General features: G+C 43.4%; 1 protein-coding gene, 2 long non-coding RNA genes and 1 pseudogene across 4 annotated transcripts; 1 reads left to right on the forward strand and 3 right to left on the reverse strand.

Moving 5' to 3' along the window:
* Nucleotides 1–24080: 24080 nt before the first annotated feature.
* On the reverse strand, nt 24081–61411 carry LOC130355399 (uncharacterized). Of its 2 annotated transcripts, none has more exons than XR_008888507.1 (4): nt 61294–61411; nt 60288–60429; nt 54636–54705; nt 24081–24318 (listed from the first exon to the last, which is right to left on the reverse strand). It is a non-coding gene; the product is annotated as an uncharacterized LOC130355399 (long non-coding RNA). The 2 variants fall into 2 exon arrangements; XR_008888506.1 differs by having other exon boundaries at nt 54636–54730.
* Nucleotides 61412–61531: 120 nt separating this feature from the next.
* LOC130355398 (uncharacterized) lies at nt 61532–65944 on the forward strand. The gene is made up of 3 exons (XR_008888505.1): nt 61532–61620; nt 65142–65249; nt 65695–65944. It is a non-coding gene; the product is annotated as an uncharacterized LOC130355398 (long non-coding RNA).
* On the reverse strand, nt 62740–70520 carry PCDH8 (protocadherin 8). Its single transcript, XM_056555477.1, has 3 exons — nt 67934–70520; nt 67652–67859; nt 62740–65520 (listed from the first exon to the last, which is right to left on the reverse strand). Exons 1-3 carry the CDS (start codon nt 70358–70360, stop codon nt 65120–65122), a joined length of 3036 nt encoding a protein of 1011 aa, XP_056411452.1. The 5' UTR covers nt 70361–70520; the 3' UTR covers nt 62740–65119.
* Nucleotides 70521–107367: 36847 nt separating this feature from the next.
* LOC130358976 (U2 spliceosomal RNA) lies at nt 107368–107532 on the reverse strand (annotated as a pseudogene).
* Nucleotides 107533–144179: the final 36647 nt, after the last annotated feature.

Below are 144179 nucleotides of genomic sequence, written 5' to 3' on the forward strand. Positions count from 1 at the left end.
CTGAATGACACAGCCTGGAGTTCATGTCAGCATGAGGAGACCATATAGTGGCTGAATGACACAGCCTGGAGTTTGTGGCAGCATGAGGAGACAATATAGTTATTTCCATTGAAGATGTATGGTACCTAGTTCTACCATAAACATATATAGGTAATGTCCTAGGCCCAGAGGCATCACTAAAGCATGTATTTGCTGAATGGCACAGACTAGAGCTGGCAGCAGCATCAGTATACCATATATTGGATGAATGGCACAGCCTGGAGGTGGCTGGAGCATCAGTAATCCATATATTGAATGAATGACACAGCCTAAATGTGTTGGCAGCATGAGGAAACCATATAGTGGCTGAATGACACAGCGTGGATGTGTTACCAGCATAAGGAGACCATATAGGGGCTAAATGACACAGTGTGGAGGTGTTGGCAGCATGAGGAGACCATATAGTTGCTGAATGACACAGCCTGGAGCCAACAGGAGTAGACACTAGGGCATCACAATCCCTATGATTAAAAGATGAATTTTGAAATTTGTATAGAATATTTATGGTAGCTAGTGCTGCCATAAAAATTTTTAGGCCCAGGCCCAGCAGCATCAGTAAACCATATATTGGCTGAATAACGGCTGAAGCATGAGGAGACCATATAGTGGCTGAATGACAAAGCCTGGAGTTGGCTGAAGCATGAGAAGAGACCATATAGTGGCTGAATGATACAGCCTGGAGGTGGCAGCAGCAGCATCAGGAGTCCTGAAAGTGACACAGTGATAGAGTGGTAAGGTGGGCGGCAATACCAGTACCAGGTGATGAAGGTGGGTGAAAAAAGATCTGATGCGGAAGAATGTTTGTAACTGGGGAGCAGCGCCTTAAATTTGTTTTGCACTATTCATATTTGTGAAGTGTTGGTGTGGCACCATGGTCAATCTACTCTCATGCATCTGGCATTGGTGGTTAAAAATCCTGGGTGATCCATGCCTTATTCATCTTCACAAAGGTCAGTCCAGTCTCTCCACATTTTTCCTGGACAGAGGAGTAAGCCATGCTCCAATTTCTTTATGAATTACTTTTAGCAGTTCCTCCCCTGTGTGACTCCGTTCGCCAAGATAAACCATGTGAAGAACAGCGTGACACCACCGTGCCCTGCACATATGGTATGCTGAGGGGCCACTGAAACTTGTCTGGGCAGAGGAGACTGAGGACACGTGGAGGATGAGGAGGCGGAGTTGCACACTGTCACAGGACCAATGGCCTGAGAGCATGGAGGAAGAAGCGGCGCAACCTGTCCAAGTTGCTGTTGTGGATGTGCAGGAACCACATTCACCCAGTGAGCCGTAAAGGACACGTGTTGTCCCTGACCATAGTTACAGCACCAGACATCGGCACTGCCATGCACTTTGGTACACACCGACAGGCTTAAGGACTGGCCTACCTTCTCTTTCACAAAATTGTGCAGGGCTGGTACTGCCTTCTTCGCAAAGAAATAACAGCTTGGCACTCTCCACTTCGGCTCGGCACAAGCCATCAGTTCTCTGAAAGGTGCAGAGTCCACCACTTGAAAAGGGAGGGACTGCAGCACCATCAACTTGGACAGGAGCACATTCAGCTTCTGCACCATTGGATGAGTGGGCAATGGCGCAGAAGCTGATGCATTCGCCGATGGATTGTTGGCAGAATGGCTGACAAAAAGTAGGAAAAGCAGGAGCATCTGGAGCGACAGAAGGAGGGTATGACACACAGCTCCCTTTGGCTGAGGTGGTGGAGCCTTGGCTGGCTGAAAAAGGGAGTGGCGTGCCACGGGGTGCCAACATTGGGACCCTGGCCACGCTTCACCTTCTGCCGACATATCTTGCATGTGGATATGTGAACCTTCTCCAGATGCTTGATAAAAACCGCCACACTGCTGAGTAGCTGATTTTCCCACCAATAGTGCGCACTAATTGACTGCTACTGCATCCATCTCCAGGAACCCCTGTTCCACTACCTCCAGAATTTCCTTTTCTGCCACCATGCTGACTGCCAACCATGTTACCACCTTGCTGGCTCAGCTGCTGCCTCACGGGAAACCTGCAACTCTCTTCTCTTGATGATGATGAAGCCCCTTCTGCACCTGGCTCCCAATTGTGATCAGCTTCATCATCATCAAAAAGTGTCTGCACGTCACTGATGTCCTCCTCAGGTTCTTCAACAATGCCTATTTCAGGAACCTGAACCCTGGCAACACCACCTCCCACGTCACTCTCCTCATCACTACTTGCCCGCAGAGCAGGGGAAGCGACAGATATCTCCTCCACTTGTTGGCTGGGCAGTAGCTGCTGACTGTCCTCTATTAGATCATACTCACTGAATAGGGGAGCTGAACCTACAGCATAAGATACTTCTTTAGGAGAGGGAACAGCATAGGACAGAGGCAATGAGAGGACAGGGACTGCTCCCGGGCCATGCCAACTGAGGGTTGTGTCTGAGAAACCCACCGACTGTTGACTGGGGGTATCAGATGTCACTTGTGATGAAGTAGATAACCATGTTAACCAATGGATAATGACAGATGGGTTTCTGGTTGAGACACTATTGCCAACTGATACCAGGAGCTCAGGTCTCTCGCTGCGACTCCTGCTGCCACTCGACCCTAGTCTGCTGCGACCTCTTCCTGATGAATTTAGGCCTCTGCCACTCCTCTGTGCACGTCCTGGCACTTTTCTGCCTGACATACTAAGTGTGTATATGAGGGGAGTACAATACGCTTCACTACACTTAAAACAGTATTTGTCTACAACAGCAGCTGGTGTGCACTTTTGCACTTATGAGGGCAGAAAAATGTGGTACAGTACGCTTAAAAAAATGTATTTTAGTTAAATAGCAGCCAGTGATTACTTTTGCCTGGACTTTCACAGTATCTAGGCCTTTGACAGATTAACATGTACAAAATAGTACACTGCTTAGATGTAGGTATGTGGTATGCACTTATGAGGGCAGAAAAATGCGCTACAGTATGCTTAATGAACGTTTTGGAGTAAAACACCAGCCGGTGATTACTTTTGGCTGACCTTTCACAGTATGTATGCCCTTGACAGATTAACAGGTACAAAATAGTACACTACTTAGATGTACGCATGTGGTATACACTTATGAGGGCAGAAAAATGCGTTACAGTACGCTTAATGAACGTATTGGAGTAAAACACCAGCTGGCGAGTACTTTTGCCTGGACATTCACAGTATCTAGGCCCTTGGCAGATTAACAGGATTAAAATAGTACACTACTTAGATGTAGGTGTTACGCCGAGCACTCCGGGTCCCCGCTCCTCCCCGGAGCACTCGCAGCATTTACCTGCTCGCAGCGCCCCGGTCAGACCCGCTGACCGGGAGCCCTGCGATAGTGTCTCTAGCAGGGATGCGATCCGCGATGCGGCACGCGCCCGCTCGCGGTTCACATCCCAGCCTCTGGTGAATACCAGTAACCCCTTAGACTCCGTTCCCCTGGTACGGCCCACGTCATCACCCCACTGACACAGAGGATCCACCACCAGTATCCTCTCAGTACCCGGATCCTGACAGTAGGTATGTGGCATGCACTTATGAGGGCAAAATAATGCACTACAGTACACTTAAAAAAGTATCTGAGCACAACACCAGCCGATGAGTACTTTTGCCTGGACTTTCACAGTATCTAGGCCCTTGACAGATTAACAGGTTTAAAATAGTACACTACTTAGAAGTAGGTATGTGGTATGCACTTATGAGGGCAGAAAAATGCGCTACAGTACGCTTAATAAACGTATTGGAGTAAAACACCAGCCGCTGATAACTTTTGGCTGTCCATTCACAGTATGTAGGCCCTTGACAGATTACCAGGTAAAAATTAGTACACTAATTAGATGTACGTATGTGGTATGCAGTTATGAGGGCAGAAAAATGCGCTACAGTACACATAAAAAAGTATCTGAGTACAACAACGGGAAGAACATCTTGCCTACGCTGCGTCAAGGAAGCCTGAGCCATGTGCCCTACATGGCACACGTGTTCAATCTGGTTGTCAAGCGGTTCCTGAAGTGTTCCCCCATCTGCAAGACATCCTAACAATGGGAAGGAAACTTTGCATGCACTTCAGCCATTCGTACACCGCAAAGCACAAACTCCTTGAGCTGCAGCTCGTTTCCACACATTGGAATTCCACCCTCCATATGTTGGACCGACTATACGAACAGAGAAGAGCAATCACCGATTTCTTGATGGTCCAAGCAAATAGCGGTACTCCCCTATGTAACTTTAATGTCAACCACTGGCCGCTCATACGTGACACCTGCCCTTTGCTTAGGCCCTTTGAGGAAGCCACATTATTAGTCATTCGCCAGGATTACGGGATGAATGACATAATTCCACTGCTTCATTTCCTACAACACGTCTTGGATGGCTAGTCAGAAATGTAGGCGCTGGTCAGAGCACTGGAGACGTGGCGCCTACATGTCACGACCACATGAGCCCAGTGGGGGCTGAACTGGAAGAGGAGGAGGAGGGGGACAGTAGAGCAAAATTTAGGTTTCATGAAATAGGTGGTTTTTATAGTCATCTGACAGGAGAGGAGGAGTAGGAGCAGCCAGAGGAGCTACAGGGTGATGAGGAAGACGAGACAGAGGACCCAGAAACAATTTGGCAGTATGCAGCGGAGATGGATGCAGGGAGTACCCTCCGAGTCACTTGCACAAATGGCACGATGCATGCTCACTTGCTTTCGTAGTGACCCCCGAATTGTCTCCATTCGGCAGCGGGATGACTTCTCCACCTTATTGGACCCTTGTTTCAAGCACAAAAGGGGGGTTTTCTTTACACCCACTGAGAGGGAGGACAAACTGACCTACTATGGAGACATCCTACGTAGTCAGTTGGCCGATGCCAATCTTCGTCCATCCTCGGGGGATCAGACTCGGGGGGGCCCTCACCTTCCACTGCCATCGCGGCTGGGGAGGGGGGGGGGGGTGCCAGGAGTAGTACCAGCTCCATCAGCGGCAGCCTGAGTCTACAGTCGCTGATGAGTAGCTTTCTTCACCCGCATAGTGAAGCAACTCATCAGCAGCAGGTACACCTGGAGCAGGACCTGAACCAGCAGGTGGTGGCATACCTTGACATGACCCTGCCAACACACTTTAAAGATCTGTTGGACTTGTGGGCAGCCAAACTTGTTTTTTGGCCGCAACTAGCAGAGTTTGCCCTGGAAAAGCTGTCCTGCCCGGCCAGTAGTGTGCCATCAGAGCGGGTGTTTAGTGAGGTAGGGGCCATAGGAAGCCCAAGGAGAACTCGTCCACCAAAAATGTGGAGAGACTGACCTTTGTGAAGATGAATCAGGCATGGATACACCAGGATTTTCACCCACCAATGCCTGATGCATCAGAGTAGATTGACCATGGTGCCACACCAACACTTCACAAATATGGAAAGTGCAAAACATATTTAAGGTGCTGCTCCGCATCAGACCACAAGTAAGTATTGAGGATATGCATTAGCACCCAATTTGTTTTTTATATCAAAAAAAAGTAAAGGTGTGCAAAAAATGCTCTACCTACACCACCAAGTAGTAATGTGATGCAAAGACCTCTAAAAGATAGAAGGGAACAATGTATGGTCCATTGTAACCGGTGGTGGTAAAAACTTCCCCGGTAAGGCCCTACTCTGGCACTATTAATTCCCTTCTTTACAAGTGTTACTCACCCTAAAAAGGGCAGCCCCACACAGGATCCTCTCCCTATTTCCACCTAAAAATACTGCCATTTCCCTGGGTTTTTAGGTGGAAATAGGGAGAGGTTCCTGTGTGGGGCCGCCCTTTTTAGGGTGAGTAACACTTGCCAAGAAGGCAATTAATAGAGCTAGAGTAGGGCCTTACAGGGGAAGTTTTTAACCCCACCTGCTACAATGGACAATACGTTGTTCCCTTCCACCTTTTGGAGGCAAGTGTTACTCGTCCTAAAAAGGGCGGCCCCACACAGGAACTTCTCCCGATTTTCCAACTAACAACCCTGGGAAATGGCAGTGTTTGTAGGTGGAAATAGGGAGAGGTTGCTGTGTGGGGCCGCCCTTTTTAGGGCGAGTAACACTTGTCAACACTCTCAAGCCTATGGAAGGGGGTGTGACAGCTTCCTCGCCCCCTCCCATAGGCTTGCATTGAGGGGGCGGAGCGTGATGTCACACGGGGGGGTCGGAGGCGTGACATCACAATGCTCCGGCCCCGTGATCGCACACACTCCGGGGACTGATTGTAACGGGGTGCGGCGTGCAAGATCACGGGAGTCCCCAGCGGCGGGACCCCCGCGATAAGGCATCTTATCCCCTATCCTTATGATAGGGGATACGATGTCTAAATGCCGGAGTACCCCTGTAAGGCCAAAATGGGCTGAGTCCAAAAGGGTTTAAAGATGTTTAAGTTTTATAATTGCTGAAAAGTGACTTGTAAAATTTTAAATAAAATTTTATAGAATTTAAATAAAAGCCAGATAAGAAGTACTCAATGGAAGGTAACTCTTGTCACAACATTCTTATAGCATGAAGGACATTTCCAAAACAATCTGCATGTCATACGTAATAACAGTATTATTTCACTAGCACAGTTACGACAAGTCAAAGTGTACTACACCCCTATTGAGGCTCTCTGTAGCCCAGAAATAGCCATTTTTAATAGTGATTCACCGCAAATAAATTTGGACTGAACCAGTTTTTTTCAGAAAAATCATCGAATCGGCCGAATCAAATTTTTAAAAAATTCGCTCATCTCTAGTTATTATGACTGAAACATGACCCATGTTTTACTTTCTTCTGATCTAATAATTATTTTTTTTCAGGCGTACAGAATAATTTGCTCTTTTAAGGTAAAGTCATACATGTCGTATTTTGCCGCGTATTTTATGCAGCTGATTTTGCTACCCATTGAGTGATTTGTACAGGAAAGTTCTTGTAATTTTAAATCCACGTGACAACCTATATGGTACATAGAGATTACCAATTCTTTACAGATTCTGTGTTTCATTCATGCTCCAAAATGCAAATGACTGATTTACAGTAAATCTTGGACCTAACATATTCATGCCCCCCCCCCTTCTGACATTTAAATGGGCACTGTCACCAAACTTTTTTTTTTTATATGTTGTAGTACTCTTGTACTACAACATATCTCTAATATATTTTCATAATTTTTTTGTACCATTAAAATAGTTTCATTTACATTTAAAAAACGGCCACTAGGGGTCTCACTCTTAGTGGCCGGCTGAAGCCTGACATGACGTCATTAGTGAATTGGGACCGATGCCGGCTGGGCAATCGGTCCTAATTCAGTCAGCCTGTGCTCGCTCCCTGCCTGTCAATCAGACAGGTGGGAGTAAGCACTGAGAACAGGATGCGTGCATTGGCTCCCTGGCCTCACACGCCGACCCTGCCTCCCAGCATATGCGCCGTTGCTGCTGCTGTCCTGCACTAAGGTTTGAGAGTGGAGTTCGGGGGGGACGGGACACTGAGAGCGCGGTTTGGGGGGACTGGGAGGGGGTTCGGGGGGACTGGGAGCGGGGAGTGGGGTTCGGGGGGGAGACAGAGAGCGGGGTTCGGGGGGACGGACAGCCGGGATTTGGGGGGGGGGATGAGAGCGGGGTTCGGGGTAGCGCCGCGGCCATGGCCATAAAGTTTTTGTTTTAAACACAGGCTGCCTCCAGTTGTTTCTCCACTACAACTCCCAGCATGCCCTAACAGCCAATAGATGTCAGGGCAAGCTGGGAGTTGTAGTGGTGAAACAGCTGGACGGAGCCTGTATAGATGAGACCCCCCCCCCCCATCAGTGACGCCGCACCTGCTGTCTACCTGGTAAGTGAGCACACTACAAGGTAGACAAAAAGGCATTTCTCAGTTAGTAAAAAAAAAAATTTAAAGGCAGGGAGGGGGTTAGGGATAGAGGGGCAATAGGCAGGGACAGAAAAAAAAAGGATGGTGGTAGCTACTATTTAATGCTCTAATTGTTAAGAAATCTTAAATTTCTCTAGGGTACCATTTAGTAAAAGTATCTGCTCAGGCTATAAGAAGCCGACACATGTCAAGCAGTAGTCTTTTATAAGCATAAGTTTCTAATGTTAAAATGAAAAGAAAGACACTCTATATGTCAAACAGCCAGAAGATCTCATCTGTACAGAAAGTGCTGAATTTTAGTTTCAACCTCTTAATATGGTAGATTTTTCTGTTTATTAAGTATTTTCAGTTATTAAAGAAATCCACTGATCAGCAAGGTCTCAAAAGTTTTTTATGCAGTTGTTTTAAACTTTTAAGGAAACCTGTCATCGCATGGTTTCTCACCACTTCTCTCAGCCCCATTGGCCATGATTGATAGATAGTTCCCTGTTTGGCTACAAAGAAATATATCTATCGATCAAGGCCATAGGGACAGGCTAAAACCACTGGGGTTCATCCTGATGACTCATGGTTCAGGCAGCGTGAAAGTGACGATAGGTCCCTTTTAAAGAATTACAATTAGTAAAAATTGTTTTGACATGTCATAGAGGCATGAATGCAAAAATTCACCAACACAACTTCGCCACTTCAGCACGCCACAACGGATGCACAGACAGGCCAGAAGGCCTAAAATCCAGCAGACTTTCGGACAACAAATAAAAGATGTCCAGCATTCACGTCATGTGTTCAGATTTATTTGAGCAGCACCATATTACAGTAGTAATTATTTAACCCTACCCATGTGTATGGGTCTTTAGCAAGCTTAAAGGGGTACTCTGGACCTAATACATCTTATCCTCTATCCAAAGGATAGGGGATAAGATGTATGATCGCAGGGATCTCACCTCTGGGGACCCCGGCAATCTGTCATTGCGCACCCACCATTGTGCACCTACAATAGCACAGTACCTTGGTTGTGCTCTCAACAACTGGACTGCCGAAGGGAATACCAGTTAAGGGTTCCAATGATTACTTGCAGTATGCCTTTGATTGAAGCTTGTACACGTGTGCATTTTTATAAATATCACTCTTACAGAATGGGTTTGTTGGCTAGAATATGTGGCCGAATATGTGGTCCTTTTTTCTATTTCTTTACTTAATTTCTTCTTTTTTTTCTTCAGTTCTTGATTTTCCCTGCTTTAAGATGGAGTCTAGTAACTCAGATATTCAATACACATATGCTTGTGCTGGTGAGCCCTGCTCTGATCACGTGACCTGGGTGTTTCCGGTCAGGTGATTGCCAGCAGCATGAGTGTGATTGGCCAATACATTCTTTCACATCACTGCCTTTGCTGCACAGCCGCAGTGCATCCCCCCCCCCCCCCATGCTAGTCGACACCATGATTATGTACATACACACAGGATAAGTCTAGCTATCTTCCCACCATGTCCACTGTACTCATTTAGATACATTTTTATGATCGATAGATTTGATTATGTGTTCATTATGATCCATTCTCGACTGTGCATAAAATATGAATGAAACATGTTTTTAACATCACTTACACTGCCTCTGGACATGTTGTGATGTCCCTTAACTTGCACCATTCGATTTTTATATTTGATTGTACTGTGTGTTGATTTGATACTGTATATAGCACTTCCTAGAAATACTTTGTAGTGGTCTTTATTAGTTGGCTGGAGAATGGTGTTGTGAGAACACCGAAACATCACACTCTGTGTTCATGGAATAAAATACCTGCACTTTTAATACTCCAGTGTGCTGCGGTCACAATTGTTTGTTTGGAAATGCTGTTGGACCCTGTGAGCGGGGACCCATAGACCTGCCTGCACCTACTATTGCCCTTCTTGGATATGCTGCCCTCTTTTTGATATATATATATATATATATATATATATATATATATATATATATGTATATATATTGAAAATGTCCCACAGCACTCCAATATAGGTGACAAATCAAAGTAAATTCTATTTCTTAATGGAAAAGATGTGCTTTTTTTTGCTGTGTGTATATATATATATATATATATATATATATATATATGCCAATAGTTAACAAAAATAAAACCTATATCACTTCAAACACTATGGGAAAAATATAATGGGACATATTTCTGTATACTGTGATACAACCCTTACAAATACTGGTGTAAAATACTGCCATGTAAAGGTGGCCTAACTTGCAAGCCATTCTCCAAAAGCTTCACGATTGCCAGAAAAAGTGTTGCAGGCCTGTAAACAAGTCATGTATGGCCAAATCTACACAGATCCCACACTGCAATGAATTCAATGTAAAACAGAACTATATTTTATATGTCTGTTTATTCACTCAAAATGAAATTCATTTGCAATGGGTCTAAACCAAATAATATCAAATAATAATGTGGGAAATGTAGAAATTTTCAGTACATTGTCATAGTTCTAAATTTATGAACAGCAGAATCATTCATAAGTGTTAAGCCTATCAGGCTGTATTTGTGCGAGAGGCTGGAATATTTCCGCCCTTAACCCATGTGGGACTCAGCCCATTTTTACCTTAAGGACTTCTCCCTTTTTTGCACATCTGACCACTCTCACTTTAAGCATTAATAACTCTGGAATGCTTTTACCTTTTATTCTGATTCTGAGATAGTTTTTTCGTGACATATTCTACTTTATTTTAGTGGTAAATTTGCATCCTTTTGCATCCTTTCTTGGTGAAAAATACCCAAATTTCATGGAAATTTTGAAAGTTTAGCATTTTTCTAATACAAATACAATGGGTTAGATTTATCAAAACCTGTGCAGAGGAAGAGTGGTGCAGTTGCCCATAGCAACCAATCAGATTGCTTCTTTCATTTTCCACAGGCCTCTTTAGAGGCCTGTGGAAAATGAAAGAAGCAATCTGATTGGTTGCTATGGGCAACTGCACCACTCTTCCTCTGCACAGGTTTTGATAAATCTCCCCCAATATGTTTACTTTATGTTGCCATCATAAAGTTGACATGTTTTTACTTTTTGAAGACATTAGAGGGCTTCAGAGTATAGCAGCAGTTATCAAAATTTTCACAAAAAATTCAGTCTGAATTTTTCAGGGACCAGTTGAGTTTGAAGTGGATTTGAGAAGCTTTTCTGTGAGAAATAACCCATAAATGACCCCATTATAGAAACTGCAACCCTCAAAGCATTAAAAATGACATTCAGGAAGTTTGTTAACCCTTTATGTTTTTTACAGGAATAGCAGCAAAGTGAAGGAGAAAATTCTAAATCTTAATTTTTTACACTCGCATGTTCTTGTAGAGCCATTTTTTGAAATTTTACAAGGGGTAAAAGGAGAGAAATCCCCCCCAAAATGCGTAACCCATTTTCTCTCAAGTAAGGAAATACTTCATATGTAGATGTAAAATGCTCTGCGGATGCACTAGAGGGCTCAGAGGGGAAGGAGCGACAATGGGATTTTGGAGAGTGAATTTTGCTGAAATGTATTTTGGGGTTTTGGGGTATTTAGGAAGCCTATATGGAGCCAGAACAGAAAAAAAAAACACATGGCATACTATTTTGGAAACTACACCCCTCAAGGAATGTAACAAGGGGTACTGTGAGCCTTAACACCCCACAGGTGTTTGACAACTTCGTAAAAGTTGGATGTGTAAATGAAAAAAAATTTTTTTTCACTAAAAGGCAGTCCCCCCCCCCCCCTCAAATTTTACACTTTTAGAAGGGGTAATAGGAGAAAATGCACCACAAAATTTGTAATACCATTTTGGAAATACCCCATATGTGGAAGTTAAGTGCTCTGCGGGCGAACTACTACATTCTGGCATCATGGGGGCTTTGTAAACACATGTGGCCTTGAATTCCGGACTAATTTTCTCTCCAGAAGCTCAATGGTGCTCTTTCTCTTCTGAGCCCTGTAGTTCGCCCACAGAGCACTTTACATACACATATTGGGTATGTTCTTACTCAAAAGCAATGGGTTTACACATTTTGGGGGGCTTTTTTTTCCTATTTTCCCTTGTGAAAATGAAATATTTAGGGTAACACCAGCATTTTAGTTTAAAAAAATGTTTTTTTCATTTTCCCATGCAACTTTAATGAGAATCATCAAACACCTGTGGGGTGTTAAGGCTCACTATACCCCTTGTTATGTTTCTTGAGGGGTGTAGTTCCCAAGATGGGGTCACATGTGGGTATTTATTTTTTTGCGTTTATGTCAGAACGGCTGTAAAATCAGCCACCCCTGTGCAAATCACTAATTTAGGCCTCAAATTTACATAGTACGCTCTCACTCCAGAGCCTTGTTGTGCGCCCGCAGAGCATTTTACATCCACATATGGGGTATTTTTGTACTACTGAAAATAAAAATTATGGGGCAACACCAGCAAGTTAGTGTATAAAATTACATTTTGTTAGGCAATTTCTCCCAAGTACGGAATATCCCATATTTGGCACTGAATTGTTGCCTTGAAATACAACAGGGCTCTGAAGTAAGAGAGCGCCATGCACATTTGAGACCTAAATTAGGGATTTGCATAGGGACAGACCCAGATGCAAAAATTAAACTTGCCTTCGATACCAAAATTACCCCACGGCAGTGTTTCCCAAACAGGGTGCCTCCAGCTGTTGAAAAACTCCCAGCATGCCTGGACAGTCAATACTGGGAATTATTTTGCAAAAGCTGGAGGCTCCGTTTGCTGTTGCAAAACTACAACTCTCAGCATGCCCTTTGGCTGTCTTGCATGCTGGAGGTTGTAGTTATGCAACAGCTGGAGGCACACTGTTTGCATTTTTCACAGGCCTTATTAAGAATGAAAGAAGCGATCTGATTGGTTGCCATGGGCAACTGGGCAACTTTGCCTCTCCACAGGTTTTGATAAATCTCCCCAATAGTGTTTATGCTATTCATACGCTCATGGCATTTATACTGTTCACACGCATGCTTGTGGTGTTTTTTATTTTAATACTTTTCACACGTTTATGGCATTTATACTATTCCTACGTTCATAATATTTCTACTGTTCATACATAGTGATGAGCGGCATTGCCCATATTCAAATTCGCAATTTTTCACGAATATATAGACAAATATTTGTCCTATATTCATGAATTTTGCGTATTCTTTATATTCGCATATGTGAATATTCGCATATTTGCGTATTCAAGGAAGAAAACAGTGAGGGGGTGGGCAACTTTACTATTGGTTGCTAGGGATGTTGTTGATAACATCTGACAAGTGTATTTGCATCATTCTAATTGGCCCACAAGTGAAAAGAAGAAATATGCAAATATTCACATATGCGGAAAAAAGCGGGTATTCGCAATTTCGAAAATATAGCGAATACATTCGCAATATTCGCAAATTTGAGATATTCACGATAAAAATTTGAAATGCGAATATTCACGCCCAACACTATTCATACGCTCATAGTATTCATACTATTCATTCGCTCGTGGCCTCTTAACTGTTCTCACGCTTGTGGGGGTTTATACTTTTCCTAGGCTCAGGTTTATACGCTCATGGCATTTATGTTGGTCATGCACTTATGATATTTAAATGATTCATACGCTCATGATATTATGCGGTTTCATATGCTCATAGTATCCATACTGTTTATACATTTAGGGCTTTTCACTGTCCATATGCTCGTGGCATTTATACTATCCTTATGCTCATGGCAATTATACTGACGATACGCTCATGGCACTCATACTGTTATACGCTCATGGCATCTATATTGTTCACATGCTCGTGGCATCTATACTATTCATACACTCTTAGCATTTATACTGGTCAGACACTCATGGCATTAATGCTGTTTATGTTCATGGTTGTCATACTGTTCATACGATCATGGTATTCACACTGTTCATAGGCTTTCATTGTTCATACATTCATAGCATTCATGCTGCACATGCACTCTTGAGGTTTTGTGCTGCGCATGCGCTCGTGCATTCAGTTCAGGCGCTCAGGGCATTTATATTGCGCATGGCATTTATACAGTTTTATACACTCATAGTATTGCGATTGTTTTCCCATCATACCTTCCATGTCTGCAGGGAGTTTCACTGCGTAGTTGTTGTTACTGGCACGTTTTAAGAGCGTTAATATCACGATACATAGGTGGTTGCATGCCCTCCATACCTGCCATGTCTGCAGGGGGATACACAACGTAGTTGTTGTTGTTACTGACAAGTCTTCAGAGCAATAGCATTACAACAAGTAGGTGGTTCTATACCCTTCATGCTTGCCACAACTGCAGGGGGAGGCACTGCATAGTTGTGGTTACTGACACGTCTTCAGAGCAACAACATCATGATGCATAGGCGGTTGCATACACTTCATACCTGCCACATCTGCGGGGAGATATACTGTGCAGTTGTTGCCTTCAGAGCACCAGCATCATGGCACACATGTGGTCGTATTCCCTTCATACCTGCCACACCTGCAGTGGGATGCACTGCATAGTTATTGTTACTGACACACTTTGAGATAAATAGTTTCATGATACATATGTGGTTGCAAAAAACAAAACAAAACGATGGTTATACAAGTCCTGTCACATCTAAAGACACAATGGTTACAAAAATACCTACAGGTACGAGGGTTATGCAAGGAACTGTCACATCTACAGACACGATGGCAATGAAGGTATCAGTCACTCGTGGCGGGACGTCACCCTGAGACCAGTTTTGAGTTGGAAGCTCGCAGTTTAAGGTGTGGTTTAGTGTCCAGGTAAGGGGTTATTCGAGTGTAGTTCCATGGTACGTAAGACCTGTCTGGTCGATACGCACGATGTTTACTCATAGTGCTGGCCCATCTTCAGGCACAATGTTTACTCATAGACCTGGCCCATCTACAGGCAGGATAGTTATGCAAGGATTGGTCACCCGCAGCGGGCCAATACTCCTGAGACCAGTTGTTTTGTAGTTTAGGGTATGGCTGTCGGTACAGTTTGGGTAGTCTTCAGGTAAGTTTCTAGAGCCTAGTTCTGGTTACAGGTAATATGGAGATCATGGTGAAGGTCTGTCATGTGGTCCGGTTACTTGTGTGTCAGTTGGCTAACAGTTTTTTTTTTTTGGCCTCTTAATCACAGGGACTTGGATAACTTAGTGTTAGTCATGATAGGCATCTATACGTTTCCCTTGCTATAATGGTACACGTGAGTACAGTATGGTTAGCTATTATGCCAGCCTGGTCCTGATTCAGTGGCGGCTCATTCTTCAGAGTAGGCATAGTGGCCATAGCTCCTCAGTACCAGATATTGCCTTCATTGATAACTGGTTGGTAGATTCTACTCTGTCTCTTAGGATAGGGTCAAAATTAGGGTGTTGTGATGGTCAATGTACTTAGGGTGTGGTATTGTTTATGAGGTTTATGCATTCTGCTACTTACCCTACCGGGTTATGTGTTGTGCCCACTTAAGGCGTGCCTTTGGACGCAGTTATGGGCACAGATCAACCGCTTTTGTTAAGGATTAATGTTTTCCATTAACCCCTTAAGGACCAAGCCCATTTTCACCATAAGGACCAGGCCAATTTTATTTTTGCGTTTTCGTTTTTTCCTCCTCGCCTTCTAAAATCCATAACTCCTTTATAGTTCCATCTACATACCCATATAAGGGCTTGTTTTTTGCGTGACCAATTGTACTTTGTAATGAAACCTCTAATTTTGCCATAAAATGTATGGCGAACCCCCCCAAAAAAATTTTATGGAGAAAATTTTTATGAAGACCACAATTTTGCGCATTTTGGAGGATTTTTTTTCACACTATACACTTTACGGTAAAAATTACATGTGTTCTTTATTCTGTGGGTCAATACGATTAAAATGATACCCATGGCTAGATACTTTAATTTTTTTGTACCGCTTAAAAAAAATCTAAAACTTTTTGTACAAAATCAGTAATCTAAAATCGCCCTATTTTGACCACCTATAACTTTTTCATTTTTCCGTATATAGAGCCGTGTGAGAGCTCATTTTTTGCGCCGTCATCTTTTTATCGATACCACATTTGCATATATAAAACTTTTTAATAATTTTTTATAAATTTTTTTGAAAATAAAATGTGACAAAAAAGCTGCATTTTAAAATTTTTTTATTTGTTATGTTTACGCCATTCACAGTACGGGATCATTAGCATTATATTTTGATAGTACAGACATTTATGCATGCGGAGATACCAAATATGTTTATTAAAAAAAAAATTATGCTTTTTGGGGGTAAAATGGGGAAAAACGCACAATTTTCATTTTTATTGGGAGAGGGGATTTTTCACTTTTTTTTACTTTTTATTTTTACATTTTTCAACTTTTACTTTACACTTTTTATGTTCCCATAGGGGACTATCTATAACAATCGTTTGATTGCTAATACTGTGCAGTGCTATGTATAGGACACAGCACTGCTCAGTATTATCGGTCCTTCTGCTCTTGTCTGCTCGATCTCAGACCAGAGCAGAAGACCCTGGGAGATGGCCGGAGACAGGTGAGGGGACCTCCTGCCGCCATGCTGAATGATCGGATCGCCGCAGCAGCGCTGCGGGCGATCCGATCATCCATTCAAAGTACCGCACTGCCCCAAATGCTGTGATCTGTATTGATCACGGCATCTGAGGGGTTAATGGCTACTAGCAGCTGGAACCTGCCGTGTATGACGTGAGCACCGTTTCGATGCTCGCGGTCATACACAGGACTTAAATGTACGTCCTGGTGCGGGAAGTTAAGGGGTTAAGGTGTGTGTAATGTTTGTGATGCGAGCACGAGTGTGAAGCCCCGAGCTTGTTATTGTGTTAAGCCTATCAGGCTGTATTTAACTTAACTACTAGGCGGGGCATATAGGTGTTGTGGGTGGGGGGTAGGTGTATATAACGCCCCCTGCTCTTACTGGCGGGGCGTACGTGACGTTTTTCGGATCCCTCCCAACCCTCCCTATCTTATTTTATTTCTTTTAATTTTATTCATTCATTACAGTGTATGCCCACTTAACGCTGCCCTTGGATGTGGTTACGGGCACAGATCAATCTCTTTCATTAAGGTTTAATATTTTCCATTCAGGTGTGTGTAACGTTTGTGACATGAGCACGAGTGTGAAGCTCTAAGCACAAATATATTTTATATGGCATCATTGCATGTGCTGTAAACACTTCATTCCAACTTCTGTGCCCTGAGATTCTAGAGCATTACTTCTGCTCTGCACATAAAACACCATCAGAGATTTTCATGCAGAATTTGCTCCAGTTGGCTGCCTTTATATAAAGAATAATAGCTTCTGAGGCTGAATGTACCAGTTTGGAAGAACATTAAGTGGAAATCATTAATTCCCAAGGTTTTGAAAAGAATAGCCCAAGAGCACACATGTGACATTCAAACAGCGGCAACACAGATCTGGAAATAAAAAAGCACAACACCGCAACACCAAGGGAGCAACAACTTCTCTGCAGAACAGCTCCTACATTCAGGGCGATAAATCCTATATTCATTAAATGTGCACCAAGTATGCGCCGCACACTTTTCTACCTGTTCATAATGTGTGCGGGAGAATCTGCTCAGAAACTGGTGAACATAAACATGATAATGTTTCTCAGTTGGCTACTGTTCTTACATCACATTAATGTTCTAGTCAATTAAGAGATGGAATGCCATGGGGCACCAGGGTCACAAGAACCACTGTCTGGGGCCTGGCAGTACATAGCAAGATGCAGCGTGCTGGATGACTCAAATTAAAGAATTCCCACTGATAAGGAAATTCATTATTTGATTAATTTAATGCAGGTTTTTATTGCGTTTGTCTCTCTTCTGAAATTTTGAGTGTTTCCTGCTTGTGCTGTGTTAGTAGTTTGCTCATGTAAAGGACTGGGTAGCACAGGAAATCTAGACACTGTAATAAACTGCAATGTTTCCTTAGAGATATAGCCTGAATTTCAGATTGCTAAAAGATAAGTCTAATATTAACATTTAGAAGACATGGGCCCTCATTTACTAACAGGATCCCGACACTTTTTGTCGGGTTTTGCGCCAGAATTCTGTCTGCGCCAGTGTCTGCGCCAGAATTTGCGCCAGAATCTGGCGCACAACCCGAAAAAATCTAAATCACTCAGAGTGGGAAAAAAACCCGACAAAAGGGGCGTGTTCCCGACAAAAAAAAAAAAAAAAACACTCCGAGTGTGAAGAAAACTCACAAGAAAACCTGTGAGTTTTGCTTCACAGAAAACCGGCAGCTCAGAGCTGTCAGTAAATTCCTCAAAACGGAGTAAATCCTGCTACCCCCAGCATGGAACAGGGTCTGTTCCATGTTGGGGGTAGTAGTAGAGGGTCTGAGGGATTGATCGCACCTGGTCTCACTTCTGAGACCCGATCCGATCAGATGTTATTAAGCAGGGGAGCGGGCGGCATGTTCCGATCCCCTGCAATGTACTGTAAACTTTCATTTTTAAATTCCGGGACCGAGGAGCCAATCAGGGCTCCTGGCAGGGTTTTAATATAGAAGCGCTGTGGTGGGCAAAGATGTATAGAATCGCTGGGGGGGGGGGGGGTATATATCTGGCCCCTCCAGCGTTTCTATATATCTTTCCCCCTGCTGCGCTATATCAAACTTAGTGCCCGCTACGCTTGAATAAATGTACTGCCCCCCCAGCGCTACTATATATCTATACTGACCCCCGCTGCGCATATACTGACCCCCGCTGCGCATATTTATATATATACTGACCCCCTCCCGCTGCGCATATTGATATTCATGCTCTCCCTCCCCTGGCTGCCAATGAATGAAAACTCTATTAGCGGCGGAGCGGAAGGCTGCTACCCGCTCACGCTGCTAAGAGTTTGTCATTCATAGCGGGCAGCAGCTGCATATCATGCTGTGGGGGTCAGACATATGGATATATGTCTGACCCTCACATCATACATATACAAATGCCGGCTCACCGCTATGAATGACAAGTAAAGCAGTGCAGGGAGGCTCGTGCTGCTGCTCCTAATAGCTTACTTGTCATTCATAGCGGTGAGTGGGTATTTGTATATGTATGATGTGAGGGTCAGACATATATCCATATGTCTGACCCCCACAGCATGATATGCAGCTGCTGCCCGCTATGAATGACAAACTCTTAGCCTTCCGCTCCGCCGCTAATAGAGTTTTCATTCATTGGCAGCCAGGGGAGGGAGAGCATGAATATTAATATGCGCAGCTGGGGGGGGGGGGGGGGGGCAGTATATATATAAATATGCGCAGCGGGGGTCAGTATATGCGCAGCGGGGGTCAGTATAGATATATAGTATTGCTGGGGGGGCAGTACATTTATTCAAGCGCAGCGGGCACTAAGTTTAATATAGCGCAGCAGGGAGAAAGCTATATAGAAACGCTGGAGGGACCAGATATATACCCCCCCAGCGATTCATCTTTGTCCACCACAGCACTTCTATATTAAAACTCTGCCAGGAGCCCTGATTGGCTCCTCGGTCCCGGCCATTCAGGGCTCCTGGTGGACTGGTGGGGAATTTAAAAATGAAAGTTTACTGTACATTGCAGGGGATCGGAACGTGCCGCACGCTCCCCTGCTTAATAACATCTGATCGGGTCTCAGAAGTGAGACCCGGTGCAATCAATCCCTCAGACCCTCTACTACTACCCCCAACATGGAACATACCCTGTTCCATGATGGGGGTAGTAGTACAAGCACTAATGTAGCCAGAATTTGCAGAGACTTTTTTCTGTCGCACAGAATACACTTTATGCGACAGAAAGAAAGGGGAATTGGGTGACAGATTAGTAAATAGCATCAGAAAAAAAAGGAGTAAAGGACTTGCAAAAACACAAACCGACACTCCACTCTTAGTAAATGAGGGCCATGGTGATACTTAGTGAAAAGTGATGTATTACACCAGGCCTAACTGGCAGGAGTAGTGAATTCACTGGACTACTTTGAATTTGGCACAGGTCAACAGGGCTGGTGGAAGGATTTTTAGCCACCCTAGGGGAAAGCCCTTTGATGCGCCCCACCTTACTACTGGAGCGACACACTGTGACAAACCTCCTCCTCATGTAATCACCTTATTACTGGGGTGACAAACTGTACCAAACCCACTCCTCATGTAATCTTCTTACTACTTGGGTGACACTCTGTAACAAACCTCCTTCTCATGTAATCACCTAATACTGGGGTGACACACTGTAACAAACCCCTTCCTCATGCGACGGTGGTTCTGGCTGGGTGGGTACTTTGGATGAGCAGCGGGTGCTTCAGATGCTGACTGGTTGCTAACTTCCTTGCAGCGGGCAAAGCGGCACCCCCCATCTAAAGGGCGCTCTAGGCTGTTGCCTATTTTGCCTACAGGCAGAACCGGCCCTGCAGGTAAAAACAGAGAAGGAAGTCTAAGAGATGAAGAGAGATAGAGTCTAAGAGAAAGTCTTCATTTTTTATCCCCTGTAAAGGGTTCTGGAGTTCACCGCAGGGAACCCTCATCTTGCTATAAATGACATGTCCAAGTGCAGAAGGTCAAACAGGCAGCAAACAGTGATATTTGTTAGTAATAAATTGGGTTAGAACTAGGAAATACTTTTGCAGGTGACAGTGTCTATAGTACCTTAGTGCTTAGGCATAAAGCAGATTCATTTAAGTCTTTAAAATAGGACATGATGCCAGGACATTGGTGAAGGAAGGAGAACATAGCACCATAGCACACAGAGATGCAATAAGTCATATACATAAATGGAGTTAATTATCATTGATAGGAACCTTTCTGCTACAAAGGAAGTCTTCCTGTTAAATTAAATTACATGCCATATCAGTGACCACGGAGACTGCTTCTCTAATAGACCTTAGTGCTGTGGTCACTTTTATAATTCACTTAAGGATTTATCTTAGGGTATGTTGGAAGGACGCATGCTCAAAGGACATATGCTTAAACTAGTGGAATGCGGAAAAATTTTGTCTGTATTTTTAACATTAATGTGTTCTATGTAAGTCAATTGGAAAGTGGTTATCTAGGCACAAAATATGTAAAAAAATATATATATATAAAAAATAGTGATGCAATTTCATGGTCTTACACTGAAAAATCGTATTCTGCACATCTATGATACTCATTATGCACAACATCGTTGCTACAGGACTTCTCAGGGGTTCCAGCGGTCTACAGGAATTATTGTCAGGCAATATTTAATGGGGATAAATGTATGCAAAATGTAAGCACCATTAAACAGAAAAAACAAGAACAATTTACAACACTACAGTTGTGTTTGCTAAACAACAAAAACAATGAAACAATCTAAAGTCCAGTGATAGCAGGGCTTTATTCAAGTATACTGCTCAAAAAAATAAAGGGAACACAAAGATAACACATCCTAGATCTGAATGAATGAACTAATCGTATGAAATACTTTCGTCTTTACATAGTTGAATGTGCTGACAACAAAATCACACAAAAATTATCATTGGAAATCAAATGTATCAACCAATGGAGATCTGGATATGGAGTCACACTCAAAATCAAAGTGGAAAACCACACTTCAGGCCGATCCAATGTCCTTAAAACAAGTCAATGATGCTCAGTAGTGTGTTTGGCCTCCACATGCCCGTATGACCTCCCTACATCGCCTGGGCATGCTCCTGATGAGGTGGCGGCTGGTCTCCTGAGGGATGTCCTCCCAGACCTGGACTAAAGCATCTGCCAACCCCTGGACAGTCTGTGGTGCAACGTGGTGTTGGTGGATGGAGCGAGACATGATGTCCCAGATGTGCTCAATCAGATTTAAGTCTGAGGAATGGGCGGGCCAGTCCATAGCATCAATGTCTGGAACTGCTGATACACTCCAGCCACATGAGGTCTAGCATTGTCTCACAAGGGGTCTGACGATCTCATCTCGAACCTAATGACAGTCAGGCTACCTCTGGCAAGGACATTGAGGGCTGTGCGGCCCCCCAAAGAAATGCCACCTCACACCTGTCACGATGCCGGCTGGCAGGTAGTGGATCCTCTGTGCCAGAGAGGGATTGGCGTGGACCGTGCTAGTGGACCGGTTCTAAGCCACTACTGGTTTTCACCAGAGCCCGCCGCAAAGCGGGATGGTCTTGCTGCGGCGGTAGTGACCAGGTCGTATCCACTAGCAACGGCTCACCTCTCTGGCTGCTGAAGATAGGCGCGGTACAAGGGAGTAGGCAAAAGCAAGGTCGGACGTAGCAGAAGGTCGGGGCAGGCAGCAAGGATCGTAGTCAGGGGCAACGGCAGAAGGTCTGGAAACACAGGCAAGGAACACACAAGGAACGCTTTCACTGGCACTAAGGCAACAAGATCCGGCAAGGGAGTGAAGGGGAAGTGAGGTGATATAGGGAAGTGCACAGGTGTAAACACTAATTGGGACCACTGCGCCAATCAGCGGCGCAGTGGCCCTTTAAATCGCAGAGACCCGGCGCGCGCGCGCCCTAGGGAGCGGGGCCGCGCGCGCCGGGACAGAACAGACGGAGAGCGAGTCAGGTAGGGGAGCCGGGGTGCGCATCGCGAGCGGGCGCTACCCGCATCGCGAATCGCATCCCGGCTGGCAGCGGAATCGCAGCGGCCCGGGTCAGAGGACGTGACCGGAGCGCTGCCGCGGGGAGAGTGAAGCGAGCGCTCCGGGGAGGAGCGGGGACCCGGAGCGCTCGGCGTAACAACACCATTAATGACCCACCGCCAAACCGGTCATGCTGGAGGATGTTGCAGGCAGCAGAACTTTCTCCACGGTGTCTCCAGACTCTGTCACATGTGCTCAGTGTGAACCTGCTTTTATCTGTGAAGAGCACAGGGCACCAGTGGCAATTTTGCCAATCTTGGTGTTCTCTGGCAAATGCGAAACGTCCTGCATGGTGTTGAGCTGTAAGCACAACCCCCACCTGTGGACGTCGTGCCATCATATCATACATACGTTTTAGTGGACACATGCACATTTGTGGCCTGCTGGAGGTCATCTTGCAGGGCTCTGGCAGTGCTACTCCTGCTCCTCCTTGCACAAAAGTGGAGGTAGCGGTCCTGCTGCTGGATTGTTGCCCTCCTATGGCCTCCTCCACATCTCCTGATGTACTGGCCTGTCTCCTGGTAGTGCCTCCATGCTCTGTACACTATGCTGACAGACACAGAAAACCTTCTTGCCACAGCTCGCATTGATGTGCCATCCTGGATGAGCTGCACTACCTGAGCCCCTTGTGTGGGTTGTACACTCCATCTCATGCTCCCACTAGAGTGAAAGCACTGCCAGCATTCAAAAGTGACCAAAACATCAGCCAGGAAGCATAGGAACTGAAAAGCGGTCATCACCTGTAAAACCACTCCTTTATTGGGGGTGTCTTGCCTATAATTTTCACCTGTTGTCTGTTCCATTTGCACAACAGCATGTGAAATTGATTGTCAATCAGTGTTGCTTCTTGAGTGGACAGTGTGATTTCACAGAAGTGTCATTGACTTGGAGTTACATTGTGTTGTTTCCATAAAGTGTTTCAATAAAGTGTTCTCTTTATTTCTTTGAGCAGTGTATTTTTGGAGATCATAGGGTTCCCAGCAGTTAGATTCCCCAACAATCAGACACAACTGGCACCAATTTTTATTGTATAGATGCTTCCATCACCATTCCACCTGTTCCAGGATTTTTGTATTCAAGGATTTTTGTATTCCAGAATACAAACATGTTGGTAAAGAGTATGAAAGATTCTGCTACCAATGGGAAGGTTTTTTGATGTATTTTGATTGATCCTTCTTACAGCAGATATTTATTTTTCTATAAAGAAGCCTTTAACTAGATTGTGATGTTTTTATCATAGCATAAACCTTCATCACCACTGTCAACAAAAATGCCAATTTCAGTATTACTTTATGTATCTGTAAATAATAATATATTTTCCCTTTGATCTAAATGTTTTTACATTTAATTGCTAGAAGATATATTGCTGCGGAAAAGGACAATGTACATTCCGTAATGAGGATTGTTGATAAAAAGCGAAAATGTATTTTTTATTTTAAAGGGAGACAGAAACAAATGATTTTCAGATGCACATTTTCATGGCGCATAGAATATTACCATTATTAGACACCACTGACAAATATTAAATAATAATATAAAAATATATAAAAGAAATAAAAGAAGACAAAACTGCTATCGTATTATGTATCACAGCAATAAAGGTTAGCTTTAATCCATGTTTGCCTTTTAACAAATAGCCTGCTTAGCAGAAGTATATCTTCAACAAATTCAATGCTGTAGAGCCTGAACATTCACAAGATTTATGTACAGAGTGGCTGAAAGCACTTGTGTCTTCAAATTCTTACAGGATAATCATAAGACCTTGGCCGTAGGTAATCCTATTTGTTGCATTGGGTATATAGCTATGGGCCAGCAATCTGTGCAGCTAAAACCTAAATCTTGCTTTTTCTATTTCTCTACAGGAACAAAGAATAACAATGGGATCAGAAGTTCAGTCACATTGTAAATTGTTTCTATAAGGCTTATTTTCTAATTATTACACCGAATCAGGGACATGCCTTCTTACCATACCATTCTGTATAGCTGCAAAATAGAATGACTACGGCACTATGGTACACAGAAGTTGACAGAAGTAAATAGACATAAGGGAGACATCATTATGAGGAGCATGTGGAACATTGGGGTGCTGCAATACCCCCCCTAGAAGTAGGGACATATGGCTATATTTAAAGTCCAATGCTTAGAGAAATGCCTTGTGGATGGGTGGGGGGGGGGGGTCAGAGCTATCAGGCACTGACCACATTAACCCACATGTCCTGAAATCATGAAAAGTATTTATCTGAACAATATCATAAATAATAAAAAATTGCCATCTATGTAAAATATTCAATCGCTCTGGCTTCAAGGAGAACGCCGGCTCCACGTGGCGCAGGATACAAAAGGAATGGAGATCAGATAAAATCGAGGTAGTTTATTTCCTAAGATGCAACACGTTTCGCTGCAGGAAAGCAGCTTCATTAGGCATCTGACAGAGCATTGGACAGAGGAACACATCTTGCTGCATTCCCCCATCCGATGTTCAGAAACAGCTGGATGCTATACAACTGATGACAACTAATGCATGATGCATCAGTTGTGCATCAGTTGCATCGAAATTCAGGCTGGGTTTACATATCCCGGACGCCGGACATATATAATCCCAGCCTAAAACAATTTATATGGGTGAACTGCAGTATCAAGAAAGTTTTTCAGGTATTTAGTTGCCTTGTACCTCCCTGAAGAAGCCTGTGTGGCAAAATGGCATTGGAGTCCGGCACTGCTCATCTTTTAAGGCTTGGTTCACATATGTCTGGCATCCAGCATAGATAATCTCAATCCGGCGTTCATTGTTTCTGTGTCTGCACCCGTATTCATGGGGAACCCTGTCCTCCCTACCTACAATGGAGACCCCTTCACCCTGAGGGATTTCAAAGAAAGGATCCAGAGTTTGTTTTTCTTTTACTCTTTCCCTCCTATACAACAGGTGCAATTGCTCACAGGACAACTACAATTAAATTGGAACGCGGAGCGACATTGGGAAATGGTGCAGTAAATGTGCTGTTTGTAATGTCACCAAGAACGTGCGCAAGGACGCAAGAGCACCCCTCTATTCCATCCAGAGTGAAAGGCCTAACCAGTTGGTCACGCTAGACCATGCCAAGTTGTCTCCTGCCCTGTCTGGGTACACATGCTCTCACCATGGTGGATCACTACTCTAAATGGGTTGTGATTGTCCCCGTCAAAGATCTTACAGCCAAGACAGCGGCCCAGATGTTCTACTCCAATTAGGTGCAAACCCTTGGGTGTCCGGAGTCTGTCCTAATGGACCAGGGAATGGCCTACAAGACCCAACTCTTCCAAGAGCTGTTTCAATTCCATGCCTGCAAGAAACTCCAGACTAATGCTTATCACCCCCAGGGGAAAGGGCTCTGTAAGCGCATCAACCAAGCATCTGTTTCAAGACAAGAAGAGTGGCCCCGACTGCTGCCCGAACTATCGGAGATCTATAATAACACAGTCCACTGTTCCATGGGGTACACCCCTTTTTACTTGATGATGGGGCGCCATGGACAAATGCCTAAAGACTGAACATTTGGGCACCAAGCTCTGTTCAACAACTCTCCGCAACTGTAAAGTTATGTACCACACATAGTCAGTTCACATATGGTAAAAGTAGTCAACACATATGCAAATAGTTAAGATAGGACTGTAACATTATTTGTCATCCCAGTCCACAAGTTCTAAATATATACAGTTGTATGTCTAATGTTTTTTCTCCTGTCCACGTGTACAGGGAACTCGGTAGATAGCCTCTGGCAGCCCAATCCATGAATCTATGTATATTGAAATGTATATTGTTGTCTTGAGTGTCTTCAGAAAGCAGTTACAAAGTCAAAATTAACCCCATATGTTTAAAGAGCATGTATGGACATTCACCATGCCACATGGACTCATCCTTATCTTGTTTCGTAATCCAGTCCTGAGAAGGACATTGTGCATAAATGACCCAGGTACTGTCACTAGGCCTCAGTGGCCACTTCAGTCTTCCGCCCTCCAGGACTGGGCATTAAGGATGACTTTAATTAAGAGAGGGAGTTTATGGTGGTCCAGTACGTGAGGTGTTATCCCGTATTCCTGCTGTCCTGTCAGGCAGCCTCCTTCAGTGTCCCCAAGGCCCCCTGCACTTGTTTTCATATTGTAAATATGTTTTACCATGTAAAGTTTTATAAAATGTAATGTTGCTTTATAGTGATACCAGGAGTTATACCATGTGACATGTCATGTGATTGTTTCCCAGGAGGTACCAGTGATCAGGTGATCCCAAGAGTAACCTATGGGCTCCCTGCTAGTCTCCCCCATATAAGCCCTGGGTGGAGCTAGTTTTTCTCTCTTGGCTCTTTGAGCTCTGCTCTTCTGCTAAGCTGAGGTCCAGTACAGTCGTGCCTAGTGTGTGTGTCCAGAGTGTTCGAGACCTCAAAGTCAAGTCCTGCAGCCACCATCAAGCCAAGTAAGCTAAAGTCACAGCTTTATGAGGACTAAAGGGCTTATTAAAAGAGCAGATCTGATGCTCGTATAGGACATGCCTTGTTATTTACATAGCTTTTCTGCTATTTCTACTAAATATAAACAACAGGATACTATTGTTTCCCTTTTGTATCAACTCTGTAGAGTGTTGTCAGCAGGAACGTCAGTCCTCTTGTTTGCATTGTTAGTTCATTACTATGTAATATGTCACTGCATCTGAATATATATATATATATATATATATATATATATATATATACAGTCATGGCCGTAAATGGCACCCCTGAAATTTTTCAAGAAAATGAATTATTTCTCTCAAAAACTGATTGCAGTAACACATGCTTTGCTATACACCTGTTTATTCACTTTGTGTGTATTGGAACAAAATCAAAAAAGGGAGGGAAAAAGCAAATTGAACATAATGTCACACCAAACTCCAAAAATGGTCTGGACAAAATTATTGGCACCCTTTCAAAATAGTGGAAAAATAAGATTGTGTCAAGCATGTGATGCCCCTTTAAACTCACCTGGGTCAAGTAACAGGTGTGGGCAATATAAAAATCACACATGAAAGCAAGTAAAAAGGAGAGAAGTTCCCTTAGTCTTTGCATTGCGTGTCTGACTTGAGAACCAAAATTGTGGAAAAATATCAACATTCTCAAGGTTACAAGTCCATCTCCAGAGATCTGCATTTGCCTTTGTCCACAGTGCACAACATTATGAAGAAGTTTGCAACCCATGGCACTGTAGCTAATCTTCCTGGGCGTGGACAGAAGAGAAAATTGTATCAAAGGTGTGAACGCAGGATAGTCTGGATGGTGGATAAGCAGCTCCAAGATATTCAAGCTGCCCTGCAGGCTCAGGGAGCATCAGTGTCAGCGCAAACTATTCGTCGACATTTAAATGAGATGAAACGCTATGGCAGGAGACCCAGGAGGACCCGACTGCTGACACAGATATAAAAAAGCAAGACTACATATTGCCAAAAGGAACTTGAGTAAGCCAAAATCCTTCTGGGAAAACGTTTTTTGGACAGATGAGACCAAGATAGAGCTCTTTGGAAAAGCACATCATTCTACTGTTTACCGAAAACGGAATAAGGCCTACAAAGAAAAGAACACCGTACCTACAGTGAAATATAGTGGAGGTTCAATGATGCTCTGGGGTTGTTTTGCTGCCTCTGGCCCTGGATGCCTTGAATGTGTGTAAGGCATCATGAAATCTGAGGATTACCAATGGATTTTGGGCGCATTATACAGCCCAGTGTCAGAAAGCTGGGTTTGCGGATCTTGGGTCTTCCAGCAGGACAATGACCCCAAACATACATCAAAAAGCACCCAGAAATGGATGGCAACAAAGCGCTGGAGAGTTCTAAAGTGGCCAACAAGAAGTCCAGATCTAAATCCCAATGAACATCTGTGGAGAGATCTTAAAATTGCTGTTGGGAAAAGGCGCCCTTCCAATAAGAGAGACCTGGAGCAGTTTTCAAAGGAAGAGTGGTCCAACATTCCAGCTGAGAGGTGTAAGAAGCTTATTGATGGTTATAGGAAGCGACTGATTTCAGTTATTTTTTCCAAAGGGTGTGCAACCAAATATTAAGTTAAGGGTGCCAATAGTTTTGTCGAGACCACTTTTGGAGTTTGGTGTGACATTATGTCCAATTAGCCTTTTTTCCTCCCTTTTTTGGTTTATTTCAAATACACACAAAGGGAATAAACATGTGTATAGCAAAACATGTGTTACAGCAATCCTTTTCTGAGAGAAATACTTCATTTTTACTTGAAAAAATTCAGTGGTGCCAACATTTACGGCCGTGACTGTATATATATATATATATATATATATATATATATATATATATATATATACCCCATAACTGTAAAGTGCTAAAAAGATGTTGTCTTTATGTAAATAAAAAGTATTATTATAATTTCTTGCTTTTGAACCTGGCCTAAAAAAGGGGGGATGTTTATAAGCAAAGTTGTCTAAACATGGCAAGTGGGCACAAATTTATAAGAAAATATAATGTAATTTATAATAATCAAGCCTGATGTGTTAGAGGGGTACTCCGGTGGAAAACTTTTTTTTTTTTAATGAACTGGTGCCAGAAAGTTAAACAGATTTGTAAATTACTTCTATAAAAAATGTTTTAATCCTTTCAGTACTTTTTAGCAGCACAGAGGTGTCAGCAGAGAGCACTGTGGACAACACAAAAAAGAAATTAAAAAAGTAAAGAATTTCCTCTGTAGCATACAGCTGCTAAAAAGTACTAAAATAATTAAGATTTTTTTAATAAAAGTCATATACAAATCTGTTTAACTTTCTGGCACTAGTTCATAAAAAAAAAAAAAAAAACTTTTCCACCGTAGTACCCTTTTAAGCCCTGGTTAGTTGGTGAACATTTCTGGTTTGGGCCATCTTACATGTGTGTGCTAAAGGGGTACTTCACTGCCTCAGCGATAGGAACATTTTGTTCTGAACGCTGAGTGCGGGTGATGGGGCTCGTGACATCACGGCCACGCCCCCTCGTAATGTCATGCCCCCTCAATGCAAGTCTATGGGAGGAGCGTGGCGACCATCACGCCCCCTCACACAGACTTGCATTAAGAGGGCGTGAGGTGATGTCATGAGGGGGTGTGGTCATGACGTCACGAGCCCCGGCGACTGCACTCAGCATTCAGAACAAAATGTTCCAAACACTGAGGCAGTGGAGTACCCCTTTAAGTAACAATGCAGAGCAGAAAAACATACAGTAAGCAGTGATCTATACAGATTGCTGCATACTCTATACCTTTAGGACAGAGGTCCTACCGCTCCTGTCTGTGTCTTTCCACAATGAAAAAATGGTTTAGAATTGTAAGAAACATGTTAAAGATGTTACCATGGCCCCCAAATAGGCCCATATGTCAATTGCATTGAGCATCTGTGTGATGGGTGGAAAATAATAAGTCTTATCCATGGACCCATCAGAACCTCTGTTGCTAACGTCTTGGTGCCAGATACCACAGGACACATTCCAAGGTTTTGTAGAGTCCAGAGCTGTTTTGGCTGCACAAGGGAGGCTAACATAATGTAAGGTAGTTGGATTTAATATTGTAACAATTTTATTATGCTGTACTCGCATGTAGCTAGTTACTAAAATAGTACCTGCTAGTTAGTAACCAAAATAAAAAGCCAAACAAAATAGAAACATAACATTCACAAAGAGTAATATCCCCAATGGATAGAAAAAAATAGATTAGATCCATCTAGAGAGTCATTTATGCTCTCCAGGGTTGTATCGAATCACTTGTGGTTCCTTGGTGTTTCTTTACCTCCACTACATGTTCTCAAAGTCGAAATGACCTTTGTTAAGTTTAATAAGAACCAAATAAACAACACAACTAGTGCATGTGAAGTGAATTGATGAAAGAACAGCCAGCACTTAGAGAATAATTCAACACTTTCATGGAGGGTGGCAAAATGTGTACCTGCTTCATTTCTAGCTCCCTGGGAAAAGATAGGTTCCCAGCTGTAATGCTTGATTTTTAGAATATTATAGTCGGTGGTATATATCATATTTAATCTGCAGGTGAAGCAGAGACAAGACACCGCTGTATGCAGAAAATAGCATTGCACTGCCCTTCTATACTACAGTATGTATAGAGATATAGACGGCATTGTCTCATACTGTTTGCTGAAGGAAACATATCTTTGTACTGTTGTGCATATGATAGAAAATGAAAAGCTTGTGATTTATAATCTTTCCTGAGGACTCTCATTTCTGTATTGGTCTGCTCATGTCTGGATCTGAAATTTGTCGTAAGGAAGAGAATTTCCGTTAAAGCTGAGTGCGATAGACAGGTACTTTCTTACATGTATAGTTATGCTCAAAAGTTTGCATACGCTTGGACAATTGGTAACATATGAACCATTTTTAATCCCTTAAAGGGGTATTCCAGGCCAAAACTTTTTTTTTTTTTTATATATATATATATATCAACTGGCTCCGGAAAGTTAAACAGATTTGTAAATTACGTCTATTAAAAGATCTTAATCCTTCCAATAGTTATTAGCTTCTGAAGTTGAGTTGTTGTTTTCTGTCTAACTGCTCTCTGATGACTCACGTCTTTGATGACTCACGTGACATCATCATTGAGCAGTTAGACAGAAAATTTCAGATGCTAATAACTATTGGAAGGATTAAGATGTTTTAATAGAAGTAATTTACAAATCTGTTTAACTTTCCGGAGCCAGTTGATAAATATAAAAAAGGGTTTTGCCTGGAATACCCCTTTAAAGGGGTACTCTGCCCCTAGACATCTTATCCCCTATCTGCCGCTGGGGACCCCCACAATCTCCCTGCTGCACCCAGTGTTTTTTTTGTGTCGGGTGCAGTGCCGGAGGCTTGTGATGTCACGGTCACGCCCCGCTCGTTACATCATGGCCATGCCCCCTCAATGCAAGTCTATGGGAGAGGACATGACAAACATCACGTCCCCTCCTATAGACTTGCATTGTGGGGACGTGGCCATGATGTCATGAGCGGGGCGTGGCCATGACATCATGAGAATCTGCCCTGCATTGCTAGTCATCGGGCCGGCAGTTAGCGAAGTTCGCTCCATGCACAGGATGTTTGGGGTACCGCAGTGAAGGTCCCGGAGGTCCCCAGCGGTGGGACCCCCACAATCAGACATCTTATCCCCTATCCTTTGGATTAGGGATAAGATGTGTAGGGGTGGAGTACCCCTTTAAGAATGCCGGAGGTATATATGTGTCCTGTGTCCGCTCCCACTGTATAAAGCGCGCTCAGGAGCTGAAGCCCACTTCATACCTATTGGGTCCCAGTTGCTATCAGCAACCAAGATCCATAGCTAATGCTGGACATTATCAGGCCGATGTCCGGCATTAACCTTTTAGATGCCGCGATCAAAGTTGATTGTGGCATCTAAAAATCATCTGCCGGTAGCATCTGGATCGGGACCACAGCAGAGCTGAGTGCAAGTCATAGCCGGGACCCATGATTAATGCCAGCCATCACCTATCCTGGTGGTGTCCGGCATTAACTCTCTAGATGCCGCTGATTCTAAAATGTAAAAATGCTGTTGAATCCAGGCAGTTCAGTAGGGCTGATCGGGACACCTGTGGTGAAATCGCAGGTTCCCAATCAGCTGAGAGGAGGACAGGAGGGCCCTTACCTTTCTCCTCACCCTCTGATTGGCGCTCCAATGCTCCAGAGAGCCATGGCAGACTGGAGCAATGGAGCGCTGCAAATAAGCTGTGAAATTCATAGTATTGATCAGTGTATGCAATCTGAAGATTGCATGTAATAGTCGCCTAAAAATAAAAGAGTAAAAAATAAGTTTAAAAAAGTTAATAAAATGGGAATTAACCTCTTCCATAATAAAAGTCTGAATCATGGCTCTTTTTCAATTTTTTTTTAAATAAAATAATGTAAACAAAAAGTTACATAAAGATATGTGGTGCCGCCGCATGTGTAAATATCCGTACTATAAAAAATGATTAATTAAATTACGCGGTCAATGACATGCATGTTAAAAAAGCAACACATTTTTTAAATGCAGACTTTTGGTCACTTCATGTATCATAAAAAATGAATAAACTGCGATCAAAAAGTCCCATCACAACAAAAACTGGCACCAATGAAAACTACAGATAACGGCGCAAAGAAATGAGCCTGCGTTCACTATCTCCTCCCCCTCACTGACCCCCTGCTGGTGACTTCAGGCTCGGAGCTGAGCACAGGCAGGGAAATTCCATTACAGCTCTGAGCCGGGAAGTTTCAGTGACAGCGGACATATGTTTATTATACGGGAGACCACATCCGGAGCGGCTCGCACCCCTCCTCCCCCCTCCCTCTATACACCACTGACTGTATGTGCCCTGCTCAAAAGTCTGCTTACCCTAAGTTCTTAAAACTGTGTATTGTCCCCTTTAGCATCAATGATAGTGTGCTGTCTTTTGTAATCATGGGGGGGGGGGGGGAATTTATCATTGTTGGTGTAGGTACACATGTGTGGTACACTTTTTTTGTGTGGTAATGTGTAGATGCACAGGGTAAGGAAAATTAGGTGTACTTACACTTAGGCTGCTAAATTTACTTTGGTACACAATATTTATTTTTGGACTCTTTAGGCCCTACTTTGCAACTTTCAATATATATTTACATTTATTTTTTTTATTCATCAAACTTCAGACATATAGCTATGTTATCAATACACCTTCATGATGTATTTTGTAGGCCAAACAGTGCAAAGCATTACTATACAAATGTGAAGTATCGGTCTCTATACATATCATCTGCCTGTGTGACCCCTGACAGCGCAGCCCATGCAATCTTCATCTCCAGCGTGGAGAGTTGGAGGGGCAGGGGCACGCTGGGCAGTACAAATGTTGAGTCAAAAATAACATGCTCAACAAAGTTGCGTGCACAAGTCTCATTCATCAGGAATGGGTTTAGGCACATAACTTCCCTGAGTGTGTTACTGAGTGTGTTCAAGCAAGCCATTTTGTGAAAATTGTCTGGAGCTGAAAAGTGACAAAATAATATGCAACAGAGCCATTTGGAACTTTTTTGGTATATTCCCCCCCCCCATTGTCTATGAGGCTCTGAATTCTTGCAGGTGGTAAAACTGCTCATTCACTTTGGCTTAATGTCTCGTGGTCATGTACAAGACAATTAAGATCTCCCCTGAGCAGAGCCGGACTGGGAACAAAAATAGGCCCAGACATTTTAGACTACGCAGCCCTTTTTTTTTATACAGATTTCATGTTGTCTGTTATATCAATGTCATTTATTATATTGATGAATAATACAGGATGTAACTGTGGAAGTGTTAGAATTGCCACACGGCCCATGAATGACCACGCCAGAGTGTAGCAGCAGCTGTGGCGCTATCCTCTGAGTCTGCTGACTCTTCTCCATTATTCTCCATTCTCCATTAAAGGAGCTTTCCTATTAATAACATAGTTCTAACCTGATGCATTAGGGGAAAAGAAACATATTGCAAATGTACAGGCATTTCTGATAATGTCCTGTTTGAGAGATATACGGTCACTAATCCCCCATGGGCTTTGGTTTGATAACTGTTGGCCCTGGTTACGACCCACTTAGATGGGTCACACATGCTCGGTTCAGCTGCAGTCTCCTTAAGGTAATGGCAGTTGGTCTCCTTTGGATTTCAGCCAATCAGAGAGCAGCACTGCCCAAATAGAACTCTCAGGAGGTAACAGTGTCATATCTGTGATGTCATGATCATTTTCCACTAGAGGGCAGCATGAAGCCTTAATAGCTGTGCACTGCCGATCCTGCTCATTCTTCAACTTAGAGGGAGGAGCAGAGCCAAAGCCAAGAGCGGTATCCAAAGGGGAACAGCATTTTTGTTTTAGTTCACAGTAAAGCAGTGTTTCTGGACATACTTGGAGTTGTAGTTTTGCAACAGTTGGAGGCACACTGCTATGAAGGATAAGTACATGTATAGTAAGATAGAGGAACGACCATTGCTACACAGACTCAAAGTAGAACCTGGAGAACCAGGTTCATACCTATAACTGGTAAGTGTAGCTTTCAGATTTTGTTGCAGTTCCCTGAGCTTGATAAGTTGATGTGTATATATATATATATTTTTTTTTCTTTTGTTTTCATAACTTAGATGTAAGTTACCAGGATGTGGAATTGAGGTGCTTGACCTACAAAGACATAGTCTCCCCTCCCCTCCCAACACACACACTCTTATTTTTATAAAGTTAAAGGGGTACTCCACCCCTAGACATATTATCTTAAATCTTAGGGAATAAGATGTCTGATCGCGGGAGTCCTGCTATTGGGGACCCCCGCAATCTCTCCTGCAGCCCCTCGAGTCATCAGCTGTATGTAGCTAAATTTGCTCCGTGGCTGATGACTCAACAGGGGCCGGCAGTTAGTGATGTCACGGGCCTGCCCCCTGGTGACGTCACCCCCCACCCCCTTAATGCAAGTCTATGGGAGGGGGCGTGACAGGGGCCAAGACCCCTCCCATAGACTTACATTAAGGGGGCAGGGCGTGATGTCACAAAGAAGCAAAGCCGTGACATCATGATACTCTGGCCCCTGTGTCGTGAGTCATCAGCCACGGAGCAAACTTAGCTCCGTACAGCTGATGACTCGGTGGGGGGGGGGGTGGAGGGGGGTGCTGCAGAAGAGAACGATAATAGGGGATAAGATGTCTAGGGGTAGAGTACCCCTTTAACCTCCTTTAGTATGCCCAGAGGAAGGGCAATACAGCAGGCATGTCTGGTCACTCCGAATTAGGCCCCTTTCACACTGACTTTGTGTCCCCTTTTTTTTTTTCCCCTAACAGATGTTACTTTTGACGGGGCACTATGGGAAACAACAGGTTCCAACAGATCCCATGTTAGGGATCCGCTACTTACAGGTAGTTTTGTCGTGGCTAGCGTGCTTGCACTCCATGATCATAAAGTACACTAATGACCTTGTAGTTCAATGAATGTTGCTGAGAAGCGTTAGATCATTGTGCATGTTGTAGATGTGCAACCATATCAGTTTTTTTCTCTATTTAAATGACATTGTGTTTTCTATCCCCCTCAACTTGGTCAGCACTCTGCCCCTCCCCCTCAGCCCAGTACTATATAAACTGGCTGGAAGCTGCATAGGGCCCTATTCTTTCTGGCAGTCTCCGAGTTTTTGACTGGGGGCGCAAAGTAAGTGAGCCTTAACATGTGTTCACTCTGGTGCTGCACTGTGTGGCGTTCATTGCTGCCGCAGTGTCGTGTCTGTGGGGAGGCGCAACGCAGGGTCTGGTTCGGGCAGCTTTAGGGCTTCTCTGCCAGTAGGCCATTCCCTTTGTGGGCACTGGTGTTGCGGCGGCTGTGGTCGCCTGTCAGTGCGGACCATTTCATGTTAGGAAATGTAAGGACCCACTACTTACAAGTGGCCGTGCCGTGGCTAGCGGGCTTGCACTTCATGATCATATAGTTCACCAACGACCTGTTAGTTTAATAAATGTGTCCGTTGGGCACCGTTGTTTTTTGACGGGAGTAGCGGGAGGAAAAAATGTTGCATGATGTATTTTTCCTCCCGCTATTCTCCCCGGGTTCCCGACAGACGTCACACTGTCGTATCACAACAGCCGTGTGAAAGAAGCCTTACAGTGTGCCAGAAGCTTTGAGGCATGTCAGGGCAATGTTAGGCTCATTGTAAATGGGTATTTTTGTGTTGTTGGCACAGTAAAGGCTTCTTTTTAAAGGGGTACTCTGGTGGAAAACATATTTTTTTTAAATCAACTGGTGCCAGAAAGTTAAACAGATTTGTAAATGACTTCTATTAAAAAATCTTTACCCTTCCAGTACTTATTAGCAGCTGTATACTACAGAGGAAATTCTTTTCTTTTTGAATTTCTTTTTTGTCTTGTCCACAGTGCTCTCTGCTGACACTTGATGCCCGTACCAGGTACTGTCCAGAGGAGGAGAAAATCCCCATTGCAAACCTATGCTGCTTTGGACAGTTCCTGACACGGACAGAGGTGTCAGCAAAGAGCACTGCGGACAAGACAAAAAGTAAATTATAATGTCCTCTGTAGCATACAGCTGCAAAAAAGTACTGGTAGGGTAAATATGTTTTAATAGAAGTCATTTACAAATCTGTTTAACTTTCTGGCACCAGTTGATTAAAAAAAAACATTTCCACTGGAGTACCCCTTTAACAACTCCACCATGCAGTTCATTTTTTAATTGTGTTCCTTGAAACAACCACATTATTGTTTTCCAGAGCAGTCTGTGTTTCTCCACAGGTTACCTATGCGTTTTTTAATGTATCTCATACAATTCTTCTGGGAGATGTGACTGATATCTTTCTTGGTCTACCTGACCTTGGCTTGGTATCAAGAGATTCCTTAATTTTCCACTTCTTAATAAGTGATTGAAGTGATTCCACTTCTTGATAAGTGATTGAGCAGCACTCATTGACTATTATACACAGACACTAATTGCAATTTAAAAAAATTATGGAAAATTATCCTTTAATTACCGTTTTAACCTGTGTATGTTACATTGTTTGTCTATAACAAGGGTATGTACACTTTTGATCAGGGCAAAATATTTAAATGGGTATTTACAGGAAAACATTTAATTTTTATTTTATTTTTTTTATAAACTAGCTCCAGAAAGTTAAACAGATTTGTAAATTTCTTCTATTAAAAAATCTTGATCAGCTGCTGAAGTTGAGTTGTTCTTTTTTTCTGACAACAGTGCTCTCTGCTGACACCTCTGCTTGTCTCAGGAACTGTCTAAAGCATTAGAGGTTTGCTATTGGGATTTTCTCCTACTCTGGACAGTTTCTGAGACAAGCCGAGGTGTCAGCAGAGAGCACTGTTGTCAGACAGAAAAGAATAACTCAACTTTAGCAGCTGAAGGATTAAGATTTTTTTATAGAAGTAATTTTCGATTCTGTTTAACTTTCTGGAGCCAGTTGATATAAAAAAAAAGTTTTTCATGGAATGCCCCTTTAACCCCTTGGGGACAGAGCCCATTATGACCTTAAGGATGGGGGCTATTTTTTTTTAAATCTGACCTCTGTCACTTTATGCATTAGTAACTCTGGGATGCTTTTACTTTGATTTAAATTTGATTCCGAGATTGTTTTTTTGTGAAATATTCTACTTTATGGTAGTGGTAAATTTACGTCGATACTTGAATCATTTCTTGGTGAAAAATTGAAAAATTTCGGGAAAAATTGAAAAATTTCGAATTTTTCCAACTTTGAAGCTCTCTGCTTGTAAGGAAAAGGGACATGTCAAATAAATTGCATATTGATTCCCATATACAATATGTTTACTTATTGTTTGCATCATAAAGTTGACAAGTTTTCACTTTTTGAAGACATCAGAGCGCTTCAAAGTATAGCAGCAATTTTCCACGAAAATTTCAAAATCAGAATTTTTCAGGGACCAGTTAAGTTTAGCAGTGAATTTGAGGGTCTTTATGTTGGAAATCCCCTATGATGGACCCCATTATGAAAACTGCACCCTTTCAAAGTATTCAAAATGACATTCAAAATGTTTGTTAACCCTTTAGGCGTTTCACAGGAATAGCAGCAAAATGGAGGAGAAAAATTTTTATCTCAATTTTTTACACTAACATGTTATTGTAGCCCCATTTTTTTTTCATTTTTACCAGGGGTAAAAGGTAAAAAGGACCCCCAAGCATTGTAATTCATTTTCTCTTGAGTAAGGAAATACCTCATATGTGGATGTAAAGTGCTCTGTAGGTGCACTAGAGGGCTCAGAAGGGAAGGAGTGACAATGGAATTTTGGAGAGCGAATTTTGCTGAAATTGTTTTGGGGGGGCATTTCGCATTTAGGAAGCCCCATTATGTCAGAAATTTTTCATTTTCACTAGGGGTAATAGGAACCACCCCCTCACAAAATTTGTAACCCCATTTCTTCTGAGCATGGAAATACTTCATATGTGGATATAAAGTGCTTTGCGGGCGAACTACAATGCTCAGAAGAGAAGGAGCGCCATTGAATTTTGGAGAGAGAATTTGGTTGGAATGGAAGTCGAGGGACATGTGTGTTTACAAAGCCCCCCCGTGGTGCCAGAACTGGCATTAGACAAATCTTTGGAACAGAGGGCTGTATTAATGAAAAATTAAATGTTTCATTTTTACGGACTACAAATCTGTCAGACACCAGTGGGGTGTAAATGCTCACTGCACCCCTTATTACATTACATGAGGGGTTTAGTTTCTAAAATGTTTATTTTTTATTTTTTGCATATATGTCAGAACAACTGTAACTATCAGCCACCTCTGTGCAAATGAACAGTTTAGGCCTCAAATGTACATGGCGCTCTCTCACTCCTGAGCCCTGCTGTGCGCCCGCAGAGCATTTTAAGCCCACATAGGGGGTATTTCCGTACTCAGGAGAAATTGCGTTACAAATTTTGGGTGTCTTTTTCTCCTTTTACCTTTTGTGAAAATGAAAACTATGGGACAACACCAGCATGTTAGTGTAAAAATGTAATTTTTTTACATTAAAATGCTGGTGTAGCCCCTAACTTTAAAAGTAAAGGGTAAAGGAGAAAAATCCCCCCCAAAATTTCTAATGCAATTTCTCTTGAGTACGGAAATACCCCATGTGTGACCCTAAACTGTTGCCTTGAAATACAACAGGGCTCTGAAGTGAGAGAGCGCCAAGCAAATTTGAGACCGGAATTAAGAATTTGCAATGGGGGCGGACCCGGATACAAGGATGGCGCTTGTCTCCACCAAAACCCTAGGGCAGTGTTTCCCAACCAGGATGCCTCCATCTGTTGCAAAACTCCCAGCCTGCCAGGACAGTCATTGGCTGTCCAGCAATACTGGGAATTATTTTCTTGCAACAGCTGGAGGCTCCGTTTAGGAAACACTGCCGTATGAGACGTTTTTCATTTTTATTAGGGGTGGGGGGGTATTTGTATATGTATAGTTTTACTTTTTATTTTGTGTTAGTGTAGTGTTTTTAGGGTATATTCACACAGTCAGGGGTTCACAGTGAGTTTTCCGCTGTGTGAATGTAGCCTGTACATTCACATGGGGGGGGCAAACCTTCAGCTGTTGCAAAACTACAACTCCCAGAAAGCACTGAAAGACCATACATGCTGGGAGTTGCAGTTTCATAACAGCTGGAGGCACATGGATTGGAATCACTGAGTTAGGAAGCAGACTCTAGCTCAGTGTTTCCCAACCAGTGTGTCTACAGCTGTTGTAAAACTACAACTCCCAGCATGCACTGACAGCCGAAAGGCATGCTAGGAGTTGTAGTTATGCAACAACTAGGGAAGAACAGTTTGGAGACCGCTAAGTAGTGGTCTCCAAATTGTAGCCTTCCAGATGTTGCAAAACTACAACTCCAAGCATGCCCAGACTGTCCATGCATGCTGGGAGTTTTGCAACATCTGAAGGGCCAGGTATTGCAGAACTACACCGCCCAGCATCCCTGACTGTTTGGGCATGTTGGTAATTGTAGTTTTGCAACATTTGGAGGGCCACTGTTTAGTTGTCTCCAAACTGTGCCACTCCAGATGTTGCAAAACCACAACTCCCAGCATGCCCAGACAGCGTTTGGCTGTCTGGACATGCTGGGAGTTGTAGTTTTGCAACTTTTCGGTTACAATCAAGAAAATTTACCAGTGATCTTCACTGCAGCCTCCTCCACCGCTGCACTTTCAGGCTGCACTCCTCTTGCTGCCACCCTGTGTCTCTGCTGCCACCGCTCCGGTAGGCCGGCCCTCACCCCCCATGCCGCACTCGTTAACAACCCCCGCCCACTCTGCCCGAACTTCAATCGGTGGGCAGAGAGGGGGAAATGAACTTTGACCCTCCCACCCCCAACTGCCATTCTTATTTTCCGGCCCAAAATCGCCACAAATCGCCGGTGTGAATTGACCGGCGATTTGCCGCGATCGCCGACATAGGGGGGGGAGGTCTCAGGACCCCCCCTAGGCATTGCCACAGGATGCCTGCTGATAGATATCAGCAGTCATCCCGGTCCGATCACCGCCCAGCGAGCGGTGGTGATCGGAAATACGGAGGGCGTATAGGTATGCCCTCTGTTCTTAAGTACACGGATGCGAGGGCGTACATGTACGCCCTTTGTCTCCAACAGGTTAACACCTTCCCGCAGAATGAAGAATTTTTTTTTTGCATGATCAGTCAAATTTTCTAAATTAATCCAACAATTTCTGCCAGGGTATTCAAACTTTTTAGCATAAATCTACTGTATTATCAGCAGTCAGATACCTTCCGGACATCAGTGATTGCGCTGATGTCCGCCATAAACCCCTCAGAAGCCGTGATCATAACTTCTGCAGCAATGCAGCACTTTAAATGGCTAATCTGATCGGCCGTGGCACGGTCACAGGATCAGATCATCCAAGATGGTGGACGAATCATCTGTCTCCATCTGTCCCCCTCCACCAATAAAAATTTTAATTGTCCCTTTTTCCCTTTTTATCCCCAAGAAGTGAAAAAAATAAAAAGAATTAAGAAACATATTAATAAACTATCAAAATATATTGTACATCATTCTGTAAGATGAAAGGTCGGGATGAGCAAATCGAATCTGATGAACATGAATTAGTTAAGAATTTCTGGAAAAATTTGCTTTGCAACAAATCCCAATATCACCGTGATTTGATCGCACAAATCGCTTCATTAAACTCCATTTAGTGCCGTCCAGGCTCCATGGCATCTAAGATGGTGACTCCACATGTCAGGACATGGGGCAAGGAACTCTGAGAAGGTGGGAAGACAGGTAGGCGGGATGACCCTGAATCACATGCAGCATGCAGCCTTTCAGCAGCCAGCCACCCCTGTAATGTCACAGCCCTATATAATCGGCAGCCATTTTGCGGCCAATCACTTCAGCGATTTATTGCAGAGAGAGGAGAGAGAGAGAGAGAGAGAAAGGGACAGACAGCAGTGTGTGTTGCAAAGAAAAGCTTTTTTACTGCAGCGATTCACCTCAAGCCCAAAGTTTTAAGGGCCTAGCTACTGTGAAAGGCCAGCAAACAAGTACACACCTATTGGTGTTGTAGATAAATACTGTTTTCAGCATAGTGGAGTGCATTGTCCTCCCCTCATAAGTGTATACTACGTACGTACATCTACGTGGTGTACCATTTTGTTCCTGTTAAAGTCTTAAGAGCCTAGTGACTGTGAAAGGCCAGCCAAAAGTACACACCTGCTGGTGTTGTAGATAAATACTGTTTTAAGCATAGTGAAGCGCATTGCCCTCCCCTCAATAGTGTATACCACGTACGTACATCTACGTGGTGTACCATTTTGTTCCTGTTAAAGTCTTAAGGGCCTAGTTACTGTGAAAGGCCCGAAAAAAGTACACAACTGCTGGTGTTGTGGACAAATACTGTTTTAAGCGTAGTGGAGCGTATTGTCCTCCCCTCATATACACACTGTGCATGTCCTGACACTTCTCTGCCTGACATACTTAGAGTAGTGGCAGTGGCCTAAATTCATCAGGCGCAGGATGAGGTCGCAGCAGACTAGGGGTGAGTGGCAGCAGGAGTCACAGCGAGAGGCCTGAGCTCCCGGTATCAGCTAGTGGTCGTGTCTCGACCAGCAACCCATCTTCCATCATTGATTGGTTGACTCGGTCATCCACTTCATCACAAGTGACATCTGACACCCCCAGTCAACGGTCGGGAGGTTCCTCAGACACAAACCTCAGTTGGCATGGCCCGGGAGCAGTCCCTGCCCTCCCATTGCCTCTGTCCTATGCTGCTCACTCTCACACAGAAGTATCGTATGCTGCTTGTTCAGCTCCACTATTTAGTGAGAACGATCTACTAGAGGACAGTCAGCAGCTACTGCCTAGCCAAGAAGTGAAGGAGACATCCGCTTCTTCCTCCGCTAGGCGGGCAAGTGGTGATGAGGAGAGTGGCATGGGAGGTGGTGTTGTGAGCGTTCAGGCTCCTAAAGCAGACACTGTTGAGGTACCTGAGGAGGACATCAGTGATGTGCAGACACAACTCAATGATGATGAAGCCAATCGCACTTGGGAGTTGGGTGCAGAAGGGGCTTCATCATCATCAGGAGAAGAGGGTTGCAGGTTGCCCGTGAGGCAGCAGCTGAGCCAGCAAGGTGGTAGCATGGTTGGCAGTCAGCATGGTGGCAGAAGTGGGAAGTCTGGAGCCAAACGTGACCGGGGTAGACCACCTGCTTCGCGGCAGCCTACAATCCCGGGAAGTAGTGGAACAGGGGTTCCTGGAGTTGGTGGCAGTAGCTGTCAATCAGTGCGGACTGTTGGGGGGGAAATCAGCTGTTTTTCTTCAAGCATCCAGTGGATGTTAACCTGGCAACATGCAAGATATGTCTGCAGAAGATGAAGCACTGCCAGGGTACCAATGTTGGCACCACAGCCCTGCATCAGCATATGCAGCGTCACCATAAAGCGGCCTGGGAGAACCGTGGCTCCGATGCGGTGGTCCAGCCTGCTGCTTCACCAAGTGGCACACTGCTCCCTGTTTTAGCCAGCCAAGGCTCCACCATCTCAAACTAAGGGTCTGTCATACCCATCTTCTGTCGATCCAGATGCTCCTGCTCTTCCTATTCTGACAAAAATCCATCTGACAACAGTATGCGCCCACTCATCCAACGGCGCAGGAGCTGAATGTGCTCCTGTCCAAGTTGCTGGTGCTGCAGTCCCTCCCTTTTTAAGTGGTGGACTCTGCACCTTTCAGAGAACTGATGGCTTGTGCTCAGCCGAGATGGAGAGTCCCAAGCCATAATTTCTTTGCAAAAAAGGCAGTACGTGCTATTTGTGCAAGGTTGCTGGTGTTGCCTTCACACAAAAAAGGCCAGGAATATGTAGGAAATTTATATAAGGTTAGTTATATAAACCAGTCCTCTAAGGTACATAGAAAACAAGAAAATAATAGAAGATGGATCCAGTAAAGTGATTAAAATATGTCAATTTATTATTAAAAGGGCCCTTGCATCACATCTGTCTAGCCCCTTCGTCTGATGCAAGGGCCCTGCCAGGGGAATAGGAGGCTAAGTTATCTTATTTTAATAATAAATTGATACATTTTTATCACTTTACTGGATCCATCTACTATTATTTTCTTATTTTCTATGTATCTTTGAGGACTGGTTTATATAACTAATCTTATATAAATGTCCTACGTCTCTCATACTGCCACCATATGTTCTCCTCTTGCTGATGCCAGTTCCAGGTTGTCTCATTCTGCCACCATATGTTCTCCTCATGCTGATGCCAGCTCCAGGCTGTCTCATTCTGCCACCATATGGTCTCCTCATGCTTCTGCCACCTCCAAGCTGTGTCATTCAGCCACTATATGGTCTCTTCCTGCTGCTGCCAACTCTAGGCTGTGTCATTCAGCCACTATATGGTCTCCTCGTGCTTATGCCACCTCCTGGTTTTGTCATTCAGCCACTATATGGTCTCCTCTTGCTGCCGCCAACTCCAGGCTGTGCCATTCAGACACTATATGGTCTACTCATGCTTCTGCCCCCTCCAGGCTGTGTCATTCAGCCACTATATGGTCTCATCATGCTGCTGTTACCTCCAGGCTGTGCCATTCAGCCACTATATGGTCTCCTCATACTGCCACCAACTCCAGGCTGTGTCATTAAGCCACTATATGGTCTCCTCATGCTGCTGCCAACTCCAGGCTGTGTCATTCTGCCAGATTATGGTCTCCTCATGCTGCTGCCAACTCCAGTCTGTGTTACTGTGCCGCCATGTGGTCTCCTCATGCTGCTGGCACATTAAATACAACTTTTTAGGTTCATCTAATTAAAATGTTAAAAAATATCTTTAATCTTTTCACTAATAAGGCCCTATGGTCTCATCAGGCTGTTGCCACCTCCAGGCTGTGTCATTCAGCCACTATATGGTATTCTCATGCTGCAGCCACCTACACGCTGTGTCATTCAGCCACTATATTGTCTCCTCATACTGATGCCACCTCCAGGCTCTGTCATTGTGCCACTCTGCGACAGTGATTCTAGTAGCGACACCTCTAATCTGCATGTCATACTGAATAACAGTAACATTATTTTACTAACACAGCACACTCCCTATGAATGTTACAATAAGGCAAAATGTTCTATACCCCTATTGAGGCTCTCTGTAGCCCAGAAATAGCCGTTTTTACTAGCGATTCACCGTGAATAAATTTGGACCGAACCAAATTCTTTCGGAAAATTTGGCAAATCGACCAAATCAAATTTTTCAAAAATGTGCTCATCTCTAGCGAACGGCATTGTCAGGATCCGGACTGGTATGCGGGGAGGACACGGGTGGTGGATCCTCTGTGTCAGTGAGGTGATGGCGTGGGTCGTACCAGGGGAACGGAATCTAAGGGGTTACTGGTTTTCACCAGAGCCCGCCGCAAAGCGGGATGGACTTGCAGCGGCAGGTAACCCCCGGTCGTTCCACCCGATAGCGACTCAACCTCACTGACTGCTGAGACAGGCGCGGTACACAAGGACAAAGCAAGAGCAAGGTCAGACGTAGCAGAAGGTCAGGGCAGGCAGCAACGGTTCGTAGTCAGGGGCAACGGAAAGGGTCTGGATACACAGGCAATGGAACACACAGAAACGCTTTCTCAGGGCACAAGGCAACAAGATCCGGCAGGGACAGGAAGGGGAAGTGTGTTTTTATGGAGTGGGGAGTGCTAAGAACTAATTGGGCCAGGCACCAATTAATGGTGCACTGCCCCTTTAAATCTGAGAGACCCGGCACACGTGCACCCTACGGAGTGGGGCCACGCGCGCCGGGACTTAGCAGAAGGATGGGGCCGGTAAGTGACACGGGATGCGACCCGCGGGCGGGCACGTCCCGCCACGGGGATCGCATTCCCGCCGAGGGACACAGAGCAGCGCTCCCGGTCAGACTCGCTGACCGGGGCGCTGCAAGTAGGAGAGTAACGCCGCGAGCGCTCCGGAGGGGAAGCGGGGCCTGGAGTGCTCGGCGTTACAGGCATAAACGTTAAAAAAAAAAAGATATGTCCAAAGTCCCTCTGTTTTGATCAAATCACTTCCCCCCCTCCCCACAAAAAATAAACATAAAATGCGATCAAATACTCAGATAAACGCAAAAATGGTACAAAAAAAACAACAACTACAGATCACGGCACAAAAAATAAGCCCTCATATATGGAAAAATTAGAAAGTTAAAGGTGGTCAAAATAGGGCAATTTTAGATATACTTATTTTGTGAAAAAAAAATATATATTTTTTTAAGCAGCACAATAATAGAAAAGTATGTACTCATGGGTATCATTTTATTCGTTTTGACCCACAGAAAAAAGAAAACATGTAATTTTTATTGTAAAGTGTACAGTGTAAAAACAAAACCCTCCAAAATCTGCAAAATGTCAGTTTTTTGTTTCAATTTCCTCACACAAATAATATATTTTTTTGGGGGTTTGCCATACATTTTATGGTAAAATAAGTGATGTCAATACAAGTACAATTGGTCATGCAAAAAAACAAGCCCTCATGTTGGTTTGGCGAGGGAAAAGAGTTATGATTTTTAGAAGGAGAGGAGGAAAAAATGAAAATGCAAAATTCAAATACTAGTACACATATTAAAAACTTGCAATTCATTGTTAACAAGATATTTAGTTTCATCGTGGATACAATTGCGCCCCTGGTCCTCTGATGGAGCTTTTGGAGTGAAACAAGTTTGGACAAATGAATAATATGCAGTTTTTATGAATCTACCCTATGCTGTATATATTATTCTTCCCTCTTTTTTGGCTTGGCTTAATCATGTGAGGGCTGTCATATTGGCAAAAACATGGCCAAAGGGCTTAGAGTGAAACAATTGTTAATTTCGAATTTATTCCTAACAGTGGCACATATGGGGTATTTTGCCCCTGTGGAACTGGTTAGGACCAGTGGAAATTTATTGACAACCTCAAATTAATTGTTTTAGACCCTTCCATCTCCCCCATAAAAGGAGGAGAGAAACCCAACCCCCTTGTGTTATAGCATGCAGAAAAAAAAAATAGGGAGGGATTGTTGTTCCGCTGTTAGGACTAAGGGAAAACAAATTATCGTTAGAAATTAATGATTCCCTGACGTCCTAACCCGTGGCACATATGGGGATTTAGCAAGCAAATACCCCCATGGGAGGGCACTCATGCCTGGCAGAGGATAAAACCGACCACCCAAATGAAGAATAGCTAGCTATTCTGGAGTCCACTCTATAGTGAGAGATAAATGTGGAGTAAGAACTCCAAGAAGCTGACTTAAAAATGAGTTCCAAAGGAATCGAGCTTCTCTCTGCAAAAGAAATAGCTACTGCACTAGTAGAGTGAGCTTTAACAAATTCAGACTCCCGAATAACTTCCTTAACCCCTTAAGGATGCAGGGTTTTTTGGTTTTTGCACTTTCGTTTTTTCCTCCTCACCTATTAAAAATCATAACCCTTTCAATTTTGCACCTAAAAATCAATATGATGGCTAATTTTTTGAACCACCAATTCTAGTTTGCAGTGACATCAGTCATTTTACCCAAAAATCTAGAGCGAAATGGAAAAAAAAATCATCATTGTGCGACGAAATTGAAGAAAAAAATCTATTTTGTAACTTTTGGGGGCTTCCTTTCTATGCAGTAAATTTTTCAGTAAAAATTACACCTGATCTTTATTCTGTAGCTCCATACGATTAAAATGATACCCTACTTATATCGGTTTGATTTTGTCGTACTTCTGGAAAATAAAATCCTAACTACATGCAGGAAAATTTATACGTTTAAAATTGTCATCTTCTGACCCCTATAACTTTTTTTATTTTTCTGCATATGGGGCGGTATGAGGGCTCATTTTTTGCGCCGTGATCTGACATTTTTAGTGGTACAATTTTTGTATTGATCAGACTTTTTGATCGCTTTTTATTCATTTTTTCATGATATAATTATTTTGGACTTTGGAATTTTTTTGCGTGTATGCCATTGACCGTGCGGTTTAATTAATGATATATTTTTTATAGTTCGGACATTTACGCACGCGGCGATACCACATATGTTTATATTTATTTTTATTTACATGGTGTTTTTTTTTAGGGGAAAAGGGGGGATTTTAACTTTTATTAAGGAAAGGGTTAAATCACATTTATTATTTTTTTTTTTTACACTTTTTTTTTCAGTGTTATAGCTCCCATAGGGGGCTATAGCATTGCATACACTGATTGCCAGCACTGGTCACTGCAAAGCCATAGTTTTACAGTGATCAGTGTTATCGGCGGTCGATTGCTCAAGCCTTCATCTCAGGCTTGGAGCAATCAATCGCTAAAGGAACACGCCGGAGGAAGGTCAGAGGACCTCCGCTCGTGTCCCAGATGATTGAGACATCGCATTTTCACTGCGGTGGTCCCGATCAGCCCCACTGAGCAGCCGGGCAGCTTTCACTTTCGTTTTAGACGCGGCGTTAAACTTTGAACAACGCGTCTAAAGGGTTAATAGCGTTAATAATCGCTGCCGCGCGCTATTAGCCCCAGGTCCCGGCTTCAGATACATGCCATGACCGACCCGATATGACGTGGGTTCACCACATGACCCCACGTTATATCGCGGGAGCCGGCCAAGGACGTAAATATATGACCTTGGTCATTAAGGGGTTAATACAGCGAATTATAATTAGTTTGAAAGCCTTGTGGCCCTTACAGACACTAGAGAAAAGGATAAGAAGGTTTTCATCCTTACAGAACTCCTTGGATCGATCCAGGTAAATCCAAAGACATCTCAATAGGTCAAGACTGTGGAGGCTTCTGTTTTCTACTGAGGAGGGGAACAGAGCTAACACAGGAAGAGAAACAGCCTGGTTCATATTAGTAAAAGTTGGCACAAAAGAACCCGGTCTGGGAGGAACTGAATGTAGGCTCAAAGGCTGAAAAGGATTGGAGTTCTCAGAGGTGATGGCCAATAAGAAGGTAAACTTCAAAGTGAGAAATTTGAGATCCCCCTCCTCCAAAGGCTTGAAGGGGGGAGATGATAACCCCCTGAGCACGACTGATAAATCCCATGCAGGGATAGGTCAAATAATTGTAGGCTTTATTCTAGAAGCTCCTTTTGGAATCTTCTAACCAGGGGATTTTGAGAAAGAGAGCTGTTGAGAAAAGCTGAGATGGCAGACACTTGCACTCTCAAAGTAGAAGGAGATAAACCCTTGTCTAGTTCGTCTTGTAGAAACTGGAGAACAGCAGAAGTGGTAGGATTCTTGGTGTACCTTTCGCGTTGCCGACACCAGGATGAGAATATATCCCCCATTCATTTGTAGGATTTTGTCTTAGCTTCAGATCTAGAGTGTGATAAGGTTCACAAGATGGCCCCTGAAAGCCCTTCTACATTTGCAAGGGACTAATCAACCTCCAAGCTGTCAGGTTGAACATTTGGAGATTGGAGCAGCTGTGAGTGTCCCCCGACACAAGTGCTTGCTTTGGGGGAAGCCTCCAAATTTGACCCTGAGTCATCTGAATGAGCTGGGTGAACCAAGCTCTTTTGGGCCAGTATGGAATGATGGCTATGACAGACACGTGGTCTTGCTGGATTTTCATCAATATTCTCGGAATCAAGGAAATTGGAGGGAAGATGTAGGCCAGTCTGAACCTCCAAGGGATTGACAGAGCATCTTTTGCCACAGGATTGTCCTCCCTGTAAAGCGAGCAAAACCTTTGCACCTTGGCATTTAACCTCGTCACCATGAAATTGATCCCTGGCATACCCCACCTGAGCAAAATCTCCTTGAAGATGTCTGGATGAAGATACCACTCTCCAGTAGGAGGACCTCTGCTCAGGCGATCTGCTATTACATTGTAAGTTCCTCGGATGTGAACGGCCGACAAGTGGGTGAGGTTCACCTCTGTCCAATCCAGAATCACATCTTTCTCTCTCAGGAGACTTTGTGACCTAGTGCCTCCCTGCTTGTTGATATATATAGAACAGCCGTCATGCTGTCTGATTGAACCTTCACCGCCTTGCCTTGTATGCAAGGCGAAAAGTGGAATAGGGCTAATCTGATGGCCCTGATTTCTAGGATAGTTCAAGATAACATCTTCTCCTGGGGTGACCAGAATCCCTGGACTGTTTTGTCCAACAAGTGCGCTCCCCAGCCCACAAGGGACGCGTCTGTGGTAAGTATGATCCAATCAGGTTGGATCAAGGACTTTCCTTCCTGAAGATGACTCCACCATCTCAGAGAGGACCGGACTAGAGGAGGCAGGGAGTGCACGGAATTTAGTCCCTCTGAACTATGATCCCACTTGGCTAATACTTCCGACTGAAGCAGACGTAGGTGCCATAATGCCCAAGGAACTGCCTCCTTGGTTGCAGACATCAGTCCCAACATTCTCATTAGATAAAGAAGGGTTACCCTCCTGAGAACTAATAGAGATTTGGCTGTTTCCTGAACTTGCAGCTTCCTTTCGGGAGTTAGATGAATAGTCATGGCTACTGATTCTAATAGGAACCCCAGAAATCTCACTGAGGTGGCAGGTTGGAGATTGGACTTGTTCCAATTGATTATCCAACCTAGCTGCTGGAGGAAGGATACAGCCGTTTGAATATGCTGGGACAGGATCGCTTGAGAGGAGGCTTTGAAAAGCCAGTCATCTAGGTAAGGGACTATATATAGTTCCTGAAGTCTTAGAGCTGCCACCACCGAGACCACCACCTTGGTAAATGTGTGTGGTGCTGAAGAGATTCCAAACGGGAGGGCAACAAACTGATAGTGTTTTAGAACTCCCTGAATTTGGACAGCAATCATTAAGAATCTTCTGGACCCAGGATGGATGGGAATATGAAGGTAGGCATCCTTGAGGCCAAAGGTTTCCAGGAGGTCCCCTGGCATAAGAAAATTGACAGACTGAATTTTTTCCATCCAGAAACGCTTGCGTCTGTTAGAACGGTTGAAAAACCTTAGGTCTATTTTCATTGTCCAGTCCCCGGTAACTTTGGGGACCAGGAACACAGGAGAATAGATGCCTACTCCCCGCTCCTGAAGAGGAATCTCTTCCAAGGCTTCATTTTGGAGATATTCTAAAATGTAAGCTTCCAAGACTGTTTGCTTGCTGGAAGGTAGAAGTCTGGTCCTGACGAATTTGTCGGGAGGAGTACTGTTCAACTCCACTCTTTAACCTTCCGAGATTACTTGAAGGACCCAAGGGTCCTGAATATGACCTTCCCAAGAAGACAGGAAATGCTGAAGGTGACCACTCACAGGAATGGAAGGAGAAGGGAGTTGAGACAGGATGGGAGCACTGGCAGAAATCCAAGAGCATCGGAGAGGCCCTAGTCAGAGCAACGAGGACTTTCCACCATAGGAACCCCTGGAGCGTTTAGCTCCCCTCTTTTGTATTGGAGTTTATCTTCTTCCTCAGATAATGAAGATTGAGAATCTCCCTGAGCAGCTTCCCCGACATCTTCATAGACCTAGGTGGAGATGATGTTCTAGCACGATTGGAGGTCACCAGTTACTTAAATTCCTCAATGGAGGCCCCCATGGTATTCATGTTAGATGAAATGAAGTCCTTCACCCAGACGACCATATCATGCATGGTTGGTTCTTGTTGGGCTTGACCTCTAGCACGACAGGATGGGCAGCGGGAATACTGGTAATCATCCTCTAATAATTCCAGGTATTCATGGCACTGGAGATGTTTCCTCTTATAGGTAGTTTTCTTAGAGGGAACATCCCTGGACCCGTCTGCTGAAGACATGCTCTGAAAAGAAAGTAAGAGTATTGGAAAAGAGAAAAAATGAAATTCCCCAAGAAAAATTTTACCGAGCAAAAGCGAAAGCAGGAAAAAAATAGAAATGCTGAAAGGAACCAATAGCAGAAGCTATAGGCACTTGGAAAATATGTATGAACAAGTAGCACTTGTACCACGGCTCCAGTCTGGTCTCCTGGGTGCCAAAACTTAAGCCCCGCCCCCAAATGGGCAGATACAGGAAATAAATTTAATATCCCAATTAAAAATGAAAGAAAGAGCCCAATAATCCTTCCTGGACACAGTCAGGAGCAAAGGATAAAGGTATAGGCAAACAAACATATGTTTTAAAGCCTCAAGAGTGAGTAAACACTCAGAGTAGAGGCAGGAAGTGACGCAACGCGGTCTGGCACTGCCCCCTGACATGAGCACAGCGTGCACCAGGAAGCAGCACAGGAGATGCGTGCCAGAAAGGAGCACAGAACGCACATATACCAACATGGTAAATGTCAGATAAGAAAGAGAGAGGCAGCCGAAGCTGCAGATGCCAGAGAAATACATTGGCAATTAGAGAAAAGGGCCGAAATGCCCAGAGGTATGTCAAAAGGAATACAGCTATATAAAAGTAATATATGAAGGGGGTCCCACAGGACCACCACTGATCCTAACTCTGTCCAGAGGACAGAAGAAAACACAAGGGGGTTGGTTTTCTCTCCTCCATTTATGGGGGAGGTGGGAGAGTCTAAAACAATTATTAATTTGAGGTTGTCAATAAATTTCCACCGGTCCTAACCAGTTCCACGGGGGCAAAATACCCCATATGTGCCACTGGTTAGGACGTAAGGGAACACTCAAAATGAGTCAGGAGAAAGTAAAAAGGATGGAGATGCTGTAAAAGAGGAAGATACAGAAGAAAGCACACCTGAGAGCCAAAACCTAATGTTGAAAGTGCATGTGAGGAAAAAGGCAGTGGGGAGATATTGATCGACACAGTGGAATAATTACCCCGGACCACTTATTAAGGGAAACCTGTCACAGAGTTTTCCCCTTTATAGTAGTAGTATAACTACTGATTACAAATTATAGAGTTTAAAGGGGTACTCCGGTGCTTAGAAATCTTATCCCCTATCCAAAGGATGCATGCAGTAATTTTTCCGCCACGATGTCCCGTCACTGTATAGCGCCCCTAATGAATTACAGGCATATACGGGCGCAAAAGGGTAGTTACAAAACCCCATAGGCTGCAATGCAATTTAGTCACGGCCGTCAGGGGTTTTGTAATGGCCGGATCTCGCCGATATAGTGACGGAACTGGTGACGGAAGTTCCTAAACGGAACTATTTCATAGTGTGGAAGCAGCCTTAATTTTCTGGCACCAGTTGATTAAAAAAAAAAAAAAAAAGTACCCCTTTAAGACCTGACCATGGACTGATGATTCCAATAGGTAACATGGCACTCCAGACAACAGATGTGAAAAAATCTAATTGTTTTTATTCCCCCATCAAATACAAGTACATGAAACATTTCAACTTTGCAATGAAGTCTTTCTCAAGAATGTACTTGATTTGTACTTGTATTTGATGGATGAATAAAAACACTTGGATTTTTCCACAACCATTGTCTGGAGTGCTGTCTTTTACATGTTGTATTTTGGATGAGTGAATAATGAGCAGAGTGTTAAAATATGTGTAATAGTTTATATTATATATTTGTTAGTAGGCAACTTTCATTTTCCAATAGCGGAATCTAAAATGAAAGCTAAACTGAGATCGGTTGCTATGGCAACAAAGACAGTTTTAGGCAGTTTTGTGATTATGCCTCCATCGTCTAGCTGTGCCTCAATTTTGCAATCTTTTTTAGCCTTTTCACCCTCACCATGTCACCCTCACAGCACCTGACCAAAGACAACATAGATCATTGCACAGAATTTGCAGAATGGGTGACACAGCTTCTCCATATAGACCCTTATTCAGATTAATTAATGATAAAGCAAATGTATTTGTAAATCACTGATACTGGTGAGACAAATATACATATAATGTTCTTTTCTACATTACAGTAGAATCTCCCAATAGCGGACACTCACGGGGAATAAAAAAAAGTGTCCACTATTGAGAAATGTCCCCTATTGGGAGAAAAGGCTCAAAAATGTTTCTAAATGACTGAATACTTTCCTGCACTCACTATAGAGTGTAATTACCTATAAAACATGATAAAAAGCCATATTACAATAGAATCTTCCAGTGCCGTTTAATCACCACTTCTACCCCCCATCATTTCATCCCCCCTTTATACCCTGTGCAACATTATTCCCCCTATGCCTTGTGCCACATTATCCCACCTCCCTTACCCCTGTGCCACTTTATTTCCCCTTGATCCCCCTGGGCCATTTCATTACCCCCTTATTACCCTCTGTGCAAATTCATTTATGAAGTAGCACAGGGGGATAAAGGGGAAATTATGGCACAAGGGGGGAGGGGCATATGGCACAGGGGGTGGTACAGAGGGGGTGATACATTTACACAGAGGGTAATAAAGGGGGAATAAAATAGCACAGAGGGGGATCAAGAGGAAATTATGTGGCACAGGGGATAATAAAGGAGGAGATGATTTGGCACAGGGAAGATAAAATGGCAAAGGGGGGATCAGAGAAGGAGGGGTGGGGGGTGAATGATGTGGCCGGAGGACATACAGAAGCAGGAGACCACTGTTTAAACAGCGGTCTTCTGCTTCTGTGCTGGGGCTGCTGCAGGGGGGTGCAGCGGGGGCCTGGCCCCTTGCTGGGGTATAAGCTGTACCCCCTGTCAGCGGCCCTGTGTACAAGGTAGGGCCAGCACATAAGCCTGGTTTTCCCCTAATGGGAGTGTTTTGTCCCCCAATGGGAGTGTTTTTCGCCTATTTTCCCCTATTGGGAGTGTTTTGTCCCCTGGTGGGTGTGTCCGCATCTGTTATTGGGAGTGTCCCCTATTCAGAGGGTGCAAATACATTAAGTCTTATGGGACTCTGCCGGGGAATTAAAAACTGTCCCCTGTTGGGAGGTGTCCCCTGTTGGGAGGTGTCCACTAAGGGAGGTTTTACTGTATATAAAAAGTTATTTCTAATGACTACTGCTCTTTAAGGATGAACACCAGGGGATCCCTTATGCTCTACACCCAAGTCTAGCCGGCACCAAAAGGATTATGGCTTCAAAATGATGTGACCACAATAGGAAGATGTACACAATTAACATCTATCATATAAAATTCCTTTGACTTATGTTGTACAGAAATTCCCATTTTACGCTGTCTTTTTCATATTAATTTTGCTTAAATGGTAAACTAATCATATGCATTTTACAGTAAACAAAGATTTGAAGTGAGTAAACTGAATACATTGATATAATTTAGCTTACACTAAGCCTACGGTTACATTTTGTGAATGTTAAGTACATGTCTGCATAATAATTAGAATGTAGAAGAGAAAAGTAGAGGCTTACAGGGTAGCGTTCATCTCCAGCTTTTCTCATGCATAGTGCTCGGTGTTGTTGAGAAACCTCATTTGTTGGTCTATATTGAGAAAGCCTTAGATCAGCTTAAAAAAGCACAATGAAATATACGATTTACAGAAGGGAAACTGTAGATGCAGTATTGCTTACCTATCATAACTGTATAATACATTTACATTATAATTATTACTATTACTTTTATTACAATGAATTGCACTGTAGTTTCAGAAGATGGGTAGAACCTGCAGTAGTAGAAAAGCACAATGAAAACTGACACAAAGTCAGAGGCATAATTTTATTCTAATCTTGGCTTCTGAGAAGCCAAAAAGAGGCATACCCTAACGCTTCACAAAAAATTTTTTTTAAAATTTGCAAAACCTATTAAACCTTATTTATTAAAATAAAAATGTTTTTCCTCAGGAGCTAGGAGCTTTTTCATTCAAAATTTAATTACAAACAATATTATTACCGTATATACTCGAGTATAAGCCGAGTTTTTCAGCACGATTTTTCGTGCTGAAAACACCCCCCCTCGGCTTATACTCGAGTGAACTCTCCACCCGCAGTGGTCTTCAACCTGCGGACCTCCAGAGGTTTCAAAACTACAACTCCCAGCAAGCCCGGGCAGCCATCGGCTGTCCGGGCTTGCTGGGAGTTGTAGTTTTGAAACCTCCGGAGGTCCGCAGGTTGAAGACCACTGCGGCCTTCGACATCATCCAGCCCCCTCTCACCCCCTTTAGTTCTGTACAGTACTCACCTTCGCTCGGCGCTGGTCCGGTGCTGCAGGACTGTCCGGAGAGGAGGTGGTCCGGTGGGATAGTGGTTCCTGGCTGCTATCTTCACCGGGGAGGCCTCTTCTAAGCGCTTCGGGCCCGGCCCCAGAATAGTCACGTTGCCTTGACAACGACGCAGAGGTACATTCATTGCCAACGTACTTCTGCGTCATTGTCAAGGCAACGCCTCTATTCTGGGCCCGAAGCGCTTAGAAGAGGCCTCCCCGGTGAAGATAGCAGCCCGGAACCACTATCCCACCAGACGACCTCCTCACCGGACAGCCCTGCAGCACCGGACCAGCGCCGAGCGGAGGTGAGTACTGTACAGAACTAAAGGGGGGTGAGAGGGGGCTGGATGATGTCGAAGGCCGCAGTGGTCTTCAACCTGCGGACCTCCGGAGGTTTCAAAACTACAACTCCCAGCAAGCCCGGACAGCCGATGGCTGCCCTGGCTTGCTGGGAGTTGTAGTTTTGAAACCTCTGGAGGTCCGCAGGTTGAAGACCACTGAGGGCGGAAGATGACAAGAGGATGATGAAGGGGGGGTGTGGGATGATGACAAGAGGATGATGAAGGGGGGGTGTGGGATGATGACAAGAGGATGATGAAGGGGGGGTGTGGGATGATTACAAGGGGATGATGAAGGGGGGTGGGGATGATGACAAGGGGATGATGAAGGGGGGGGGGTGTGGGATGATTATAAGGGGATGATGAAGGGGGGTGGGGATGATGACAAGGGGATGATGAAGGGGGGATGTGTGGGATGATGACAAGGGGATGATGACAGGTGATGATGATGAGGGTCTGGATGATGACAGGCGGTGATGATGATGAGGATGTTAATGACGGGTCTGGATGATGACAGGGGGGGATGATGTATTTCCCACCCTAGGCTTATACTCGAGTCAATAACTTTTCCTGGGATTTTGGGTTGAAATTAGGGGGTCTCGGCTTATACTCGGGTCGGCTTATACTCGAGAATATATACGGTATCTTTAAATAAAGTTCAATTAGATGCAGCAAAGGGGCCCAGTTGGGTCAGAGGCTGCTGGTAAGGACATGCACGTACAGCGTGACGGTGATGCAGCAGTTCTTAAAGGGGCACTCTGGTGGAAAACATATATTTTTTTTTAAATCAAATGGTGCCAGAAATGTTAAAATCTTAATCCTTCCAGTACGTATCAGCTGCTGTATGCTCCACAGGAAGTTATTTTCTTTTTGAATTTCTTTTCTGTCTGACCACAGTGCTCTATGTGGACCGACCCACTATGACGCGGGGTCAGCTTGTAACCCCGCATCATAGCAGGGGAGTGGGCTCAGGGCATACAGGTACGCCCTGCGTCCTGAATAGGTTGAAGAGAATCAACTGGGGCAAAAAAGTAAAAAAAAATCTTAATCCTTCCACTGCTTATCAGCTGCTGTATGCTACAGAGGTAGTTGTATAGTTATTTTCTGTCTAACCACAGTGCTCTCCGCTGACACCTCTGTCCATGTCAGGAACTGTCCAGAGCAAACCTCTCCTACTCTGAACATTTCCTAACATGGACAGAGGTGTCAGCAAAGGGCACTGTGGTCAAACAGAAAAGAAGTTCAAAAAGTAAAGAACTTCCTCTCTAGTATACAGCAGCTGATAAATACTGGAAAGATTATGTTTTTTAATAGAAGTAATTTACAAATCTGTTTAACTTTCTGGCACCAGTTGATAAAAAAAAAAAAAAAAAAAAAAAAAAAATACTTGTTTTCCACTGGTGTACCCTTTTAGGCTGACCTGCAACAGCCCCTGCATGTCACTGGCATCACTCACTGACTTTACCTGCTTAGAGTAAGTGTTGTTGCCCAGCTCTTGCAAGACTGTTCACAATCCTTTGCAGTTCTATTCAGCTAGGGAAAGGGAGTAGGGGTTATACCCCATGGAAGCATATGATAATGTTAGTGACTAAAGCCAAAACTGCCTGCTCTTGTGCCAGATACACTGTTCATAATTCTTTACAGCTGTAACTAGCGGGAACTAGACACCAATGTTTCGGCTGTAGTGAAGATTGGGGATTTGGAGTGATTCTTTATATACATATATATTTATATTATTTTTTATTTTTATTTTTTATTTTATTTTATCTCAGCTTGGTCACATTCAAACACCAGACATTCTCAAAAAAAAAAAATTAAAAAAATAAACAGATACCCATGAAATTGCATGACCAGAAAATATTTTTTACAGTACAGTAGAGTCTCTTGCTGAAACTGTAATACTGTTTTACTGTAGAACAAGAAGCACGAATACCAGCTCACTCCTGTAAGCGCCCGGACTGGATTTGGACTGATCCGGTTGAATAGTGAACAAAGGATAGGATGTCCAGCGCAGACTCTTGTGACATTAACATTTTGTGTGTGGTTATCTTTGTAGTGTGGATTTCATAACTCACTATCCTTTGTTCATTGTTTTACTGTAATACTCCTTTTAAGCGTACCCGTCAGATCCAACAAAAAAAAAATAAAATAAAAATTAATATATCACTCAGTACCTAATCCTGACCATGTACATCTAATTTTTATGTGTCTAGCACCTTTATTTATTTTTTCATTACACTTAATTTAGCTCACTAGTCTGAATTCCTCTCAAAGGGAGGGGGTGTGGCCTCACTGTGCAGGTCTCCGCCCCCTCCCTCAGTATGCTGTCTGCTCACATCTCCCCTAGCATTAACAAAACTACAACTCCCAGCTTCTCCTCACTGACAGTAGCGGGACACAAGCTGACAGTGGGAGGATTTTTCCTCCAGCTCTGAGCCCTGTGCTCACAGCTGTCAATCAAGGAAGTGTGTCCATGACATAGGTGATGATGCATGGACACAGCAGGACTAGTATGTGTCCAAGGAGGCAGGGGGGCAGTTGTTTGACTGACTTTTTCAGTATGAAATACTGAAAATTTTCTAATGAAAGCAATTGCAAAACCTATTGGTTTTGCATGCTTTACAACATATGAAAGGTTTTTGTATCTGACAGTGCCCATTTAAGGTTTCCATTGATAGATAATTTGCCAATATGACTAGCAGGAAATATGCATTTTAATAATTAGTGCATGAATGGTAACAACATGATAATTTCCCAACCATTGGCAATCTGGTGGGGATTTTTGGGCATAATTTAAATATGGAAAAAGGATGCCGTCCACAGAATTTATTGGTCTAAGTGCATTTTGTGATTTTGCAAGTCTACAGAGGTGTCAGTAAAGAGCACTGTGGACAAGACAAAAAAAAAGAAATTCAAAAAGAAAATAATTTCCTCTGTAGCATACAGCAGCTCAAAAGTACTGGAAAGGTAAAGATTTTTAACTGGAAAGGTAAAGATTTTTTACTTTCTAGCACCAGTTGATTTAAAAAAAAACGTTTTCCACCAAAGTACCCCTTTAAGTTACTTAGCAATGAGCACGGGAGCTGCACTCGCTATATAGCGGTGAATGTTGGCTACTATCAGTAGCTGGACATCCACCTCTAATGAAGGCCAGCTGCAATCTCGCAAGTTATTATCCCTTTAGACGCCATGATCAATGCCAATCACGGTGTCCAAAAAATTATATCCTACATCCTGGCTAGCTAAGGGGCCTCATCGGACCCTTGTGATGGGATCGTGGGGATCCAATGGGCTACAATGGTGAGTGAGGGTCCTCCTACCTGCCTCCTGCCACTGATTGCCGAGTCACTGATGCAGCCTGGCTTAGCTTGAGAGAAGAATGGAATACAACACCCTAATTCAGGTGCACAAACCTTGTGGCAACACAATTCAGCCTAAACAGGTGTTACATATTACTTTTACACTATTATTCCTTTGGCTGTATTTAAACCATTGGGGGCAATTACAACTCCACCCCCTGACAAAGGAAAATCAAAACACACACTAACATTGGTGTTACAGGGTTCAGGGTCTATTGTTTTTTTACTTTTTATAGTTGTTCTATATTTGTATAACCTTTTTAGCTATAGTGAGCAATGTATGTTTAGGGGACTTTGTGGCCAATGGAACTACATAGGAAGTTGTTGAAGGAAAATGTTCACTCGTTCACCCGCACTATAACCCGATACACTGTGGGTGAACAGGAGACTGATGCGGGGTCTCTGACTGCTATACCTATCTGCAGTCCGGGACCCTGATCCTCCAAAGGTCCCCCTCTTCCAGCGCTGACATGCTCTTTGAGGCGGACTTGCCAGCTGCATTTAAATATTCATAAGCGCCGGTCACATGAGTGCTCAGTAGGCACGAGCGCTCACGTGACCAGCGCTTATGAATATTTAAATCCAGCGAGTGGGCCCGCCTCCAGAGCGCAACTCAGAACTGAAAGAGGGGGGACCTTTGGATGATTGGGGTTCCGGACTGCAGAAAGATATAGCAGTCAGAGACCCCGCATCGGTCTCCTGTTCACCCGCACTATAACTCGGTGTATGAGGGTATAGTGCGGGTAAACGGGTGAACGTTTTCCTTTAATAAGGCAAATTATATTATATATGCTAGCACTTTATTCTAGCCTCTCTCTCTAGTTGGCCACAGTATAGCTTTCTTTTCTTCTCTTGCAGGGATGGGGATAGTTTATTTATTTTTATAAATTTATTTACATGTTGAAAATCCCACCTACCTCTTAATGTGCATCTATTTTTTGTATTCATGTGTATTTTGTACCCCATAGTATCTTTACCCACTTTTTTACTTGTTGCATCATGATTCCCCCCCCCCCTCCCACTATGAATTTATCCTTATATGCAATATATTTTATGTCTGAATATGTGTCATAAGGATTTGATTTCATAAGGTTTGTGTTGCACAATTTTTTTGGGTCAAACTAATTTTGGTAGGTGTTAATATTTGTAAATAGGTTTTCCTCACCTTCAAATGAATGGGCCTTGTCTCTCAGAGCCGCACATGGAAATGGTTGGATTTTAAGATGCCTGATTCTTTGTTCTGTTGGAAATATGCCACGGCCAGACCCAGCAACAGTTATTTACAGAGTATGGCCACCTTAAGTTTCCTTAGAAAGAAAAATGTTATAAAATGTGTTTACAGCTATAAAAAATGGAAATTCTAAAGATTCAAGCAACAATGGGGTTTATTTACTAACATGATCCCAACTCTTTTTTGTCGGGTTTTGCCCCCAAATTGTGTCGCACGTCCCATGCGACACAATTTGCGGCCAAAAAAAACAAAACCCTCCATTTTACAAGAAAACCCTGAAAAGTTTGATGTTGAAGTTGTGATACTGCATGTTATATGCCTTGGCTAGCACTGGTAAAAGATGGCAAAATCAATATAAATCTGTACACCCACATATTTGGGTTAGATGCTACATTTGGGCTCAACATTGGGTCATGAAGAATGCTTTGTGATTAGAAGCAAGGAAGATAAACAAAAGAGGAATCTTCAACATGGTGGACAGTTACATTTTTCTTTTATAAATGGAAGAATCAATGATGCTGACAGCTTTATGCATTTCTAAGAATGAGTGGATGCCCCATTGACTATAAATGCTGGGGAGACATCTCATTCTGAATGGCCAGCTACTAACTGAACACTTTCAGTAACTTAGCCTATAAAAAAAGATATTTCCCAATTTCAAAGCATATTTAATAACAACAACAACAACAATAATAATAACTTGTAATCTTGACCACCCCGATTGTTTGCACTGTCTTTAATACAGTGGTCCCTCAAGTTACAATAGTAATTGGTTCCAGGATGTTATTGTATGTTGAAACCATTGCATGCTGAGACTATAACTCTATGGAAACCTGATAAACCTGGTTCTAAAGCCACCAAAATGTCATCCAAAAATAGGAAAAACTGAGGACTGCGGGAAAATAAGTGGACAACTTATACAGATAAAGACAGTCCTTACATATAGAAGTAAGAAAGAGCTGATGGTAGCTGCTAATCACTGTCTATGTAGAGGACAGGGTCCTGTAGAATACACTCAGTGGGGGAGATTTATCAAAACCTGTCCAGAGGAAAAGTTACAGAGTTGCCCATAGCAACCAATCAGATCGCTTCTTTCATTTTTCACAGGCCTTTTCAAAAATGAAAGAAGGGATCTGATTGGTTGCTATGGGCAACTCAGCAACTTTTCCTCTGGACAGGTTTTGATAAATCTTCCCCAGTGTCCCAAAAAAAGGAAACTAGAGCAGCCTTCACCTAGTGTACAAAAGAGCGTCTAACCCTGGCACAGGTAAAGTGTAGAACAGGACATGTAGTACTTTTCTGTACTGTAGGGAGGTGCAACAAGGCACCAGTCAGTACATGAACTTCAGTAATACAAGGGGAAATGCCCATTCTGATTGGTCAGATCTTCCAGCCATTGAGATGTTTGACAGATCTGGGCTGTCCGTACATTGTATGTTGAGTCTGGTTTCAAGTTACAATGGTCCAGAAAAGACCATTGTATGTTGAAAATATTGTAACCTGCGGTCATTGGAAGTTGAGGGATCACAGTATGTGTGAGCAGCAGTTTGTAGCCTACAAATACTGGTCCCAATTTTACTTACGACAAAAAGTTGCAAGCATCTTGAGCCATTGTTGAAGCTTTTGACTTGAGTACTGACTTTGGTCAATCAATTTGCATTCAAGTATACAGATACTATACTCTTTCCTTCTCTTCTCTCCTTGACTCTTGTATAAGTTACTCCCATTATCACAATTCTATGCCTTCCATTGCTACTTAGTATACAAAGGTAAAAGCACTCCTTAAAGAGGTACTCCGTTGCTAGACATCTTATCCCCTATCCAAAGGATAGGGAATAAGATGTCTGATCGCGGGAGTCCTGCTGCTTGGCCTTCCCCCGCGATCTCCCGCAGCACCCGTCGTTCTAAACAAATGCCAGGTCCCTGTGGCAGTGGTCGTAACATCACGGCCGGGACCCTTGTGACGTCACACCACGCTCCCTCCATTCATGTCTATGGGAGGGGCGTGTCGGAAGACACGCCCCTCCCATAGACATGAATGGAGGGGGCGTGGCATCATAAGGGGGTGTGTCCATGACATCACGATCATGGCCTCCTGCTCCGAGCATTCTGGACAAAATGTTTAGAATGCTGGAGCACCAGAGTAGCCCTTTAACAACGGGAGAGGAAACACACGTATGACTACTCATGCCCTAGGGGCTAAAAATATTTAACATTTTTACCATTAGAATTTCCATTTTTTTCAGTGGATGGAGTATGGAACCAGTAAGCTTTAAAAATATGATACAAAAATACAGTGTTAAAATCATGGATGCTAAGGCAAGTCTCTATAAGAGATTGTATACAAGTTGCTAGAAATATAGGATGTGTCTGAGAATTTACAAAGTTCTTGACAGAATTCACAAATACTTTATTGTGTTTGATGGTGACATCAATTGCTAAAATAAAAACGGAGTAACACTGTATATGGTCCACTGGTGCATATTCTACAACTCACACTTTTCAGGTCAAGTATTTTCAAGGATCGTAAAAATGTACATTGCAACATATACATTTCAAGTGACAGGTTTAGAATTGTATTTATACACATAGTTCCTTTGGCAATAATTTTGAAAACTTTTTTTTTTTTTTTATATAAAAATAGAACAAAATTTCCCAACTATTTACAAACTTATTACAAGTACACAGTAGTCATGTAATTTTCACTACCAAATGGCAAGCCATGTGTGAGATCAGAGCAAAAACACAGTAAAAAAATGAAATACTGCACAGTTCATAAAAATTACACAAACGTCAAACAATATTTGTTTACTAATATCAAATAATATTGACCTGACAGGAATGTAATCCCACCATTTCTTTGATTTAAGGCACATTGGGGGGAAATTATCAACATTTTGCCCTTATGCAAAAGTTACTCTTGGCCGGCACAAATAATTCCATTGAATAAATAAAAAAATATTATGCATTTGAAAATGTTTCATTTGTTTGAATTATTCTACGCCTCCAGAGTAAGACTTTGATAGATTCCTCCCATTGTTAAAATGAGTATATGTGTGCATGTATATAACAAATATACACACACATTGGCCACTGTTTATCCAGGTACAAGTACACTTACATAATGCTATGGGAATTTTGTATTGTCACAACATGTAGAATGTAACGGACATAACACTAATATATCTGATTGTATTAGTAAGTGAAGAGTATAGATCTTTTTATACAAAGATGAAGATGCCGATTTCGATTGCTGCCAAATAGGCAAATGGTCTTGCACTAGATTTAGAAAAGTGCAATGGCTTGTGAAATAGGAAATAATTCATTTATTTATTTTTTATTTAATGCAAGAGAATAAATTCCATCTGTAGTGAGAAGTATAGTCAATGTTTATTACTAGAGACTGGGAATGCAGTGACTGAGTACTTCTAAGTCTCGGAGGTAATGGAACTGGGGTGGATGTGCATTTTTACAGTGAGTAATCGTGGTTGTATTTACCTTAAAAGGTAAACTAGTGCAGCATAGTTTAAGGGAGCAGCAAAGAAATAGGAGTAGATTCTATTTATTCATTTTACACTAGTTCTGTAAAAGTTTTTGCAACTTGCAACATGTTTAAGGGTAGGTTCACACCACGATTTTGCTATACAATTCCTGTATCAGGTTTTTGATAAAAAAACGGATTCCTCAAAACCTAACTAAACTGTATCAAAACGTGTGTACAAATTTTTATCCGTATACGGTTTGAAAAATGATGTCCGGTTGCATCCGTTTTTTAAGAAAAAAAAAAACGTATGCTTTGAACTTTTCACTCCATTATGAATAAAGTTTCACTTGTTTGATTGAAATTCCAAGAAAAAAAATGTGGAAAGTCAAAAACTGTATGGTGAAAACTGGATGGAACCGTACGCACATACAATTCTGCACGGTTCTCATTGACTCCCATGTTAAAAAAAAAAAAAACTTATACGGGTCAATACGGTTTTTCACCTGTGGTAGGCCACGGTTTTCTGTCCAGAAAAGAGTAAAAAAAAGTGTGGTTTGAAAAACGGAGACAACCGTATACAATATGGTGCATCCGGTTTTGAATGGAAAGTCTATGGCCACGGTTTGCTGTATGGTGGCATACGTTTTTTTTTTTGTTTGTTTTTTTAAACGTATGCAAAAACTGTATAGAAAAATCGTGGTGCGAACCCACCCTTAGAAACATCCCAATTAAAAAACAAACAAACAGAAAAAAACAGAGTAGGGGCAGTGTAAGTAACCACATCAAGAAGAGATAGTTCATTTGAGGTATATTTACAAAACGTTGACCTCATTTCTAAAAATCTAATGCAAAAATAATTCAGATGTTGCCAACACCAACCAGTCAATAGATGCTGAAACCTGATTGGTTGTTTTGCGTAGCGCCATCTTTTTTTTTTTTGCATTGGTTTTCACAGTGGAGGCCAAGGTGTTTCGGTATACAATAACTTATAACAACGCGTCATCTGATTTTGTCTGGTCTTGCATTGTCTTTTTAAAATTCATTACATAAACATTTAATAATAATTTCTCGCTAGTTTTATAATTGGAAGACTTTGTAATAAATAACCCATAGAAATCACTTGAACTATGGCAAATGAAGTGCATTAAGACTTCTTGTACCTAAATAAAGAATCCTTAATATTTAACTATGGTCAATAACTTAAAACTCTTAGAGTTCTGCAGACCCATTTACACAGATTGTGACTGTCTATGACAGGCTGTACAGGTCCCTCTGTGTTAGACTAAAGTTCATCCTGTTCACAGGTGGTGTCTTGGGGTGGCACATATCTACTCGTGCCAGGAGACTTATAAAGAGGCATGCTGATCTCCTGCAGATCAGGGAGCCTGCCAGACCGCGGAGGTGAAATTAAGGTAATTGTCCTGCTATCATAGTCTTTGGGTGGCATCTTCTCATACACACATTGGAGTCCACTTGTTTTGTGTGCTTGAGCTGATGATTGGTAATAGTTATCTCTATGCAGAGGGTCTCGAGGGAGAGAGGTGCTCTTGCCAAAGCTGGAGACGGAGAGCTGGCCTGTGTGCAAGGCTGCGGGATGGACATTTGGTGGCCTTCCACATGACGGACTCCAGCATCGGTCAGAATGACCTAAGATCTTGCACTCTGTAGTACAAGCCCACAGCCCTAAAAGAAAAATAGCAACATTATAGATAATATAGGAATTGGTAGATGAATATGCAACGTTTTCCTTGTCTCTTTGTTGGATACATGTTATGTTCAGATATATATACACACATCATCAGAAATATATAAAAACACAGCTATAAAACATGTTAAGGATTTTCTCTCTATCTGCAGACCATTCGGTTATCGTATTCTACAGTGACCAGGATATGAAAAGCTTATTACAATCTTATGTCAGTTTAGGAGACACTATGGATCTTCATGTAGAAGGGTTTGTTGAATTGTGATATGAATAAAGATAAAGAAAGGTATCAGAGATGGCCTATTCCTCCAGACGATACTATCTTTATATAGAACAAGGTGAATATGAAAATATAAAATATAGAAATGGTAGGATAACTAGAAAAGCCTTCATTGCCTCTCATTATCTAAATGATGTTCTATATTATATATATATATATATATATATCCCTTTGAGAAGACTAAAATAGCAGAATAAATAAATAAATAAATAGATGGGGTGGTCTGCTCAAAGAATATGGAAACAATGCATAACTTGTCTAGATAAGGGGGCTGTCTTTTGGATATATATATATATATATATATATATATAGATATAAATTCTAGAATTTAGCCTATGCATAATTAACATCCAGTACAGACAGGATAATAGAAGTAATTAGATGGCTCTCAGCTGCATATTATCTTACGGCCACAGTTCTAATATACTTGAGGATAGATACATAGAAGGCCAGAGAGATAAATAGAAAGATGGATAGATAGATAATGCAATAAGATATATAGATAATACGTAGGTAGGTGGATAAATAGCTATAAGACAGATAGCTAATGAGAAGATAGAGAGATATGAGATAGAGAGACAGACACACGGATCCATGGACAAACAGATAGATAGATAGAAAGATAGACAAAAAAAAAAACAATAGATATATAGACATTGGACACATATGAAATTGATAATGGATATATAGACAGACCATGAATAGATAAAGATAAATAGACAGACAGATAGATAGATGATAGACAGATAGAGTGGATAGATAAATATGAGATACATAGATAGATAGAGAGATAGATAGATAGATAGATAGATAGATAGATAATGAGATAGATTAATAGATAGGAACATGATTACATAGACAAAAAGTAGATATGTAAACAAATGTAAGATAGATAATAGATATATAGACAGACCATAAATAGACAGACAAAATGATAGATAGACAGACAGACAGACAGATAGATAAATAGATAGATAGACAGACAGATGGGTAAATAGAAAGAAATACAGATAGATAGACAGGTAGATATACAGACAGATAGATAGACAGGTAGATATACAGACAGATAGATAGACAGGTAGATATACAGATAGATAGATAGATAGATAGATAGATAGATAGATAGATAGATAGATAGATAGACAGAAAGACAGGTAGATAGACAGACAGACAGACAGACAGATAGATAGATAGATAAATAGATAGATAGACAGACAGATGGGTAAATAGAAAGAAAGACAGATAGATAGACAGGTAGATATACAGACAGATAGATAGACAGGTAGATATACAGATAGATAGATAGATAGATAGATAGATAGATAGATAGACAGAAAGACAGGTAGATAGACAGACAGACAGATAGATAGATAGATAGATAGATAGATAGATAGATAGATAGATAGATGATAGATAGATAGATAGATAGACATAAAGATGGATATATAGACAGACAGATAGATATACAGAGAGACAGATAGATATACAGACAGATATACCAACAGATATACAGACAGATATACAGACAGATATACAGAGAGAGATACAGACAGATAGACAGACAGATAGACAGACAGATATACAGACAGATATACAGACAGATATACAGACAAGTATACAGACAGGTATACAGACAGGTATACAGACAGATATACAGACAGATAGATATACAGAGAGACAGATAGATATACAGACAGATATACAGATAGATATACAGACAGATATACAGACAGATATACAGACAGATAAGCAGATATACAGACAGATATACAGACAGGTAAGCAGCAGCACTCGGAAGGTGTGCGGTAGGTAGCGGGCAGGTAACTCACCGGTCTGCATGTGGTTGATGAGGTCCTTCTTCAGGGCGTCCCCGCTGATGTCGGAGTCGCTGTCATTGAAGTCGCTGTCCCCTTTGCCGCTGTCCTTGCCGCTGAATTTCTCGGCTTCCCGGATGGAGATGGTGTTGAAGGAGTGCCCCTTCCACACAGTGACCGTGGGTCCCGCTTCCTTGCCGTAGCCGGGGGCCGGGGTGTAGTTCTGGGGAGAGAAGCAGGTTAGAGGAGTGGAGCAGGGAGGACCCCTCCCCCCGGCAGGGTCCGGACACAGCTTACCTCGGTGGCGGCGGTCCGCAGCCTCTTCTGGGTGTCGTACAGGCAGGTGCTGAAGTTCTCGTCCGTACTGGGCACCTCCGGGGTGACCACTGGCGGCGCCTCAGTCCCGGTAAATGGGGTGGCATTGGGGAAGGGTCTGGCATCGAACAGGTTTCCCTTCTGGCTGTCTATGAGCTCCTCGTCGTCCTGCTCCCCCTTCTCCAGCTCCGAGATGTCTCTCTCAGTCTTGCCGGCTTTATTCTCTTTCCTCCGCTTGTTGCAGGTGGTTGCAATGGTGATGATGGCCGCTAGGAGCAGTGTGCAGCTGCCGGCCAGGACAATGATCACGATCAGAGGAACGTCCCAGTGGGAAACTTTCTCCTCCCAAGAACTCGGCTGCATGACTTCATGGTTGGCCGGAGGGGTGGCGGTGGTGACCAGGAAGCTTACAGTGGCTGTAGTGGACAGAGGGGGTCTTCCATGGTCTGTGACTGTGACCACTGTCCTGAACACCTGCCCCAGGTCATCGCTGACATCTGCAGTAAGGAACACCTCACCGGTCACCTTGTTGATGGTGAACAGGCTGCGACCCTCTTCTGAGAGGCTGAAGGACATGTCAGCATTAACCCCCTCGTCTGCATCCTTGGCTTTGATCTGTGTGACCAGGAAGCCATGGGGAGCTCTGGCTGGTATCACCACTTCTGCAGAGCCATTGGACAGCACAGGGTTAACAATAACAGGGGCATTGTCATTCTGATCTACGATCTTGACCTTGATGATGGAGCTACTTGTGAGCTGGGGGGCTCCCCCATCACTGGCCTGGATCCTCAGGTCCAGCTGCTTCAGGATCTCATAGTTGAAGGTCCTCAGCGCGTAGATGGCTCCGGTTGCGGGGTCCAAGGACACATAAGTGGAGATCGGGGCCCCGTTCACTTCAGATTCTGCCAGTCTGTAAATGACTTTGCCATTGTGACCAAGATCGGGGTCCCTGGCCACTACTGTAGTTATATAAGCCCCCGGGGCATTATTCTCCAGGACCGACACTTCGTAAACCGGTTTGGCAAACACCGGGGCATTGTCATTCTCATCGCTCACCCTGATGGTGTATTGCTTGATGGTCTTAAAGGGTGGGGAGCCCAGGTCCTCGGCCATGACCGTCAGGTTGTACTCGGCTATCTTCTCCCTGTCTAGAGGAGAGGTGGTGACTATCATGAAGCTATCCTCATACGCCTGCTGCAGCTTGAAGTGCTCATGTCCATAGAGGGTGCAGTGCACCTGTCCGTTCTGACCGGAGTCCCTGTCCGTGGTGCTGATGAGCGCTACAAAGCTGTCCTTAGCGGCCGCCTCAGTGATGTACGCCACCCCGGCGCTGATAGAAGTCAATGGGGTGATGCTGATGGCCGGAGCATTGTCATTCACATCTAGGACGTGCACTATGATCTTGCAGGTAGCAGTCAATGGGTTCGGACCCAAGTCCTGAGCTTGGACATCAAACTCATAGGTCTGCTTGGTCTCAAAGTCAACCTGACCTTCAAGAGTCAGGCGACCAGATTTGGGGTCAATCTTAAAGAGCTGGCGCACCTCCTGAGATACCTGGGGGCTGAAGCCATATACTATTTCTCCATTAACTCCTTCATCGGGGTCCACAGCATTAAGGTCCAGGAGCAGGTAACCTACCGGGGCATCCTCCATCAACTCCACCGTCACGGTACTCCTCTCGAAGATCGGGTTGTTATCGTTAAAGTCCAACACACGCACATTAACCATTGCACTGCCAGATCGGGACGGGCTCCCTCCATCCATAGCCACTAGTTCCAAGGTGTAGGCAGACTGACTTTCCCTATCCAGCTCTTTCATCAGCACCAGGTCTGCATATTTAACCCCATCTACCCTGGTCTGTACATCGAGGCTGAAATGACTGTTGACTGAGATTTGGAAGCTCTGAATAGAATTGGAGCCTACATCCTCGTCCACTGCTATCTCCAGGGGGATCCTGGTGCCTACAGAAGCACTCTCTGACACCTCCACAGGTATCTCCGGGCTGGGGAAGTGGGGGCTGTTGTCATTGATGTCCTTCACCTCCACCTCCACATGGATCAGTTTGAACTGCTCCTTAGAAAAGCTGACCACGTCCAGGGCAAGGTTACACGTCATGGACTGCTTGCAGATCTGCTCCCGATCTATCCTCTCCCCAATGCTAAGCTGGCCATCACTCTCCCTGACACGGATCAGAGAGCTGTTAAACTGTTTCATCAGACGGAAACTTCCCTCCCCAGGTAGGTTCAGGTGCATATCTTCTGCTAAGGTCCCTATGACTGTCCCAGGATCGTCTTCTTCATAAGTCCTATATCGTATAGTCTTGCAGGTAGCAATAGGTACCAGGGTAAAAAAGCACAGAAGGCAATAGTAAAAAATCCTGCAGCAGCATCCCCTTTTTAGAAAAGTCATTTTGTAAAGTCAATAGTGCTATAGCAGCAGGTGGAAAAGAAGAGATGCAAAATGTGATGTCTAAGAAGACTGCATGGAGGACAGCAATGCCAGCAATAATGTGGTCTGCAAAGTGTCACTGGCAGGTCTGCTGTGATAGGAGGCTGTGGTTCTGAGCTGGTCTGGACACTCTTCAGGGGGTTTTATAAGCTCAGACATGCAAATGTGCTCACCCGGCAGCCAATCGCTGAGCTCCTCTGACACCATCCTCTTGAATTCTTCCCATAGCATTGATTTAACTATTTCACTCTCTTCAACAGCAGCCATGAATAGATGTGGCAAGAGTTGATGGGTGGTTTAGCAACAAAGGGGTTATTGTAGAACAGTGGTCTTCAACATGCAGACCTCCAGATGTTGCAAAACTACAACTCCCAGCATGCCCGGACAGCCGTTGAATTGATGTGACAAGAGTTGATGGGTCGTTTAGCAACAAAGGTAATGAATAGATGTGGCAAGAGTTGATGGAGGGTTTAGCAACAAAGGGGTTATTATAAAACAGTGGTCTTCAACCTGCGGACCTCCAGATGTTGCAAAACTACAACTCCCAGCATGCCCGGACAGCCGTTGAATTGATGTGGCAAGAGTTGATGGGTCGTTTAGCAACAAAGGGGTTATTACAGAACAGTGGTCTTCAACCTGCGGACCTCCAGATGTTGCAAAACTACAAATCCCAGCATGCCCAGACAGCTGTTGATTTGATGTGGTAAGAGTTGATGGGTCGTTTAGCAACAAAGGGGTTATTATAGAACAGTGGTCTTCAACCTGCGGACCTCCAGATGTTGCAAAACTACAACTCCCAGCATGCCCGGACAGCCAACGGCTGTCCGGACATGCTGGAAGTTGTAGTTTTGCAACATCTGGAGGTCCGCAGGTTGAAGACCACTGTTATAGAACCTTAAAGGAGAAAGAGGAGACTTCTTTTGTTTGTCCATTATTTTTTTTCTTTCCAAGGAGGAAACAGAAGCAAAAGGAGCACTTTGTTAAACGTGAGAGTGCGACACCCTACTGGGGACCAGGTGCCTTGTTATTTACCAAAATGGGGACTTCAGATCTGCCTAGTTACAGACACTTCATGATGATCATAGCAGAAGCCCTAAATGAGATTGAAGGATTACCCTGAATCCAGTGCATTCACATCTAGGCACAGAATAGTGATTTCGTTGTGCGAGAGTCAATGATCAGAGCTGCAATTTGCTTTTTCAGATGACTGTGCTGTGCTTTAGGATGCATGTCACTGCCCCAGTGGTTTTTTTCATAAGCCCTGGACACTAGCGGGCCCAAGAAAGAATTAAATGTCCTAAATAGGATTGAACAGAGGCTTGAGGAGCTTTGGAGAGGTTTCAAAGATCAGACAGTATCAAAGGCTTATGAAGCCCTTGTTAGTTGCACCAGGATAATGGCATGGCAGGCTACCCCATTGGAGACACCAATGTCTGTATTATGTCAGGATGACAGGCACCGGGGGACCAAGTTGAACAGTTTCCACAGAGGAATTGGACTAAGATGAATATAATGAGCAGCGCCACATGTATCCATTCTGCACCTCTATTCAGTCCCACTCTGTGCCATAACTCTCCGGCTAAACGATGATCTGTGCTGAAAGGGCTACAATAGCCTTCTCCTATTAGAATGCATTTAGCAAGCGATCCCTCCTGATGCTCTGTTCCGCCTATTTAGGTTTAGATTTAGATTTTTTTAGTTTGTGCCTCTCTGGGAAGCAACACCAGTCTCGTTCCAGGCTGACAAAAACACAGTGGGGGGTTAAAGCTGGCACGACCCCTCGGGGACTCCACCATCTGCCTCTTCGATGTATGAAGACGTATACACTGTGCTGTGGATCACCAGTTCTTACTAGCCTCGGGCTACTGTAACATGGAGCACGTGTACTGCACATTTCATTATGCCTAGATCATCCTCACTTATTTGCTTTGGTTTTACTCATGTGCGACACATTTATCATAGTATCAAGGGGGGTTGATAAATTTGGCGCACATAAGCAAGAAATATTAGAGGGGGTATACTGGTGGAAAAATTTTTTTGCACATCAACTGGTGCCAGAAAGTTAAACAGATTAGTGAATTACTTCAGTTGAACAATCTTAATCCTTTCAGTACTTATCAGCTGCTGTATGCTCCACAGGAAGTTCTTTTCTTTTTGAATTTCTCTTCAGTCTGACCACAGCGCTCTCTGTCCGGAGTAGGAGCAAATCTCCAAAGCAGACCTATCCTGCTCTGGACAGTTCCTGATATGGACAGAGGTGTCAGCAGAGGGCACTGTGGTCAAATAGAAAATAACAACTCAACTTCCTGTGGAGCATACAGCAGCTGATAAGTACTGGAAGGGCTAATTTATTTTTTTTAATAGAAGTAATTTGCGAATTGTTTTCCACTGAAGTGCCCCTTTAAATCACTTCCAAATAAAATTTTGACTCATCCTCTCCTTTGTGAATTTCCTGTGCCTTTTTTTCAGTACTTATCAGCTGCTGTATGCTCCACAGGAAGTTCTTTTCTTTTTGAATTTCTCTTCAGTCTGACCACAGTGCTCTCTGTCCAGAGTAGGAGCAAATCTTCAAAGCAGACCTATCCTGCTCTGGACAGTTCCTGATATGGACAGAGGTGTCAGCAGAGGGCACTGTGGTCAAATAGAAAATAACAACTCAACTTCCTGTAGAGCATAAGTCAGCTGATAAGTACTGGAAGGGCTACATTTTTTTAAAAGAAGTAATTTACAAATTGTTTTCCACCGGAGTACCCCTTTAAATCACTTCTGAACACCATTGTGACTCATCCTCTCCTTTGTGAATTTCCTGTGACTATTTTTTAAAGTTCCCTCCAAAGGCAATTTTCTAAGCCAGGTCTGATCTGGCTTAGGTTTGCGACTTTTATTTTTTTATGCCTATGTGTGTCATTTAAACTTTATAAATTCTCAACCACTGCAAAAATAAAACTGAAAGTTGCTAAGGTAAGGCTGTATGCTACTTTCTGCGTACGCAGAAAAGCTGTAAAAAAAAAAAAGTGCTATGTTTTGTGCGTCCGGCGCAAGCAAAAAAACAAAAAAAAGATAAATTTACCCCAATGTCCTGTCCAGGAATTAATCTCACCGTTATCAGAGTAATGAGCAGTACATGATATCAGCATCTCTTTTAGATGCTGTAGATTCCTACTACATTTATCACACATGTTTCTTTATCATATAATATGTCCAGTGTGGTCAATTGTTTTATTTGCAATTTAAAAATGGTCTAAACTTGACTTGAGAACACATGTGATCTGTTATCAATCAACTCAGACATTTTTTTTGCAACCTGCTTATGTTTTTATAGGTGTTTTAATGTTACTTTTGTGTTTTTGTTTTGCAGCTAGATGTTACTGCGCATGGACTTCATCTTTTTTATATGGCTGGGGTGGTTTGGGAAATAAAAAAAAAAAAAGGTCAAACTAACCTCCCCCCAATCCCCCACAGCTCCTGGTCTGACATCATCAGGTCCCCACTCATAACCACTGCTGTAATGGCTCACCTTGGAAGCAGGAAGAACCAGTGATGAGTGGGAATGGCTGACATGTAACTAGGAGATGCAGGGATCCGAAGAGGTGAGTATGGCTTTTTTTATTTTTATTTTTACAACAACCCTAGGAATATGTTCAAATATATAATGTCCTCAGGCAATCCTTTTCTATAGAGTAATATGAAATGCTATACATACAAAAGGGTTGATTGGCTGTATTGTGGCACACAAACTGGCTTACATGGCTTGCACCACATTTATTTAACATCTTTGTGCCTTGCTCCTCAAAAAGGCCTGGCTGAACAAGAAAACAGCGGGACTTGTAGGGAAGGGTGTGTGGCTTCTGTGAGACTCTGTGTGCCAAAGCTCGGGAGAACATTTTTTTGCTTATTTTGTACGCATATCATGCACACTCACCATCGCTAGTCCTACAGCACCATCTGTCTTATTACATCCGTTGGCTCTCCGGGAATTTGGGAAATTGTAGTTTTGCAACATCTGGTGGGCCGCAGCTAGGAGATCACTGGTCTTGAGAAATGTTTCCCAACCACAGTGCCTTCAGCTGTTGCACAAATACAACTTCCACCATGCCAGGACAGTCTTTGGCCAAAGACTGTCCGGGCATCTTGGGAGTTGTAATTTTCCTTGTTAGGAAACACTGATCTAGAGACCTATGCTGAAAGTGTCATACTGGCCCATACTTCTATGAATATGGGTCATTAGATCTGTGGTCAGACCATGACTTATGCCAGTAATATGGACACCAATATCTTCACAAATGTATAAAAATGATCTTACTCTGAGGATGTTCAGAAATCCGCACACATAATTTATACAAGAATGTTTGGCTATGTCTCCTACAGTTCTTTCAATGATCGTATATAGGTCTATGTACTTGACATATGTAAAAAAAAAAATCTATCTGGTTTACCAGTCCAAAGGGATTGGAACTTGAAGATAAAATGTGGGGTCTTTGTGACCCCAGTTTAATCTGCACTAGGCAGCGGCTCAGCACTCCCTGGTATATGTTATCAGAAAGTTGAAAACATTGTGTACCAGAGCAGGTTCCTAGCATCCACATTGTGCCTGCTTTTCATTTCAGACACATCCATTATTTTAATGATTCGGGCAGTGTGGTTACAGTCGTGGTGATTACAGCGTATTACTTTTTATGTGTAGTGAAATGGCTTAGCAATCTCTTTGAAGCATCCAGGCAGCTATTTTGATAATGTAATAAGGCTGCTCAACAAATAAAAGAACACAAAACACATGAGGATGGTTTCCTCAGTGGAAGCGACACAGACATCCCTAACACATACAATGGCGTGTAAGGGAGTGATACATGTCAACTCTGCCTCACCCGGTGAGCTGTTCCTGGATGTATCAGCCATAATACTAAAACCACGGACAACTGGAGTCAGCAAGATTGACTACAATGGCATCCGATAAGGACATGGAAATATTGGGCAGCAAAGTAACAGGCAGGTGATGGTGATGTGTTAAAAGCAGGAAAAATGGACAAGCGTAAGGATCCGAGCATCAGATTGTGATGTGTAGACAACTGGGTCAGAGCCTCTCCAAAACTGTAGGTCTTATGGGGTGTTCATAGTATGCAGCGGTTTGTACCTACCAAAAGTGGTCCAAAGGACAACCAATGAACCAGACACAAGGTCACAGGAATTCAAGGCTCATTATGTGTAGGGAAAGAAGGCTAGCCCATCTGGTCTGATCCTACAAGATAGCTACTATAGCACAATTTGCTAAAATGTAATGTAATGGCTATAATAGAAAGGTGTCTGAATACAAAGTACATTGAAACCTGCTGCATATGGGACTGCCAGGATACCGACAAATAAAAGTGCCTATATTCCTTGTCCACTAGGGACTACAGTCAGCAAATGGGCCTCACAACTAGACCAAAGTAAGAAGATGGAATGGTCTGATGAAAACATTCACCCGTTCACCCAAACTAGACCCAATACATTGGGTTATAGTGCAGGTGAGCAGGAGACCGATGCAGGGTCTCTGACTCATATACATACCTGCGGTCTAGCACCCGATCCCTCTGAAGATCGCCTTCTTTCTGCACTGAATTGCGCACTGGAGGTGGGCTCGCCATCTGGATTTGAATATTCATGTTCGTTGGTCACATGAGCTCTTGTGCCTACTGAACGCTCACGTGACCAGCCACCATGAATATTCAAATCCAGCCGGCAGGCCCGCCTCCAGTGCGTAGCTCAGCGCAGAAAGAAGCCGATTTTCAGAGGGACCGGGCACCGCACCGCAGGTATGTATATGAATCAGAGAACCCGCATCGGTCTCCTGTTCACCCGCACTATGACCCGGTGTATTGGGTTTGATGCTGGTGAACGGGTGACCATTTTCCTTTAATATTGATGTCTTTTTACAGCAAGATATTGTTGCTTGCCACACTGAAAAACATATTCTAAAAGAGTTTGTGGAACATGACAAAGAGCTCAGGGTGTTAACTTGGCATCCAAATTCCCAAATCTCATGTCTGGGATGTACTAGAAAACAAGTCCAATCCATTAAGGCTAGGTTCACACAGCGGAAAATTTTCAGTATGTCCGCCCAAAAAACACAGGTGGACATTCTGCATATTTGCATGTTTTGTTGGTACAAGGACCGTTCGGAAATGTGTTGTCTCCATAGACAGCATCGCATTTACAAGCGAACATGTTCATTCTTCTGGCGGACACTGTAATCTGAATTTCCATGGCGGAAACATCTGCCACAGAAATTCCGCCATGTGAATACGACTCAAGACTTCACATTGCAATTTATAGGCCTTAAAATGAGTTCTTTCACAATATTAGGTAGGTGGTGATAATGTTATGTCTGATTGACGTTTACCCATATTATATCAAATGGCCTAGAAAAAGATCTTTTCTAAATGTCAATATCTTCACAGCTGCAGTACAATAGGGTTTTGTTTGCTTGTACTATTGACAAGTGAGAAATCTGTAACTCTGCTTAAAGCAGAATGAACAAAGGAAAAGGCATCACAGAATTCATACTTTAAATCCATGGTTCATTTTTTTTGCACAGTATACCGAACCTATATGCACTGCCCTAAAGATTGACAGACCTAGATATAGCCTTCCCTTTATGTTGAGGTCACACATAGTGTATACCTAGCGTATTTCAGGCTGTGCAAAATCAGCTTACAGTGGGAAATATGCAGTGTATTCTCCTAAGAGCAGATAGACAGTGCTAACTGGTGGCAGGCCTGTGTGCGTAGTGAGGTTTGGTGGCAGGTGGCTAGTGGCAGGCCTGTGTGCGCAGTGAGGTTTGGTGGCAGGTGGCTGGTGGCAGGCCTGTGTGCGTAGTGAGGTTTGGTGGCAGGTGGCTAGTGGCAGGCCTGTGTGCGCAGTGAAGTTTGGTGGCAGGTGGCTGGTGGCAGGCCTGTGTGCGTAGTGAGGTTTGGTGGCAGGTGGCTAGTGGCAGGCCTGTGTGCGCAGTGAGGTTTGGTGGCAGGTGGCTGGTGGCAGGCCTGTGTGCGCAGTGAGGTCACGTCTGCATGCTGGCCCCACCTCCAAACCTCACTGCACATGCAGAGCTGCCGCCAAAATCTCTGTATGTCTGTTCATAGGAGAATATGTATGCTATGTGTGACCCTAGCTTTAGGGTGTGTTCACACAAGCGTATTAGCATTCAAAAACATGCTGCAATTTTGAAAGAGGGCGGGCTCTCCATGGGCTGTCCACAGCAGATTTTCAGCTGCTGATTTACGTTGTTGAAAATCCGCCGCAGACCCTGTTCAATGGGGTCTGCTGTGGAGATTCCGCTGCCATAAAATTTCCACGGACAGCCAGCGGAGCACAAATCACAGAGGGAAACACCCTGCGAGTTTGAAAGGAAATACACTCTTGTGAACGAGCCCTTTAAACCGATTTTGTATCAGATTTCTGGTATCATCAGCCCATGCCTGAATGACTGTAGCCAAGATCACTATGTGCAAATGATCCACTGGATCACAAAATGATTTTTCCTACTGAAAAAAAAACATCAGATCTTAAATTACAAAATTAGGGTATCACAAATTAGGGTATGTTCACACTACGGAATTCCCGCGGAATTCCGCTGTGGAATTCTGCGGGAATTCCGTAGTGTGAACATACCCTAATTTGTGATACCCTAATTTTGTAATTTAAGATCTGATGTTTTTTTTCAGTGGAATTCTGCGAGACCCGTTCACACTACGGAATTTCAGCGGCGGACAATTCCGCCGCTGAAATTGTTCCGCGCAAAGAAAGAACATGTGCATTCTTTGCGCGGAAGTCCACGAGCACTGCATAGCTGTCAATGGGGACGGCGCAGTGCCGTGCTGTCCTGCCACCGCCGCCGGCTGCCAGTCTGAAGTGTGAACATACCCTTATACCGTGCATGTGATGGCCCCAGCCAAAAACCACCTTGTAGGAATACCAGGGTTTACAAAAGTGTGCCCGACTTCTTCTTTATTTGAAATGGTCTAAATCAGTGTTTCCCAACCAGGGTGCCTCCAGCTGTTGCAAAACTAAGACTCCCAGCATGTTGGCTGTCCGGGCATGCTGGGAGTTGTAGTTTTGCAACAGCTGAAGGCACACTGGTCTAATTTGAGCTAATACATAGATGTGTGAAGTCATATTCTTGGTATTAAGAATATTTAGTCACTATCCCCATGTGAAAAAAAAAATATATATTTTGGCAGATACGTAAAAATATATAAAATTCCTTTTCTCTTTCACGTCCTCTGCTTTGTCTTCTCTCCCCAACATATCGCCGATATCTTTCACCAGTTGGAAAGTGTAACTCTTTCGTTGCCCTAGAACTTAATGCAAATCTATCATAGACATGCTCTCAATCCTGACACAACTGGCTAAAGATAGGAATTGTCCTCATCCAGTCCCGAAGGGCACTTTCACAAGTCGAAGTATCCATGAATATCATCTCATGGGCAGTATGGGATTTTTTTTTCTTCTCTTCACATCTGCACGCCGTCACATAGAAACCTGGCATGAAACCAAGAAAGACAAGGTTAATTATCCGGAGGATCAACTATTTTTATCAGGTTATGGTCACACTCAATTGTTTAATGCTATTAAATGTCTGCCTATGTGTGACATTCAAGATCACCGCTTTGTCCTACTTTGTCTTCATTTCCTAATTGTTCATTCCGTCGGCGCAACGTAACCAGGGTGTGTTGTCTGTGCCGTGGAGTCGCGTTGGTGAGGTATTCTTCACAGCCCATTGATGTTCCCGAGCTGTCCGTTGTATGTCTACAATGCTTGCCTGCCTATCTGCTTAGGTTTTATCTACCTGGGTAATGCAGAGGATAAACAGAACATTGTGTTTACACAATAAATGTCGAAATATATAAATACAGTTATGAAAGTATTTATGTCAATAAAACTCTTTTACACTCTGCACATGCCTTCTACCAGTGGTCTCCAAACTATGGACATCCAGCTGTTGCAAAACTACATCTCCCAGCATGCCCGAACAGCCATTATGCCAATGGGAATTGTAGTTTTGCAACAGCTAAAGGTCCACAGTTTGGAGGCCGCTGCCTTATACAGTTTATATTGTCTTTTGTGGATGTTTATTGTGGATTTTGTGGATGTTTAACATTTTGCCCATTCAGACCTTGGCTTGTGGAATGCTTTGTATCCCCTGACTAGTGTCCAGCCCTTAAAGGGGAACTCCAGTGGATTTTTTTTTTTAAATCAACTAAAGCCAGAAAGTTAAACAGATTTGTAAATTATTTCTATTTAAAAATCTTAATCCTTCCAGTACTTATCAGCTGCTGTATGCTCCACAGGAAGTTGTATAGTTCTTTTGTGTCCGACCACGGTGCTCTCTCCTGACACATCTGTCCATGTCAGGAACTGTCCAGAGCAGGAGTAAATCCCCATAGCAAACCTATCCGTCTCTGGACAGTTCCTGATATGGACAGAGGTGTCAGCAGAGAGCACTGTGGTCAGACACAAAAGAACTATACAACTTCCTCCATAGTATAGTAGTATACAGCAGCCTATAAGTCCTGGAAGGATTAAGATTTTTAAATAGAATAAATTTACTGTTTAACTTTCTGGCACCAGATGCTTTAAAAAAAAAAAAAAATGTTTTCCACTGTAGTACCCCTTTAAGGGTATGTTTACACTGCAGAAATTCGCGGGAATATTCCGCACTGACAATCCGCACGGACATTCTGCTGCAGCTGAGTCCACTTGATTTCACTGGGATTCTGCGGCGCTGTTTACATGGCAAAATGTCCGCTCCAGATGTTTTTGCGTGGAAAACTGGAAATCCTGATACCGGCGTCCGCAAAAAGAATAGTCATGTCTATTCTAATTGCCGATTTTGCTCAGAAATTCATTGCCGTCTACGAGATGGCGCATTACCGAGCAGTCGTAGCGCCAGCTGGATTCTTTAAATGTGCAGAATGTCTGGGAGTGTTTTCCGCACAAACTACACAGTGTGAACATGGCCTAATCCTGATCCAGAGATTTTGCTCACTCCCTGCAAAGTGAAAGGGGGGGATTTTATTATTGTAGGTGTAAGCGAACCATTTATGTTCACCTTTTTCATTGAATACTGGTAATGTGCAGGTGCACTAACTTTATTAAATGGTCGCAGGGCATTTGATACATTTTGCGCAGACAGATATACATTTTCTGAGATTTCACTCTATACACACATCAATCACATCAAAAAACTTAGCTAAGTCTGGGCTGGTTTATATTTGGGACTTTTTGGTGTTTTATGCGCAATCATTTGCAACTTAAAAAAAAAAAAGTTGCAGTAGATAAATTCATTACCACTGCAAAAGACGAACCTAACAGCTGGTCCATATACACTTTATTTTATTTTATTTTATTTTATTTAAAAAAGGTGTAAACTAAAAAGTCACAAAAAAAGTGACTGAAATGCATTGCTAATTGTGCGACAAATATACACACAAAAACAGCTCTAAAGACAATGATAAATTCCCCCCTATATCCTCACCTATTGTCCGTTTAGCTCCTTAGCCCTGGATACATTCTGACCCCTTGGCCCTATTCTCCTCTTGCTTCTATTCCTTGTCCAGATGAAAGTCCTATTTAATGTGCATATGAAACTTTCTGCTTACACAGTGATAGCATAGTATACCATGGCGCGTATGGTTTATTTTATACTATGTTGAAACAATAGACTATGCTTTTCAATGCAGTTGGTGCAGTTGTGTTCTGTGCAGACGTGAAAAAATGGACACCCCCCAGCAAACATTTGGGTATGTCAGTGCATATATTGGGAGACTTGCATGGTAGATACGCTGAAAGTACTTCAGTGGTGTGGTATGAATTAAGCCTTAGTGATTCTGGCTTATTGACTTCATCCCTAAAGGAAAGAAACATCAAATAAACAACCATGCATCATCGATTACATCCTCAATGCTACGTTACAGTAACAATATAAAAGTAACAGTATGCATGTGACCCTGTCTAAAATGTCCATACATCAATTCTTTCTTTTTAACACATATACACTGCTCAAAAAATAAAGGGAACACTAAGATAACACATCCTAGATCTGAATGAATGATCTAATTGGGCATGCGCTCCGGAACTCTGAAATTTAAAGGGCCAGTGCACCCATAATTGGTTGTTGCACCTGACACTATATTATATAGTCCCTACACCTTTCACACTTCTCTGCCGGATCTTCGGGTTCATTAGCCTGAGATTAAGCGTTCCATATTGTCTGTTTGCCTTATCCGTGTATCCAGACCTTCCGCTACATTATTTGACTTTGCACCTTTGCCGCCTGCCTTGACCTTTTGCTACGTTTGACTATGCTACTGCCTTATCCTTTGGTACCTCGCCTTAGCCCAGCTACCTGTGTGGTCGAGCCATGTCGGGGGAAGCAACTTGTGTGTTTCCAGCTGCAGCAAGCCCATCCTGCCTTGCGGCGGGCTCTGGTGAAGACTAGCGGCACCTTAGACTCCGCTCCCCTATACGGTCCGAGTCATCAGCCACACAGGTTAGAGGATCCACATCCAGCTCTGTAACAGCTACAGGCTGATCCAAATTTGATGTCTGCAATTGAAAAAGGGTAAGATTATTCCCGAAACGCGTCTTGCTCATGGATGTACTTGATAACTGTCTTTTCAATAAAGTACGGCTGTGTTAATCATACTAGTCACTCCTACTTTACATGGGATAGCCCCATTTCTTGGAGTTTTTTCTTTCTTTTTTCCTTTACACCTAAAATATAGGATAGTTAATTTAACCCTTAACTACCACATTTGTGAGGGTCAGGGCTTTTTAAAGTCCCATGCAAATCTATGGGAAATCTATGTTTCCACATAACTTCCGTACGGCTGGAGATATTTCAATAATACCTGGTACACATATTACTTATATGTCAAATAAAAAGATATGATAGTTAAATTAACTCTTACCTAAACCCTTACATAAAAGATGGGTTTTTGTTTCAAGTCCCATGCGAGTATATGGGACTTCCAGTACCTTACTCCACGAGCTCCGCTCTGCATCTCCTGGTGAATGTGTTAATCCGGCTTGCAAGCCACACCCCATCTCACAAAGAGAGGAGGTCGGCATAGAAGGTAGGGATAGGAGGTTGAGATATGAGGATGGTATATGAGGTCAAGATAGGAGGACGGAATAGGATGTAAGGATATGAGGATGGTATATGAGGTCGGGATATGAGGACGGGATATGAGGTCAAGATAGGAGGACGGAATAGGAGGTCAGGATATGAGGATGGGATATGAGGTCGTATAGGAGGACGGGATAAGAGGTCGGGATAGGAGGTTGAGATATAAGGTCAGGATATGAGGACGGGATATGAGGACAGGATATGAGGATGAGATAGGAGGATGGGATAGGAGGTCTGCAATTGAAAAAGGGTAAGATTATACCCGAAACGCATCTTGCTCATGGATGTACTCGCTGACTGTGTTTTCAATAAAGTACGGCTGTGTTAATCATACTAGTCACTCCTACTTTATATGGGATAGCGCCATTTCTTGGAGTTTTTTTTTACTTGTTTCCTTTATACTTTCAATACTGGAACTGCTGCCATGGCTCCCAGTCAAGCTCCTATGGCCTGCAATCCCAGGAATACCCCAGTTGCAGGGGTAATATGCCTATTATCTAGACTTACCAGGTGAGAGTTCTTAATCCCAAAGCTCACCATACACTGTACCCACAGGATTATACGAAGTGCTGAACTCCCTTTTCTTTCTATATCCCTCTCTCTATATATTTTAAGTTTACATATAAGTAACATGTGACCAAGTATTATCGAAATATCTCCAGCCATTTGGAATTTACGCAGTAACATATATTTCCCATAGACTTGTATGGTACTTTAAACAAAAACCCCAACCCTGGCAAATAGGGGAGAGTAAGGGTTAAATCACCTATCCTATGTTTGTTGTTGACATATAAGTAACAAGTGTGCCAAGTTTCATGTTAATATCTTCAGCCGTTTGGATGTGATACTGGAACATACATACACACACACACACATACATACATTGAGTATTATATAAACCGTATTTATCGGCTTATAACACACACTTTTAAAACTTAAATTTAAGGCAAAAAGCCTGCCTGCGTGTTATACGCCGATAAGTCTTCTGGTCACTGATTTAAAGCGGCCGTTAAGTATTAACAGCACGGTCGTGGCTACTTTAAATCAGTGACCAGCAGCATCTCCTCCCTGCTCTGTCACTTGTTTTCTCCCGCACTATCCACAGATACTGGTGTGGTGGATAGTGCGAGAGACGCTGATTAAAATGAGCCCTACCTTGTCCGGATCTGCGCTACTTTTAATCAGCGTCTCCCGCACAATCCACCACACCAGTACCTGTGGATAGTGCGGGAGACAAGTGAGTTTTACTTTTCATTTTCCCTACCTCCCCCCTCCCTCATCATTCCCCCTTTCCTGCTTTTTATAGTTTTGTTTATTTTCCTTACCTGTCTGCACTTCGGCAGGTCAGGTCAGGCGGAGGCTCTTGCGGGGTCAGTGAAGCAGATGAGTTACGTCCTCTCCCGGCTTCTCTGTGCGGCATCAGTGACGTCACTTTTCATTTCCTGTAGTCGCCGCTGAAAAGTGACATGCCGCACAGAGAAGCCGGGAGAGGACGTAACTCATCTGCTTCACTGACCCCGCAAGATGACCGAAGCGCAGACAAGTAAGGAAACGGGAAGAGTGGTCTTCAACCTGCGGACCTCCAGATGTTGCAAAACTACAACTCCCAGCATGCCCGGACAGCAGTTGGCTGTCCGTTCATGCTGGGAGTTGTAGTTTTGCAACATCTGCAGGTCCGCAGGTTGAAGACCACTGGATGCCATAGGAGGAACATGATGGGGGGATGATGAGACATGGGGAAATGATGAGGGGGGGAATGATGGGGGGATGAGACAGGGGGAAATGATGAGGGGGGGGATGAGACAGGGGGAAATGATGAGGGGGGATGATGGGGTATGAGACAGGGGGAAATGATTAGACAGGGTGGGGGGATGATGAGGGGGGAATGATGGGGGGACATGATGAGACAGGGTGGGGGGATGATGAGGGAGAATGATGGGGGACATGATGAGACAGGTTGGAGGGATGATGAGGGGAATGATGGGGGGACATGATGAGACAGGGTGGGGGGATGATGAGGGGGAATGATGGGGGACATGATGAGACAGGTTGGGGGGATGATGAGGGGGAATGATGGGGGACATGATGAGACAGGGTGGGGGGATGATGAGGGGGAATGATGGGAGACATGATGAGACAGGGTGGGAGATGATGTGGGGCAATGATGGGGGACATGATGAGACAGGTTGGGGGGATGATGAGGGGGAATGATGGGGGACATGATGAGACAGGGTGGGGGGATGATGAGGGGGAATGATGGGAGACATGATGAGACAGGGTGGGGGGATGATGAGGGACATGATGAGACAGGGTGGGGGATGATGAGACAGGGTGGGGGGTTGATGAGACAGGGTCGGGGATGATGAGGGGGGAATGATGGGGGACATGATGAGACAGGGTGGGGGATGATGAGGGGGGAATGATGGGGGACATGATGAGACAGGGTGGGGGATGATGAGGGGGGAATGATGGGGGACATGAGACAGGGTGGGGGGATGATGAGGGGGGAATGATGGGGGACATGATGAGACAGGGTGGGGGGATGATGAGGGGGGAATGATGGGGGACATGATGAGACAGGGTGGGGGATGATGAGGGGGGAATGATGGGGGACATGAGACAGGGTGGGGGGATGATGAGGGGGGAATGATGGGGGACATGATGAGACAGGGTGTGGGGATGATGAGGGGGAATGATGGGGGACATGATGAGACAGGGTGTGGGGATGATGAGGGGGGGAATGATGGGGGACATGATGAGACAGGGTGGGGGATGATGAGGGGGGAATGATGGGGGACATAATGAGACAGGGTGGGGGAATGATGATGGGGGAATGATGGGGGACATGATGAGACAGGGTGGGGGGATGATGAGGGGGGAATGATTGGGGACATGATGAGACAGGGTGGGGGTATGATGAGGGGGGAATGATGAGGGACATGAGGAGACGGTGGGGGGGATGATGAGGGGGGAATGATGGGAGACATGATGAGACAGGGTGGGGGGATGATGAGGGGGAATGATGAGGGACATGATGAGACAGGGTGGGGGGGATGATGAGGGGGAATGAGGGGGGACATTATGAGACAGGGTGGGGGGGATGATGAGGGGGGAATGATGGGGGACATTATGAGACAGGGTGGGGGAATGATTAGGGGGGAATCATGGGGACATGATGAGACAGGGGGAAATGATGGTGGGGGAGGCACTAAATGCTTAATGTCTGTATGGCTAGTGGTGGTCTATGACAGGGGGAAATGATGAGACATATATATATATACACCTTGGATTTATGTTAAACTGACTATTACTTCCTAAACCGTCAAGTTAACAAAGTTGTCCAATGAATTTTAATGTTAAAAATACATAAATGCTTCAATTTTCAGTGTTTCTAGCATAAGAAATCCTTTCGTATCTTATCTTTCCTGTGCTTGTGTTGCTGGGGGAGGACTCTGGGCAGAATATCCATTTTTCTCCGACAGCTAAAAGTACAGATCATTTTTAACTTTCACAGCAGATAGGTAACAATGGATTTAGCATAGTGAAGAAATATACTGTGTGACACCCACAGTATATACTTCATGCACTATTACTCTAGGCTGCACTGTAGTGAATGGAAGATCTCTACCCAGAGATCTGGCTGTGAGGAGAATTGCTGAGCCTCCATGGCATACAGACTCCAAGGTAAACAATCACATTGCGATAAAATGGAAACATCAGGTGGTGCCTACTATACAGGCAAATGCCATAATTGTTCTCTGGATTATTTTATTTATTTTTTAACATAAAAATGGCAAACTGTTTATTTTGTATTATATATGCAAATGAATATGATATTTTGTGGTGAGACAAACTTTTTATGGTATGGTCCCAGGTACTGCTTATGCAGGGTATTTCTGCTGTGCATTGGGAAATACGCTAATGAGCATGGGGTGTGCCGGGTGTGCCTGGGCACACCCTAATCAAGCCTCAAACTTGAGGCCCTATCCAGGGGCAGACTGACCGGCCGGTCCGATCAGACGTCATCTGAGGGCCCGGCCGGGTTAAGGGCCCATTACCGCAGCTACTGAGTATCCGGGACACTCGTCCCAGATCCCCAGAAGACAGCGCGGCCTTCTCCGGTATGTGCGATACACGCACATACAGGAGAAGGCGTCCTCTCTGTCTGACCCACATCTGCAGCTTACACAGAGGAAACGTGATCTCCGCCCACACGCAGCACGCAGTACAAGCGCCAATGACGTCACTCATCAGCGCCTGTACTGTAGAGGAGAGAAGACGTGGGCCCCTGCTGCTGAGGAGATCGCTGCGTGGGACATCAGGTGAGCATCATTTATTTTATTTCTTAACTCTGTCTATACCTATTGGAAAGAGGGGGGGGGGGGTAACTCTGCCTATACCTATGGGGAAGAGGGGGGTAACTCTGCCTATACCTATGGGGAAGAGAGCAGGGGGGGGGGGAACTCTGCCTATACCTATGGGGAAGAGAGGGGGGTAACTCTACCTATACCTATGGGGAAGAGGGGGGGGGGGTGTAACTCTGCCTACACCTATGGGGAAGAGAGGGGGGTAACTCTACCTATACCTATGGGGAAGAGGGGGGGGGGGTGTAACTCTGCCTAGACCTATGGGGAAGAGGGGGGGGGTGTAACTCTGCCTACACCTATGGGGAAGGGGGGGTAACTCTGCCTATACCTATGGGGAAGATCAGAAAATACGTAATTGTGAGTCCCAAAATGTAACTTTAATCACTTATATGGTATACACATCCTGTGCACAGCTGATAACTACCGCCATATGGTCCTGTATATAATCACTTATGCAGATCCTTTATAGTATACTGGTCGGTGTATAGTGGTTTTATTCAGTACAGTATGGCAGTATTATTGGTCATGGAAATTTGCCTATGTTAAAATGTTTCTTACACATATAAATTTTAGGGGCGTTGCAGAAGATTGACGAGCTGCAGGGCCTAGCAGGGGCCCTTGCCTTTTTTGATCCCGGGGCCCCGAGTGTTGTCTGTCCACCCCTGGCTCTATAACCTCCGTTCTGCACTGCCTTGCCGTGCATTTGCTTCCCTGCCGATCCAATCCTCCTACACTATGCGAGCGATATAGCCGCTCAGTGTAGGACGGACATGCTCCTCCTCCAGACCTCCCCTGTAGCATGCGCGGCGCGTTCTGTGACATCACGCGGAGGCGGAGTCACGGCAATGCAAGGGTGAGGCACGGCCAGGTTACTGAGCAATACCAGCGGCATTACTCTCGGCATCCCACTCTCCAAGAACTGCTTATGGCAGCCAGTATCTGCTAGAGGGGATTTTTTCATTTTTAAATCATCAATTTGTAATAAATTGTGTAATTTACTGGTTATATAATTATTACTATTATGATAGTGTACGCTAGCACTACTATCTTTCTATGGATTTTTTAGATATTTAGTCACCCTAATGCTTTAGTTTAGCAGCTTTAATGATAACAGCTATTGTTTATTTATTTTATATATATTTTTCAGATTTTATTTTTTTTCCCCCATGTACACTAAGAGTTTATTTCTTCTTCCTTCGTGCTGCATTTTTATTTCCTTTACTCATTCGTTTAGCCTCAGTCAGACCCATCTGTGTCACATATTAAAGGGGCAAATGACTACCTACTGATAGTTTAGATTCAAATACAGATTGTTCTGATTTATTGTTTTAAACTTGCATGATACTACATATTGTTCACACAGAGCACCTGACCTGGGCTGCTTTACTGAGTGCAATTCACATAGAGATCATAAGCAAATTAGCTATGTGTTGTTAGTTACTTGTGTGTGTGTATATGTGTGTGTGTGTGTATATGTGTGTGTGTGTGTATATGTGTGTGTGTGTATATGTGTGTGTGTGTATGTGAACATATATACGCACACACGCGGCGTGAGTTTGCGATTTAGGGTGCATACCCTAATGCAATAGGCTGCGCACGCCTATGAATATGCTGTATATCCTCTGATGAGCATTAGTGTTGAGCGGCATAGGCCATATTCGAATTCGCGAATATTCGCGAATATATGGACGAATATTCGTCATATATTCGCGAATATTCGCATATTCGTTATATTCATTTTATTTTCGCATATGCGAATATTCGCGTATGCGAAAATTAGCATATGTGATTATTAGCAAACACAAAATTAGCATACGCGCAAATTCGCATATGCGAACATTAGCATATGCTAATTTTCACATATGCGAATTTTCGCACGCCAGTCTCACACAGTAGTATTAGAGCCTTCTTTACACCACACAAGCTGGAAGCAGAGAGGGATGATCACTGTGATGTGTACTGTGAAGAAAAAAAAAAAAGAAAAAAAAAAAAAAACGAATATTCGTAATTACGAATATATAGCGCTATATTCGCGAAATTCGCGAATTCGCGAATATGCGATATTCGCGAATAATATTCGAATTGCGAATATTCGCGAGCAACACTAATGAGCATACACACAGGGCTACCCGACAGCAGCCCTGTGTGTTCAGTGAGGTTTGGAGGTGGGGCTGCACGTCACAGTCATGTCGGCGTGCGACCTCCAAACCTCACATAAGATGTATTTGTTACTGTTCAGGATGCCTGCAGTTCCCCTCACACACTAGGTGGCGCCAACTCCATTAGGTCATTAGGACCCTGATAGTGTTAGAGTGGTACCATTGTCCGTTCATTGTATATGTTCTCTGTGTATAGTAATGGTCACTATCCAAGGCAGGTGTGTTAATTTGCTATCCCCTGCCCAAATGTACAAGCTCTGAATCATCAAGCATTGCTACTACTGACCACACACAGTACACCCGATTCAGAGGGTGTACATTCGGCAGGGGTCACTCATTAACAACACTTGGATACACAGAGATATACAAAGAGACATAGACTTGTCCATTCATTGTATGCATATTTGTAATTGGTGGTCACACAGTATCCCACTATATTAACCCTTAGATGGGTCATTTATATTAAAAGGGTACTCCGGTAAAAAAAAAAAAACTTTTATTTTATAAATTTTTTTTTTTTTTAATCAACTGGTGCCAGAAAGTTAAACAGATCTGTAAATTACTTCTATTAAAAAATCTTAATCCTTCCAGTACTTATCAGCTGCCGTATGCTACACGGGAAGTTCTTTTCTTTTTAAATTTCCTTTCTCTCTGACCACAGTGCTCTCTGCTGTCACCTCTGTCCAGGTCAGGAACTGTCCAGAGTAGGGGCAAATCCCCATAGCAAACCTTTCCAGCTCTGGACAGATCCTGACATGGACAGAGGTGTCAGCAGAGAGCACTGTGTTCAGACAGAAAATAAATTTAAAAAGAAAATAACTTCCTGTGTAGCATAGCAGCTGATAAGTACTGGAAGGATTAAGATTTTTTAATAGAAGTAATTTACAAATTTGTTTAACTTTCTGGCACCAGTTGATTTAAAAAAAAAAAAAAAAAAAATCACCGGAGTACCCCTTTCTGGGTCTATTCACACATACAGTATCCTGCGCATACAGGATTTGAAGCTGCAGATTAAATGCTGTGTTAAATCATTTAGTTTACATTGAACTTTGCAGCATAAAATCTGCAGCTTTAAAGGGTTACTGGGTACTCTACTTCTTTTTCAAATCAACTGGTGCCAGAAAGTTAAACAGATTTGGGGATAAGAATTTTTCAGCAGAGTACCCCTTTAAAGGTTTCTAATATGTCCTGTGAATAGATGAAGTTACCCCATTAACCTAGGAAGGGGTTATGTGCTGTATTACATGAATACCATTTGCATGAATGTGCTAAAATGCAATGTCAGATCATACCAAGTTCTTCATAGAGGGAAATTCTACTGAACCAGGTTCAGAGTCGGACAGTTCCAACCGTGATCTCTATGTTCCATATTAGCAGTCTGAAGAGGAAAGCAGCACTCAGGAAACACAGTAAAGTTGGTGCAAGCAGAACCAGACCTTGGTCAGGGGTCCAAATGTAGACAAAAAATTAGGATAAATCCGCTTGAGAAAGACCAGGGGAGCTGGTTGAAACGTTGCTGTTACATTCACCTGGTTATGGAATACATTTTAATTTTTTTCACCTTTAATGGACTTGTGTGCTGCGGATTTATCCTAATTTTATGTTCTATATTAGATATCGACACGTATGAAACCCCCCTTACACTAGTTAAAAAAAACAAAACAAAAACAATATAGATATCCTATACAGATAAAAATGTAATTAAAAAAAACTTTTGTTTTTGAAAAAAAATTGTCATATTTAAACTGAGTAACCAAAGCTTGTATTTAATAATGCTATCATACAGTTTTCCATAATGGAATTAGGCAGAATCAATGAAGGGCTGTCTCATTAAATTTCACCATTTATTGGAAGGTGCGGACAAATATAGCAGAGACGCAGGCAGGGGATGAATACGACTTCTGAATATGCAACAGGCTGGATCCTATAGCGCTGGCTCGAGCTGCACATCACAACCACAGCTTGCAGGTAATGACCATATGGCCTTCAGGTTGAAGATATGCTTTACTAATCCAGCATGAACGGTGTCATTAAAGGACATGACAAGCCACTGCCTGCTAGATAGTTTGCAATGTGTCAGGACAGATCAAGCATACAAGGTGTACAATTTAGACATTTGTTAAGCTTTGTTTGCTTCACGTGGAAGCAGTTTCATTTGCAGCATCGCCATTTCTTTCTTCAGTTGACTGACTTACATGTTAAAGAGGTACTTTGGTGGAAAACAAATGTTTACAAATTAACTGGTGCCAGTTACTTCTTTTAAAAATCTTAATCCTTCCAGTTCTTATCAGCTGCTGCATGCTCCAGAGGAAGTTGTGTAGTTCTTTTCAGTCTGACCACAGTGCTCTCTGCTGACATCTCTGTCTGTCTCAAGAACTGTCCAGATCAGGAGAGGTTTGCTATGGAGATCTGCTCCTGCTCTGGACAGTTCCTGTCACAGACAGAGGTGGCAGCAGAGAGCACTGTGGTCAGACAGAAAATAAATTCAAAAAGAACCCAACTTCCTCTGTAGTATACAGCAGCTGATAAGTAATGGAAGGATTATGATTTCTAAATAGAAGTAATTTACCAATCTTAAACAACTACATTGACGTGGTCTGAAACGGCAGGAGTTGCCCAAGTGCAGTTGTGCACCTACGCTCGGGTGGAGGTCCTGCACTTGTGGTCCGTTGCTATGTGTGATCCCCAGCATAATGTGCATACAATGGGGGATGCCTGCAGACTCACAAGTACCACAATGGCATCCTACACCTGATAAATGTGTGGATGTGTAACACTCATAATTTTACAAAAGAACAGGAATATAGGTGCACTACTGTGGTAGATGTAAACAATGACATTAGCTAACCCTCAACACTGATGTAAAATTGAGACATTAGCAAGTATATCCTTAGATGAAGGACATACCTGAGCCCGCAAACCAACCCCAAGGTTTCTCAACTGGACCTAACACTAACCCACCTGTGCCAGATAAGCAAAACCAGGAACCAAATTACAGCAGCATTAGGTCCGACTTGTAGACTGCTCCCCAGTTACCTCCAGTGTGGCTGAGCACATATACAATGGGAGGGGGGGAGACAGGCTACAAGCCCCACCCTGGTTGGCTAATATATTACTGGCCCCACAGGTGAAACCTTAATTCTACCCAATATGATAAAAAGGTGCATTAGTATAAACTTTAAACATTAAACAACTACATTGGCATGGTCTGACATGGCAGGAGGTGCTCAACCTTTCTGGCACCAGTTTATTTTTAAACATTTGTTTTCCTCCAGAGTACCTCTTTGAGTTATTTTACCACGATCGTCATGATTAGAAATATTGTTTTCTTATATAAATGTTTGCTCTTTAGGGAAGATCAGTCTCCTTGGACTCTGTTGTAGGTTAATGTTGTTGCGAGTCGATTCAGACAACAAGGACTGGTCATTTCCAGGCAATTGGTGGTAATTATTCCGGCGTGATGGAATGGATGGGCCATTTTCATTAATGGATGCTTTATTTTCCTTCTGCAAATTGTAGTGAGCTCAATGCCCATGTGCATCCTCACAATACCCTCTTAGATTGCCTTCTGCTGCCTGGATATGCCAGTTGGCTCTCTCTTTTGTCACATGGAGCTTAGACTTAACATATACAGCACGCATCTAATCCCATGCCAGCACAGTGATCATGTATGGAGGAGATGTCCTGGCATGTGAATGAGGAAAGCTCGAGGCTAATGACGGCCTGTCTGTTACGTTCCTTTCAACCCACTAGCAGACTGAGCATCTGGCCACTTTCCTCCTCACCCTTCCTAAGACACATGTACAGTTTGACTTTAGGTATGGAGTTCCTGTTCTTACTAACCAGATTCATCCTACATCCAAACCGGGTATTAGCCTTGGATATGCAGATACAGCACAGTCACCAGACCAGGATTAAGCAAATGTCATTGAAAGTATCAACCCTTAGATCCCTACAGGGAATAAGAAAACACCCCAGTGCAACTGATCCTCAGAACAAAGCTTCTTTTTGTCATGTCAATAGGCTTTTTACTGCCTCAAAGGAGCCCCAGTGTTCATGTGAACCATGCAGAAGACAAATGTCTACCAATCATGAGACTAAACACGCCACAAAGCTTTACATTGCAGGAGAATGGCGAAAAGATAGCTTGCTAAGTCTAATACCGGTATTGTAATAACTCGTGTGCAAACACTTGCATCACATGGTGGATAACATCTATTGAAAAGTTTGGACATAGTTTTAAGAAAATGGCTCAGCTTCATCTCATCTTTCTTCCCCTTTTAAAGGGGTAGGTGCAGGATAGAATCTCCGGAGGTAATAGGATTATCTTTCTGGTCTTAAACTCTATGTAGCATGTAATTTATTTCTAATTAGGATTAGATCTATGGATATAGGAAACCTCAGATTGTAAAGGATTTGAGAAGTGAGATTTTTCTAGGAGAGGACCTTCCTTGCCCTACCAATGTTTTTGATGTACACAGTTTAAATGAAAAAATCGAGACAGGCTTGAATCTCAGGAAAGTATATCTATGAATGATACATTGTATCTTCCCAGAGAAGCTTTTAACTGGAGGTTACCGCATGCAATTTACATTCTTTAATCCGTTCACATACGAATATAAACTTAGGGTCTTGACATTCTGTCGTCACTTTCATTAACCCGCGTAAAGTATTGTGTCTAACCCAAAGAAATGCTTTAAAAAGTAGTGGGAAAGGATTAAGTAGTGCATGCAGAAGGAGATTCTACACTGTTGCTTTACTTTACAGCTTGAGGCTGTGTTCACACCTCGTGGATGCGTCTTTTAAAGGGGTACTCCGCTGCTCAGCGTTTGGAACAAACTGTTCCAAACGCTGGAGCCGGTGCTGGGAGCCGGGAGCTCGTGATGTCATAGCCCAGCCCCCTCATGACATCACACCACTTCAATGCAAGTCTATGGGAGGGGGCGTGGCAGTTGCCACGCCCCCTCCCATAGACTTGCATTGAGGGGGCGGGGTGTGACAACATGAGAGGGCGGGGCTATGATGTCACGAGCGCCCGGTGCCGACTCCAGCGTTTGGAATGGTTTGTTCCAAACGCTGAACAGCGGCGTACCCCTTTAAATGAAATATATGCCAGATATGAGTAGGTGTGATTTCAGCTACAATTAACACAAATTTCTGGTATAAATCAAATTAAATCTATCAGGCTCCTGGAAGTCCGGAGCATATTTAGCCTAACCCGCCTGCTTTTATCTAAAGTGCTGTGAGCACCACAATTTTATAAAAAGTTCCATAGTTTTGTGCAAAAAAGTGGGTTGCAAAAAAGTTGACAAATATGTCACTAAATGGAATCATTCTTGTTTACATCCCAGGCCTAAAAAAACTGCCCTGACCATGTGCTACTCACAAGTTAATGGGCACTGTCAGAATCAAAAAAAGGTATATGTTGTACATCTTAGCAAAACATTAACCTTTCTAATATACTTTATAAAATAATTGTATATCCTTGTAGAAAGAAGACCACTAGGGGTCCCCATGCCATCCAGAACATGGTCCTACCAGGCTGCAGCACAGGTTGGGACAAAAGTAGAGGAAGTGAGGGCAGGACTAGCACTCCACTGTACTCCTGTCCTGTCTATCAGACTTCAGCATGAAAACACAAAGGAGAGGGTTAAAGAGGAGCCTGCAGCGATTGCATAAGAAGAACAAGCACGGCACAGCAGACTCAGGGGGGAAGTGAATGCATGGTGAGTGAGGAGGAGCTCAGTGCTTACTCTGGACATGCCTCTTCCTGAGCAGTGGATGTCAGTATAAGTGAGAAGCAGATTTTTTATTATTTTTTATTTTAGCCAAATACAACAGCTGGACACATAAAAAAAGACATGTAAAGAATGAGCATTATCTAATGAGTAACATATATGAGCATTATTGTTTTTCTGTGACATGACAGGTGCACTTTCAGGTCTCTTTAAAAAAATACAGCCCTGATATACCTTATAAACAATACATCTGTACATCATGATTTGACCCTGAAGGTTCCTATTTACTGAAACAGAAATACATAGAATATATATAAGAAACATAAAATGTTTACAATGTATATAATTATCTAATTAAAGCTCATAAATCTTTATAAAGAATGTGCCTAGAAGGTATGATCTCTTCTTTAGCAGTTTTTGGAGAAAAAAAATAATAATAATACTAGGGGGAAATCGTACTCAAAAAGCAGCATACAATAGAAGTACTGGCATGTCAGATAGAACATGGGGAGTCCATCACATCTTCTGGGCCAGTCTTATAGATTGAAAATAATAGTGTTGCCTATGGACCCCCTTAGTAATCGTTTTCATGCCAATGTTTTCTTAATTTAAACATATGCGTACAAAGATGCATGTTTCAATTCACATTCTTCACTCTCAGGCTGCTTGATTTAGTCCCTGGTGGCCATCCACAAAATAAGTCAATTGCCAGATTTGCCACCCCCTTAATACCTGCCTCTGGTTGCAAAGCCTGCTGCTCTGTACAGTGTGCTTTGGTAGTCAACTTCACCTTCGTCCTCTCAGAGATAGACCAGTGCTGACATTAGTTCCGATCCATCCCAGAACGGGGGGGGGGGGGGGGGGGGGGGGGGATGGGGGGTGTCAGGTGCAGCATTATTCCAGAGCATAGGGTAGTCTGAGAAGCAGGTGGCTATTTTAGCGAAGTGTAGGGGAATGTAGAATCTGAGGAAATGCAGCATCAAGACTGAAAATGGGACCTAAGGAAATAGAGTCATGAAGGCATTTGTCCCCTAGAATAGGGCAGTAGACATCTGCCTCATGAGGGTTTTTTGCCTTCTCCCAAGTCAACACAGTAGGGGTATAGATAAGACTTGAGGAAACCCTGTCTTTTTTCAACCATATAAACTTAAATACACTGCTCATAAAAATAAAGGGAACACTTAAACAACACAATGACACTTCTGTGAAATCACACTGTCCACTCAAGAAGCAACACTGATTGACAATCAATGTCACATGCTGTTGTGCAAATGGAACAGATAACAGGTAGAAATTATAGGTAATTAGCAAGACACCCCCAATAAAGGAGTGGTTCTGTAGGTGGTGACCACTGACCACTTCTCAGTTCCTATGCTTCCTGGCTGATGATTTGGTCACTTTTGAATGCTGGCAGTGCCTTCACTCTAGTGGTAGCATGAGACGGAGTCTACAACCCACACAAGTGTCTCAGGTAGTGCAGCTCATCCAGGATGGCACATTAATGCGAGCTGTGGCAAGAAGGTTTGCTTTGTCTGTCAGCATAGTGTCCAGAGCATGGAGGCGCTAAAAGGAGACAGGCTAGTGCATCAGGAGACATGGAGGAGGCCGTAGGAGGGCAACAACCAAGCAGCAGGACCGCTACCTCCGCCTTTGTGCAAGAAGGAGCAGGAGGAGCACTGCCAAAGCCCTGCAAAATGATCTCCAGCAGGCCACAAATGTGCATGTGTCCACTCAAATGGTCTGAAACAGACTCCATGAGGGTGGTATGAGGGCCCGGCATCCACAGGTGAGGGTTATGATTACAGTCCAATGCAGGATGTTTCCATTTGCCAGAGAACACCAAGATTGGCAAATTCATCACTGGCATCCTGTGCTCTTCACAGATGAAAGCAGGTTCACACTGAGCACATGTGGCAGACGTGACAGAGTCTGGAGATGCCGTGGAGAACGTTCTGCTGAGGTACCGAGATGAGATCCTCAGACCCCTTGTGAGACCATATGCTGGTGCGGTTGGCCCTGGGTTCCTTCTAATGCAAGACAATGCATGACCTCATGTGGCTGGAGTGTGTAATTTGTTCCTGCAAGAGGAAGGCATTGATGCTATGCACCGGCCTGCCCGTTCCCCAGACCTGAATCCGATTGAGCACATCTGGGACATCATGTCTCGACCCATCCACCAATGCTAGACCTCACCACAGACTGTCCAGGAGTTGGCGGATGCTTTAGTCCAGATCTGGGAGGACATCCCTCAGGAGACCATCCGCCACCTCATCAGGAGCATGCCCAGGCATTGTAGGTAGGTCATACGGGCATGTGGAGGCCGCACACACTACTGAGCCTCATTTTGACTTGTTTTAAGGACATTACATCAAAGTTGGATCAGCCTCAATCAGTTTTCCACTGATTTTGAGTGTGACTCCATATCCAGACCTCCATGGGTTGATACATTTGATTTCCATTGATAATTTTTGTGTGATTTTGTTGTCAGCACATTCAACTATGTAAAGAAGAAAGTATTTCATGCAATTAGTTCATTCATTCAGATCTAGGATGTGTTATCTTAGTGTTCCCTTTATTTTTCTGAGCAGTGTATCTTTATATACATGTACACCTTATACAGCCTTGCAACTATTTGAGGAACGATAACTACGCATTCTTTCCTGTAAAGTGACATTTCTGCTGTGATCTGGAGGGTGGCTTTAATGCTACAGACTAGAAGGCTTAAGACAGAGTTAGAAGGAAAATGCATCAATTTGTAAGGATATTATCAAGACTTAATTTATAGAAAATACAGTAATCTTCTTTGAGGCTGTCAACACCGGATCATGAAGGACTAGTACTGCCAACCAATCTGATTATATTTTTGATAAGTTAAGTTGCAATCTGGATTTTGGTAATGCTGTGTACATGACATATATAAAACGTTTTTCTTTGTAACGCACTTGATACAGTTGCACCTAGTACAAAGAGACATACTATATAGTAGAAATAAAAGGATGCTGTTGAAGACAAACAAGTGTTAAAAATATTAGATTTCCAAATGAAGCACCCTCACTTGTATAGATCACATGACCATGCATGATATATAGCTCTTCAGCTTTCTTTACTACAGGCCCATGTATGCTTTGTTTGGAGGAGCATGCATGTTTATTTCAGGGATAGAGGGAAATAAAATGCTGCTACTCACTTTTCTTTTTTTTAGCTTTCATGAAAACAAAGATTGTATATGTTGGGGGACTAAATAAAAATAAGATTGTCATTTCTAATATGGTGAATTCTATTGAAGAAGATAAGAATGCAATTTTCAGTACTTAAAGGGGTACTCCGGTGGAAAACTTTTTTTTATAAATCAACTGGTGCCAGAAAGTTAAACAGATTTGCAAATTACTTCTATTAAAACATCTTTACCCTTCCAGTAATTTTTAGCAGCTGTATGCCACGGAGAAAATGTGATACTTTTTTAATTTCTTTTTTGTCTTGTCCACAGTGCTCTCTGCTGACACCTGATGCCTGTATCAGGAATTGTCCAGAGCAGCATAGGTTTGCATGGGGATTTTCTCCTGCCCTGGACAGTTCCTGATATGGGCAGCAGGTGTCAGTAGAGAGTACTGTGGACAACACAAAAAAGAAATTAAAAAAGTATCGAATTTTCTCTGTAGCATACAGCTGCTAAAAAGTACTGGAAGGGTAAAGATGATTTTTTAATAGAAGTCATTTACAAATCTGTTTAACTTTCTGGCACCAGTTAATTAAAAAAAATAGTTTTCCACCGGAGTACCCCTTTAAAGGGGAATTCCAATCTCAACTAGCATAGTTAAACCTTTAGGGCATGTTAAACATATTTCCAAATTTGCCTCCATTTCCTGGTATTCCTGCTTCTTTTCTCCCCTTGTTGACGGCTTGTTGTCTAGGTTACAGACCACTGTTCCTCTATATGTGTATATATACATGGCCTGTAACTTAGGCAGCGAGCTGTCAAGAAGGGGAGAAGAGGAGCAGCAATACATACCAGGAGGAGGAGGAAAATTTGCTAAATGAAGAATTTGCTAAAATATTTCACTTGATGTGCCCTACAAGTTTAACTAAGCTAGTTGAGATGGGAACACCCCATCAAAAAATATGATGGTCCACTATCCTTATTGTTTGCCTCAGTTCTCAAGCATCAATATATAAAATCATCAAGCAAATGGATCAAGCTGTAATGCAACTTTATGAAAAAAATTTCTATAGCCTGAAACTTGTCACGCTGGCAGGGCTGGTGCAAGGATATTTGCCACCCTATGTGAAAGCTAATTTTACCACCCCTTGACCACACCCATTGGCTCCACCCTTTAACACACCCCACCTTACTACCGGGGCGACACACTGTAACAAACCTCCTCCTCATGTAATTACCTTACTACTGGGGTGACACACTGTAACAAACTTCCTCCTCATGTAATCACCTTACTACTGTGGTGACACACTGTAACAAACCCCCTCATGTGGTTCTGGCCGGGTGGGTGCTTCGGAAGAGTGGCGGGTGCATTAGATGCTGGCTGGTTACTAACTTTCTTGCAGCAGGCAGAGCGCTGCCCCCATCAAGAGGGCGCTCTAGGTGGCTGCCTATTTTGCCTATAGGCAGAACCAACCCTGCACGCTGGCCAAACACATGCAATAACTGTTGGTCGAATGCTATTTTTGATGACATCTGTTTTTCTAAATCTCCATACACGTGCACACTTTGGTTGAAAAGGGTTGAAATTGGAATCGATCTCTCTCCACTTTAGCATCTGCTGTTAGGGGAGGAGTTGGGAGGCCCCCATACAAGGCAGATGTGTATGGTCAGCTGGTCCCAGGTGGGTTTAGTTGACATATGTCTAAATTGTTTGGCCAACTTTAGGGTAAATGCACATGAGATGGATTTGCTTTATTTTTTCTGTGTGGAAATGTGCATGGTGGTAGCAGTTTAGAGGATGTGACTTTTTAAATCTCATCTACATACTGTGCACATTTTTCTGTGGGGCATATATTGAAATCTGTAATAAAAAAAGTAAAAAAATATATATGCAATAAAATCTATGGAAACTTTCGTTCAGATTTGGAATGTTTTTTTTTTTTTTCACAAGTTATCTATGCATTTACCATAAACTTAACCCCTTAAGGACCCATTTTTGCACTTTCGTTTTTTCCCTCCTTACCTTTAAAAAATCATAATTCTTTCAATTTTGCACCTAAAAATCCATATGATGGCTTATTTTTTTGCGCCACCAATTCTACTTTGTAATGACATCAGTCATTTTACCCAAAAATGTATGGCAAGACGGAAAAATAAATAATTGTGCAACAAAATTGAAGAAAAAACGCCATTTTGTAATTTTTGGGGGCTTCCATTTCTACACAGTACATTTTTTCAGTAAAAATGACACCTTATCTTTATTCTGTCGGTCCATATAATTAAAATCATTCCCTACTTATATAGGTTTGGTTTTGTCGTACTTCTGAAATAAATCATAACTACATGCAAAATGTATACGTTTAAAATTGTCATCTTCTGACCCCTATAACATTTTTATTTTTCCGCTTAGGGGGCGATATGAGGGCTAATTTTTTGCGCCATGATCTGAAATTGTTAGTGGTACCATTAACTTATTGATCAATAATTTTGGACTTTGGAATTTTTTTGTGCGTATGCCATGCGGTTTAATTAACAATATGTTTCTATAATTCAGACATTTCCACACACGGCGATACCACATATGTTTATATTTATTTACACAGTTTTTTTTTTAAATGGGAAAAGGGGGGGGGGGGTGATTCAAACTTTTATTAGGGAAGGGGTTAAATGATCTTTATTAACTTTTTTTTTTTCACTTTTTTTTTTGCAATGTTATAGCTCCCATAGGGGGCTATAACACTGCACACACTTTTACATTGATCATGGTTATCCCATAGGATAATATAGATCAATGATTCTGCCGCTTGACTGCTCATGCCTGGATCTCAGGCACTGAGCAGTCATTCGGCGATCGGACACAAGGAGGCAGGTAGTGGGACCAGGGACGTGCACAGACATTTTGGAGGGCAGGGGCTCAAGTAAAAAAAGAGGGCACTTTTCATAATTTAAAAAACGTCTGCCAGACTTAATGTGCTGCGTCCCAGGGATACAGTGGACTCCCGCCGGGCCTCCTCTACATTCCTATCCCCATAAAAGTTGGTGTTTTTGTAAAATCGAGTCAAGAACAGTTTCTATGAAGGTCTGCCATGTGTATATACACTTTGGCTGTGCTGTCAGTCTTATTTACAGAAAACATGTGACAGCTGCACTATAATATACTGAATTATAGAGGAGATTTATACAAAACCTGTGCAGAGAAAGAGTGGTGCAGTCGCCCATAGCAACCAATCAGATCGTTTTGCAGAGGTATTTTCCTCTGCAAAGGTTTTAATAAATCTCCCCCTATATGCCCCCACCTGAGCTCTATATGACAGAACCCATCACCAATCACCCAGCACCCAATCACCCAGCACCCAATCACCCATTACCAATCACACAGAACCCAGCATCAATCACCCAGCACCAATCACCCATCACCCAGCACCAATCACCCAGCACCAATCACCCAGCACTCATCACCAGTCACCCAATCACCCAGCACCAATCACCCATCACTCAGCACCAATCACCCATCACTCAGCACCAATCACCCAGCACCCATCACCCAGCACCCATCAGCCAGCACCCAATCACCCAGCACCCAATCACCCAGCACCAATCACCCAGCACCAATCACCCAGCACCCATCACCAATCACCCATCACCAATCACCCATCACTCAGCACCAATCACTCAGCACCAATCACCCAGCACTTATCACCCAGCACCCATCACCCAGCACCAATCACCCAGCACCAATCACCCAGCACCAATCACCCAGCACCCATCACCAATCACCCAATCACCCAGCACCAATCACCCAGCACCAATCACCCATCACCAATCACCCATCACTCAGCACCAATCACCCAGCACCCATCACCCAGCACCCAATCACCCAGCACCAATCACCCAGCACCCATCACCAATCACCCAGCACCAATCACCTATCACTCAGCACCAATCACCCATCACTCAGCACCAATCACCCAGCACCCAGCACCCATCACCCAGCACCGATCACCAATCACCCAGCACCCAATCACCCAGCACCAATCACCCAGCACCAATCACCCATCACCAATCACCCATCACCAATCACCCAGCACCAATCACCCAGCACCAATCACCCAGCACCCATCACCAATCACCCATCACTCAGCACCAATCACCCAGCACCCATCACTCAGCACCCATCACCCAGCACCAATCACCCAGCACCCATCACTCAGCACCAATCACCCATCGCTCAGCACCAATCACCCAGCACCAATCACCCAGCACCCATCACTCAGCACCAATCACCCATAACTCAGCACCAATCACCCAGCACCCATCACCCAGCACTGATCACCAATCACCCAGCACCCAATCACCCAGCACCAATCACCCAGCACCAATCACCCAGCACCAATCACCTATCACCAATCACCCAGCACCAATCACCCAGCACCAATCACCCATCACCAATCACCCATCACTCAGCACCAATCACCCAGCACCCATCATCCAGCACCGATCACCAATCACCCAGCACCCAATCACCCAGCACCAATCATCCATCACCAATCACCCATCACCCAGCACCAATCACCCATCACCCATCACCAATCACCCAGCACCCAATCACAAATCAACCAGCACCAATCACCCATCACCCAGTACCAATCACCCAGTACCAATCACCCAGCACCCATCACCAATCACCCATCCCCAATTACCCATCCCCAATCACCCAGCACCAATCACCCATCACTCGGCACCAATCACCCAGCACCCATCACCAATCACCCAGCACCCAATCACCCAGCACCCAATCACCCAGCACCAATCACCCAATCACCCATCCCCAATCACCCAGCCCCAATCACCCAGCACCAATCACCCATCACTCAGCACCTATCACCCAGCACCCATCACCCATCCCCAATCACCCAGCACCAATCAACCATCACTCAGCACCAATCACCCAGCACCCATCCCCAATCACCCAGCACCCAGCACCAATCACCCAGCATCAATCACCCAGCACCAATCAATCACCCATTACCAATTACCCATCCCCAATCACCCAGTACCAATCACCCATCCCCAATCACCCAGCACTCATCACCCAGCACCCATCACCAATCACCCAGCACCAATCACCCAGCACCAATCACCCAGCACCCACCTTATGCAGGAATCTCCACACAGCTCTGGTTCTTACACTGAAGAGATGGGCACCACACTAATATATGCTTACAATATATGCTTACAGTCTACAATATACAAGTTGGCAAAAAAAAGAATTATAAATATACAAAGACGGCCGGGCATAGCACAGCATACAGGATGGAGGCCGGGAAGCTCCGCCTCCATTGCGCACAAGACTAACTTCACATACTAGCAATGTGGGGCAATACCTAGAAAATGGAAAGACCAATTTTTGTATACATGCACTGTAACCTAGTGTATTGGGTTTAGTGCGAGTAAACAGCCTGTCAGTTTCAATTTAATTATATAACGTACCCCCCTTAATTCCCTATATACTGTGCCACCATTCATCTATTAATTCCCTATATACTGAGCCACCATTCATCTATTAATTCCCTATATACTGTGCCACCATTAATGAACTACCGTATTTTTCGCCGTATAAGACGCACTTTTTCTTCCCCAAAACTGGGAGGAAAAAGTCGGTGCGTCTTATACGGCGAATACACCCCTATTGCGGCGGTCCCTGCGGCCATCAACGGCCGGGACCCGCGGCTAATACAGGACATCACCGATCGCGGTGATGCCCTGTATTAACCCTTCAGACGCGGCGATCAAAGCTGACCGCCGCGTCTGAAGGGAAAGTGACACTAACCCGGCTGTTCAGTCGGGCTGTTCGGGACCGCCGCGATTTCACCGCGGCGGTCCTGAACAGCCCGACTGAATAGCCTGGTTAGTGCTTACAGGACACCGGGAGGGACCTTACCTGCCTCCTTGGTGTCTGCTCCGTGCCGGGATCCCCTGTATGGCCGGCGCTCTCCTTCCTCGTCATCACGTTGTCGCGTACGTACGTCGGCGTGCGTAACGACGTGATGGCGGCGACGGAGAGCGAGGATACCCGGCCGGCAGCAGAGACGTTCCGGAACGACGGGGACACGGTGACAGCGATGGAGCGACATCCAGGGCAGCGGTGACGGGTCCGGAGCGGCGGGGACACGTGAGTATTACCTCCTCCTGCAGTGGTCTTCAATCTGCGGACCTCCAGATGTTGTAAAACTACAACTCCCAGCATGCCCGGACAGCCAACGGCTGTCCGGGCATGCTGGGAGTTGAAGTTTTGCAACATTTGGAGGACCGCAGGTTGAAGACCACTATTGGGTTCAAAATCTTTATTTTTTAAGATTTTGCCCCTAAAAATTGGGTGCGTCTTATACGCCGGTGCGTCCTATAGGACGAAAAATACGGTATATACTGTGCCACCATTCATCTATTAATTCCCTATATACTGTGCCACCATTCATCTATTAATTCCCTATATACTGTGCCACCATTAATGAACTATATACTGTGCCACCATTAATGAACTATATACTGTGCCACCATTAATGAACTATAAACTGTGCCACCATTAATGAACTATATACTGTGCCACCATTAATGAACTATATACTGTGCCACCATTATTTAACTATACTGTGCCACCATTAATGAACTATATACTGTGCCACCATTAATGAACTAAATACTGTGCCACCATTAATGAACTATATACTGTGCCACCATTAATTAACTATATACTGTGCCACCATTAATGAACTATATACTGTGCCACCATTAATGAACTATATACTGTGCCACCGTTAATGAACTATATATTGTGCCACCATTATTTAACTATATACTGTGCCACCATTAATGAACTATATACTGTGCCACCATTAATGAACTATATACTGTGCCACCATTAATGAACTATATACTGTGCCACCATTAATGAACTATATACTGTGCCACCGTTAATGAACTATATACTGTGCCACCATTATTTAACTATACTGTGCCACCACCAAGGGTGCGTTCACACGTGCATATTTTCTGCTGCAGATTTGCTTTAGCAGATTTCTCTTCCCATTGTCAATGGGAAGCAAAATCTGCAGCAGATCTGCAGCAAAAATAGGCACATGTGAACGCACCCTAAGGATCTATACACAGTGCCAGCATACATGAAAAATATAATGTTCCAATATAATGAAATATATACTGTGCTTCCATAAATTCTCTATATACTGTGCTTACATTCCTCCAATAATTCCCTAATAATGTGCTTCATACAATAAATACAAGCACATAACGTAAAGGCACATACAGTACATACGTAATATACACACATACAAAGAGACACTGACACACACATACAGGTACAAATATACATTAAGAAACATAAATACACAGACACACATAATATGGAATATATACTAAAAGATATAGCCAATAAGCACATCATACATACAGGTACACACATACAATCACTCACAGATATATACATACATATATAGATTCACTTGCTCATATATATATATATATACACACACACACATACATACATATACATAGATTCACTTGCTCACATATATATAGGCATATACATAGATATAGACACACACACACACACACACACACATACAAATACACACACTGACATACAATCACTCACATATATTTACAGTTACTTACAGTAAGGGCTGCATAGACTGGAGTTTGTGGGCGGGCATGCTGTGGGCGGGGCTTCTCTCTGCCTCCGCTGCTCCTGTCTCCTCCGTGTGGAGAGAAGCAGAGAAATGGCAGGTAATGACAGGGTGAGTGGCGCCCCCTTGCTGCAGGGAGGGCACAGCACCCTCCATTAAACCACATACTACTCCCCAGCAATGGATCCTTCTTACTTCACCTGTCACCCTGAGTCTGCATCTCCTTTTGTGAGGGCACTAGAGGGGCAGGTGAGGAAAAGGGCAGGGGCTCCAGCCCCCTTTTACCCCTATGTGTGCACGCCCCTGAGTGGGACCCTCCTCGTGTCCAGCGAAGGAGGCTCGAGATGATACAACCACACCCTCTCAATGCAAGTCTATGGGAGGGGGTGTGACAGCCACCCCAACAAACCTTACCCTTCGCCTAAGGACAAAAGGTACCTGCGAGGTTCCAGGTTCGATGTCCCTTTTCGCCGAAGCTACTAAGGGACCACAAATGCTCCCGGCATCCCCCTTGGCGTTGGTCAAGGTATCTGCCCGAAGAGCCGATAACGGTAGGTACCTGGCCAAAGCAGGAGTACCCGGGGTGTTTGCAGGGAGGTGCGGAACCTAATGGCCACACACACCTCCCCTAGACCGCCAGGAGGGACACCAAGAAGGGCTACCGCATCCTGACAAATCCAGTGGACACACAACACGCAAAAGGTGACACAGTGAGCCAAAAATAAATAAATAATTGAATGTGTGCAGATATACTGCCCGGACATCCTGCCAGATCTATAAAAAATTCTCTGCTCCTAGCCAGAAGAGATCATGGTGCCCATGCTTCAACTCAGTGAGCCAATACACCCAGTAAGTTTCGGCACCTCGGGGGCACCACTCCCCGAGGCACAAAAGTACCTCGGCTCTAGACCCTCTCAGCCTTATGGCGAGACCCGGAGGAAGCAGGTCACATCGGGGCAGCTGTCGGGCTAATTCCTCAGAACCAGTCCCGGAACGCCCTGGTACACCTGCCCCCTCCATGCAGCACCCATCCCCACCAGCTCCACACTGGCGTCGCCTGCCACCAGCATGAATGTCAGGATCCGGGTACTGTTAGGATACTGGTGGTGGATCCTCTGTGTCAGTGGGGTGATGACGTGGGCCGTACCAGGGGAACAAAGTCTAAGGGGTTACTGGTATTCACCAGAGCCCGCCGCAAAGCAGGATGGATTTGCTGCGGCAGGTAACCCCCAGGTCGTTCCACCCGATAGCGACTCAACCCCGACTGACTGCTGAGATAGGCGCGGTACAAGGGATTAGGCAAGAGCAAGGTCGGACGTAGCAGAAGGTCAGGGCAGGCAGCAAGGATCGTAGTCAGGGGCAATGGCAGGAGGTCTGGAACACTGACTTGGGACATACAAGGAACGCTTTCACTGGCACAATGGCAACAAGATCCGGCAAGGAAGGGAAGGGGAAGTGAGGTTATATAGAGAGGTGCACAGGTGATTACACTAATTTGGACTAGGCGCCAATCAGCGGCGCACTGGCCCTTTAAATCACAGAGAGCCGGCGCGCGCGCGCCCTAGGGTGTGGGGCCGCGCGCGCCGGGACTGTACAGATGGGGAACGGGGCTGGTAAACGGACTGGGATGCGAACCGCGAGCGGGTGCGTCCCGCATCGCGGATCGCATCCCTGCCAGGGACATTATCGCAGCGCTCCCGGTCAGCGGGTCTGACCGGGGCGCTGCGAGCAGGTAAACGCTGCGAGCGCTCCGGGGAGGAGCGGGGACCCGGAGCGCTCGGCGTAACAATTAAACTGATAAGAACAGATACTACACTTGATCTTAGCCAAAAGGCCGAGAAGAACAGATACTATATTTGATCTTAGCCAAAAGGCGACACATGTAAGTAATTTACAAATCTGTTTAACTGTCTGGCTCCAGTTGATTTGAAGAAAATTTATAAATATATATATATATATATATATATATATATACAAGAAAAAAGAAAGATAGCCAGCACAACAGCCTAATAGACTGGTGCACACTGCCATGGCATCAGAGTATACAAAAAAAGATGATTGCAGCAGCACACATTGGTCAAAAAAATTGAGGCTCTTAGTGCACTTTTTGATCAAAACCTGTCCCCCATCCACCACGGGGAGGTGGCCTCATTTAGGATGGGACCCTAGCACAAATTCTGAGCCTAAGACTCAACTATCCACTCACCTCTGCTGGGCATATAGCCTCTGACTGGGTGACATGCTGGATCCATTTAAAACTCCACCTGTGAGAAAGGGGGAGGGGTGCACAGCTAAAGAGGGTGCCATTTCCCCCTGAATTGTACATACAAGAAAAAAGAAAGATAGCCAGCACAACAGCCTAATACACGGGTGCACACTGCCATGGCATCAGAGTATACAAAAAAGGTGGAGTTTTAAATGGATCCAGCATGTCACCCAGTCAGAGGCTATATGCCCAGCAGAGGTGAGTGGATAGTTGAGTGTTAGGCTCAGAATTTGTGCTAGGTTCCCATCCTAAATGAGGCCACCTCCCCGTGGTGGATGGGGGACACGTTTTGATCAAAAAGTGCGCTAAGAAACTAAATTTTTTTGACCAATGTGTGCTGCTGCAATCCTCTTTTTTTGTATACTCTGATGCCATGGCAGTGTGCACCCGTGTATTAGGCTGTTGTGCTGGCTATCTTTCTTTTTCTTGTATGTACAATTCAGGGGGAAATGGCACCCTCTTTAGCTGTGCACCCCTCCCCCTTTCTCAAAGGTGGAGTTTTAAATGGATCCAGCATGTCACCCAGTCAGAGGCTATATGCCCAGTAGAGGTGAGTGGATAGTTGAGTGTTAGGCTCAGAATTTGTTCTAGGTTCCCATCCTAAATGAGGCCACCTCCCCGTGGTGGATGGGGGACACGTTTTGATCAAAAAGTGCGCTAAGAGACTAAATTTTTTTGACCAATGTGTGCTGCTGCAATCCTCTTTTTTTGTGTATATATATATATATATATATATATATATATATATATATAGCACTGGAGTACCCCTTTAATGTTATTGTGTTTATTATAGGAGTGCCATTTGGTTTATATGAAATTAAGATAGTTTAAGGGATCTATCAGGTTGGTTGTTATAGTTTTGTATGGACAATTATATGTAAGATAACAGATATCAATTGAATGATAATGAAAGGTGCATTATAACTTCCATTATCTAAAGCTTACTACTCAGGAGGTCAAATGTGAGCACTCCTATGATGCATCCAGCCAACTGGTGCAAATTCTGAACTGTTAATTGGGTTGTAAGTAATGTATTGTATTGAATGATTCCATTTATATACATTAATGCACTTTTGTAGCTGCACTTTATACAATTCTAATGGAAGAAAATAAAATGTACTATGTATAATACAAATATGCTAATGGAACAGCATTTACTAAGAATAATCCAAGAAATATATGGAATAGTTTGCAACTTAGGATATAAAAAGGCACTTAAGACATGGAAAAAAAATGTCCAGCACATACAGTCAAGTGCAATACTGGAGAATCCAGAGATTATGATGCTGCCTGATGTCATGTGTTATTATTGCACCAATTTATCTTCTATTAATACTGGGTTGGAATTGTAGCGTATTGGATTATTATGGCTGTAAAAATTGCTTCTCAACCTTATTTAGTTGCATACATCTTCTATATTTCATAAAGTCAGCCCCAGTCCATATGCTATGTTATAGCACGTGGACATTGTAAAAGGGGGTCCCTTGCTTAAAACCCAGTACTAAAGGGGAGTTAATACATAAGAGCAGCTCTTCCCTTTTTTGCCCATCCATGTAAAATATGCTTAGCCATACGTCATTGTACCATGATATCATATAATACCATCATTTTCTTCCAAATATATTTAGAAAATATCAATTTCCCAAATATTAAAAAGGCATCTATAAAAATATACGTGAGTTATAAGGTAATAAGGTTTATGTCTGTAGTATTTACAGTAGTATTGCTCTATAATTGTATTGGATATTTCTATTTCAACATAAAATGCAGTTGCAGTTAAAGGGGTACTCGGGTGAAAAACTTTTTTTTTAAATCAACTGGTGCCAGAAAGTTAAACAGATTTGTAAATTACTTCTATTAAAAAATCTTAATCCTTCCTGTACTTATTAGCTGCTGACTACTACAGTGGAAATTATTTTCTTTTTGAAACACAGAGCTGTCTGCTGACATCATGAGCAGAGCTCTATGCTGACATCTCTGTCCATTTTAGGAACTGTCCAGAACAGCATATGTTTGCTATGGGGATTTCCTTTTACTCTGGACAGTTCCTAAAATGGACAGAGGTGTCAGCAGAGAGAACTGTGCTCATGATGTCAGCAGACAGCTCTGTGTTTCAAATGGAAAAAAATTTCCACTGTAGTATTCAGCAGCTAATAAGTACAGGAAGGATTAAGATTTTTTAATAGAAGTAATTTACAAATCTGTTTAACTTTCTGGCACCAGTTGATTTAAAAAAAAGTTTTTCACCGGAGTACCCCTTTAAAAAAAAAAAAAATTTCATGCCACACAGGACTTCTGTAAAACTTTAAGTGGGGCTCCCCTTATCTTCTTATTTGGAAATAACCCCAAAAGCAACATGTTGGAAAGGATTTGAGAACAGATGTTTTGGACTTTTTCCACATGTGCCCAACACCCCCTTCTAAATCTGGGGTACAGTTTAATCCATGCAAGGCAAAGAGTTAGATAGTCCTAGATAGTGTATACCTTTGAATACATGCCCCATTTGCTCCTTTTATAAACCGTGATTTGTAATATGCACTGTTTTTCTATTCTGTTCTTGGCTTATCCATAAAATTGATCCTGGCCCCTGGCTCTCTGTTAATCAGCTGTGTTTGCTGGAATTGTGGCCCCCACATACACTGTTATTAGAGGTGGACACAGACAGCTCCACACAGTGTATAGTGGCCTGGCTGGGTTACTGCAGCTCAACTCAAGCATGACCACTACACAGTATACAGTGTCTTCTGCTTCTGGATCACTGTGTATTGCAAGTGTTGAGTAATGTGTCAAGCAGCTAATCGGTTTGGTGCCAGACGCCAGCACCACATCACGTATTGATAGTCTATCTAGTTTTTTTGATGGGAGTAGCGGGAGGAAAAAACATTGCATTATGTATTTTTCCTCCCGTTATTCTCCCCAGGCTCCCCTATGGAAGTCACACTGCCGCGTCACATTGGCAGTGTGAAAGAAGCCTTACACTGACATCTTCTTTTCATTTAGATCAATGTTTTGTATTTCTCAAGCCCCCCGTCAAAAGAGGAAACTTGGAAGAAAGAGATATTATTATATTTTTAAATATAATTTATATTTTCATTATTATCACTACATTTTAATTGCATTATTTATACTATATAGACTATACACCTATATATGCATGTTACTGCAAGAATTTTACAGTTATAAATGGCGGCTTAGGTAACGTCCATTCACTTAAATAAATTGTAACCATAATAATAACTCCATCACTACCAAAGACAAAGTGGCACAATTGTGGCTATCCTAACAATAGCTGCAGGGCAACAGCTCTTTTATATGTCACCGAAGGGGAACTGGGTCCTAAGCCTGCGAGACTGGAGGTGCTGGGAACCAAAGAACTTAAAGTCACTATAAGGTATGCACAACAAGAAAAGTGGTTACCGTACTCACTGCTAGGCTTCAGTGGAACGACTCAGCTGTGTTGGCTCTCTCACGGACGTCTCCGGTGTCAGACCCGCTGCAGGGCGCTCAGACGCGACTGCTGGCTGGTTTTGCACCGATTGCCTTGTATCCCAGAGGCCGGAAGAAGCGCAGTCAGCGCGAAACAAGCCAGCAGTTGCCTCTGAGTTCCCTGCAGCGAGTCTGATACCGGAGACGTCCGTGAGAGCCGATACAGTAGAGTCCTTCCACTGGAGCCTAGCGGTGAGTGCAGGTAACCACTTTTCTTGTTGAGCATATACTACTACCAAACAAGAAAGCAGAGAGAGATTATACTTGGGCAACAGCTGTAGCCTCCTGCAATTAGTCCCACTCTACAGCGCAGCATGCGCTACAGCGCTCCTTCCAACGAAACCACTATCAGCGTGTGGTGCTCACTCTTGTAGGTAACAGTTCATATAGTAAACTTCATAGAAGATGTGAAAAAGTAGAGGGCACTCACCCAAGTTCTGATGAATCACATAGATTTATTCATAGCAAAAATGTGCAGCGTGGACAAACAAAGACAGGACGGACGCGTTCAGCAGGTGAACTCAGACAGGCAATAGTACCATTTCGCGCCGGAGCGCTTCAACGGGCCTAGCGTCATTACATCAGACGGCACGTATATAGTGCCAGGTAAGATGTCTCTATGGCAACAGTAAACATTTAGTTAGTGCATAGATAGTGATTAAAATAATTTAAAACCAAAAACATTGCAATACAAAAGGATAATAAATAGCAAGCTTATAATAGTGCACTCAGTTCCGTCCGGTCATTAAGACCAGCAGGCCCCATGGCCTCTAGTCTTAATATCCATCTTGCTTCCTTTTTGAGGGGTATCGCATTGCGATCTCCTCCAGTGTGAATACACTCCACCTTTTCTAATGCGGTAAATTGGAAGCAAGCCGGGTCACTGTTATGTACTTCGGCCATATGCTGAATAAAACGCTTAGACCCTATTACCGTCCTCAAGGAGCGAACATGCTCACGAATACGGTGGAACAAGGGTCTAATAGTTTTACCTATGTAGAAACGATTACATTTACATGTAAGAGCATATACAGTATAAGGGGTACGGCAAGTTATAAATTGATTTATTTTAATTGCGTGTCCTGCCAATGTAATCTCTTTATGCTTGGAATTAAGTTTGCAGAAAGAACAAGAGCCGCAAGCATAATTACCTTCTAGTCTGAACTCTGTCAACCAGCTAGACTTGTTGCTTTTTGTGTTTTGCGGATGCGAAGATCTATAATGCTCTCCTCCATTATAGATCTTCGCATCCGCAAAACACAAAAAATAACATTCCGTTCAGTCAAATGAGATTAAAAAGAATAAATAGTGACCCCCTCAGGTTTGAAGAACAGACGAGCGAACTTATCTCTAGGTTCAGAAATAGAGGCTATCCTATGAAAATACTCCAAGAAGCTAAAACTAAAATTGATAAAATCCCTAGACAGAACTTATTAAAACAGAACAAAAAGAAAGAAAGAAAACGCAACACAGATCGATGCGTCTTTGTTTTTGACAATACACCCCTTAATTCAATTATCAAGAATGCAATAATGAAAAATTGGTACATTCTTGCTGAAGATGATGATCTCAAAGATTATACCAACAATAAACCATTGATTATTCATTAAAGACATATTACTATTAAGGGGTTTATTGACAAGCAGCAAAGAAAAAAGAAAAAAAAGCAACAAGTCTAGCTGGTTGACAGAGTTCAGACTAGAAGGTAATTATGCTTGCGGCTCTTGTTCTTTCTGCAAACTTAATTCCAAGCATAAAGAGATTACATTGGCAGGACACGCAATTAAAATAAATCAATTTATAACTTGCCGTACCCCTTATACTGTATATGCTCTTACATGTAAATGCAATCGTTTCTACATAGGTAAAACTATTAGACCCTTGTTCCACCATATTCGTGAGCATGTTCGCTCCTTGAGGACAGGAATAGGGTCTAAGCGTTTTATTCAACATATGGCCGAAGTGAATAACAGTGACCCAGCTTGCTTCCAATTTACCGCATTAGAAAAGGTGGAGTGTATTCACACTGGAGGAGATCGCAATGCGATACCCCTCAAAAAGGAAGCAAGATGGATTTTAAGACTAGAGGCCATGGGACCGGACGGAACTGAGTGCACTATTATGAGCTTGCTATTTATTATCCTTTTGTATTGCAATGTTTTTGGTTTTAAATGTTTTTAATCACTATCTATGCACTAACTAAATGTTTACTGTTGCCATAGAGACATCTTACCTGGCGCTATATACGTGCCGTCTGATGTCCTGACGCTAGGCCCGTTGAAGCGCTCCGGCCCAAAATGGTACTATTGCCTGTCTGAGTTCACCTGCTGAACCCGTCCGTCCTGTCTTTGTTTGTCCACGCTGCACATTTTTGCTATGAATAAATCTATGTGATCCATCAGAACTTGGGTGAGTGCCCTCTACTTTTTCACATCTTCTATGAAGTTTGCATATAATAATACCTCCCTCCATCATACTGATGGGACTTTATTTTATTATGTCTGTTTTTAAGGAGTCATGGCACTGGGGTGGGGGGAGGGGTAGTAAAAGAGTGGCAAATGGGCCCTCTTGGCAGAGTTGCAGCTATCAAGTGTGCGGAGGTAGGAGTCACAATTGGGCTGTGGGGACCCAACGGCCCCTCTAACATATAAGAAGGCACAATTGCACATGCATGGTCGGGGAGGGGGGTTGGGGGGCATTATGGGTGGTTGATGGTAACGGTTTTGTTGCAGATAATTCATTGAGATCCCTTGATATAGCTAATAATAAAGGGTCATTTTCATAGGTAAGCTGCCATACATCTTTCTGTTTTCCAACATCCTAACCAACATTGCCCATTCCTAATAGGTCTCCTGACTATTTAAAATGTGTTACTATATGTAGACTATGGGTCATAATACCTTATATTTTTATCATATGCTTTGCACTTTAGATTATGACATAATGAACATGAGCTGTCACTATATGTAAAACTTTTCTAGTTACAAAAATAGTTCTGTTATGTAGAGTGAAAAAAAAACCCTCTGGCATTTTTTCCAGAGCGACGTGTCTCAATATAGTGCCTCCAGTTTCCGAGCCAAGGATATTCACCGAACGACTCTTCAAGTCCTTAGACCTTCTCCCTCCATAGAGGTGGCCACTCTCCAGCTCCACAATATCATTCTAATGCACCTTGGAGACCTGTTTAGATGAAAGCAACTATAAAAATGCAAATTGTTTTATCTCTCCCCGGCTTTACAATCAGTGCACACTTGCAATTCCTTAGAGATAGAGAACTGTTACTTCTTAGCTACTGCAGCTGCTGATAGAGAAACTCTCAACAGAGGGAAGATTTTAACTCCTCGCGCTGCTATTTTAGGTCAGTAATATTCCCATGAAGGACAGAAGGCTTGATCTACTCTGTGGCAGCACCTCTATGAGTTTTATTCATGAACAGATTTATTGCTATATACAATGTAGCCAAATGCATAAATATCCCTGAATAATTACAGTTTATAAATACACCTTTTGGTTCTCGAAGGCGAAATCATTTATAACTCAGGGGATTTTCATTCAGTGTATTATACAAGTCTAATACATCAGATTTTGTGCGTCTAGCGATAGCTGATGTGTACTGAGAAGGTATACCCAGAGGCATAAATCAGACTGATGGAGATTAGGAGGCTGATTGCTTTTGTGGGGGAAATAATGCGTCTACAATTCTCCCTGAGTAGTATTTATCTTTGTGCTGCTAGTATTGGAAGGCATGATGTTAAAGGATTAGCTGTCTTATTGAACTCCAAACTCCGGCAACATCAACAATCTCTAGCACGTAAACCCTGTATTAGAAATGTGGTATCCCGCATGGAAACGAGCAAAGAAACACTACAAATGGCTTAATCCCATCAAAAACTTTAAACAATGTCAATTACAAGCGTGGCATGGCAGTATTCTAATTCAGTCTGCGGGTAAATAACATGTCTAGCACAGACTTGACTAATAATCAGCCGCTGCATCCACATGCACAACTTTTTACAAAGCGCTAGAATTGAAGCAAGTGCAGGGAAGGGATTTTTTAAAAGCTTTTCCTTAAAGGGGTACTCCACCCCTAGACATCTTATCCCCTATCGAAAGGATAGGGGATAAGATGTCTGATCAAGGGGGTCCCGCTGCTGGGGACCCCCGCAATCTAGGGCTGCAGCACCCCGGACAACGAACTTCACTCCATGCCGGATGACTGGCCATGCGGGGCGGAGGCTCATGACGTCAAGGCCATGCTTCCCTCAATGCAAGTCTATGGGAGGGGGCTGACAGCCGTCACTCCCCCTCCCATAGACTTGCATTGAGGGGGTGTGGCCAATACATCACAAGTGGGGTGGGGCCGTGAAGTCATGGCCATGCTTCCCCTCATTGCAAGTCTATGGGAGGGGGTGTGATGGCCATCACGCCCCCTCCCATAGACTTGCATTGAGGGTGTGTGGCCAAGACATCACAAGTGGGGTGGGGCCGTGACATCACGAACCTCCAGCACTGCACCCAACACCGGGTACAGCAGGGAGATCGCAGGGGTCCCCAGCATGATCCTTCGGATAGGGTATGAGATGTCTAGGGGCGGAGTACCCCTTTAAAGGTGCACATAAGCGTTTTTTTTAAGGGGGGGGGTACCACTTCTTTTTGCAGTGATATGTATGATGAAATGTGTAAATAAAATAAAATGAAAAATGAAAAAAAAGAAACCCAGGCATGGCCTACAAGAAATGGGGCGGGATTTGGTCAAACAGGAAATGGGACTAAAACGGTAGTGCCATGCACCAAAATTTTGTCACATTACCTTTGTCTAAAGCAAGCCAACTTCTAGTGGTGTAAACTAGAACTTGACATTGCCAACTGGGACTAGAGAGCCCAATGTTGGCATTGACTCAGTCTCATACCAGCCTATAGGCTGATGGCAGTGAGTGACGTCAGCGCCGCACAGAGACAGTGGCAAGTCAGCAGAAAAACTTCAGCTTTCAGCGATGACACAGTCTCTCAAGTCACAGTCTCACACACTGTTGGTGGTGCCAATGCCAGTAACTGTGAAGTAGCCAAGCAGCCAGACCTGCTGGTATATGAATGCACTTAGGCTCACAAGTCACAATTACATAACTGGATGCACTCTAGACTCTAGAGTTCAAACTGGATGGATGATGGTCATGGCTGAGCCTATGTATGTTTATATACTCAGTCTTACACTAAGTCTCAAACTTTTCCAATATGGCGCATTCAGTAGTTTTAACATAAAAACTGATTAGAAATTGCATCACACATATAAGGCAATAGCAGCTGCTTCTTCTATTAAGCTTTTGCATCAGGTTTCTCAACCATTTGTATGTGATACTGACTATGCCCCTTTCCTTTATGACATTGTCAAAAAGAGGCAAAGCATATTTGACCTAAAATTATGGGGGTAGAGTATACACCCTGTCACCTAGTCGACAAGATAAACTGCCTTCGTAAGCACATAAGCGTTCTATGTTCAGCAACATTGCTGATTGACCTCTTAAGCATTAATTTACTACCCATATGTGTTTTTGGCAATGTTGGGTGACTGATGATGATGAGGATGATAATATTCATAATAACTTTAAATATATATCCACCATTACAGCTTCTACAAGTATATCATTATTCTACAAAGCAAGTCTGGCTAGTTAGACAGCAATATGTGAGACCTTTGCCATTCAGGTTACTGGGAAAGATGGATGACAACTCCTTTGACAGCCTTGATGGCATGCATATTTGTTCCCATCTAACTATTCGATAAATACACATGACTAACTAATGGCTGGATTGAATTTTTAACAAACTGACAGGAAAGGGCAAATCAAGGACTTGGGTTTTGTTCACATATGCACAAATTCCGTCAGGACAGAAAGAAGAGCACTGCACGCAGCCCTATTTTTCTAATGGATTGAATCAGACCAAGCCCATTATAAGTCAGTGGTATCCACTCTATGACTGATTTGGCAATACATAAGAGAAAGGGATCTTATTGATGTTTTTTCTCATGCTGCTTTTTAATTTTTTTAATTTTAAATTTTTATCTTTTTATATATATATATATATATATATATATATATATATATTTTTTTTTTTTTTTTACAAAAATCATATTTTTTTATATTTATATTTGGGATTTCTGCATTTTTTTTTTGTATCAACTGCATTCTTGTGTGTGTGTGTTGTCCTCCTGAAATGTAGTCTGCTCTGAGTATGGTATTTTTTTCTTGCATTTTCCATAGGCTTCTCTACAAGGCTTCTGGCCTTAGAGTACATTTACATGAGCGGATCCCCAGAGTGTATTACACTGCGGATCCACCGCTGAAGGACCGCTGTATGTTGGCTTTAAATGTGCCAGCCCGGAGCGGCAATCCACCGCTACAAGCAGACACACTGCGATGTGTGAGTTGCCGTGCGCATGCGTAGTGTACTAGCACATCGCGGCAGCTAGCTTATAGAGCAGGGGGGCGGCCGCAATGTGTGCGAGTACATCGCGCATGCGCAGCAATTCACACATTGCTTCAGTGTGTCTGCTTGTAGCGGCATATTGCCGCTACGAGCAGGCACCTGTAAGGGCAGCATACAACGGTCCTTCAGCGTCGGATCCGCAGCGTAAAATACCCTGGAGATCCGCTCGTGTGAACGAACCCTTATACACAAAGCTGTATTATGGATCCTTGTGGTATGGATTTGTCATACAGTGCCCATAACCTACCATGGGTAATACACAATGCATTAGAAAAAAAATTCCATTGCATGATGTATTTTGGAGATATTGTTACCAATAGTTACCAATATTCGAAATGCTAATTTTTACAGATATCGCAAATATTTAGAATATAGCGTTATTTGTTCGTAATGACGAATATTCATGATGTGTACCGTGTAAAAAAAAAAATAATAATCATCCCTCCCTGCTTCCAGCTTTAATATTATTTACTGTGTGAGTCGGTGTGGAGCGCGAATAATTTGTATATGCGAATATGCAAATATTCACGAATATCGGCACTTCCAGTGGACACACTGATCCCTCCCTTCTTTCAGGTGAAAGATATAATGGCGCAAGCGCACCATGCGAATTTCATTGCAAATTTTTGCATGGAAAAAAAAGAGAACGGACATAGCGAATATGCGAATTTCGTGAATATATTCGCCCATATACTTGCAAAATATTGTAAATTTGAACATGGCCCCTGCCGCTCATCACTAGTTACCAAGAAAACATTCCTGTAGGCAAGGACTGTCCCAAAATCCAAATTTTGGGTGCTGTATATGAATGTGTGTCTGTGTAGGCCAGTGTTTACCAACCAGGGTGCCTCCAGCTGTTGCAAAATTACAACCCCCAGCATGCCCGGACAGACATGCTGGGAGATGTAGTTTTGCAACAGCTGGGGGCACCCTGGTTGGGAAACACTGGTGTAGGCACATCCTTCCATACAGTAATCTTACGGGCGATCTGTGCACGTGAAACTGAGTAAAAAATTAATTAAAAGTCAGAAATCACATTGACAAGGAAAGTGCATTAAAACATTTAACCTTCTGGTATAAATGAGCAAATGAAGGTGGGAAAAGGCATATATTTGACATGTATTACTGAAGGGGTGTAAAGATCTGTATGCCTTTATATAATTGCTTGCTAAAAAGAATAGAAACTATTCTTTTTTTCTTTTACTGACAAGGAATGATCTAAAATATTGTTTAATTATCATTGCTAATCATCTTCTACTCTTTGTGCAAATGTAAGTTACTGTCTAACGCTTTCCATGTTAGCACAATAAAAGTGATTTACAGTAAGGATAGCTTTACTACTCAAGGAGAATGCAAGACACATATTTCCCCCATGAAAGCAATCTGCCGCCTAATCTCTGTCTGATAAACGCCTGCTCCTCCTGCACTCTATTTTAAAGGGGTTATCCAGGAAAAAACTTTTTTTTAAATATATATATATATATATATATATATATATATATATATATATATATATCAACTGGCTCCAGAAAGTTAAACAGATTTGTAAATTACTTCTATTAAAAAATATTCATCCTTTCAGTACTTATGAGCTTCTGAAGTTGAGTTGTTCTTTTCTGTCTAAGTTCTCTCTGATGACACCTGTCTCGGGAACCACCCAGTTTAGAAGCAAATCCCAATAGCAAACCTCTTCTACTCTGTGCAGTTCCCGAGACAAGCAGAGATGTCAGCGGAGAGCACTGTTGCCAGACAGAAAACAACAACTCAACTTCAGCAGCTGATAATTATTGAAAGGATTACGATTTTTTAATAGAAGTAGTTTACAAATCTGTTTAACTTTCTGGAGCCAGTTGATCTAAAAAAAAAAAAAAAAAGTTATTTTCCTGGAATACCCCTTTAACACTTGCTACAGGGTTTCCCAACCAGGGTGCCTCCAGCTGTTGCAAAACTACAACTCCCAGCATGCCCGGACAGCCGAAGGCTGTCTGGGCATGCTGGTAGTTGTAGTTTTGCAACAGCTGGAGGTACCCTGGTTGGGAAATATTGGCTTACTAGCACCCCAAAAATAGAAAACTAAACATGCAATGCCGAAGGTAACGTGTTGTCAGGCAGAATATTCTCTCCTATTATTTGCCAGTCTGCATCCCTAATTCTCTCGCTACCAATAGGGATAGTAAGAGGAGAAAGTGACTTTTCTGCACAGTGCGGCAACAGGCTATGAATAGACAAGAGAGCCGAAATGTCCTTCAGACTTCCCAATGTATTTTTAAAGTCACTTTTCCTAGCCACATCCGCCGCCATTAGGTGATTATTCTGGATTTCTGGTTCCCCATGTAGCTTCGTCATTTACTAAACTGCAGTGAATGGGAGAAGCTATGGGAGAATGGTAACGCTATTCATTATACTTGGTTGATGTCGCATCTAATGCTGTGGGGAGTTGCTCTACTTTTGCGCAACCCTAGTTTCCTTCTGTTGGAGTTCTTCTTTGATACAGTATACACTTGTTATCACGATAACTGCTTTTAGGCTGGGTTCACACTACGTTTTTTTAAAGGGGTACTCCGCACCCCTAGACATCTTATCCCCTATCCAAAGGATAGGGGGTAAGATGTCTGATCACCGGGGTCCTGCTGCTGGGGAACCCCGGGATCTCAGCTGCAGCACCCACCTGTACGGCTTCCACCTCACACCGGCAACGCTGGAGGCTTCGGATCCCGACCACAATGGCGGAAGAGCGTGACATCACGACTCCGCCCCGTGTGATGTCACGCCCCGCCCCCTCAATGCAAGTCTATGGGAGGGGGCGTGACGGACCTCCCATAGACTTGCATTGAGGGGGCGGGGCGTGACGTCACACGGGGCGGAGTTGTGACGTCAAGCTCTTCCGCCATTGTGGTCGGGATCCGAAGCTTTCAGTGTTGCCGGTGTGAGGTGGAAGCCGTACAGGTGGGTGCTGCAGCCGAGATCCCGGGGGTCCCCAGCAGTGGGACCCCCATGATCTGACATCTTATCCCCTATCCTTTGGATAGGGGATAGGATGTCTAGGGGTGCGGAGTTCCCCTTTAAATACAGTTCCCGTATCAGGCTTTTGAAGAGAAACAAATTCCTCAAAATCGGAGTAAACCGTATCAAAAAGTATCAATACGGTTTGAAAAATGATGTCAGGTTGCATCCGTTTTTTAAGGGAAAAAAACATATACATTTTTAACTTTTCACTCCATTATGAATAAAGTTTCACTTGTTTGATTGAAATTCCAAGAAAAAAAATGTGCAAACTCAAAAATCCCTAGGGTGAAAACCGAATGGAACCGTACGCACATATGGTTCTGTATGGTTCCCATTGACTCCCATGTTAAAAAAAAAAACGTTTACGTTTCAATACGGTTTTTCACCCGGACCAAAAACCGTGGTAGGCTATGGATTTGGGTACAGCAAGAAAACAGACAAAACTGTACAGGATGCAAAACGGCATCTTTTGGCATACGGTTTTCAATGGAGAGTCAATGTATACGGTTTTCAAATTGAAAACGTATACAGGAATTGTATTGCAAAAACGTGGTGTGAACCTTACAAAGGGAGAAATCTGGCTATAAAGCAGTGGTCTTCAACCTGCGGACCTCCAGATCTTTCAAAACTACAACTCCCAGCATGCCCGGACAGCCGATGGCTGTCCGGGCATGCTGGGAGTTTTAGTTTTGGAACATCTGGAGGTCCGCAGGTTGAAGACCACTGTTATAAAGTATGGAATCTGTAAGAATTTCAGCTTCCTATTGCCGGATCTTTTATGATTTCTTTGCTCGCTTCTACATGGACATTTTACATGATTTTAGGTTTAGGTTAGACAATAGAGATCCACAATTCTGTTCTTGTTTCAATATATATATATATACAGTGACCCCCCGTCATACGATGGCCCCGACATATGATCAAATCGACATACGATGGCCTCTCAGAGGCCATCGCATGTCGATGTCAGCATCGACATACGATGCTTTTTTACGTCGGGGCCATCGCATTAACTGCTATCCGACAGCGCAAAATGCTTAAGCTGCTGCCGGATAGCAGCTTAATGTTCCCTGTGTGGTGCGGTGAGTATTACTTACCCCTCCACGATGCTCCGTGGTGCCCTTCGGGTCCGGCGCTGGTCCTCCGGTGTCTTTTCGACCCTCTCCGGTGACGTCAATACGCTGCTGTGTACGCAGCGGCGTAATGACATCGCTACGCAGGCCCAGTAAGGCCTTGCGGAAGACAGCGGAGGACCGGAGAAGAGAGCAGAGGACCGGAGAAGACCAGGAGAGCCCAGCAGGGGACCGGAGAAGACCAGGAGAGCCCAGCGGAGGCCCGGGGTCACCATCGGGAGCGGCGGGGACATCATCGGGAGTGGCGGGACGTGGTCCGGAGCGGCAGGGACAGGTGAGTACAGCTTCCTATACTTTACATTGCACGAATCCCTCAACATACGATGGATTCGACAAACAATGGCTCGTTTGGAACGAATTACCATCGTATGTTGAGGGACCACTGTATATATATATATAAATATATATATATATATAAAAGTTATTTTACCACCCTTCTGTGGTCTTTATGCTTTCCTTCTTTTTTTTTGAGGCAAACTGTCTGCTTAGTTTCTTCAGTAGCCCAACATCTTGTGCACATCCTGGTGACTTCCTGTTCCTTTGCACATTCTAGCCAGAAATTCAGCCAACTCCATATGCCTCTTACTATGTGGAGGGGATGATAGTTAAAAAGGTGTGGGGGTAGGGAGATAAGGTTGACTGAATTCCAGTTTAGAGTGTCCTGACAAGCTATGAAGTTGAAGAATACCTACAGTTCACGCCAGACGCTAGATAGAAAATATCAGAATAAATCTTTATTGAGAAATCCCATAAAAACAATTAAAAGGGACAATGACAATCAGACAAATATGACTGCTATGAGGGCTTATATTAAATAAAACATCAAGGTAAAGTGCATAAGTAACAAATCTACCCAACAGGGCCACCAGTATACTGTATATATAACATATACTAAACATTACATAAATAAGCAACTTTTCCTAATAAAGCAAGACTGCATCAAATGGTGAGTGTGGTTTTTGTAGACTGTGTGCCTGGTGAACTATTTACTGGTCCGCACCACTCCATCCAGAGGTATAGGCCATCATTTATCATTGTAGGTGTAAGTGAAGCATTTTTCTTCACCATTTTTGTGTGTGCTGGTAATGTGTAGGAGCACTAAATGTATTAAATGGTCACGTTTTCTGAAATTTTACCCTTCACATACACCAAAAAGCTAAAACTGGGCTGGTATAATTTTAGAGACTTTTCAGTGGCTTTGTGACTTTTTTGTGCCTTTTCACAAAAAGGCGCAGTTCATAAAACCCTTCCATTTCATGTGCATTGCCAAAATCAGTGGATTGCAACTCAAAATCAGCAGAAATGTGTAAACCAAAAGGCACAAAAAGGTACAAATACACCCTGCTTTTGCCTTTTTTGTGCCTAAAGACAATACTAAATGTCGGCCATAGTGCCTGTGTCCACTTATGCGAGTATGTTAAAGGGAACAAGGCATCCAAATGTAATACCAGATACCGTTTTTTCTTCTTAGCTAACTGTAGTAATTGTGTTTTTGTCTTTTATTTTTAGTGCGTGTGTACACGGATAAAGCACTTCACCAAGGGCACAAGGGGCACAAAAGGCACTGGGTGGTATACCTCTGCTTGGGAAAGACCAGCACAGCCTATATATCAATACATCTTCTTCATTATCTGCAACTTTTTCTATCTTTCATAATAAGAGTAGTCAATTGATTCTCTGTCCCCTGTTTCATGCTTCTGATATTGTATTATCCTTCATCCACTCCCAAACATGAGTATTACTGAGCAAACAGACAAGGAAACATTTTTTGCTAATATTCACCCCCTGTCAACTTTGGAAGCTCTACTAATTGATACAATTTAAAGGGGTACTCCGGCGCTAAGACATCTTATCCACTATCCAAAGGATAGGGGATAAGATGCCTGATTGCGGAGGTCCCGCTGCTGGGGGCCCTCGTGATCTTGCACGCAGCACCCCGTTATAATCAGTCCTCGGAGCGTGTTCTGATTTCTGGCGATTACGGGGGCCGGAGCATTGTGACGTCACGGCCCTGCCCCCGTGTGACGTCACGCTCCGCACATGGGGGCGGGGCCGTGACGTCACAATGCTCCGGCCCCCGTGATCACCAGTAATCAGACCCGAAGCGAACATGCTCTGGGGACTGATTATAACGGGGTGCAAGATCACGGGGATCCCCAGCAGCAGGACCTCCGCGATCAGGCATCTTATCCCCTATCCTTTGGATAGGGGATAAGATGTCTTAGCGCCACAGTACCCCTTTAAAAGTCCTAAAAATGTGTCAGCAAAGTGCAGTAGGATCCCTTCACCAACTAGAGGGAGCTATTCCAGTAATAATTCTACAAGGTGGTAACACTAACACCTCATCATATCAAGTTTACTAAATATTCTTTTAGATCAATCTCAACCACAGGAAGTTTGAACAGATAAATAGAACAGGGACTTGAGAAGATAGCGTTCAGATAAAGCCCACCAGCTAGTTTGCTATAATGTGTTATTTGGAGATGCTTATTGTTCTTTTATTTAGTGCAGAGGACCTGAGTGGTGCAACCTGGGAGCTGCAGCATTAATTGAAAACCCTGACAAGTGTCTAACGGAATACATTATGGGACTAGAGATCTGCTCCAAGAAAAGAATGATTTATTTTTCTAATTTTTACTCGGTTAAGAAAATAAATGTTTACAATAGAGCAGCACTTGATCACACACAGAAGGGATGTAGAGAGGAAAAAACTGCTGTTACCCTGCCGTAAAGACAGACAAAAGCTGTACAAGTAGCTTTTATGTAAAAGAAGGACAAGGTTTTTTGTTATTCACAGGACAACGGTAAAGCATATATCTTATTGGCTATAAAGCCAGATACGTAAACCACAAAATTGCATGTGAATAATAAATATTCTTAAATTCTATTAGGAAATTGCTTAAAGGGTTACTCCGCCCCTAGACATCTTATCCCCTATCCAAATGATAATGGATAAGATGTCTGATCACGGGGTCCCGTTCTCTGCTGCGGTACCCTAGACATCCGCTGCATGGAGCAAACTCCGTGCTGGATGACTGGCGATGTGGGGCGGAGGCTCATGATGTCACGGTCACGCCCCACTCATGACATTACGGCCATGCCCCTTCAATGCAAGTCTATGGGAGGGGGCGTGATGGCCATCACGCCCCCTCCCATAGACTTGCATTGAGAGGATGTGGCTGTGATGTAACGAGGGGGGTGTGGCCATGACATCACAAGCGAGGCGCAGCCCAGCCGTGGGACCCCCACTATCAGACATCTTTTCCCCTATCCTTTGTCTAGGGGTGGAGTACCCCTTTAAAGAAGCACTCCTTTTTTGTTTTGTCTACAGTATATTATGCACAATGGTTTCAACAGGAGGTCAGACTTCAAGTGGACTACAGGATGACATCATCACCTCCCAGACCCCTCCCAGCTCCATCTGCTTTGTGTATGGGATCAGGATATAGAGTAGTTATACACCTCTCTTGAGGCTGTTTACACATGATGTTTTTTGCTGCCTTTATTCTGTTTGTGCTGTTATTTTTTCGAAATTGTGGCAAAAAAGAAGATTGTGTAGCAAATATGCAAAATATGATAAAAATGTGTCATTTTCACCACTTTGCAAAAAACAACTAGGGCTGTGTTCACATGTTGCAGCTAATTGCCGGTACTGCAGCTAATTTTGCATACATTTTTGGAAGGACCTGACTCACAGTAAAAATGGTGCATTAAAGGGGTACTAAAAACTGGTGCATTAAAAACATTTTTTTTAAATCAACTGGTGCCAGAAAGTTAAACAGATTTGTAAATGAATTCTATTTAAAAAATCTTTATTCTTTCAGTACTTATCAGCTGCTGTATACTCCACAGGAAGTTCTTTTCTTTTTGAATTTCCTTTCTGTCTGACCACAGTGCTCTCTGCTGACACCTCTGTCCATTTTAGGATCTGTCCAGAGCAGGAGAGATTTGCTATGGGGATTTGCTTGTACTCTGGACAGTTCCTGACATGGACAGAGGTGTCAGCAGAGAGCACTGTGGTCAGACAGAATTCAAAATTCAAAAAGGAAAGGACTTACTCTGTAGTATACAGCAGCTGAGAAGTACTGGAAGGATTACAATTTTTAAATAGAAGTAATTTACAAATCTGTTTAACTTTCTGGCACCAGTTGATTAACAAAAAAAAAAAAAAACTGTAATAAAAATGCATACACAAAAAGCTCCATACAAGGGATCTAAGCACATGGGATCCAAGCACTAAGGGGGTACTGTCATCATTAATTGATATTGCTAGTTTTTTGCCAGGATATTCCATAACATTCTGATTGGCGGGTGTATAATCTCTGTGTGGCGTTGATTTAGAGGACAAGGGACTAAGGTTATTTTCAGCCTTCTCCTAAATAGTGGCAGTCCTAGCCAATTTAATTTGAGGCTCATTCCACCAGCTTTCTTTACAATGGGTGATGGGGGTATCGCTGTGTAGGATAGCAGTGCGTGTGGAAGTAAAATCCCTTCAAAGATAACTCTTTGTCAGATGTTAAAGGGGTACTTCGCCCCTAGACATCTTATCCCCTATCCAAAGGATAGGGGAGAAGATGTCTGATTGCGGGGGCCCTGCCACTGGGAACCCTTGCTGCGCCAGGCGTTCGTTTAGAGCGTCGGGTGCAGCGTCGGAGGCTCGTGATGTCATGGTTGCACCCCGCTCGTGATGTCACATGGCCACATCACGAGTGGGGTGCAACTGTCACGCCACCTCCTGTAGACTTGCATTAAGGTAGCATGGCCGTGACGTTGCGAGCGGGGTGTGGCCGGGACGTCACGAGCCTCCGCACCACATTGCCAGTCATCCGGCATGGAGCGAAGTTCGCTCTGTGCCCCGGATGTCTGGGGTGCCGCAGCTGAGATTGCGGGGGTCCCCAGCGTCAGGACTCCCGCAATCAGACATCTTATCCCCTATCCTTTGGATAGGGGATAAGATGTTTAGGGGCAGAGTAGCCCTTTAAGAGGGTTATCCAGAATTATAAAAAAAAAAACTAACAAACATGATCTTACTTGTGAAAACAGCACCACACTTGTCCTCAGGTTGTGTGTGGTATTGCAAATCAGCTACATTCACTTTAATGCAACTGAGCTTCGATATCTCGCACATCCTTATGACAAGAGCAGCACAGCTTGATGTATAGCATCTGAATTAGTTTACAGTAGGGTCTCGCCAACTATAGGTTATTATTTTTGTGTGGATACTTTGCTTTTGCTCTGAAGACATTTTATGTAATATTCCAGTTTTTCTAGTTAACTAGTTTGTGTATGTCTGTGTGTGTGCATGTTCCCGCAGTGACAGTATGCCCTCTCGCATGGTACACTTATGATAGACATACTTTTAGTGTTTGCAATCCTAGAGTTCTAGAAGACTGAGCTGAGAAATGCCCAATAAGCATAAAAATAATGAATTCATTCATCATCAAGGCATGTAGAAGGAGGTCATGTCATTTACCCAGGAAAAGTTTCATAATTTTTATTTTTCCAATAAGAATATCCACGTACGCTGGATCAATGTTACAGAGAATAACATTTAACACTCTCCCCATGTATATTAGGCAAATACACCTAGAGATCATTTATTAGGTAATCCTATACACTTGCTTATTACAGGAGACTTACCAGAAGACATTTAGAAGGTGTACATTAATTCAAAAATCTTTTTTTTAATATCTTGTGTAAAGTTTAGGACCCAAAGCTTTAGTCTACTATTTGGAGAGAATTTGATGACATTTCCAGGTACAATATTGTTATGGATCTGTTATTTGACTCCATACTACCAGTATATACCGTATCAATCATAACAATAACACCACTGACAGGTGAAGTGATTTACACTAATTATCTTATGACAATGGCCCCTGTTAAGGGTTGGATATATTAAGCCCTAAACAACCTTTCAGGGGTTGCCCCCTCGCGGGGATAAGCCCTTACTAGATTCCCTCCCCTAAAAAACTATTATTATTTATATTATTAAAATAACCCCTTCAAACGTTTTAAAATTATCAGCGGTTCAGTGACTGAATTCACAGTGAGGGTATTATAATAACCCCCTACTTGTACAGGTATCACTGGAGCTATGATATCTATTATAGTAACTGGTGTGCAGGATATGCCTGTATCAACTAACCAGAGGTTTCCAGTCCTGTTATTTATGTTATTCTGTCTGCCGCTGGTTAAAATTTAGACAAACAGCCTCCCCGACGTTTCGAGGACGAATCCGCTTTGTCAAGGGTTGCGAGGCTACTGAGCTCCAGAATGCCCATCACTTCCTTATATAGCTTTGCATTCGCTCACTTCCGTATGGTCCCCCACCAATAGAGATGGTGGGGGACCATACGGAAGTGAGGGAATGCAAAGCTATATAAGGTAGTGATGGGCATTCTGGAAAATGCCCATCACATAAAACGCCCATCACATAAAAAATCATGTCACCTGCCTTTTTCAATTAAAATAATAAAACATTTGATGTTGTGGAACATTATAGAATTGTCTGAATCGTGTCCCATATTACCAAAATGGTATGAATAAAAGCTTGAGCACTCAAACAGCACCATAGATGGAAAGATTTAAAAGTTGTAGGCGTAAGAATAGGGCAATTTGAAGCATTTTTATTTTGTACAAGAAAGTTAAAAAAAATTTAAGTAGTACAATAGTACAAAAGCTATGTATGTATAAGGGTATCATTGTGAATATCAAATAGACACACAGAGTAAACATAACATGTCATTTTTACCATCAAGTGTAAAAGCTAAACTGCCCAAAATCTGCAAAATTGTAGGTTTGTTTTTAATTTTGCCCCAAAATTAATATTTTTATGGTTTTGCCATATATTTTATGGAAAAATAAAGAAGTAATTGGTTCCAAAAAAATAAGCCCTCATATGGCTTTGTAGATGTAAAAAAAAGGGTTTGGGCTCTTAGAAGGCAAGGAGGGAAAAACGAAAATACAAAATAGTAAATCGACTTTGTCCTTTAAAGGGGTACTTTGCCCCTAGACATCTTATGCCCTATCCAAAGGATAGGGGTTAAGATGTCTGATTGCGGGGGTCCCGCCGCTGGGGACCCCCGTGATCTCTCCTGCAGCACCCCTGTCATCTGGTGCATGGTGCGAGCTTTGCTCCGTGCCTGATGACTGGCAATGCAGGGGCCGGAGGATCGCGACTTACATAGGCCTCTTCATGGCAATGACAGTCCCTAATGGCAGTAGCCTCATTGCGCTGGATAATATGACAAAGAGTTCAAGGTGCTGACTTGGCCTTCAAATTCCCCAGATCTCAGTCCAATTGAGCAACTGAACTAACGTCTTGGTGCCATATACCACAGGACACCTTCATAGGCTTTGTAGAGTTCTTGCTTTGACAGATCACAACTGATCTGCAGCCCAAGGGAGATCCACATTATATTAGACAGCTGGTTTTAATGCTATGGATGATCTGTGTTTACCCTACCTCTCTAGAATTGTTGCAAGCATTTGCAAACGAATGAACATTGATGGAAATGGGATTTGGATTAAGTGCTCTATAAACACAACAGTCACTGGTGAGCAACATCCAGTGAGAACCAGTTTTGTTTGAGATTTTGTTATCTGAATGAGGGAATCTTAAATAGTACATTGCCTTTCAGTTAAGAAAACTTGAAAATATTGCCTTTAACCCTTTAAGGACCAATCCCATTTTGGTCTTAAAGGGCTACTCCGGTGGAATATATTTATTTTTTTCCTAATCACCTGGTGCCAGAAAGTTGTACATAATTGTAAATTACATCTATTTAAAAAATTGTAATACAGAGGAAGTTGAGTTGTTCTTTTTTGTCTGACCACAGTGCTCTCTGCTGACACCTCTGTCCATGTCCAGGAACTGTCCAGAGTAGGAGAAGTTTGCTATGGGAATTTGCTCCTGCTCTGTACAGTTCCTGATATGGACAGATGTGTCAGCAGAGAGCACTGTGGTCAGACAGAAAAGAAATTCAAAGAGAAAAGCACTTCCTCTACAGCATACAGCATCTGATAAGTACTGGAAGGATTAAGATTTTTAAATAGAAGTAATTTACAAATCAGTTTAGCTTTCTGGCACCAGTTGATTTAAAAAAATACCACCAGAGTCCCCCTTTTAAGGACCAGGCCAATTTTAATTTTTGCAATAATTTTTTTTCTTCCTCCCCTTCTCTATTTCAATTTTGTACCTACAGACCCATATAAGAACTTATTTTTTTGCGTCATCAATTGTACTGTACTGCAATAACATCATCCATTTGATAACAAAATCTACGGTGAAACCAAAAGAACTACCATATTTTTCGCCCTATAGGACGCACCGGCATATAAGACGCACCCAATTTTAAAGGTGCAAAATCTAGAAAAAAAAGATTCTGAACCCAAAAATGATATTCAACCTGCGGACCTCCACATGGAGGTCCGCAGGTTGAAGACCACTGGTATAGGAGGTAGTACTCACGTGTCCCCGCCGCTCCGGATCCGTCAACGCTGCCCTGGATGTCGCTCCATCACTGTCGCCGCGTCCCCGTGGTGTCCCCGACGCTCCAGACGTCTTCTTCACCGGGATCCACGCTCTCCGTCGCCGTCATCACGTCGCTACGCAAGACGCTTCTATTAGATGACGGGACCGCGTGCGCGACAATGTGATGACGTCGAAGGAGAGTGCCGGCCATGCAGGGGATCCCGAACGGAGCAGACACTGAAGAGGCAGGTAAGGTCCCTCCCGGTGTCCTGTAAGCTGTTCGGGACGCCGCGATTTCACCGGGGAGCCCGGCTGAGCCGGGTTAGTGTTACTTTCCCTTAAGATGCAGCCGTCAGCTTTGATCGCCGCGTCTGAAGGGTTAATACAGGGCATCACCGCGATCGGTGATGTCCTGTATTAGCCGCTGGTCGTTGATGGCCGCAGGGACCGCCGTGATAGGTGTGCGTATTCGCCATATAGGACGCACCAACTTTTCCCCCCCAGTTTTGGGGAAGAAAAAGTGTGTCTTATGCGGCGAAAAATACGGTACCTGCTGGATTTACTGTTGGATTTTGTTATCAAACTAAACATCCCATAGTTACATGCTTGTAAGTTTGAGGTCACTTTCCTCTCTCCCACACATCAGCCACCCCACCCATTGAAACACAAATGAGCTGCATTCCATTCAAAAGACCAGTGCTTTTTAACCAGGGTGCCTACAGGCGCTGTTGTAAAATGATCTATCTCACACTCAGCAGTCGCTCCACCCATTGAAGCAGGACCGGCTCCCTCTGATCACCTGACTAGTGATGTCATGTCTCTATGTACTGCAACCTGGGAAAACTGGAGTAATTATGTATGCTTTTAAAAATAAATATTGGGACGAAAATAACAGAAGAATTGCGAGACCAACATCACACACAGGTACAGACACTATGGGGGAGATTTATCAAAACCTGTGCAAAGGAAAAGTTGAACAGTTACCCATAGCTACCAATCCAATAGCTTCTTTCATTTTGCAGAGGCCTTGTTAAAAATGAAAGAAGAAGTGAGCTGATTGGTTGCTATGGGCAACTGGGCACTTTTTCCTCTGGACAGGATTTGATAAATCTCCCTCTATATTATGAACTACACTAACTTTACAGCCCCTGTAGCATAGACAAATAATTGTCTACCTATCTGTCCAGCCTTACCTTAGCCTTCGGACAACAGTAATTTTTATTGATCTCCCCATAACATGCATTTTTGCCATGGCCTTTCCCCATGAGGAGTTGTAAGCCGCAGCCAGACAACTCGACCGATCTCTAGCAGAACAATTTTTACCAACATAATTTGCCAGGTGGAGAGTCAGGAGGGTGCCATACACCTGAGACAATCAGCCAAATCTCCTGGAGTCAACAGGTTTGGCTGACATTAGTCCAAGGTGTATGGGTACTTTCAGATAATAAATTAGAATTTGGATGGCAGCCTTTAAAGGGGTACTCCGGCCCTGATACATCTCATCCCCTATCCAAAGGATAGGGGATAAGATGTCTCACCGTGGGGGTCCCGCCACTGGGGACCCCCGCAATCTTGTGTTTGCCACCCACCTGTTTGAGCTGCACGCCGCGGTGCCAGCTCACAAACAGCCAGGTGGCGACCACGGGGCCAGAGTATGGTGACATCATGACTTCGCCCCCGTATGACATCATCCCGCCCTATGCAAGTCTATGGGAGGGGGCGTGAAATTGGAATTCTTATAAATCTTATTTAAATACTACATAGACAAACATACATAAACACACACATAAAGTGTTGTATGCTAAAAAACACCAAATACCACCAGAGAAGCTTGTCAAAAAATGGCATTAAACATTTGCAACACCTTTTTTTTACAAGTGTTTTAAGCCCTCTAGGACAAAGGACATACAGGTACGCCCTTGCATCCTGTTACTTAGAGGGGTACTCCGGAGGGAAACTTTTTTTTTTTTTCCAAATCAACTGGTTCCACTGGTTACAGAGGAAGTTGAGTTGTTCTTTTCAGTCTGACCACTGTGCTCTCTACTGACACCTCTGTCTGTGTCAGGAACTATCCAGAGAAGGAGCAAATCCCTATAGCAAACCTCTCCTGCTCTGGACAGTTCCTGACATAGACAGAGGTGGCAGCAGAGAGCACTGTGATCAGACTGAAAGAAGAACTACTCAACTTCGTCTGGAGCATACAGCAGCTGAAAAGTACTGGAAGGATTAAGATTTTTTAAGAGAAGTAATTTACAAATCTGTTTAACTTTCTTGCACCAGTTGATTTTGAAAAATAAATAGTTTTCCACTGGAGTATCCCTTTAAGGACTGAGGGCATACCTGTATGCCCTGGCCCCATTACCAGGGTTTGAAGCGTGCTCACGTGCTTAGCAAGCTTCATACCTGGTAGGTCCCAGTTGCTATGAGCAGCCAAAACCCAAGGTTCATGCCGGGCATTAACCCTTTAGACACTGCGATCAAAGTTGATTGTGGTGTCTAAAATGTGGGGTTAACGGTGCCAGTTAGCTCAGGGCAGCTGATCGGGACATCCACTGTGAAATTGCAGGTCCCAATCAGCTGAGAGGCTAGAATAGCAGAGCACCCAGAACACTGATCAATGCTATGCTATGGCATAGCATTGAACAGTGAATGCAATCATAAGATATCATAAGATAAAAAGTTAATAAAAGTGAATTAACCCCTTCCCAATAAAAGTTTGATCCCCCCCACCCCCTTCCCATTTTTTAAATAAAATAATGTAATAAAAAATAAAAATAATTATATGTGGTACCGCTGTATGCGTAAATGTCCCAACTATTAAAATATAAGGTTAGTTTAACCACACGGTCGATGATGTACATGTAAAAAAAAAAAAAAAAAAACATCAAAACAGCAAATTTTTGATCACTTCATATACCATAAAAAAAAATCATTAAAAGCAATCAAAAAGTCCCATCAAAATAAAAATCTCTGAAGTGGTGGAAAAGGTCCGGGATCTTCGGCGCGTACCGTGTAGAGATGACAGGAGCGTATGGTGAAAAGGTTTCTTTATTGCCCAATACACTTTATTCCCCAATACTTTTCTCCACATTAGATGCTATCAAAACAAAAATGGTACCGATAAACTACAGATCACAGCACAAAAAATGAGCCCTCATATAGCCCCTTTTGTGGAAAAATAAAAAAGTTATAGGGGTCAGAAAATGAAAATTTTAAACATACTTATTTTGGTGCAGGTAGTTACCGTATTTTTCGCCGTATAAGGCTGGGTTCACACTACGTTTTCTCCCATACGGGAGCGCATTCGGCAGGGGGGAGCTAAAAGCTCGCGCTCCCGTATGTCACCGTATGCGCTCCCGTATGTCATTCATTTCAATGAGCCGACCGGAGTGAAACGTTCGGTCCGGTCGGCTCATTTTTGCGCCGTATGCGCTTTTACAACCGGACCTAAAACTGTGGTCAACCACGGTTTTAGGTCCGGTTGTAAAAGCGCATACGGCGCAAAAATGAGCCGACCGGACCGAACGTTTCACTCCGGTCGGCTCATTGAAATGAATGACATACGGCAGCGCATACGGTGACATACGGGAGCGCGAGGTTTTAGCTCCCCCCTGCCGTATGCGCTCCCGTATGGGGGAAAACGTAGTGTGAACCCAGCCTAAGACGCACTTTTTGTTCCCCAAAACTGGGGGGGGGAAAGTTGGTGCGTCTTATATGGCGAATACACACCTATCGCAGCGGTCCCTGCGGCCATCAACGGCCAGCGGCTAATACAGGACATCACCGATCGCGGTGATGCCCTGTATTAACCCTTCAGACGCAGCGATCAAAGCTGACGGCTGCATCTTAAGGGAAAGTGACAGCCGGGCTGTTCGGGACCGCCCCGGTGAAATCGCGGCGTCCCGAACAGCTTACAGGATACCGGGAGGGACCTTACCTGCCTCCTCGGTGTTTGCTCCGTGCCGGGATCCTCTGCATGGCCGGCGCTCTCCTTCGACGTCATCACGTCATCGCGCAGGCGGTCCCGTCATCCAATAGGAGCGTCGTGCGTAGCGACGTGATGACGGCGATGGAGAGCGTGGATCCCGGGGAAGAAGACGTCTGGAGCGTCGGGGACACCACAGGGACGCGACGACAGTGATGGAGAGACATCCAGGGCAGCGGTGACGGGTCCGGAGCGGCGGGGACACGTGAGTACTATCTCCTATACCAGTGGTCTTCAACCTGCGGACCTCCACATGTTGCAAAAACTACAACTCCCAGCATGCCCGGACAGCCGTTGGCTGTCCGGGCATGCTGGGAGTTGTAGTTTTGCAACATCTGGAGGTCCGTAGGTTGAAGATCATTGTTGGGTTCAGAATCTTTTTTTTCTAGATTTTGCACCTTTAAAATTGGGTGCGTCTTATATGCCGGTGCGTCCTATAGGGCGAAAAATACGGTAAGTACTAAAAACCTTGATAACTCCTTTAACTGCAAGGTGCTTATCTCCTCTCCCTACGCTGGGGTAACTTATTACTGGCTTAAAGTATATAAAGAATAAGGTTTATTTCTATGAATTCAGTGGAGTCGTGCACTAAATAGGTGTAGTCTTCTTTAAAGAGGGTATAGTGCGCAGGTTACGGCTTATTGATTTCTTTTTATTTGGGATATGGGCCCAGATTTATCAAACTGTGTGAGAGAAAAAGTGGAGTGATTTTCCCACAGCAACCAATCACAGCTCAGCTAACAATCTGAGGTAAAGTGAAAGCTGAACTGTGATTGGTTGCTGTGGGGAAATCACTCCACTTTTTTTCTCACACAGTTTGATAAATCTGGGCCATGGACTTTTGGCATTAGCTGTCTATCTGCTTTGGTAAATTTGTATATGAAGTCGTATATGTTATAATTTAGGATCTTTTAGGGCTCCTGACGTGCGAGTCAATTTAAAATACTACTTTACTGCACAGTACTGCATAAAACCATCCAGCCAGCCTGTGGTTCACACACACTGCACTGTGCCTATGAGGAAATGCTCAGCCACCGTAATATTAACTACTTGAGCTGCTACAAAACTTAATCGGATGTCGCGTGAATGTATTTCCCATTATTTCTATGGAGACAGCAATAGACGCTGATCCGGCCCCTCAAACATTTTCTATTTAGTATTTATGTCGCAAAAGCCTTCCACTGTTTAATTCAAGATGTTCTAAATATTCAAAGCTTGCTTCTTGTGAGAATAACCTATAATTCTAATCCAAACGCTTGCTAATAATCTGAACACATTGTAAAAACAACAAAAAGCCATAACCATAATATATAGGCAAATAAGGTAATTGAACAGCTATAAAGAAGGAAAATTTAAAGACTTGTTTTTTTCTATTATTGGGAATAATTTCATCTATTAACATTTCGTTTGCTGTTGAAATTTTCTTATCAAAGTTTAATGCATGGCGACTGTGTCCTTCTCACGTAATGATTAGAGATGAGCGAACTTACAGTAAATTCGATTCGTCACGAACTTCTCGGCTCGGCGGTTGCTGACTTTTCCTGCATAAATTAGTTCAGCTTTCCGGTGCTCCGGTGGGCTGGAAACGGTGGATACAGTCCTAGGAAAGAGTCTCCTTGGACTGTATCCACCTTTTCCAGCCCACGGAAGCACCTGAAAGCTGAACTAATTTATGCAGGAAAAGTCATCAACTGCCGAGCCGAGAAGTTTGTGACGAATCGAATTTACTGTAAGTTCGCTCATCTCTAGTAATTATTATTATGATCCCTTATATATTTACTGTCACTCTGATATCAGGTTTGACGATTCAGATTTTTGCGAAAGCTGTATGTTACGTGGAGCATAATAATGCAGAATGTCGGCTCATTATATGCACATTCTGAAAGGATGTAATGCAAAATATAGTGTCTGTTACAGGAGAATCACTACAAATGGAAAAGAGAATGACAGAATGAATAATTTATATAAAAAGCAGCATTACTCATGCACATTAAAGTGCATCTGCAAATCTGTACAGAATTTATGTCCCCATAAAGAGGGGCTATTAACGTAATGTGAAAAGTGTTAGTGTTGTTTTCAATAAAAAGGTAACAAGAGCGTAAAAAGATTAAATCAGTTATCTGGGCAGCGACTTGATCAGTAAATGACTTTTCCGTTAAAGATCACAACACATGCTCCTTGCATTCAAGGTGAACCAAAGGAAAACTGTATCCAGGAGGGGTGGGGGTGAAAAGCCAGTAGCGATGGAGCACATGACCACATGACATGCTTCAGGGCAAGAGCCAGGCTGTTAGTACAGCTGCCGGTGGTGAGTGCCAAGAAGCCAGATGAGGACGCCAGGAGCATATCTGTCAGGCCTCTGGATAAGCCCACTGTTGGCTGCATTTCCTTGGTACTCATCCGGCCCCTGAATCTGGGAATATGTATAGAGAGAATAGCATGAGAAAATTGGAAGCAGCTAACATTTGATTAAAACAGCTTATTAATTTTGCTAAATACAGCGGTAATAGGAAAGATTAATGATTTGTCGGAGAATTATTGGAGCAGCGTCAGTAGGTTATGTATAGAACTGGAGTGTGAATAGAAGAATTCACGAGCACTGGTAAAAATGCACAAAGCATTGTGAGGAATGTTAGGGCATGGTTTGGAATAACAAGTAAAAGATAAATAAATAAATAAATAAACATTATCATTGAAAAGATAAAGAAAAGAGTGAAATGAGAGACATCTTATCCACTATTTACTGAGCATTTCCCATGTGTTTTAACAGTCACCACTTGTCTGGTCAAAGCACTGGCTCTGAGCGGAAGCATGTCATTTTATAGTAGCGGCATTTAACTTCCACCCCAAGAATAGCGCTGTCACCACTGGACTCACTGACCCCTGTTCTAGCCCCGTCTCCCATGTCTGGTTGGGGCATTCACCACCTTGTTATTAGACTCCAAAATTGCATCTGAAATGAAAGCCCAATACACTTCTATGGGATTCTCCACTCCAGTTGACACTTCGGAAATCCCGCTTGTGGGATTTCTGAAGTGTCAACGTAAGTGCGTAATCCTGTTCAGGCGAAATTCCACCGACTATTTCCGCCAGCGGAAATTCCGCCCATGTGAATAGACCCTTATACTGGCAAGAGTCTCCACAGGGGAGATTTATAAAAACATGGGCAATAGAAACCTTGCCCAGTTGCCCACAGCAACCAATCAGATCGCTTCTTTCATTTTGCAGAGGCCTTGTTAAAAATTAAAGAAGCTGATTGGTTGTTATGGGCAACTGGGCAATTTTACCTTTGGACAGGTTTTGTTAAATCTCCAGCAAAACACTGTTCATTTTTGTTCCTCATTAGGTACAAGAGGAAGTGTGCCTTATGATAGTCTAACATGGAAGGAGGGAAGGGCAGTGTCCCACAGCATGTCTTACATAGCTTGTTGGTAGGGATAATGGTTTATAGGGGGATATTTATAAAAAAAAAAAAAAAAGAACCCCATGGCATCTTTCCATACACAATCGACACAAAACATATATATAAAAATAAATAAGCACACAAACCCATAACATTTATAACCTCTTCTATAAGAGGTCTAGGAGGAGTTTCTAATTACCTAACCCTACTGACGCAGAAAACAAAAATAAGCCCCTCCACACTATGTCACCCGGCAACAGAAATATTCCCAGTGAGATTAGAATTCATCTCTGGTCTACATATTTCCCACTATTAACAAAATAAACACTCAAGCTTTTAGTTCACACTTTACATATTAGATTTTATGCGACCTTCATTAGCATCTAGCCAATCACTGGCATCTTTAGGGTTATCAAAAAAATATGTACTCTCAAAGGCTACCACTCTCAGACGTGCTGGAAACATCATAGAATATGATAATGAGAGTAGTCTCATCCTTTTTTTAATGTCATAAAATTTTTGTCTCAGCTTTTGAACTTCATCAGAGAAATCTGAGTAAAGCGAAATATGAGATCCATTGTATTGCAGATCAGGACAGTCTCTAGCTTTACGTAAAATAGTCTCTTTATCACGATAGTTTACAAATTTTGCAAGTATAGGGCGGGGGGGGGGGGGACGGCACGGAGGTAGAGGTCTTGTAGGGAGACGGTGGGCACGCTCTACGGCAAATATCGCGGATAAGGCATTACGGCCAAACTGGGTTATCAGCCAACTCTCAACAAATTCTGACACATTGTCTCCCTCGGCCTTCTCCGGGAAACCAATGAAGCGGATATTATTCCTACGTAGGCGATTTTCCATATCGTTAATTTTTGATATTGCCGCCTTAGTATCCATAGTAGATTTAATAATAGCTTTATCACAGTCACGTAACTTAGTCTCTGCATTACTTAAACGTTGCTCTACCTCATGCACTCTAGAAGAGATATTCTTAATATCATTTCGAACCACAGAAATATCTTGTTGTAAATGACCGATCTGAGTGGATAAACCGGTAATCGCTGAATAGATATCTCTCAGCGTAGGCTCTTTTTGCCCTCTCTCCGTATCAGAGTTTGCAGAAAAATCTGTTTCAGCTTCAATACTAGAGACAATATGACCCCCTGCCCTATGACTTACTGTTCCCTCACTTGTGGGTCTAGCATAGTCCTCAGAGTCCTGCTGTTCCTCGTAGCAACCAGCATTATGATTAAATGATAATTGATTCGATGATATGTCTACTACAGGAGTAGATGTCTTTACGGCACCCTCTGTATTATTAGGGCCCTGTTGATGAAAGGTCTCACCATTAGCATAACGCATACTAGTTCTCCTATTCCCTTGCGGCTCTGTATGCCCAAAAGAATTCTCTGCCAATGTTGCCTCTTGGATAGCCAGGGCTTTGGCCAAAGCCTTAGCCCTTCTCTTGGCTGCACTTGCCATTATTATTGTGGCCGCAGTATATATTTTTTAATCAAAAGTACACCTGCACAATACACAGCACCATTCACAAAGGATTCTGACAATATCCAGGCTCCTACTTCAGCCACGGGCCCCCGTACAGTCAATCAGCGTATCCACCCTGTATACCTGCTTCCCGTGTCACTCCCGTGTCATTCCGTAAAGCACTGTGCACAAGCAAATGGTTCCGTTCCGGTCCTTACTGCTGCATCCGCCCCCCTCAGCCGGAGGAGGACACATACACCGGATCTCCGATACCGCAGCAGCTTCAGCGCCAAACCTCGGGTTGCAGCCAGAGGTATGATCGCAGCAGGGTATATGACGGCAGCCTCGGCGTGGCCTCAAAGTTTTATCCTGGGCAGTAGATGATAATACACAATGATAGCCGGGTCAGCACATAGCAGGAGAGCAGCGTTCTACGTCATGTCCGGTCAGACTCCCTCCTAATTGTTGTGTTTTTTTCTGGTTGTGAGTAATAGTGTTGGGTGCGAATATTCACATTTTGAATTTTTATCACGAATATCGCAAATTCGCGAATATTGTGAATATATTTGCTATATATTCAAAATTGCGAATATTCGCTTTTTTCCCCCCACATATGCACATCTTCGCATATGTGAATAGTCGCATATGTGAATATTCACATATGCGCATATTTGCATATGAGAATATTCGCATATTCCTTCTTTTCCCTTGTGGGCCAATTAGAATGATGCAAATACACTTGTCAGAGGTTATCAACAACATCCCTAGCAACCAATAGTAAAGTTGCCCACCCCCTCACTGTTTTCTTCCTCGAATATGCGAATATTCACATATGCGAAAATTTGCAAAAGCGAATATAACGAATATGTGAAATTCGGGAATATAGGACAAATATCCATCTATATATTTGCGAAATATCGCCAATTCGAATATGGGCAATGCGGCACTTCACTACTCATCACTAGTGAATAAGAGTTTAACTCCTTGCACTACATTTAGGCCCATTCTCAAGTGGGAAGGAACTTACTTTAGCCCAGCATCTTGCTGTGCAGAGGGAAGAAACTCAGAATAGTCTAGAGTAGTGTGAGGAAGAGAAAAGAGCGTCCTGTCTCCCTCCCTCAAAATTTGGGCTTAGGGTAAACAAGTGGAAATTTTGATATAACCTAGAGTCCCATCCTGAAGTAAAGAACAAGGAGATAAGAAAAAGAGGAATATATCTAAGAGACAGAGATATTGTAGGGCAGTGGTCTCCAACCTGTGGACCTCTAGATATTGCAAAACTACAACTCCCAGCATGCCTGGACAGCCGTTGGCTGTCCAGGCATGCTGGGAGTTGTAGTTTTGCAACATTTGGAGGTCCGCAGGTTGGAGACCACTGCTGTAGGGAGAAGTTAGCCTATTCATGGCCAGTGCACAGTTTAAGAGTTCTGAGTATTGTACTATTCTACTTAAAGGGGTATTACAGAAATTTTTTTTTAATTTGATTATGCTACAGGTGCTGTAAAGTTATTGTAGTTCATGATATAGTCTCTTTACCTGTCTCTAGCGGCTGGTCTTATATTCTTATGTGATCTTTGCTCTGGATGTTCATTTTTAACAACATACGAAATGACTCCTGTCTTGAGTATTTCCCAGGATCCAGTGTGGACGAGACCTGACATCACTAATCGGGTCTGCTTCAATGGGTGGAACAGCTGGAGGCACCCTGATTAGAAAGCACTGACCTTTTTCATTGAATCTAGCTTGTTTGTTGTTCAATGGGTGGGGTGGCTGATGTGTGGGAGGTAGGAAAGTAGAATTCTGAGATTTGTAGTAAAAAATAAAACTTCAACAGGAAATACTGAGGTTCACAAAAAGAAAGCCGCAGCTTATGGTAATCTCACAACATAGCCATTTAACCCAAAGACAAGTGCAGATCCTTCCTAAGCATGTCCATTATTGTCTGGCAGGTAGGTGCTAAAATCACCTTATGGTGGATAACCCCTTTTAATGAGTACTTTGGGGGAAAACTTTTTTTAAATTTTTTTTAATCAACTGGTGCCAGAAAGTTAAACAAATTTGTCAATTATTTCTATTCAAAAATCTTAACCCTTCCAGTACTTATCAGCTGCTGTATGCTCCACAGGAAGTTGTTTTCTTTTTGAAATTATTTTCTGTCTGACCACAGTGCTCTCTGCTGACACTTCTGTCCATGTCAGGAACTGACATGGACAGCTGTCACGCCCCCTCACATAGGCTTGCATTCAGGGGGCGGAGCGTGACATCACACGGGGCGGGGCCGTGACATCACAATGCTCCGGCCTCCGTGATTGCCAGTAATCAGACCGGGAGCGAACGTGCTCCGGGGACTGATTCTAACAGGGTGCTGCATGCAAGATCACGGGGGGTCCCCAGCGGTGGGAAACCCCACGATCAGGTATCCTATCCCCTATCCTTTGGATAGGGGATAAGATGTCTTAGCGCTGGAGTTCTCCTTTAAGGCTCACTGTACCCCTTGTTACGTTCCTCCAGGGGTTAGTTTACAAAATAGTGTGCCATGTGTTTTTTTTTTCTGTTCTGGCACCATAGGAGCTTCCTAAATGCGACATGCCCCCCCCAAATTTTTTTTAGCAAAATTTGCTTTCCAAAAGCCAAATGTGACTCCTTCTCTTCCGAGCAGTAGTGTGCCAGCAGAGCACTTGACATCCACACATGGGGTATTTCCATACACATTTTGGGGGGCATTTTATCCTATTAACCCTTGTAAAAATGTGAAATTTGGGGGGAAAAAATGGCTTTTTGTGAAAAAAATAATTTCATTGACACATCCGACTCTAACGAAAAGTCGGCACACACCTGTGCGGTGTTAAGGCTCACTGTACCCCTTGTTACTTTCCTTGAGGGGTATAGTTTCCAAAATAGTATGCCATATGTTTTTTTTTTTTTTCTGTTCTGGCGCCATAGGGGCTTCCTAAATTGACATGCCCCCAAAAACCATTTCAGCAAAATTCACTCTCCAAATTCCCATTGTCGCTCCTCCCCTTATGAGCCCTCATGGAGCACTTTACATCCACATATGAGGTATTTCCTTACTCGAGTGAAATGGGGTTTCAAATTTTGGGGGCATTTCTCTCCTTTTACCCCTTGTAAAAATTCAAAAAATGTCTCAACAAGAACATGCGAGTGTAAAAAAGGAAGATTTTGAATTCTCTCCTTAACTTTGCTGCTATTCCTGTGAAACACCAAAAGGGATTACAAACTTTCTGAATGTCATTTTGAATACTTTGAGGGGTGCAGTTTGAGCTAGGGCTCTCCTCAGAGCACACGACACACAGCACATTTGAGCTAAGTTGTTGCTCAGGAGCCACACTAGGGTGAACTGACTAACTCCTCCCCTGCACTACACTATGCAGGGGAGACTTTAGGGGTTCCCATTGGCAGGCAGGGTCACATATAGATAATATATATAACTTTATAACATATAGTAATAACAAAATTTATTTAAAAATATATTATCTGACATTAGAATGTAAACACACTTGATTTGACTGTAAGACTCCAGTGGGCCCAACACCTTGTGCTGCCAGAGACAGTCCAAAGCCACAGGACAACTATTGGTGGTGGGACACCACATATGTATGCAAAGCAGTTGTACAAAACCAAATGTTGTAGCTTTTACTGAAAAATTGATCACCTGTCAATCAGGCATTTCCTGTCTACATTGAACAACAATGGAAATTGTAAAGAAGAGGACCGCAATGGAGTTAGGGCATCTAGGAAACTGGCAACAGTGGGGAAAAGTAAACCTGTTTGTTTTGTTCTCCATAGCCCCAGCAACATATTCGCAGGGAAAATCCACAAAAAGAAAAGACAATAATGGCACTCAGCCCTGAGGAATCTTCACTGGTATTTATTTGGGGTCACATGGATAAGTATCAGCAAGTCTGGCGAAACAAGGTGCACTGCAGCGCACCCAACTGTCATTCCTATTTGCTGATATTTGTGACCCCATATAAAAACCGGTAAAATTTCCTCAGTGGTGAGTGCCACAATTGTACTTTCCTTTTATGGATTTGGATTTATATTGTGGACTTTCAAACACTTGATTGCTGCTGAGCTCCATCTATGAGGAGAGGGTCCGTTTTAGTGTGGAAGGAGCAGAGTCATTGTCGGCAGCAGCTTGCAAACAGTGCAGGTATTTGTTCTTATCTAAATTGTGGAAAAACAAAAGAGTTTTTTGCCTGTACAACTACTATAAAGGGACAAAACCAATGGGCCGTTTCAACAATGTGCTTGAGGGTGGCCCAAATCCAAACTGGTTGGGTTTAACAGTGTGTCCATAAGGTTTGCCCATTACACCATAAACTACATGTTTGATGTGTTCATTGATTGCTCCTGTTAGCCAAACAGCCTTGTTGTATTTTGGCAGTTAAGAAAATAGAGATGACCCCCAGACTATGCTTTTCTTACATAGGGCATCATAGTCTGATGGCAGATCCACTGTCACTTTGGTTTGGCTAAAGAAAAGAAGGCAAAACTTAATTGTGTGAATGTGGCTTTAAATGTGCACTGTAACAGAAACTTTTGATATTTTCTAGAGATATGTGAAATCAGTTTTGATCAGTCAGGGTCTGAATGGTCAGACCTCGACCGGTTACCAGAATGACCCAGGAGAAGAGTGCACTTAGCAAGACAAGATTACAATGTAAGTCGGATTGTCTTGTTCATTGCATGCTTCTCCCCTTGCTCAATCTAGTGATCAGTCGGGCTCTGACTTGTTTATAGGAC

Source organism: Hyla sarda, chromosome 2, assembly GCF_029499605.1.
Source record: "Hyla sarda isolate aHylSar1 chromosome 2, aHylSar1.hap1, whole genome shotgun sequence".
Classification (NCBI taxonomy): domain Eukaryota; kingdom Metazoa; phylum Chordata; class Amphibia; order Anura; family Hylidae; genus Hyla; species Hyla sarda.

Excerpts from the sequence above, each read along its gene's own strand:
- PCDH8 (XM_056555477.1), bottom strand. The coding sequence starts at position 70,360 with ATGACTTTTCTAAAAAGGGGATGCTGCTGCAGGATTTTTTACTATTGC. Across the intron at positions 67,860-67,933 it reads TGCGGACCGCCGCCACCGAG|AACTACACCCCGGCCCCCGG; the intron begins GTAAGCTGTGTC and ends TTCTCTCCCCAG. Across the intron at positions 65,521-67,651 it reads CATCAACCACATGCAGACCG|GGCTGTGGGCTTGTACTACA; the intron begins GTGAGTTACCTG and ends TTTTTCTTTTAG.